The sequence below is a fragment of the Apodemus sylvaticus genome, chromosome 7, assembly GCF_947179515.1.
Source record: "Apodemus sylvaticus chromosome 7, mApoSyl1.1, whole genome shotgun sequence".
NCBI classification, from domain to species: domain Eukaryota; kingdom Metazoa; phylum Chordata; class Mammalia; order Rodentia; family Muridae; genus Apodemus; species Apodemus sylvaticus.
In genome coordinates, this window is record NC_067478.1 from 98494606 (window position 1) to 98638784 (window position 144179).

Here is a 144179-nt window from a genome sequence, read left to right on the forward strand (position 1 = left end):
GGTTTTTTTTCTAACTCTCATGAGCACCTAGGAGAAAAGACCGCTAATATGATGGAGCCGGGTGGTTTCTGTTCTTCCACTGTGAGGAGTATCTGATGACCGTGTAGAGCGATGGCTCGTCACACCCACTATGGCGAGGAGGAGGGAAAGGACTTCCCTGGCACTCAGATCTCAGCAGACATCTACACCATCCTCTCTGCTTCTCTGGTGTACCGGAGTATACTGGAGAGACCCCCAAGTCTGTAGCTCTCTTCCCTCCTCCAACATGCCTGTTCCCCACTTTCTGTCCTATCTCCTGGGCCAGAACTTTCTCTTACTGAGATTCCCAAGCTGCTCATGGATGTTCAGAGTACTCGCTGTTAGCCTTGCTCAGGGTTTGGTGTCTGGAAGGCAGCAGAAACAGAAGCAGAGGCAACTGAAGTTCTAGGAAAGCAAGCTTTGGAAAGAATCTGGACTCTGACAGTTCCTTAAAAGAGCTGGAGAGACTGTCCTTAGAACGTGGAGGAGGATGGACTCATCAGAATCATTTGTGAGTCTATGGTGGCTCAGGCTCAGAGAAGATGTGCTAACTTTTAAAAAAAGAAACACAGAATCTTTAAATATGCCACTGCTGTCCTTCCCTTCTAGGTTCTGCTGGTTTCTGTTGTTTGTGAGGACACTTGGCTTTAGCATGATATTCTCTTTGGAGAAACCAAAGTGGGGTAGTTCCTACCTAAGAAAAATTGTTTTCCTTCTTTTAATCAGGAGGCAAAGTACTATTATAGGGAGGAGATCTAGACCATTGGAAAAGTCATAAAGTTAGGTCCCTCAGAATCTTTATCTTTATTGTTCCCTTCCTGAACTCTTGGGCAACCCCAAGTGTTTGAACCCCACATTTGAACTCCAGGGCATGTGTGGGAGCTCTGGGGACAGATTCACTGCAGTAGCCCAGGAGGGAAGTTAAAAAACCGGGAGAAACAAAAGCTTGTTAGGGCCTATGCACAAGTGTTGCCTGTGGCAGGTATACAGGTCTCCAGGGAGGGGCCTCTCCCTGGATTAAGATGCAGCTGCAGGGGAGTATCGGCAACACTACACCTCCTATATAGGACACACAAAAAAGCGCTAGGATTCTCAAATTACAAAGATTCCCCCCCTCCCCCTTCTGCCTGCACACAGCATTTGTGGCTATTCAACCTTCAGGTTCACCTGAGGAATAATGAGCTCCAGGCACCTTTGCAGTCACACTTGTGACTAAGACACAGCACTCCTTTTCCCCAGCATAAATACAGTTCTGAGGCCAGGCGAGAATTCCAGTTTCTAACACAACAGACCTATTCATTTCTTGGACAATGAGAGAGAGAATAAGAAGCCCAGGTACCATTAGGTGGAGGGTGCAGCTGGGCTCAGGTAATGCGGATGCAGAGCAGAGTCACTGCTTCTGACTCACAGGGTTAGGATGCTCTGGTTAATAGGAGCCCTGCTGACTGGGAGTGTGATGGGCAACTGGCAAGGGCAGGGACTTTCAGAACTCTGGGCACTCATTTCACAGCTAATATCTCTTGTGCATGCACACCCACAGAACCGATATTTGCAAGAATTCAACCCCGTTGGGCTTTCTGATTTTTAGGAAAACCTTGATTAGCTTGAGTGCCTGAAAAGTATGTAAATTTATGGTTAACTACGTGTACTCTGCATAATTGAGGATTAACTGGAAACTCCACCCCGCTTACATTTCATTTTTTATAGAAAATATTCTTTAAGTAGACTACCTTTCTCTTCTAAGAATTATAGTTAATGGAAGGTTTCAGAGTCTTCAGGGACACCAGCCAGAGGATTCACATGGCGTCATCAACCGGGCATTTCTCTGCAAATGGAGCACCCTGCGAGTGTGTGGGTAATCATCACTGAATCCCCAATACATGGAAGTCAGAGGAGAGACATTTTGACTGAAATCAGAACAGTGTGGAGAACACAGTGATGAGCCCAGGACCGGCTCAGCCACACCACTCTTCCATTGTCGAATCCTGCCTAGCACTGTGGCTCCTCTTAAGATGAAATCACAACAACACACACCCTGTAAAGTGGAATAGGCAACTTGGAGAAGAGACATACGTGTGCTTACCTGTCAGGAAATCAATTCTTAGTTACTCTCTGTTTAAAATAAAATTTGAGGGTTGGGGCTGTAGCTCAGTGGTGGAATGCTTACTTATATATATATATATATATATATATATATATATATATATATATATATATGTGTGTGTGTGTGTGTGTGTGTGTGTGTATACATATATATATAATGAGTGAATATATATATATATTATATATATATTAAGCTCTAGATTTAATTTCCAGCAAAACACACACACACACACACACACATACACACACACAGACACTGCACAAAAATTTTAAAATTAAACATTAAAGCCTCCCCCTCCCCCAAAGCAAATAATTTGTGTATCTTTCTGACCTCATACACTTCAAAAAATAATTTAGGGGGCTAAACCAGACTCTCCCTATTCCATGGGCAGAAGATACTACTTGTCACTTGTTCGTGGGTGGGTACGTGGTGTGGGGAAATAGTGCCAGGACAACACTCAGCTTGATAATGTTAAGCATCATTTCCGTTGGGTGCTGGCTGCCTAGGGGTTCTTCTCTTTCCCTTGGCCTTGCTTCTAGGGGAGAAGTGAGCTGCGGACGACCCATATCCCACAGGTGAGTGGGCTATGGCTGTGGCAAATGGGAGCAGCAGCAGGGGAAGGCATGGAAGCAGAATTTGGGTAAGAGCAGCCTAGCAACAGACGTTCACACTGCCAGCTCGTGTCTCGCGTGCGCGCGCACGGAGCTGGGAAAGGAGGAGGAACTGTATTCCCTGGGTGCTTCCTAAATGGATATTGCAGCGTTAGCTAATTGATTCCTTCATTCATTAATCCTGAAATGCTGGAAGTGTAAAGATTAAGTGCCAGCCATGATGGCAGGTGCTAGGCAGAGTGGCAAGACCCAGAGGGGCACACCTGGCCCGCCGAGGAGCCCAGTCTGAGGTGTCCACGCTGAACTGGTGAAATGCTGCAAGTGTTTCCACAAGCACCTCCTGTGTGGGACCTTGCACAAATGTGTCATCCATCACTGCTATTCAGATGCCTGTGTGAATGCTTCACAGAGGTGGATACACTGTAAGAGATGGGAGTCAACAGCTCCAAAGAAGGCCAGAGGAGTGGAAACCTTGCTCTTGCTGGAGTTGGGACTAGGTCCATGAGTACCATGTTAGGAAAGGCTTGTTCTTCTAAGGATTGGGATAATCCTTATACGCCCCAGCTAGTTTTCATAATCTCTTTTCGATCACTCAATCCATAGGTTAGCAGTAGTAGGAATAATGGGAGGAGTCTGCTCACTCACTGTGGTCCACTTAACTTTACACACAGAGCCCTTGAGCGGCTAGCTGCAGGCAGCCAGTGGTGCCACGGCTTGGATAGACTGTGGAGCTTCTTATCCATCAATTGTCCTCAACTTACTTATGTTCACTTTCTTCCAGACACCAACCAGATGCACTCGAGAGTGAGAGTTCCATAGGACCCTGGGATGTTACTGTCACATATACAGCTCTGTGGTGGAGGCCGTGATAATTGAATCAATTTGTGGAAGGGCACTTTGTGATAGGACAAGATAAATGGTATCTAGAAGATTCACCCAAACTCAGGAGGGGAAAAGCGGTGTGTGGAAGTGTGTGTGTGTATGTGTGTGTGTGTGTGTGTGTTTGGTGTGCCAAATTTGCTAATATGTTTAAAAAATATGTGTATTCTATCATGGCTGCTCGGCAGCCTCTGTCTCTGCTTCTCTGCCTGCCTGCCTACCTGCCTGCTTCTCTGTCTGTGTCAGCCCCATCCCCCAATTTGTGTCTGGCTGTACTTCAATAAGGGACTGTGAGGTACAATTTACATCCTAGTCAATAGCCGGTAACGTAGTAGGAAATAAACTTGCTAAAACCAAGAAACCTGTGACCACTGAGGTCTTAATCAGAGAAGGAAATTGCAGTTTAGGAGTATGTGATTTCTCCACTTGCTGTCAGGAATCCCTGAGTTGTGCACAGAGGAAAAGTCTACGATGACCTTTTCCTGGCAGAGGCGAGAGAGGAGAAGCCCATTATGGAGCATAAGCCAATTTGCTTTGTACAAATCAGTGGCAATTTTCTTCCTTAAATACATAAGGGTGGAAGGGAAATGTCTACAAACGGACAGATGCTCTCCTATGGCCATGCTCGGCCTATTTGTAGGAGATAAAAGATAACAATCCTGTAACTGGCTTATAGGATGATGGCAGAGGGAGCCAGAAGTCAGGCTGAAATAGATTCCCCAAATGGATTTTTGGTCGGAAAGTTGGAGGTGACATTTGGATAAATAGCTCTTGAAGAAAGCAATTTCGTTTAAAAAAAAAAAACAAACAAGAAATTATGAAATATACCTTCTTGTTTTAATTTGTCATTTCCTTTTGTTTTAAAAATTCATAAGCATTTTTAGGCTGAAGAAAAACCAAAAGAAGTCATAGATGGATCACATTTTCCACAACATTTATTAACAGAGTTTGAAAAGTCATAGGTATATAATCTCCTCTTTTCCCTAGAATGGGGCTTACAACCTGAGAGTGCCAGAATCCCAGGAGCAAATTAACGAGCAAAAATTGTGGTTTTCTGATTTAGGAAAGTTTTTCATAGGTTTCACACACAACAAAAATAGTCAAAGATCACCTTCTAGTGGCGATCTCTTCAGCCCTGATGAACCTCATAGGGAATAAAATCATGAATGTTATTCCCCATGTGTGTACCCAGGATGACTATTTAATCACTAAGTTCCACATTTCTAGAGTGGATGATGTGGAAAGGAGATTTGAGAAGTGACAAGGGGACCAGGTTTGAAAATAGTCGGCTTATTACTCAAGAAAAAAATTTCATAAAATCTGAGGCATCTTAGTAGATGGGACTTAAGTTGCAATGAAAGAGTTTACAGAATATGTGTGTGTGTATATATTTATACACAAATACAGACACTGTCTGTATACAGATTCATGCTTTCCAAATTAAATGCATTAAACAGTGTTCTGATGACAAGTGTTTAAAAAACTGTAAAATAGCAAGTTTTTAAAGATCAGGTCAGGAGATACTATTGCCCAGTAGCAACTATAAACAGGGATATCTAGAGAGAGGAAGCTACTGGGAGTCCTGCTGGAGAGATGCCCAGTTTCTTGTCATCCTCCACACAGGTCCTAGGACACCTGGCTGGACCTCACTAGCATTGCCCTGTCTCATCTGATTTTGATCTGAGCATAACCTTCAGTGACGTGCGGTATGCCTTCAGTAAAAGAAAGCCTTAATCTTCGTGCTGGCTGTCTCTAAGTTGTCATTCATCAATTAATGAATGAATTAAAGAACATTTCCTCAGTCTGTCAACTTGTTCCTTGAAGAGCATTCATATCCAGGGCGATTAAGACTCTCTGGGTATATCAAAGCATATAACAGAAACTAAATATGTATTTACACGTAAATAAAAAAGGAATGGAGGAAAGATGGGGAGAATCAAGACTTTATACTTAGGAGGGAGGGATGGGGAGGGAAGAAATAATGGAAGGGAAAGGCAGAGAGAGAAAGGGCAAATAAAGAGTCATGGAAGGGAGGAAGGAAGAGTTATTTGTGTCCTCTGTTCCTGATTTCCTTCCACAAAGGCCTTGGCTGGGAGTCCATCCCAGAATGGACTCCCTTGGTCCTCTAGATACCCAGCCTCTCTCTTCTTGCCCACTTCTGTTCCATTCTGAGTGTCCTCTGCTATCCTGCCACCCTCCCTTCAGTGACAGCGAATCATTTTAAGAAACCCATGCTAGCCTGCTGCACCACAGGAGGAGTCAGTTGTACAGACATCTAAACTTTGACTCCGAATTTGAGTTCCAAACTGCAAAAAGATAAGAAGAGAAGCCAAGGAATCAATAAGATAAAAGCCCGGCTAAGATCTTCAGGGACAGCTATTGTCTCCATTTTGTAGTCTTGATGAGCCTCGTGGAGATAATAAAACCATGAATGATATTCTCCCTTGCGTACTCACAATAATAATACGAGGACTAATAGTGATGGTAATAAAAGGAATATATCGCCTTCAACCCCCCCCCATCCTTTGCCTTGCATTGCCCCTCAGTAGCCTTGGGGCTGTGGGCTAGCAGCCTCTTATTCCTGCAGAGCTGTCTGTAAATGGAGTGGACTAAAGGGGAGTTCATCTTCTCTAGCCCCAAGAGTCTATCATTTCACAGCAGAGAGCTGACAAAAGTTTTTTTAAGTTAGAAAAGTCGTTGGTTCAGCCAGCTGTGGCGGCTCCTTGCAACAGTCACTCCTCACGGACTGTGCAGGGATGTTTAGTATGAGAGCGCCTAGTGATAGTGTGTACTTTCTGTCATCAGCTCCTTACAATTGGTCAGGGACTGTAAAAGCATTCCTATGCTTGGCTGGGGACCATAAGAGCATTCCTATGTAAAGACTGGCTGGGACCCATGCTGTTTCCTACTGTAGGGTGAAGCTTCTATCTGGAGAAGAGAATTTCCACTTTCAAGGCCACAGGCATGTTTGTTGTGATGAGATGCAGCCTGGAAGCCAGGTGTGCTGACTGCCCCAGGTTGGCCCACTACAGGAGTCTGATTTCTTCTGGTCTGCTGATTTCCACTGATAAAGACCCAGCCATCTGATCTGAGAAAGGAACCTCCACATGCTGACATATGGAATGTAGTACAGGGACTGTCGGGCTGCTGGATAAGCGAAGGTCCTATTCTCACACCTGGGGAAAGATATGAGGGAAGAGGCTCTTTCTGGCAAATGAGGTTCTTCAGGCACTGTCAGAAGCTGCCCCACAGCTTCTAGTGACAGAGACATCATCCGTTATGCGTTTAACCATTCTATGACATAGATAACTATTAGCATTTAAAATAGCCTCTGCGTGGAGAGGTAAAAATGTCACTTCTAATCCCACAGTGATGTCCACCATATTGTGAAACTCAGGCTTTTCCTATTCATAGTCATACAGAGCCATGACCAGGTCCCCAATTACTCTGGGTTCCTTTCCATCATCATGTCTTTGAGCATGTCTCTTCTACTTGGAATGTCCTTACCCCTTACCCTTTACCTGGATGCTACAAAACTGTCCTTTATTCCATTTCTAGAAGGCTTGGGGGATCATTTCCTCAATGCTTGGCATAATGGCTCACACGCCGGTCAGCAGTGGAGAGATGTAGAAAAAGGCATACCCAGACTGGGAGGCACTCTCAACTCTCTGCTCCTTTGCTAGCAAGCTGCTAGACAAGGACAGACCGGACAAGGAAGAGAACAATTGCAGGGAGCTTGGAGAAACCTCCCCCTGTTGAGTCTAGAAGCCAAGGAAAGCAGCATCAATGTAATAAAGCACCGCTACAGGGGAGTCATTAGCAAAGAATACTTAGTTAAAAATTAAAGGCCTTATGTTCTTTGTCTGGAGGCCCCATGACCTGCTTTTGGCAAGCTATGATTGTGGGGGAGCTTTTGAAGTCACTCTGAGTGCCTTTGCCCTTTCCCCAGAGCAATGCCCATGGTCTCCACATGCATTTGTGTTGTGGGGCTACACTAGATGTAATGGGAGTCATTGATGCCCTAAGATATAGGCGTTCTCAGGGATTTGGTTTGTTCCCAGTGACCTCCTGAGGATGCAGACTCCATGGGCTCTCTGCAATGCTGTAGAAGGTATTTCATGTCCTTAGCCTTATAAATCAATTTTAATTGTGACAACAGAAAACATCAGCAGGAAAACGGAGCCAAATGGGATGGGGCCCTTTTCTGCACTCTCTAACTAGCTCAAATTAAATGCTGAATTGTATTTTGGGGGTCTGAGTTTTGTCATGCAAACGAAGAAAAACAACTTGCTTTCCAATTTCCACATGCAAATAGAGAGGGAATTGTTGAGACGGAGAACATATTTTGCCATCTCAGTGGTTCTGGAAAAGATAAGGCGCTCTTGAAAAAAAAAGTTCTGCAATTTGTCAGCTGGCAGCTTATTAAATACCCAAAACAAATGTTTATATAGCATTAGAGGGACACTGTCAAGGTCGAGAGGTTCCAAAATGGACCAATTCTCCTCTATTCATAACTGTCTGAAAAATCTCTTGTTTTTCTTTACCCCCAAACAAATGCGTCTATTCTGTTTTTTCTGCCTTAGGAAAGAAAGAAAAATGAGCAGAATGCCAGCTCTTGTGCACAGGCCTTGAATAATAAACTTGAACGCATGGCCAGTTGTTCAGCAGTCATGCGCAGCCCACAATAAGAGTTGCACAACCTGGAGCCTTTGGCTTCTGCCGAACTTTCATTAAGAGGTGCTGGAGGACAGGATGTTAGCAGTATTGAAAACAAGTCCTGGTTCATATCTGCTGAGAGCAAACCAAGAGAAAACAAAGAGTATCCTCTGTGCATGTGTGTGTGGGTGGCGGGGGAGGTGTTTACAAAGCTACAGGCAAGTCTTATCAGGTGAGTCCCTAACCCAATCTAATAACCACCCCACAGGCAATGCATGCTGGGAAGCACAGAGGACAGACACCAAAGGCACTAAGCATGCCCATGAAGAATCCTATAGGTTAGCAGAAGGGTGCAGGTTGGGGGTGAGCAGTGGGGTACCTAGGTAGCTGAAATTACCTGTGGAATAATTAGGGTTGGGAGTAACGCTCTTGTGCTAAGAGAAACCAGCTACAAGTAAAACATGAAATGGTACTTACCCTTGTGATCAGAACAACAGCCTCATCGTCAGGTAATTCTATTTGAGAGACTGCTTATTAACTAATAATGAGATTCAACTCCCCTATGTCAATTGGAAAAATTAAGGTTCTTGACAGAGATCACTAGATACCTAGAGGTCAAAGAAAAATACCCTGGCTGGATCCTGTGCTGTATAAGGCTTTACTGTTATTTTTCTACCTAAAGGGAATGGCTATTTGTCTCCAAGATCCAAGCAACAAACTAACAGTGACTAGAGACAAAGCTCTTTGATAGAGCCTCTCGCCTTTAGTGTATCCCCCTCTAGTCCTCCCACTGCTGTCATACCCCTCCTCCCTTCTTTACAACCTCTGAGAGCCCTTCTCACATCCAGTTTACTTGAGATGCTCTGAGTTTTGGCAAAGAAGTTTTTCCTGGGGCTCTGGGGGTTTAGGTGTGAAAAAGTTCTCCTCCTGTGATGACATGTCAGTCCCCCAGCTTGTTTCGTAGCTAGAAATAGATTTCTGTCATTCTTAATAACAGTCCCGTTTGGTTTGGGAAGGGCAGGGTGTGGAGTCACTGGCCACACAAGGCATCCAAGTGGTGGAGTGAGGGATGATGGGAGGGAAGAGAGCTGTCAGCTCCTCGCTCGCACTAGACTAAAAGCATGTAATTCACAACTTCTGTAAGCTTGGGAAGTTATCATTTGAAAGTTGTTGCTCTAGAGTGCCTTGACAGTCTAACAATGCAAAATAAATCTTCCATTCACGCCTCTCCAGCAAGCACGGATTTCAGGAATATGCAGCAACAGCGGAAAACAGTGATAAGTTTCTTGTTATGTCCTGGAAACTTACAGAGCCTCCACACTGTGCTGATTAGCATATATTCACTTTCTGCAGAGCTCAGGGACTTTGGGGGGAGGCCTTCTTTCTGGACAAGAATTTAAAAATATTCTCCGTAACCCCCCAAGTCCCATCAGTCCCTCCAGAATCTTGGATTTCTGCACGTTTCCAAGCTGTACCATTTCCATTCATTAGGATAAGTAGCTTGCAAACATTCCCAATGTGGGAGGAGAGAGAGAGAGAGAGAGAGAGAGAGAGAGAGAGAGAGAGAGAGAGAGAGAGAGAGAAAGACACCATAAGCCCAGAAAGCTTGTCTGTGCTCTGGCTTACGCCTGGGCGTCACTAGTGTTTCAGAGGCTGGTAGAAGCCAGAGGCATTTGTATTGACAAGTGGAGAAACTTGCTCCTAAGGTAAGGCTCAGGAATGGCCTATAAAATGGACATCTGTTTAGAGGAGTAACTGAAAGAGATGAAGACCTCATGGGCTACTGAGTCTGAAACACAGAATTAATCAGGGAGGCTGAGCAGAGAGAGTTCAGCTTCCACCTTCTGTCCAAGCCCTTCCTGTTCTCTGAGAATGTGACGGCTGTTGGAAGGTTGTCTTAAGCCCTTCAAGCCCCTTGCTCTCCCCTTGACAGCTGTGCTGCTGATGTGCATCTGGATGTGTGGGGGAGGAGGTGGCACACTAATGAGCCGTGCAGCCCATCTGACAATCCCCATCTGCTCCATTCTGTTGGCCACCCAGCCTCTGCCTGTCCTGGCTGCACCTTGGGGCACTTGGTGCTCCCTGCCCAGCCAGGGCAGAGAGGGTTGCGATTCTTATTCTAAACCCTGGCTGCAGCCAAACTCGTAAGTAGCCAGCCAGCAACTCCAAGGCAGTCCATGTATGAAGTCACATTGCCTTCTTTCTTCTGCTCTGGGAAATTCTCTTCTCCAGATTTTTCAGGGTTTCTCACCCTCCTCCCTCCCGTCCATTCTCTTTCTCTAGGGAAACAATGACCAGATGACATTGCTGTGGAGTTATGAAGTCCTGGCCCATGTGGTTGTGGCCTGTAAGATCCAAGAGGGTAGAGAACTGCATCTGCCATGTCCCTTAAAACTTCAGGAAGTTCTTGGTACACAGGATTCTCCATAAAAAATGTGGACTGAGCAGGCAGACGAGTAAACAGATAGAAACGAGTGTGTGTCACCTTGAGGCTGTGACAGGTAGAGCTAAGCTTTCCCTCACAACACACAACATTAGCAGTGTGCTTCCAAAAGCAAGCAGATTCAGACATCTAAATGTTGCTTTGAATAGCTAGATTCAGTTCGAAACCAGGCCTCAACTACTCTGTATGGAAGTGCACATCTTCTATCCCCAGTGGTAGCAGGTAGAACACTTCTTAGGCCTATAGAACCTCCTAACTTGATTCATAACAAAACTATTCATCTTCATGTTCAGCCCTAATAAACTCTGCACAGTAAACAAACCATTTACTGTGTGTCACCACTTAATCTAGTCTTTCTATTACGAGCATAAGAAAAGTCAGAGACCAGAGTTCCCCCTCCTGAAGAACTTTGGGAGTGGTTATTGACAACCCTGATATAAAGCAGGTCTTTGCTAATACTGCCTTGTAGATGTGGCTGATGCTACTATGGATGGAGCTCTGTGTGTGTGTGTGTGTGTCTGTGTGTATGTGTGTGTTGTGCATGCATGTGCACATGTTCTCCAAGTTCACCATTCTGGTTAAGCATACAAATCTTAGTTTTTACCCAGAATCGTCTAAGCTCAGATGCTACCCTTCAGTGACTATTGCCCAGGAAACAAAATTATGCATACCAAGCACTTTTGTACTAGAAAGGTAAACACACACACACACACACACACACACACAAACACAAACACACACACAGTCATTATTCTGCATTTCAATACTCACACGGTTCCTGGCACAAAGCAGACACACTTTATATATATATATACAAACAAAGATGACCAGGTTCCCACCTGTGGATTCCAGATGCAAGGTGTATTAGACTAAGTAATTAGGCTTTCCCAGATGGCCTTGACTTTGGGTCTCTGTCCTCAATGTCCTATCCTGGGAGATGAGGTCTCTTCCTTGTAATGAACAGCTGTGTCTCTGTGTCACTGAGGTGTAAGTTGAGGCAGTAAGTGGATTGGTATGTTTCAGACAAGCCTGACAATGATCCCATTCCGATCTGGACAATGCCTGTTCATTTTCCATTGAGTTAATTGAAAATGTCTAAAGAAAGGGGCCTATCAGAACCACCCACCACTGCTCTGGCTGGGACCTTGGGCTACGGTTCACAGCCCTGGTGGGACGGCACTGTAGAATATAAGGAGTACTAATACCCATTTCTCCATGTCCTTAGCATGTCTTACTATATGTCAGGCTCTGTTGTCCCCACTTCAGACCTAGAAACTGACTTCTATCATTGGCATAAGACTCACTTCTTATAATAATGGCTAGGCGTTAAGGGGGCAGGAAATCAAAACTGAGTGAAAATAATTCAGCCACTCGTTGGAGGTGAGAATAGCTTGATTCAAGGACTAAGCCTTCAGATACCCAGGACTCTAGCAGATGAAGGCATCTGCAGCCTTGTTTTCCTTTGTGACTGAGGCATTAACAAGGCTCTGGGTTTCACTTCAGAATCATTAAAAACACGTTCATTAGTACAAAGCACCTGGTGCCACCTGTGTTCGAGAAGGAAATAAATTGGTGGAACCTGGGACCCTTGCAGCTCAGTACTTCTCATTTATCCCCTTATCGCAAGCCATACTGCCAAGATGATATTTTTTTTATTAAGAAGTTATAAATATTCTGGACCAAAATATTATCTTGATATTTTTTTGTCCACCCGATGGGCACAGCAGGTAGACAGATTTATCCAAGAATGATTGAAGAATGAATTCCTTTGGATTATTTTTGAAGGTTTCTATCTTCTTAATCATCCTGTCTACCATTAACCCTTCAATTGCTTAGACCTAGGAACATTGAAAGCTAATGTGGTCTATGAAGATGATGAAGTTCAAGCAAAGGTATCTCTGTTATTAGTAAGTAATTGGTCCCTCACCTGAAAGCTTTGTATTCAAAGTATGCATGGGAATTTATTTTAGCCACTTTCCTTTAACTGTGCCCCAAATTTAGAAGATTTATCATTGACACAGAACCGACTCCATTTTTCTATCCATAAGACCTTATGAAAAATAAAGCTGGACTGTAGAGATAGCTCTGTGCTTAAGATTACTGGCAACTCTTCCAGAGGACACTGAGTCCATTTCTAGGACCATCTTGGCAGCTCAGGATGCTCTGTTAACTTCAGTCCCAGGGGAGCTGATGCCCCCTCTTCTGGCCTCCATGGACACAACAGGCAAGGCACTTGGTACACTAATGGAAAAGCAGGATTTGAAATATAAATAAAAAAATATATCGAATAAAAAAAGAAGAGCAGGCAAAATACTGTTATTCTTATTGTTGTTATTATTATTGTTATTATTGCTTTTATTATTACTAGTGGTAGTAGTAGTAGTAGTAGTAGTAAAATTTTAAAGAAAATGGAGCCCATTCTTACAGCATTGGCTTACCTGTAAACAGATCACATGAAGTGCCTGTCTTGAATGTGTCTCACTATTTTCTAACCATATTATGAGTTTATAACCATAACTACCAGTAGAAGACTTCTGGTAGAGTCAATGATGGGACATCCTGGGATACAACTCAGCCTTGGAGATGACTCAGATGGAGAGGAAATGCTGTGGAACTGGACAGTTAGCCTCTCTGAGCTCTAGACATGGTTTCCAGTCTATCCTGTAAAGCTGATGAGGGAATGAGTAGAGACAGCCCTGAAACCACACACTACTTGGCACGGGAGAGGCACTCCACAAATGGCAGCTATTATTTTTTATTATGAGATGTGTTTGCTTTCTTTTCTCCCCAAGATAGATCTTATTGACTCTTAATAAACCCAAACCACACAAATGCAGAATTTCAACTGGCTTAGTAGATGCCTCAAAAAAACCAAACCCAGGCTCATCCGCCATAAAAGATGAGTTGGTGTGTGCTTTGAATATTAATGACCAGATGACCTCTTTCCCCATTGCATATCTGTATTCCACATGCCACAGCTCATTCTAGCGATGATTATTGAATTTTCAACGTTTATACAAAAACAATACATACAGTACAGAGATAATTGCCCATTGGATTTGTAACAAGGAATCAGTTCTCTATAAATATAGAATATGCAAATTATCACTAGTGTTACATGTTAAAATTAGAAAGTAGGTAAATAGCAAATAAGAACAGCATTTATTCTTTATAATTCGAACGCCTGCTAGCTCAATTATCCTGTAAGTGTGTAGAGAGTGGCAAATTGGCTTTCCCCTTTTGGAAAAGACTCCTCTGAGTTTCCAGTCACTTTGGTGGAGAGTGAGTGCAGACACTGTGGACAGGGTCACAATGAGCAGGACAACTGGGGTGGGGGACAGTGCTGGTTTTCTGTCTTTGTGCTCAGGATTCTGCCTCAACTATGAAGGAAGTGTATTAGAACGTTTGGTATGTTACGGCTAGGTGCTCATTTTTGAAACCCATGTCCTGGCTATTTTCTGGTATAGCCATCCAAAAGTCAGTTTTATAATCCCTTAGGCTAAATTTCAAGGTGAGACCAGAGCATATCTTTCAAGTGCTCACAAAGTCCCTGGAGTCCTGATCACTGCTTCCTTCCGGCCATCCTGTTACTGTCCCTATGGAGAGGTCAGTGGCCCCAGGAAAGTAGACCTGGAGACCCATGTCTGCTCTGTAGTCGGCAGTCTTTGTTCTAATGGCTTGAAGACACTGTGGGAGCTGTGGATGCCCACCACAATCAATAAGTGTCCAGGAAACAAACTCAGGGAAGAGAAAGAAGTGATTTGTTGAAAAGGTCTTCAGAAATGGCCCAAGCAAGGTAGCCCTTCTAACCACAGGCACAACACCCAAGGGAAGCAGTAAACAGAGCCCCCTTAAACGAATGGACATCCCTAGGCACAGTCAAAACATTTAAAGGGATTATGATTCTGGATGAGAGGGATAGCCAGTTGCACCGAAAATCAGAATGAGATAAAAAAAAGTATGGAACTTTTAGAGTGTGTGTGTGTGTGTGTGTTCCAAATATGGAAAAACTAACTCTAATGAAATTAACAGGAAAGTGGAAAAACCCAAACAAAAACCAGGAATGGAGTGGCTAGGTTATGGATTCCTGTCCCCCAAAGCCAAGAACATCTTATCAGGATCAGAGGATGCAGAGGGGATGACTGCACTGAAGTTCCCACTGCACTGAAGATGTTATCTATTGCATCTGTCAACTGAACAGGACAGAAATGAGGATCTACCTGAGTGTAATGGGTTTTCATAGCTGGAGAATGCAGCATACTGACCGTGGTGCTGCTGGCACTTAACAAATGCCAATGGCATAGTAAGTCAGCTAGCACTGGAGTCAAAGGCTTCAGGGTTGCAAGGGAAGCCACAGTACTCCCCAACCAGTCAAACACTGATCCCATAGAAAACTAGCCTAGTGACCCAGCCCAGAATGGGTGCTTTGTGTTTGTGTCTTTCTAGTCTCAAAGACAGGAAAATGACACTCGTGTAATGATATAGTAAAGAGCAATCAAACCCAAACCAGGTCTCAGATGAGCCTTATTTGTCCCAGTGCTTCCAGAAAGTGAGACTATTTCTAGACCACCCAAAGGGACTAGTTGATAATATATGTACACTTTCAGGTGGCATTGGCTGTCCCAGTTTCTGGATGAATGAAAGAGGTCACAATGGGGACCCATTATAACCCATAGGTGGGAGTCTCCCAGTCCTGGCTCTAGACCTTGACACCCCTACAGCCTGCCTCTGGGTGTCTCCCGCACACTGCCTCTGCTTGGCTTTTAAATCAGTGGCCCTAGAAAAAAGCAGAGACTCAGGAGTCCTCACTGATTAAGGACAGTCACTGAGCTCCACAGAAGTGTGGATCAATCTTGATTAGAGTCTTAGGAACTGTTGGAGGAAGTCTCGCCTTAGCAGACACCCAGCACGGTGCTGCTGTCTGATGCTCAGGAGCATCTGTCAGAGATCAGCCTGAGGCACATCTAAATGGCTAGGGCCAGGACACTGCACATCCAGGGGAGCTGCCAGCCGTGAGCCAGATGAAGTGTTTTCATAGGTGGTTGAAGAAAAGGCACAGATTATAGACCAGCTATGTGTAATTGCATGTGGTTCATCAAAAGGGCAAGGAAGTGATAAAGGACAAGAAGCAGAGAAGAAGGGACATCTTTTAGGGCAGCAAGATGGCAGAGAATGAACAGCCCGATAGGCTTTAGAGGAATGCAGAAAGATCCTGAGTCCTGAGTCTGCCATTCACTAGCTGTGTGGTCAGTTTCCAAATCTCTCTACGCGGCAGTTTCTTTGCCTAATTATGATAATATCTCCATCACAGAGTTGTTGCATGTAGTAAATAAAAGCACATCCATGCTACATTTAGAGTGCCATAGGGTTTCAATGTTTCAATGAAATGTGAGCCACTCACCTTAACTATGTGTGCTGTTTAAAGTAGAATTTATATAGTTGCCCTGTGTGCTGGAAGGAAGGGAGTTTAGACTCATCCAAAGTCTCTGGAAGCACTATGGAGAAATAAGTTCCATTGACTGACAGTTATGCCATCCTGACAGACATTTGCCTTCTGCCTATTTATTATATGGATTCTACAAAGTTCTTGTCTTGGTTGATTTCAGGATGTGCCTCAACCTGGAATCTATCATTGTTATCCATCATTCAGGTTCTGTTGGGTTTTGTGTAGCCACTTGGCTTTCTTAGATAGGATACATATAGATTCCATCTCCTATATTCCCACTGGGTATATAACAATTTGCCCAGGGTAATGCTTAAAGCCTTGTTGAACTGAACAAGATAGAGTTGGGGGCCAGGATGCTGGGGGTAACAAGAGTGGTAATAAAGATGGAAGATGAGTACATGGTGAGGACCCACAAATACCTTTAGATATCTAGACCCAGGAAAAGGGAAAATGAGAGGAGAGAGAGGTAGCATAGCACAACATGGGATGCCTTGGATACTGAGCAGTCTGGACCAGCTAGCCAGATTCAACTCTGCCCTCCAGGAAGCCTTGCAGCTGGGAAGTTTCTCTTCCTCCAGCGATCCCAGGACTTCTCAGAAGGGCTCCAGGCCAGATACTAAGCATGGAAACACAGAAAAAGAGGACACAGAAGCAGAGCAGACACCGGACATCACTCTACCCTACTGATCAAGACAAAGAATATGAATACTAATTTCTGAGAATATAGCATGCTGTGGAAGAGTGTGACTAGGCAGACCCATTCCACAGAGGCTGTCCCTTCCTGCCATTTGTCACCAACAGAACTTCTGCCAACTGGCATCCAAATCACCCATGGCAGCCACTTGTTTTTTAGAGATCTTCAGCAGACCTCTTCCTACAATGACAACAGTATGAAGTTCCTTGGTGGCGTTGGGCCAACCTGTGGTAGATGGACTGGAGGATGTAGGCATCCTCATATTTCCAGTAGAGCACAGGATAAAGGGCCAAGCTATGCATGTGAGAAGGAATTTTCCTTTAGCCAACCTATCAATGTACTTGAAGTGTTTGGAAGACTAAGAGACAAGAAGAAGCAATGTCCCTAAAGGCTCTCACACTTAAACATCAGTACCCATTAGAACACTACAGGGAGGAAGCTTCATACCCCACTGCAAACTCTTGGAGTTGGCCCCTACGTATGATGGAAGCCCAAAACACCATGGATCTATTTGATCATGGCAAATTAAGCTAGACATCTTATCACCAGATCCAGATATGTTGAAAGTGCTTTCAAGACTTCTCATCTAGTCTTTCATCCATTCACATAGCATTGTACAAACACCTCTCTATATAGCAAGCCTCATTTCAGATGCTGAAATGAGGAGCAACAATGGTTGGGATGACCAAAACCCCTGTACCTCTCATTTCATTCACGCGACCATTTTCTTTATAAGGTGCATCGTTCATGGTCTGAGTTGTGGCAGGTGGAGGAGGCAGACGGTCTGAGTTTCAGGTTGCTTCCCAGTTGTTGCCAAATGTGTCTTCACAGCAGGTTGGTTACTTATCTTCAAGTGTTCTTGGTAGATTGGTTTTTATGGTGGTTTAGTTTTGTAGTATTTTGTTTGTTGTCTGTTGTTTGTGAGTCAGGGTCTTGTCATGTATCTCACTTGGCCCTAACCTCAGTTTCCTCCTGGCTCAGTATCCCAAGAGTTGGTATGGCAGGTGTATGCCAGCATTTCTGCCTATGATTTTAAAGATGACTAAAAAAGATTTATTCAGAAAACTGAGGAGCACATTTAGCATCTAGAGCCAGTTTACTACTGCATAATTCTAAAACATTCTCTCTCTCCCTCCCTCTCCTTCACACTCTCCCTCTCTCCTCCTCCACTAAATAAGAGCTAATGTAACAGTTTGTGATTTTGCTGAGAATGGAGCCCCTTACCATTGAGTCCCTTATCTTAGAGAATAGGAGAAAGCAACTTCTTCAATGCTAGGGACAGATGAGGAAGCCATTTCTTCAGAGTTATCTTGTACCAGGCTTCTCTCACCTTTGTTGAAGCTGAAACTGATGGCCAGGGGAAAGCCACAATAATGTCTGTCACAACTGTAGAGCTGGCAGAAAACCCAACTCCATGGATTGGTACAGAGCTTTCCCACCTTCGCTCTATTCTCCTCTTCCTCCTCCTCCTCCTCCTCTTCCTTACTCCTCTTTCTCCTCCTCCTTCTTCCCCTTCTTCTTTTCTTCTTCTCCTCTTCCTCCTCCTCCTTCTTCCTCTCTCTCTCTCTCTCTCTCTCTCTCTCTCTCTCTCTCTCTCTCTCTCTCTCTCTCTCTCTCCTTCCTCCCTCTTTATTTTGTTCTCTTTTTCTTTTTTGCCTTGTTTTCCAAATAACAATCATGCTTTGTAGGGAGGAATTCTTGGCCATTTTCCAGGTTGTTCCTTGTTTTTGTTTTGTTTTGTTTTGTTTTGTTTTGTTTGTTGTTTTTTAAACCCAGGATTCCACTGTTTTCAAGAGACCTGGTGATTTTCTATCCATGACCTTGAAAACATGATTTAACTCTCAACATCTCTGGATCTTGGTTCCCTTACTGATAATGGAAGGAGGTGATTATTCCTGTCGTATAAGATGTGGCAGGCAGAAAAATACCAATTGGTACTTTCTTACCCCTAAAGATGCCCATGGCCACAGAAGTGTATTCTATTGCCTGGAAAATGGATTGAGGTTGCAGAAAGAATTAGAAATTTGAAACACGGTAAAAAAATTTGAGTCATTGGGGTGACCCAATGGAAATACAAAGGTCTCTGTCAATGAGGGCAGGAGACTGAAATGATCATGTCAGGATAGATACAACTGTGTGAGAAAGGCTCAACCTGCCACTTTGGCTCTGAAGTTGAATGCCATCTACTGAGAAATAGGAGCAGTCTCCAGAAACTACCTATCACAAAGAAAAAATATTGTCCTTAAATCTCCACAAATGTCACTGACCTACCAACACCTTGGTGATTTTTGGCCCAGGCAAATCTATGTTATATTTCTAAGCTCCAAAAGGAAAAAAAATGAATGATATATTTGTCATTAAGTTATCAAGTTTGTGGCAAGTTGTTATAGCAACAATAAGAAAACAATTCATGCAAATACTGAAGTCTCTGCAAGGTTTCCTCAGCCCTGGGAGGAGGGAATTGATGAAGATGCCCCATTTTGGACTGAGTGTCCCAAGGACTCTCACTCTGTACCTTGTTCAGCTGTGGGCCTGTTATTTATTCCAATTTAATGGAGGAGGAAGCATTTCTGGTGATGACTGAGCAAAAATGCTAATTTATGAATATAACATAATGCTACTAGGAGTCATGTTATTACTATCTTCCTTCAGCAGATGAAAAATATTTGTTTTCTTTTGTTTGCTTGTGTTCTTGTTTTTGTTGTTTGTTTGTTTTATTAAGTCTCTAGCCTATCTAGTCTCTGGCTTTTGGCCATCCAAGCATTATTGATAGTGGGTTACATCTCATGGAAGTAGTCCTTAACTCCAATCAGATATTGGTTAGTTGTTCCCATGAGCTTTGTACCATGATTGCACAAATACATCTTGCAGGCAGGCCATCATTGTAGATCAAAGAATTTTTTATCATAGTTGGTGTTTGCCTTTATCCTTTGGAAGTGGGCACAGTACTTCCACTACCATGAACACTAGTCAGTAGGGTGAAGGCTTGACTTCTCCATGTTCAATGAGTTGTATGGGTGTTGTCTCCTACAATAGGGCCTTACCATTAGTTTGTGGAGAACAACCAATAGCCTTTACAATAACTTGGGTTGTTTGCAGGGATGGGGAGGGTCCTCTATGGTTCCTCTTTGGCCAACAACCTGATTTGATGTAACTCATTCTCAGAACTGGAACCTTCATTTATTGACAAGAGATGTCTAGTTGGGGCTCTGACTCCCCCATTATTTGGTGATCCCATTTAGATCACTTTTATGAATATATGAATATATTTTAAGGAGCTTTTACTGTATTAGGTTTCCATTGAACCCTTCAAATGAGTCATTACAGCATGAGGAACTGTGCTAAAGTTCCTAGTATTAGGACGGTGGAAAACCACTGATCTAAGCAGAAGCCTGGGGAACACTAAACCAGCTGCAATGGCTTCTTTGGTTTCAGAGCATTGCTCTGCACATAGGCACAGAGGCCTCTGGCTTGGTACCTCCATTTTCTCCCTTAGTTTTAGTTATCCTCCAAGTATTTCCTCTCCTATTTCCTCCCCACTGCATCCGATTCTCCCATGGAGAGCTGTCTGTGGGACTGCTTTCTGAATTAAATGATAATGCTATGAATATTAGAACACTGGCATGTGCTTAGGGCAGTGTGAATGATTGCATTGCTATTGTATAAAGCACATAGCATAATTATGTATCATATCTTCAAACACAATCATTGTTAAATGAAAAGCATGATGAGGAGCCTTGGTTACTGCTCTGGGATTGTGTGTGTGTCTGTGTGTGTCTGTGTGTATGTAGTGGTACCAGTTTCAATCCAGGTAAGGCAGGTGGTTTTGGGAGTGCTCAGTAGTGTGCATTGCCATCTTCAATGAGCTAGAGACACCCATCTCCAAATGAAGCAACAGCTCACTCTTCCCTAAAAACTTCAGTAACCCCCTAACAATACCCTTGTAACTTCCCTTTTGGGTGGGGTCAAAATATCTTGAAACATATTCCCCGAAACTAGCAGCAGTGGGAAGATCCAGTCTAGACTGGTGTTAGGAATCTGTGTAGTAAGGCAGTCTCAATTCTCTGAGCAAACTTTTAGGGGAAACTTTCTCATTTTGTGTTTATGTATGGCCATGCGTGCACAGGATTGAAATCAGATGCACCATGAACAAAGGCTTACCTAACTCAAGCCTATCAACTTAAATAGAAATTACTTCTATTCTGCTCCTAGCCATCAATTCACCAGAAGCTTCCAACTAGGACTAGAGGCTCTTCAGCAAGTTAGTCAGGCCCTGACTCTCCCTTGTAGAAAGTCTACTCTGCATTTCCACTTCGCCTTTGAATAAACCTCAGAGCATGCAAGCTAGACAGTGATACCTTTAATACAGACACATACTATGAATTCCAGGAGGCCCAATTCTTGCACGCTTTAGCTAATTGCTGTTAATGGGAGTATATGTGTCATCCTAAGGCTGTCTGATGCATGCTGAGTTCTTCTGCAGCTACTCAACAAGTGACTCTAATACTTAGTGACTTCTTATAACCACTGTGTTCCCATAGCTACCAAGCAGTTGGTTAGCAATGTGGACAAGGCTGGGTTCACAGGGTCTCGTGCTGCACAGAGCACAAGCTGAGGTCTCTCGGAGTTACTCAGGTGGTCTCAGGTAAAAGGTCAATCTAGCTTTACTCACATGCCTGGTGAGCTTGAGTCTAGCTTACATTATCTTTTCACAATAGCCATAAGAAGACCCGGGGCATCTGGAAAGTATTTCCAGGAGCAGTGACTAAAAGGTGGAGGCAGGAGTCTTCTATATCTTAGATATCAAAGCAGTCAGAGTCTACCCAGACTCAGGATTCTCCAGGGACCCAACCTATTCAGGGAAGGGGTGTTAAAGCAGTTGTAACTGTGCTTACTAGAGGTGATTCTGCGGAAGAGAAACCCAGACCCCATACCAGCCCACAGCATACCTCCCTCCAACCATTCAGCCAACAACAGTTCCTGAGATTTTACTGTCTAGAAGGTACTTTGCCAAATGTGTTCATCTGAATCTTTTGTAATAAAAGCACCGTGTTCATTCTAAGGCCAGCGTTTCTCAACCTGTGAGTCGCAACCTGCACAAGATGATCAGAAAACAGATGACATTTTTTTTTTTGCAACATTCTACTACATGACAGTAGCAAAATTACAGCTATAAAGTAGCAACAAAAATAATTTTATGGCTGTGAGTCACCACAGGGTGAGGAACTGTGTTAAAGGGTCCTAGTATTAGGACGGTGGAAAAGCACTGATCTAAGCAGAAGCCTGGGGAACACTAAACCAGCTGCAATGGCTTCTTTGGTTTCAGGGCATTGCTCTGCACACAGGCACAGAGGCCTCCGGCTTGGTACCTCCATTTTCTCAACTTCAAACAGACAGGAAATCCTATTTAGAATGCAGGCTGGCTTGACCTCTGTGTCTGGAGAAGACCCAGAGGCACTCTGAATGGGTTTAGAAGAGACCCCGAATGAGCCCAGGCGTCAGAGGGACCTTGAGCAGCTCAGACAGCAGAACCCGGAGTCAGTTGCATTGGTGGGTCCCTGCCACAGACAGAATGCTTTGTCACCGTTGCCACCAGGCTGATGTCCTGGACACATAGGGGCCAATCACTCTCCAGGCTCTATCTGTCATCTTACTAGCTGCAATTCATTGATCTGTGGGGTGAAAAAAAAAACAAGGAACTTAAACAGGAGATGGAGGGGAAAACAGAAAAGAAAGAATAAAGAACCCCAACCAATAACAAGATTGGAAAGAGAGAGAAGCAGCCCAGTGGCAGAGTTGGCCCAGAAGAAGTATGGGGCAAATGCCCGCAGTTGTATCTGGAAGAGGCCAGGCACCTGCTGCCAGGCTGGCTCCAACAGGACAAGGAGGGGGATGGGGGGCAGAGGAAGCATCAGTCAGGAACCAGGAGCAGGTTTAGGACCAGGGTCTACTATCTAGAGCTACCTGTAGATTTTTCTGGATTCCTTAGCATCCCTCAAAATAAGATTAACTTGATGCTGATTAAAACTGAAAACCCCCACTAGCTCAGCATGCTGAGTGTCTGACTCTAGGGCTCCTGAACAAATTGTTTTCCCTTTTCATGCCGATCCTTGTGAACTCTGGCGCAGCCTGGGTTGCCCATGGGGACATGGCTGGAAACGGAAGCTCAGGTTTCCTCTTGGCACCTAGCTGTCAGAGCCATCTCTAAGCATCCCAGCAGGAGGGAGGCAAAAAGCCTTCTCATCCTACAAGCTGGTGGTGTCTGGATTTGCAAATGAGCTGAAGAGTCCTAGGCCTGGGATAAATTCCAAACAGGTCCAGGGAGTAGTACCTGCCTCTCCTAGTGCTTTCCATGACTGGCCTCATTCATTTCTGCCACTGCTCTGAAAGGCAACTAGGCATTAATCTACCAGAGCGTTGTCAGTTAGACACCAGAGTTCCGAGAGTCAACAACCTGCCCATGTCACACACAGAGATATGAACAGAGTTTCCAGGTATAGCTACCAGACTTCTGAACCCCAGCATAGGGTCTGCAAACAATAAAGTGCCAGCTGGAGAAACAGAGTAGGGTTTCTGGATTTTAAAAAAGTCCCTCAAAATGAGATGGCTCATTTGGTAAAGTGCTAGACATGTGAACATCAAGACATGAGTTTAAGCCATGTTTATTTTTTATTTGTTTGTTTTTATCTAAAGTTCAGGATGATATTGGAAAGTGCTTGTAATCCCATAATAAGAGGACGCAGAGCGAGGTGGATCCTTTGGGGCTCACTAGTCAGGACGTCTTGGTGAGTTCCAGGCCAGTGAGAGACCCTGTCTGAAATGGAAGAAAGAGAACAAATCCTGCAGAACCACACCCGAGGCTGTCTTCTGTCCTCTAGACACACGCGTGGGCACTCTGGGGACCATTTTGTCAGTAACGCTTTAAAATGTAAAACAAAATACAATTAATTATAAATGAAAGTAAAGATACTGAAATACAATTGAAAAGGTATTTAAGGCTGAGAGGTGCAGTAGGACATCTGCTTCATTATTCATCTAACACGCAAGCAGTATTCCCTACAGCTCTAACAACCTGTGTAACTTCAAGTGGTAAAGAGATAACTAATGCTATGAGATTTCTACAAAACAGCAAGGCGATGTGAAAATACCTGTGATTTTAATAGGCAGCAAAGTCACAAGTAAATTGTCACTATTGGAAAAGTTGTATGTTTTATTATTAAGGGGAATACTAGGATCTTGCTGTGTGATTTTTTTTTCTTTCCAAGATCCTTGACTCTCTTAAATTCCGCCATGTCAATGCACAGGGTGAGGTTTCCTTCAGGGCAGGAAGAACCCTTTCTCAGACTTGGATAGGGTTACAGGGTTGATACAGTTAATCATCATTTCCTTCTGTCTCCTGGATCCTGCAGCCCCACTGAGGACATTTTGTTTCATTAAGACTCTTCCTTTCCAATTCTCCCCAGTTGAGTTTAGTGTGTTCTAGTTACTTTCCCTCGCATAGATTTTGGGGAGCACTGCTCCCTTCGCTGGGCCTGGTGAACTCACAGTCATCTCTTAGACAATCTCCTTGGAGAGACGCTCACCTGTGAGATTTGCCCACAGCTCTGAGCACATCATCCAATGGTTGTCACTGTGACAAGTCAGTCTTCACTTCTGTGTGACTATTGATGTTGGCTGCTCTCACTAGACAGTGCATGCACGATGCCACTCTCTGCCTCAGTTTGATCACCTTTGCATCCCTGCCACCTAACTGCCTGACACAGTGTCATAGACTCTCAGTACCTGCAGCACGCGTAAATAAGCATGAGTGTATTGTAGACCGGAGACACGCTCCACTTCCTCATTACACTGACTTCCTTGGGCCTCCCGTCTCCCTCTCACCACCCATTAGCTAGATTCACTACTGTTGTTTACTAAATGGGTCCCTTCGTCTCTCTGGCCTTTGGATCATCATTCTTTCTCTCCACTGAATCTCCTCCAAGTTTTTTCAAACGCTATTTCTACTTTGAACTTCCAGGACTGAACGTTCTGGGAAATAGCTGTTGGATGTGTCGGGAGACGGTGTGACGCGCAAAGGTTGGCTCACTTCCAAAGCCATGTGTCTGCTCTGCTGCAAGGTACAAGCCTACAGGGTTTTCACCAAGCCCATCATTCCTACCCTTCCCTAAGAACAAGCTGAGAGACAGGAACCAAATATTAAGGCTGGCAACAGACGGGTGTCTATCGCAGTGTCTACCATGCAAGCAACATGTTTCATGAGGACATTTCCTTTATGATCCTTCTGCAAAGGATGATGTTTGGCTTCAGTACCAGAGCTGTTAAGCTGAAATTTGAGCTACTAGTGGGGTTTACCCCATCTCACTCTGTAGGTACTACTATGGTAAGCCCTAGCCTATAGGGGGTTCCTTGGTCTGTTTATGGTGTATGCCCTACCTCAGCTACCTTTAGCTTAGTCTGTGTTTCTCCAATCTCCTGTTTGATATTTAGATCAATAATGCAGAAGAGCAAAGTATCATCCGGCCATCCAAATTTCCAGATATTAAGGACTCACTGAATCCTTTCCAAGATGAAGGCATTTTATTGAATTCCTTGCTTTGAGCAATTTGGCTTGCTTTAGAGGATCACTTCTTGGAGGGTGATGAAAATAGTAATGTACTTTAGAGGAGTTTCATTTGAAATGGCTTTGAAACTCATTCTAAAGGATGTCTAGTATGGCCAGTGTGTGGCTGCAGCGCCTGCTAGTGGGTGCTGTCTGAAGTATCTGGGTTGGAGCTGAAGACCCTTGTTTGGTGTACATGCTTGCTTTTCCTTCCTCCTGAAGAAATTGAAGCTGTGGCGGGTGTAGGAAGGCATACTGCAAGGTATAATGCCTTGACTCTCTTCTATTTGCACCAACTGTCCCAAAGGCTGAACCGGTTCTGTTTCATCATATTCTCTTCAGTGCCCAAGATTTCAATGGTTTGTACAGTGAACAGAGCGATGGTTCTGAGGAATTGCACCATATAGGGTTCAATCTTAGCTGCTTTGTGACCCCCAGGGAGTCATATTCCTTATGTTTTCTGTCCTAGTTTCTCCTCGGTAAATGCAGATACTGTTACTCCTCTCAAAGGATTACCATGGGCATTAAATGAAGTAAGCAATGTGAAACATTTAGTATGGCACTAAATACAGCAGTAAACACTCATTTAGTTGAAGCAGTTTTAAGCATCCAGTGTTTCATCACAGATTCTGGCTTGCTGCACAGTATATTGCATGCAGTAACACGCCGAGTCCTGGCTGATCTCAGCGTCTATCCCATAGAATAGACAATGTTTCCCCCATTTAAGTCGAGGAGGTGCTGGTCAGGTAATGAAGTAGAGTGGTAGAGGTCGTGGCTGGGAAAGCCATCACGTAAGATTTGGCCTCCACTGGGGTGCCTTTTTCTACCTAGAGCTTTGCCTGCTCTCCCCTGTGCAGGGAGCTTAGAGGACATTGCACAAGAGGGCCACCCTTCCTAGAATGTGGCGGTTTAACACAATTTGATTTAGGGAGCAATTGACGCTGTCTAACATGGTTTATAAAGAACAGGGTGAGTACTAGGGAGATAAGTGGGAACCAAAAGTGTCATCTCCAGGGAAGCATCAGTCTTAGGTATCACCTGTCCTTGATGACCTGGTCTGCTAACCTGCATCCTAGCAGACAGGTTGTATAGGCACGCTCAAGAACACTTGACATGAAGGGTTTTGAAAGCGTCTCCATTTAGATGTCTACACTCTAAGAATTTCAGCTTATTTCTTTATATTTAGTTTCTAAGATCAGAAAGAGTGATGTGGTGCCTCTGAGAGCAGTGGTGGGAAGATGAGGAGCCTGGGAGGAGGTCACTAGAAATAGACATGAAAGGGAGAGGACAGCAAAGCAGAGAGAGGAGAGGCAAGCAGAGGCAATGTTACTGAGGTCACGGCTGCGATTTCCCTGGATCTCCCAGGAAGTGTGCAGAATGTCACCTTCATCCTCAGGTGACAGGAAGCTGGACGGTTTATCTGCAGGTTCCCTGACTCTCACTGGCTGAGGTGGCTTCCCTGCAGTGGCTGCCCTCTGACAGATGTTAGCCTGAAGGCAGAGGGAGCTTTCACAGAGTTGGCCAAGGCTCTTAGGTAGGAGATAGTAAGGTAGAGGCAGGAGGAAGTCTTAGCTTATGGTCCAGTCCAGCTTGAGCTAAGTTGTAAGTGGGGATTCATGATAGATGTCACAGGGCACTGACTACAAAGCCAAGAGGAATATTCTTCAACTCATAAAAGAGCACAAGGCAAAAGTCATATGACATGAAACAGACGTGAAAGGGAATTTGTGTGTGAGCCACCCATGAGTTAATTGCTTTTGCTAATCACTCCTGTTTGATTGGAAAGAGGTTGCTAATGTTTTGGGCCAATATTCACTCAGCTAGATTCAACAGACCTGAAGGATCCAGCTCAGGGCCTGGGGCAGTGGTTAAGAGGCCTTTTTGATCTTCTAGCAGACTCAGGTTCATTTCTCACTACCTCACACTCAGTGGCCCACAACTCTTGATCTGAGACCCACTTCTGACCTCCAAGAAGACTGTACATACTTGGTGCACATACATACACTTAGGCACATACACATAAGATAATAAATAGATACTCTAGTTCAGAGGTAGTAGGAACTGTTTGTCTACAAGATGTAATTTCAAAGCTTTTGGGCACATCAAACTACTCTTTCATTAGCCCCATAGTTACTTAAAATCTATATATCTACCCCAGACATTGGGATTTACCACTTGCTAACTTACATAGTCATTCATTAACAAAGACCTACCAGGTACTAGGAACTGAGCATGGGGCTAAGATGTTACAAAGAGGGGAAACAGGAAAGAAACTGATATTCATAGTGTCTATGGGCATTAGAAAATGTAATATACGCATGTGAAGATCTTTATCATGAAAGAACAAATGAATTAAATACTAATGAAGGAAAACTGAGTCAGACCAATGCTATGGGAACCTGTAACACCCCAGAAGCCTGGAATTGCCAATTAAAATGGCTGTAGGACAGAAGTGAGTCTTGGCTTAATCCTTTCTATTGTTTTCTCCAAGTACACACATATTTCTACCCCATTTTGTTTGTTTAGTCATACAAACTCTCTCAAGGAACAGGAAAAAAAAAAAGCCAAGAACATAGCAATGATGGCCGCATTATGATTGTAAATATTTGAAAGAAAGGAAACAACTCAAGCTGGACCTAGTGGTGCTAAAACTGCTGGCTTGCCTGGAATTGTTCACGAATTACCAACAGCTGCTAGTCATTCTGAGTTGATTTTTGTCATAGGTATATTTTACAAGATGAATTCTGTCACCAGCACTAGCAGCTCCTCACCAAGTCCCATCAGCAGCTGCAGAAATTCATTAATAATATTTTGTTTGGGTTCCCACTTGCCATTTTTCGTCGTCCTCCTCCGGAAGCATGAACTGAATCATTACCAAGTGGTACCCACAAAAGCAACTTGGAAACTTTAAATGAAAGCAGATGTTGAGAGGCGCCATTAGCCCCAGCCGGCTACAATAACTAGCATTAGCAGTTCTAAGTGACAGGTTTCCGGATTGGACAGCCAGGAGCTCACATTTACAATTAAATGAGCGTGTCTGATCCTTCCTATCCCTGGATTCTACAGGTGGCTTGGTGGTGACAGTCCTCGATTAGAGTTTCAATTTTACTGCAGCTGTGAAGAGTGAGCTAAGCAGGAATTGGACCGGCAAGCATTTAGAAAGGTGTTAGTGCCAGGAGCACTCTTTGCCTAACTGTCTGGATGCAAAAACTAACTTAGCAGAGCGGCTGAATGTGTAAGCTCGCGAAATGGTTTCTTCTCAAACCGCACATTGGCTGTGCCAAGGAGTGGCTTCGTTGTTTATGTCACTAATGTCTGGATCCCCAGTCTTCATACATCTTGTCACCCTGGTTCTTTATTACAGAGATTGGAGGAATGCCCATGTCATAATAGCAGAATGTTACTTAGTAGACAAAGATAGTCTCCATAGCCCATCATTTATTATAGGACCCCTTTGGATGTGTAAGTTACAGATGCCGACCTCTAACACATTAGGAGCATGGATTTTGGTAAACTGAGTCTATACACTGACACTATCACTTGTTCACTGTCCCACCTGAAGAGAGCTGATATTTACGAATGTGCTTATTTGCCAGTGTTTCTGAGAGCTGCTCAGCGTCATTGACCCAGGGGTTCTGGGCGGCAATCCAAGCCCTGGCAGGAGACTTACTGGCTGCTCTTGTGGTAGGCATGATTTTGAGATATTCCACATATGAACTCCTGCAAATTCACCTTCACCAAGGAGCTGATCTAGGAGGAGGGTAAGGGCCACAAAGATTCTGGTGAGTCATAGGAATACTACTGTTTTGGAGGGTTTGGTCAACACTTAACCAGTGTTGGATCTCCCACTCTCACCCTCTCTGTCTCCATCCCTTCCCTCCTCCTGTCTCCCCCTTCCTCTCCTATCGTGGTGACTCACCAAAGTCACCTGGTGCTAGCCACGTGACTTTCACACAGCCTGAAGGTGTTCTTTCAAACCATGTTTTTCAAGTAAATATTCACCGTTCATTCTGGGATCACCAAGACACCATAGAAACAACTAACACAACCCTTCTTGGTTGATTTAGCAATTATGGACAGTATCGCCAAATCACTTCTACCTCAAAATTACAAGTTGGCATGGGGGCTACACAAAACAACTGAAAACATTTAATTTCTTTTTGTTTTGTTTTGTTGGAAATCTTGTGGGCCTTTAGCATTTACTGAGGGGAGTCTAATATATTCCTATTAAAAGTACTGATTTGAGTTGTAAATCAATTTGTGGTGGTTGCTTGATATATGAGATGACCAAAGAGCTAGTGATGAGTTCATCTTAAGGCTGAGCATCTAAGAATGCCTTTTGATTTGTAAAACATTGCTTAAAAATTGTCTTCATGTCAGATACCCGGACAGAAAAAGTTATTAAAGCATCCATCTATTGATCTTCTATCAACCTCCCTATCATCAATGTATCCATAATATGTTTATCTGTCATCTAGCCATTGCCAATCTTTTGTGTGTGCGTGTGTCTATATGCATATATGTCTCTGCTCATCTGTGTATGAGTAAATGTGTATTTGTATGTGTGACTGTGCGTGTTTAGAACAGAGGATAGCATTGAGTGTCTTACTCTTTAGCTTCCCTTTTACGTTTCAAGGCAGAGTCTCTTACTAAACCAGGGCTTCTTGGTTCACTTTAGCTAGACTGACCGGCCAGTGACTGCGGAAGTCCCCCTTTCTTCTCATCCTTATCCCCTCATGACAGGTGTTACAGAAGTGTTACCAATCCTACTTTTTATGTAGGTCTAGGGGATCCAAACGGAGGTCCCCATTCATGTGCAGGAATTGCTTTATCTGCCCAGTTCCATGGTCCTCCTTTTGACATTGCCATACAACATTGTTGTCATCAGATCACCCTCCAGAACCTAATAACCACGTTACAGAATAGTTACCACAAACGAAATTTCCTAGTGCTTTAGAATTCACAGTGTTGTATTGGACCCCATAGACAGCTCCCTCCAGGATACACAGCCTGCAGACCATAGGTTGGACCCAGCTGGGTGTTCCAGTAATTTCTTCTTTCGTGATATGCAATAGGCTTCATAGTACTTATGCCTTGGACTCTCTGAAAAATCCAGCACAGTTTCCCTATCAAGCACTTCTGCACCTTTTGAGATGAGCAAATGAGCTGTATGTCCCATGTGAGAGTCCAAGAAGAACATGGCGGTCACGTTATACCTTGCTCAGTGGAGCTCATAAATGAGTCATCCCGGGTATGCACGCTGTGAGCGGAGGCCTCTCCTTTCAGCGCAGTGTTGTGCTAAATGCATGCTCACCAGCACCTGCTAATGTAAAGCCAAGGGTCAGCCTGTGTTTAGTTTGAAAGAGCCATTCTCTCAGTGAGTCTATGTGTGGGAGCTAAATGTTGTGGACAAAGTAAACAAATAAATGTGAGAACTGTCATTGTTTTAATATAAACCTGTTCCCTGAAGGAGATCCCCAGCAAGGCCCACACATAGGCAGCTTGCTCCCTCTCCAGGTTACAAAGATTCTCCCTCAAAAGCTATGAGGCAGGAATGCCTGTCTGGAGAGTGAACGGGTTCCTTCACATTGAAAGCTACTCTGAGACAGAGTGTTATATCTCAGCCTTGAGTACAAGAAAATGTGGGGGTGCCACAGTGCAGCTCTTGCAAATGCATACTTCCTGGGGGTCTTCAAAGTCCTCTTCTCCCAGGGGTGGCACTGGGCTAGCACATTGAGTGGATCTTAATGAGCAGAGCTGATTCTGAAAGGGTCTACCTGGCCCAGGAGGTGGCCCTGTGAACAGAGAGCGCTTCTTTTGTGATCTGGACTCGGTCCCTGTGCTCTCATTCTTCAAGGGCCTTGCGGATCCTGGTTTTGTGTTTCTGTTTGGTGCAGACAGCACATTCCTTTTCCTGTGGATTTGTTCAAGCAGACTTCATTTGGCGTGGCTCCGGCTAAGTTAAAATAATGGTAAAGTTTTGCAGTGAAGCAATCTCAGGCAGAGAGTCCCACGTTTTAGGCTGCTGTGCTACCTTTAAATCAATGAAATGTGCCCGTGTACGGCCGTCCATGGACTCCTCTCGCTGCTGTTATCCTCATAATAGGATCATTCGAGTTCTCTTATCTGGTCTCCTAGATGCTCGGTTCCAACTATTTCAAACAGAAGCGATTTGTCACACAGCAGCCCTCTCCCTGCTGCCAATGGCACAGCCAGCTTGCTTTAATGGGGTCCTGTCTTCCCTTTCCTCAAGTAAGTGCTTTTATTTACAGAGGTAATGACCCCCTTGAAAGTATGGGCAGGCACACCCACATATTACAAAACCATATACCCAAAGGTAAGTTGGAACGATTTATGGCTCAGGATGCAGGGGTAGTCGGAGGACCGTTTTTTCCCACTGCGGAGCTGCATAAACGATATCCCACTGACAGAGAGAGACCTGTGTGTGGATGGTTCTCCTAGCACAGTGTTGGCTGTAGCTGCTAAATGTACACTTCCCTGGGCACTCGTGTGTGGTCCTAACTTAATCAGCACCCTCGGAGTAGCAGCTGTCCACTCAGAGTCCTGAAATGGGAGTCATGAGGGTGTTTCCTCCCGCAGAAGAAACTCGCAAATTGGAATTGCTTTGTGATGACAGCGGGTGACATGGTAACACGTGGGAGGAATGTCTGCCCTGGCACCTTTAGCCCTGGAGCCCACGCATGTCTCCAGGGGGAAGGACAGGCTGCTGACACGTGGGGTTCCCTGGGCTTGTTCAGCAAACCATGATTTGAACTCATACAAAGACTGTCTCAATGTTGAGTCTCATATGCCTCTTTCCTCATTGTTTTTCCAGGTCTGACTAGGTCTTACCTGCTTGAAAATGAGATTTGGTTTAGAACCTAGAGTTGTGAGGAAGAATTAGCATCCCGCTGCTTCTTAAGACTGCATTCCATGAAAGTCTACTTTCTCTCCCAATGCTTGGGGCTACTGAATTTTTGTAATTTAAGATAGTGTGTGTATGTATTTATGTGGTTGGGGAGGGGGACAGGGTCAACACTAGACACCTATTACTCTTCCTTTGTCATCTTGTCTTTGAGACAGGGTATATCACTGAACCTCAAGTTCACCAATTTGGCTAGCTAGTGAGTGAGCCTCTACCTTCGGTAATCCTGCAGAACTGGGATTATAGGTGCGTGTTACCACACATGGTTTTTTGACTTAGGTGCAAGGGGTGGGGGTGGGGCCTGAATTTAGGCCCTCATGCTTGCATACTTTAATGTTCAAGTTGTTACTCCAGTCCCTTTTCTGGAATTTTCCAAACTATTCATTATCAGTGCCTCTAAATGTAGTCACCAAAACACACAAGCGTTCAGGAGAAACTTTGTTTCCTACTCATTCTTTTGCTTTTCTACCATGTAAATATGTATGCCACCTGCGATAAATACAGGCCACCATTACACTTCCTGCAGTAATGCAGGATTTACACACTGCATGGGTGCTGTCTACACTCGAATTCCAGGGTCACACTCTAGGGCCTTGAGGTCTAGCTCCTGACCTGCAAATAAGAGGCAGGTAACAGACATTACCGAAATTCACATGATCCCAAAATTAGATGGGGGTTGACTGAAACTGTTTGTTACTTTTTTTTAAGGTGTCTCACCGTGTAGCCCAGGGTGGCCTGGACTGTGCTGTCGACCCCTGCCTATGTTTGAACTCATAATGATTTTGTTGCATCTGCTTCCAGAGGGCTGGGACTTGTTTTTTTTTTTTTATTCCTTTTGAGGGTTTACCTTTCAGATAAGATCAGCTACCAGAGTGAGTCAAGGCCAGGGTGAAACTACTAATTAGATAATGGCTAACCCAGTAACCTGGCTGGGGCTAAGAAGAGATATATAGACATTTCTTCTTTTTCAGAAGTCTAAAGAGTCTTATCATCCAGGCTCTGCCCTTTTAGTGGGAGAAAGAACAACCAGGCTGTACTTATAGGTCCTCTTATCCATTCGCCCCTAAGAAAAATCAGAAATGAGATCACCCAGGAGGTAAGAACACTGTTACTAAATATTGGAGTACTAAGAACACTGCTACTAAGTATAGGAGCATTAAGAATACTGCTACTAAGTACTGAAGTATTAAGGATACTGTTATTAAGTATTGGAGTATTAAGGACACCTTTACTCAGTATTTCTTTGAGATGTGATTGGTTCAAAACTATGCCAGCTTCCAGCATTGCCCTCTCCCAAGTTGTAAAGAAGGTAATTATTATAACTAGAGTCTCAGCCACTGTGCCCTTCCCGGTCCTCCTCGTTGGTCGGGTGCCTGTCATGCCAGCCTGCTTGGTCGTATGTGCAGCTGGTGGAATGAACCCTGTTCTACACCTTCGGCACAGTCCACAGCTGGCCTATAATTAGACGCTTCGAGTGAGCAAATTATTGCTGTTTTGTGAGGGAGCCTCCCACTCCTCAGGCTGGGAGCGTAGCAGCTCCGCCCACATGACAGCCCATAGGGGCTAGGTGCATCCTTCCTTTTTCCCACAGTTTCGTTTGAAATTTTCTATTTCAACGACAGTGGAGTTTCCCTTGCCAACATCCTGTCTGATTAATCTTTGGTAAGCTGCATTCTCCTATGGACTTATCTTTTATAATGTTATTAAGTAAAGGAAAACAGCAGCAGCAGTAACAACAACAACAACTACAACAACAAAAACAAAGGAATGATTGCTTGGGGGTCTATACCTCTTGAGTTTCAAAATAGTTTTCTCTGATTACTACCATTGGCATAGTCACAATTTTTTAAAATGATTTATTCTTCGAGACTATCATACATGGGTGCTATGTATTTGGGTCATACCCATGTACTGCTGCTCCGTCCAACTCCTTCCATGCCTCCCCCCAGTATGTCTCCCTGCCAACTCATATCCTCATTTTTTTAAAATCAGAGTAATCCACTGAGTCAGTTAGTATTGATTATAGGCATGTATGTGTGGAGCCATCATTCCCTGTAGCTTGGGTTAACCCACAGGGGATTCCTGCTCTTGGAGAAAACTGATGCTTGCCCAGCAGTCAGCTCTCGCCCATTAACCACCTCCTCTAGAGATGAGGCTTTGTGAGCCTCTGGTAGAGGCAAGCAGTTTATAGGTGCGTAAAGAATTTTAAATCTTTAAAATCTCTGACTTGGATGTTAAGGGTTATATTGCATTCATGTAAACTAAATGTCAGCCAGAACAAAAAAGAAGAGCAGCAGCAGAGCTCCAAGCTTCTTATCAATTGAAGGGGGTGGGGCAGAATTCATTCAGAGAAAAAAATTCAGCCTAACTAAAACATAATAAATACCTATTCTATCCTTGAGTCTACAATTACTTAGTATTGGAAGCAGCAGAAGAATTCAGATGTGATCCCCAGTGCCCCAACTTTTATCAAATAATTGAAGCCAACAAGCATAGACCATGACCATGGAGACTCAGTCAAGGACACAGATTTCTCTTGAGGAATATATAGCAAAGGGCAGTGTAGAGAGAAGGATAACATAGAAAATTTAACCTCCCCCCATAAAAAAAGGGGATCAGGCCTGTGCCAGTGCCATTGCTAGTGTCTCTACTGAAGTGGTTCTCAACCTGTGAGTCATGACCCATTTTGGGGCCAAATGACCCTTTCACAGGAGTCACATAAGACCATCAAAACCCACAGATATTTATGTTGTGATTCATAAGAGTAGCTACAGTTATGAAGTAGCAATGAAAATAATTTTATGGTTGGGGGATCACTTCAACATGAGGAATTGTACTAAAGATTTGCAGGACTGAGAACTACTGATCTAGTCTCTTAGGCTCACTAACCTTGGCTTATATTTGGAGAGTTTGGAGTAGGATTTATGGTAACAGTAGGGGGTTATAGGACATTGCTCCACTGGAGGCTAAGACAGTGCAGGTAGTCATTCAGCCACCCATCACAAGCGCCTCTACAGGGAATCCCCATTAAAAACTCTACTCTGAGGCTCAGATGAGCTCTTGCTGGCAGCAGTCTTTGAGTATTGTCGCCCACTGATATCAGGGAAGTAACTTGTCCTGCCTGGACAAGAGCAAGATCATCAAAGCCTTGTGTCCTGTCCTTTCGCAGAGTCTGCTCTGCAGGTTCTTCTTCTCTTGGCCAATTTTAATCTTTTCTCTGTTACACACTCTATGAGTATAATAGCTTTCAGGGGGTCCTGAGGGTACTAGGAAACTGTTATACTCAAGGGTGGCTTTGGGACCTTTCCTGGGCTTGTACTTTATGTTAGATGTAATTTGGTCTCTTCAATGTAGTTTAATTCACACAAGGATAAATAAGAATTTGTTAGGGGAAGAATACAGGTGCTGTGGGGATAACTATTAAATCTGGTATCTTGAAGGTTCTTGCCTGGTATAAATTCTGACTCCAACAAAGCCTGGATAAATAACTTTTGTTTCTCCTACCAGAATTCTAAGACATATGATAAGAATCTGAGCCTAGCAGACAGGAGGCAGATAACAGAATGCCTGAACTTAAGTTAAACCAAACAATTCAAAAAGTCTTTACTTCATTGACAATCTGGTTAAAGAGGCCTGTCTGAGGCTCCTTCAGGATGGAGTTGTTTTTCTTTTTTTCACTGAATGAAATGACGTGGTAACAAAAAGACAGTCTTTGCCTTTTTGTGTGTTTGACTTGGAGAGATAGGAGACAATGCTGCTATTTTCCCCGTGACCTCTTCATTGCAGAGTGAGTAGATGCAAGGGGGTGGGGGTAATGACCCACTTGTGCACAGGGTAGATGTCCTCTGGGGAATGAGGCATGAGGGTGTTGTGTGATGAGATTTGAGATCATGTCTTCTGGGAATCTCTTTCTCAACCTGGTGGTCATGGAGACCACATCAATGCCATCCCAGCAGTCTGTGCACATCTTTGCTGCAGATATGATGCAGATGTTACCTGCATGCTGTGCCCAGATGACAGCTGAAATGACCTCACTGTTGGAGGCAGAATGGTCTTTGCTTTGGTATTCACAGCACTTTAAGTTCAGATGGACCTGGATATATTTAAGTAATACACTTAGGTTTTGAATGAATAAACAAAACAATAGCTTTGGAGTAGTGTGATATAGAGGAAAAGAGATCTGCAGTAAAAACCCACTCAAATCCAACTCAGTTCAAATCCAAACTCAGTCTTTGGCAGAGATGTGTCCTTGGATGACAACATTGCCCAAAACCCAGTTAATTCAACTGTGAAATGGGTGTAATGTAGCCAGTCAACCTTGCAAGGTATAATGCAAGTAAAAACATTCTGTGTATGATGCTCAGCAAATATTAATTCCTGTTTTCTTCCTCAAGTGCAAAAACAATAAAAATAAAAATTTCCAACATTGCCAAGATATTTAAAAAAACAGCAGGAATAAAGTCTAATGAACTGATTGATTGGTTTCCTATCATATATCACTTTCAGGGGTGCTACAGGGGAGGTAGATCTTGGGTCCAGATTTGAAGAAACTATTCTTCCACACTGTTGCAAGCCTGGCAATCTCAGAGCAACTCTGGTACAAATCTATCAATTGGGAGATGCTGGCTCCATGTCCTCTAACATAATAGGTAGGCTAACCAAGTAAACTTATAAAGGTGTCAGCGGTCCAGCAAAGGTCGTTCATGGCCACCCCGGACAATCAATGGTGATTTTATCAAAGCATAGTGCTATCTCTCACATGGAAAGCTTCGTTGACTGAATACAAGGCTGCCACTTGCTTTGCATTCCTATCAACTTACAGGCAATAGCCAAGAATACATCTACTCTCCTGACACTCCCAAAGCAGGCAAGAACTGCTGTGTGTAGAAATATGTCTAGAGTATAATTTGTAGTTAAGTGGCACAGTTGATTTATCATTATCTTAGTTTATTCAGAATCTGTGTTATTTATGTGACTAATCTTGTCCCCAGATCTCTAAGTCACTGCCCGTGATTTCTCCAACAAATAATAATAATAAAAATACCCACTCAACATTATATTTGGACATCATCTGTCTGCAGGTAGTAAGATATAGCAACTCCAGTGATTGAAACGAAGGGGAAAGATGGTTAATATAATAGAGGTTTCTACTGGGCATGCTTTAAATCAATGTGCACAAGCAATTTAAACAACCCATTCTGTCATCATGTTTAAAGCACATTGATTTCTCTCTTTCTTCTTCCCTCTGTGGTTGATAGCTCTTAGGTTGTTTTTTACCCTTCCTGTGGATTTTCCCATGGCAAGCACAAGGAAAAGAAAGTTCAAGATGCTTGGCTGTAATCATTTGTGTGACAGACTGCTTCTTCTAAAATATTTCTGATAAATGGAGGAGAAAAACAAGTCTCTGCCATCATGCCACATGTGACAAACTGAAATTAGATTGTGCCAGCTCTGGAGAAATGAAGATGACTTGCTTTGATATTTCTTCCCTGTTAATGGATATCAGGCACAAGAGGTTGCTCAAGGGTTATATTTTTAAAGAATCATCGCTGGGGCTAATATCCAATATATACAAAGAACTCAAGAAGTTGGATTCCAGAGAATCCAATAACCCTATTGAAAATGGGGTACAGAGCTAAACAAAGATCTTTCAACTGAGGAATACTGAAGGCTGACAGACACCTGAAGAAATGTTCAACATCCTTAGTCATCAGGGAAATGCAAATCAAAACAACCCTGAGATTCTACCTCATACCAGTCAGAATAGCTAAAATAAAAAATTCAGGTAACAGCAGATGCTGGCAAGGATGCGGAGAAAGAGGAACTCTTCCTCCATTGCTGGTGGGATTGCAAGCTGGTACAACCACTCTGGAAATCAGTTTGGAGGCTCCTCAGAAAATTGGACATAGTACTGCCTGAGGACCCAGCTATACCACTCCTGGGCATATATCCAGAAGATGCTCCAATATGTAATAAGGACACATGCTCCACTATGTTTATAGCAGCTTTATTTATAATAGCCAGAAGCTGGAAAGAACCCAGATGTCCTTCAACAGAGGAATGGATACAGAAAATGTGGTATATTTACACAATGGAGTACTATTCAGCTATTAAGAACAAGGAATTCATGAACTTCTTAGGCAAATGGATGAAACTAGAAAATATCCTGAGTGAGGTAACCCACTCACAAAAGAACACACATGGTATGCACTCACTGATAAGTGGATAATAGCCCAGAAGCTTGGAATACCCAAGATACAATTCACAAACCACATTAAGCTCAAGAAGAAGGAAGACCAAAGTGTGGGTGATTGTTTCTTCTGAGAAGGGAAACAAGATACTCATAGGAGCAAATATGGAGATAAAGAGTAGAGCAGAGACTGAAGGAAGGACCATCCAGAGACTGTCCCACCTAGGGATTCATCCCATATACAGTTACCAAACTCCAACACTATTGTGGTTGCCAAGAAATGCTTGCTGAAAGGAGCCTGATACGACTGTCTCCTGAGAGGCCCTGCCAGAGCCTCACCAATACAGAGGCAGATGCTCACAGACAACCATTGGATTAAGTGTAGGTCCCCAATGGAGGAGCTAGAGAAAGGATTAAAGGAGCTGAAGGGGTTTGCAATCTCATAGGAAGAACAACAATATCAACCAACCAGCCCCCCAGAGCTCCCAGGGACTAAGCCACCAACCAAGGAGTACACATAGCTCCAGCTTCATATATAGCAGAAGATGGCCTTGTCAGGCATTAATGGGAGGAATGGCCCTTGGTCCTATGAAGGTTTGATAGGTGTCCTGGTGTAGGGGATTTGAGGCCATGGAAGTGAGAGGGGGTGGGTGGAGGAATGCCCTCATAGAAGTAGGGGGAGAGAGGATGGGATGGGGCTATCTGGGATGGGGGGAAAACTGGCAAAAGGGATAGCATTTGAAATGTAAATAAAAAAAAGAATCCCCTCTGATCAAAATTTGTGATTTCAAATGCCAAATCATTCAGTGGGAATTGAGTTTAGGGGATAAAAATAAATAAGGATAGTTTTGCATGCATACACACACACACAGACATACACACACACACCACCCCACTTGGACATTTCTCTTTAACTCTAAAAATTATTATCTTGGAGAGTGGTGAATGAGATTTTTTTCTAGCTTTGAATTTTGGTGTTATCAGCTGTCAGGTTGGAAAAATGTATAGTGGTAATAAAGGGGGAAATATATGATCCATAAATAAAGAAAAACGGGACTTGTTTGGCATTATAAAGTTTTAATGCCTTTAGGTAGCAAGGACTCAAAACAAATCCTTTTCTTTAAGCCTCACCGTCTTCCACAGTTCTGCTCCAAAGCTATAAACGGTGCTCCCGTGGGCTAGAGAGACTGTATATCAAAAACAAGAAGGCATGGCCTCAGTCCTCCCTGTGCTCCTACCATTTAGCTTTCTGTTTGTAGGGGGTCAAGGTGAAGAACATGTCAGGCTCAGAAGTGTTCAGAAAACAACACTTATAGAAAATTACCTTTAGCTTCCATTTCTAAGAATTTCCATAGGCTCCCTCAAAACAATGATGATAAAGATCAAGGGTATTTAATCAATGGGTCAGTAAATCTCACCACTTTCCATATGCCAGGGGCAGAACGGATGCAGGAAGGAACTGGCCCACGCTAAGTGTACAAGGCTGTTGAAGTGGTCTAGAAGTATTTCTGTGGACCAAGTGAACAGTTTTGGGTAGTGGAATGGCTAATTGGACATGAGTGTCAGCTTGCCAGTAATTAGCTTGGGGACTGCAGGGGGCATTGGGAAGTTTGCTTTGTTTGTTTGGAAGACTTGAGGAAGAGAAAGGGTTGATATAAAACAATGAAGGAAATAGCTCTTCACAGGATATGCAGAAAGGCATACAACACTGGCTCCAAAGGCAATTCTTCAACAGCCCTTTATATTATTATGCACATTTTCTTTTTAATGAGAAATTTGTCTTGGGTTAAGAAGATGGTGATGAGTCAGCATATCACAGGCACACACTCGCAGGCTATTGCGTGAAGGTCTTTGCTCTGGTGAAAATGTGTTATCTCCCTAAAACATCCCGGCGCTTTCCACTGCTGTCTCTGTACAATTTGCAAGCCTCGGTGACGATTTATGTATTGCGCTACTTCTACGCTAAAATGTACATGCATGCTCCTGCAAATTTAGGTAAATTATGAATAAATTAAATCTTATCTAAATAAACAAGTGTCTTTTTGAACCAAAATGCAAGCTGTCATGAATATTTAAGTGGACAAGAATGCACCCTCTTCCTGCTCCATCTCTTACAGAGTGCATTCTGCATTCTTGATTTCAGGGAAGAAATTGAACAAGGCTCAAGAAACAAAATTGACTCCTCACCAGGGACATGAGCACTGAGAATTCTGGCTTGGAAGAGTGATGCATTTAAAAAAGATCCATTATGGAGATTAAATTATATGGGTGTCTACTGACATGGGAAATCGCCGCCTTTCACTCAATTGTAGAGACTCAGAGCTTAAGGGAAGTTATCAGTCTTATCATTCTTTGAATAGAATCACAGTTCACACACATTGCAATCCTAGAATGTACTGAAATGCAGACCAGCTTCTGATTTCAATATGGTGACATAGCTCCCAGCACTATAAATAAATACCTGAGGCAAACAATACATAAAGAGAAAAGGTTTGGTTTGGTGCACGGAGGTTTCAGTCCATGGTTGATTGGCACCTGCTGATTTTCAGCCTGTGGAGGGTGGAGGCAACATATTATAATGGGTGTTATGGCTTCCGTTCTTTTGCCGGGATGAAACACTCTGACCAAAAGCAACTTAGAACTTATTTGCCTTATACTTCCAGGACACAGTCCCTCACTGAGAAAAATCAGGGCAGAACTCAAGAAGGAATTGGAAGCAGAAACCATGGAAGAATGCTGTTTGCTAGCTCACTTTCTAGAAAGTTTAGACCAGGATGAACCAATCTTCATGCCTGAAGATTCTGATAGAAACCATACACTAGAGCTTGAATCTTAGCATGCTAGTCACACTGAGACTCATGTTCATCTAGCTTTCTTATATATCCTAGGACCACTTTTCAGGGAGTGATGAGCAACATCTTTCTCTGGGGGCTGAGATTCCCTGTGTGGGCCCTTCTGTGTCAATTAACAATGGATGGAGACAGTCTCTCAATCACAAGCTTATAGGACATCCTGGTAAAGGCAATTACTTAACTGAGTTTTTTGTTTGCTTGTGTTTTGTGGAAGTAGACTTGCTATTCTGAGGCTCCGTCAAATTGGCAGTGCTAACTAGGACAGATGCAGAATATGTGAATGGAACAAAAGAAAGAGAGGGCGGGTTATGAGTTCTACTATTCCTAAAAGAAGCATATCCCCAATGACCTGAAGACATCTTAGAAGGCCTATCTCACCATCACTCCTGATAGACCCACCCTGGGGACTAACCCTTTGCTACACAGATCGTCACACAGCTCTTAAGATTCAAGCTGTAGTATATGTATATCAGAATCTTCAGGCATAAAGATGGGCTCATCCTGGTTTAAACTTTCCAGAGCATTCCAGCTCTATGGGTCAAGTTGAAGACTGTAGTTAATCCTTGGAAGCTGTATCTTTGCAACACCATGTTTATTTTTCCACCATTCAAACAAACAAACAAAAAAGGCAAAATACAAAACAAGACCTAAGAACAATAGAGTATCTGAGACTAAGAACGGGTGCAGTTGGAGTTAGAAGATAACAACTTTCCAAACTTTCCCCAGGCCCTGCACTCATACTGATGTATGCTCCTATGTTCTGTCCTGTGTGGAGAGCTGTCACACAACCCCGTCCCCAGCTCCCTTTCACTAAGACAACACTCAGCTCTCTTCATTTGCCATTTCTCCCCTGCATCTAAGCATAATTCAGGGCATGAAGAACCATTCAGAGCAGAACCCTTCTTGTGGCTATTGTTTACTACATAAATCTTGCTATGTCACTTGGAAAATTGCCATACAGCAGCCCTTCCCCCTCATCTGCCTTCAATTTCTGCAGTTTAGTCATCCATACTCAATCATACTCCAAGTGTACTAAAAGAGAAATTATGCACAAAAATTCATATTCTTAAACATGTTTATAGTATATTGTTATAATTGGCATATTATACTTTTATTAACATTAATTTTTTACTATATCTAATTGATAAATGAATCTTTATCATGGGTATTATACATAGGAAAGATACACAGAAAGTTTATATTATTTATAGCTTCAGATTTTTGTGAGGTATTTGAAAGAGTATCTTCAATAAAGGAAGCGGAATTACCGTAATTCATTGTTTATCTTTCAGTCTGGCTTGTCAGACAATGGAGTCCTCAAAGGCTAACTTTCTATTGATTCTATATTTCCTGTACCAACTGACATAAGCATTTGATAAATGCTTAGTTATTGAAAGAAAATTATATGCATTACATTGCAGTTGTTTGTAGCAGCGAACCCGAGACTCTGGCATACGTACACTGTCATCTTTGTCTCTCAGAGCTATGCTCAGTTCTAGGCTTTCTTCTTCATCCTCAATGACAGTGGTCTTCCTGCCTTTCTACCAGCTCGTTCCAGCAATATTATTCTTATGTCCATGTAGTCAATGGTCATCTGTTTTCTACTTAGGTCCAACAGGAAAGACCAAGGCTAGATGCATGGTGTTAGGGGTTAAAATAAGGAAGAATAAGAAATTGCTTTCCTCTTTTTATCCCCAGCTCTAGAAAAAGCAAGAAGTGGGTCTAGGAAGAAAAGACAGAACTTTCTAAACAAATGGGAAGGGGCACGTTGTTAAGTCCCCTGGTGAGATTTTCTGGATGAGGTTACATTTTTGATGGGTGGAACCCAGGACAAGGGACTGAGATAATATGGCTAACACATGATGTCCATCCCATTCTGTTCCTTCCCAGGCCTCTTTATGCTCAGTAAGCTGTGTATAACTTTCCTTTTTTGAGACAGGTTTTCATGTAGCCCAGAATATCTCCAAACTCACTATATATCTGAGGTCAATATTGAACTTCTGATCCTTCTACTCCTGCCTCCTGTGTTCTAGGATTACAAGAGTTCACCACCATGCCCATTTTATGAAGTGCTTGGAAATTGAACCCAGGGCTTCATAGATATTAGAAGGTACTCTACCAAGTGACCTACATCTCTGGCACTGAGTTGAATCAGTGCATGAACTTCTAAAGAGCATCTATGAAGTTGCTTTAAGATCTAATTACCTTAGCAATGAGAGAAACACTAATTGAATCAAGTGCAAGGATTCCATAATATACATTATTTCTATCTACACAGCTTTAAATGGAGAAAGCCATCATCCCCCCTCCCTTGTTGTAATTGGCACTTAGCATTGGAATAGCAGATTATATTAAAGTTCTCTGTCTTCTTTTTACACTAAATTTCCTAATATCTGTTTAGGGTCCCTTTTGTTTGTGACTAAACCCTATGATACAGGGCTAGTTTGGAAAAGATGATCCTCACCTTCTCAGGTAGAAGATTCTGGATTTTCATAGGTCAATATGGCTCTGGACTTCCTGCAACTAGGTTACAGAACCCCTTCTTATTCAAGCAAAGAGGTGTTGGAGGCACAGTCAGAGGTTGTGATGAGCATGTTATCACTATGAGTGAGGAAGACACATTTATTTTCAGAATCAGGACTCACACATCCCTGAGGGTCAGTGTCCCTTTGGCCTCATCATAAGCAGAACTTTGGACCACAAGTGTGGCTCAATATGATATCATCTCAGTCAGATTTAAAGTTGACCTCTCCATCTGGAGAGAATGTGGGTCAAGTTCAGAAGGAACTAGAATCACAGATTTTTTTTTTCTATCTGTAAATGCAAGCCTTTTGCTTGGTGCTAGGCAGACCCAGGGAGTTTTGAGTTCATCTGATCCTGGACTCCCTACCTAACTGCACACAAACCAGAGCTGAGCCAAGGGGCTGGCCCGTGTTTCTCTATGGTCGTCTCCTTGTTCTCTCCTGCCCTTTAGGACAATATCCTGTATGATCAGAGCAGCAAAAGAAGTCACAGAGCTGCTCTCTGGGAGGAAGATATGGTTTCTGAGCAAGACAAAAAACAAGAAGAAACACTAATGGAAAACCCACTGGTGCAGTTCAAACTGTGTCTCCATCAGCATGAAAGGCAAGTGTGCAGGCCTAGATATAGGCTTTGATCTTCTCTCCAAGTTAAAGGGAATTTGGAAGAAGTCCAGCTGTAGAGGTGTTTGTGAATTACTTATAGGGAGAGAGATTTCAAGGCAGGTGTTGGGATGAGGAAGCTCACTCAGTCTCCTATTTGTTCTAACAGTGAGAAATGGCAGTCCTAAAGTCCTGCATTTGGGGGCTACCCACCCATTCTCATCCCAAGGCGCTCTTCCAGCCTGCTTGACTGTCTTATCAACCAACTGGTCCAAAATCACCACTGGAGTGCTGAACACCAGAGAACCAACTGGTAAAGACATGGGATTTCTGGGGCTGCCTGTTCTATTTGGGACTTCCTCCCTGCTCTGTCTCTTCGAATAGGTGAAAAGCCAGAGGGACAAAAAGATAGGCTTGGGACTGCCTCCAATCTTTCCTGGCCGCTGGCCAAAGAAAAGGTGGACTGTCCTTTGGTGTTTGTGACAGCTGAGGTACACCAAGAATGGGGAGAGACCAGAAGTGGAGGGGACTGGGAAGTGGGCCACACTAGAGATAAGGCCATCTTGATGCACACTTTGCTTTTTCCATCCATGCCTCCATTGAAGGCCTAAAGGGCTGGGGCACAAAATCAGCGGATGGTACAACCAGCTGTGAGGTCCATCCATTATGGGAGACTGACAACATAGCCACTGCCTGTCTTGGAGCTATACTTAATAAATCAAAGCTGACAGCTCCTCCTGAATTGATATGAAAAGGCTCTTTAGTGACCATGACCTGCATAAGTTTTATTCATTTCACTTTCTAAAATGAGAGGTGAATAGCAACCACAAACAATGCATTTTTTTTTTAAGTCAGGAAGTGACAGTACGTTTTTTTTTCTTTAGACACCAGACAAAGGGGAGGACCCTGAAACCTGGCACAGCTTGGGTCTGGATTGTCAGGAGTCACACGGTGCATGATATAGATCCAGCAGCCATGATCTGTGCAGCCCTTGGGGCTTCTACAAATATTTCAGTCCCATCCCATTGTCTCGCTTGAGCGGCCCCCAACCACCTGTCAAGTGGTTTTTTATTATCTCTACTTTTCCAAAGAGGAAGTAGTAGCAGAGAGGAAATTGAAGAAGAAAGGATAGTCCTGGCGCTCACACACACACACACACACACACACACACACACACACACACACACACGTGGCTTTCACTGGTCCAGGAAGTGCTATGCAGAAAACTCTGGCCCCTCAGCAGCCTGTCCACACAATGGATGATGAGCATGACATTCTCCTGGGGACATTCTTTAACTGCCAGGTGATAATGTAGGGTAGAGGTTGAAGACAGAGCTACCTTAAGCCTGTCTTCCCAAATAATGCCAAGGCTTCTTCTTACATCCTATTGCTTTGGGGGGGTCAGCATTCTCACACTTTACCTAGTGACCATGAGCTAGCTCATCATAAATCCCAAGGGGCGAAGAAACTAAATGGACTTTTTTGGTTGTCATTTACATTGACAACAGAGGGATACACTAGTGAAGAACTTCAAAAAATGTTATCTCAGCTAATACTCATCACCAGGCCAATAGGAGGACTCAACTGATTGAAATATCAGGTCTGAGAGGAGTCCTGGATATGCAGGAGAGCCTGGGAGCATAGAGTAAATACTGGGAGCATAGACTCTGAGAACTGACTGGGAGAAATGTCTCTCTGGCTCAATAGGAGATTTACATCCAAAGCAGGCCAAAGAAGTAGTCTGACCAGAAGTCAAGAAGATAAAGCAGACCCTTGAGGCACATAGAGACTGCAAAGGAAAGCCTTCAAGAGAAACTAGTCAAAAGCATGAGCTGTCAGAATGGAGACGGTAAGTGTGGACAGCCTACACTGGGTCTCAATGGCCATGGTCTGAAGGTGACAGAGGGAAAGATCCTGCACATAGGCGGTTTTTATTTCAAGCCATTTTGCTAATGCCAGCCACACACAAGCCCAGAGTGCTAATGCATGCACACATGGTGTTTTTGAGATGCTGTACTGAAGAAAAGGCTGGTGCTATGGCTATCTGAGTGTTGGAGGTCACTGGGCTGTGGTGCTGGCAGACACAGGAACAAATCCTGGACCAAAGATCAGGGTATCATTTACAAACCACTGGGCCTGAAGAGGCAGATAGCATCTAGGCTGCATGTGGCACTGTCCTCAATGGAAGGCAAATGCCCATTTTCCTCTCCAGTTGCAGGCCTCACAGTGTATTCAAGATAGACTATCCTGAATGTCCTCCACTTTGCCCTGGACTGCATCCTTCTTTCCCTTATACCAGGCCCAAGGTGCCTTTATCCTGGCCACTCACTCTATCTCCCCAGGGTGTTCTCTCCTGTTCAGACTGCAGGATGCTAGTGGTGGCCTCAGGTCCCCAGTGAGAGCAATAAAGACATCCTGGCAGGGAGGCAAGCTCTTTATTTGCTTGTTTTTTGATGGGGACAGCATAAAGCTGGATCACTTCCCTGGGCTCCCTCGGGACCATCAAAGTCCACATGGGCAGGTGGCTCCAATAAACAGGCTGGGCAGCTCAGCAAGGAAGGGCTTCAGAGCAGGCCAAGGCCTTTTGCTGTGTGGAGGATGGGGCTAGTGTAGAGCCACTCTGAGGCTGTCTCCTTGCTTAAATCCAACAGCTTTCTGCTTGCCACTGTTGGATGCATAATAGCTCCTCAGCTAGAAGGAGCAGAATCACCCCAGGCTTGTTGCATTTAGAAAAATCACAGTTTTAATCTTATTAATCTCAGCTCTGCTATTTATTACTTGTCTAGCCTGAGACCAATCATCTAATCATTCCTAAGCCCACCTGCATAAAACCTTGATTTGCATGGTCAGAAAGAAATAGTTATTCCTGAGTACCCAGACAGTGCCAGACAGCATTGTGTGTGTGTGTGTGTGTGTGTGTGTGTGTGTGTCCCTCTTCCTAGCAGTCACCACAACTAGGAACTCATGTTTTGAGAAAAGCCATTAGATAGGGTGACCCAGCTTTTCTGGCACCAAAGCTTGTACTCTCTCTCTTGAATGTGACCTGAGAGAAACATCATGAGCAAGGGACATGGGGGGGGGCGGGGAAGCAAATTATGCATTTCAAATTTACACCCAGATTTTAAAAATGCTGAATCTGAGCTCAAAATATCCATTGTGTTTTCTTCTCAGAGGAAACAGAGGCAAGTCTCTCAGCGTAACAATAGCACAGCCAGCTCTGGCTCCCTTGTCTTTCTCTCTAGGCCCAACCAGAAGGAAGGAAGGAAGGAACATGGATGCTCTGAGCAAAAGTCACGTGGTTCTCAGCTGGATAGAAAACAGGCACCTCAGTGAAGATCTAGGGAGCAAGTCTGCCCTCTCAGGTCCTCCCCCAGGTGCCCCCCCCCATGAATGAAGGCAGGTATGCCATGGTGGGGGGCAGAGGGGTGCTTCTGCAGAGTCAGTACAGCTCACTGACAATGTACCTCAAGTTGTGATTGTTCTAGCTTCAAACAACTACAAAATAAAACAAAGCAGCAAGAAAAACAAATGGGAAAGAGAGTTCCTTTTTCTAAACACTGTTTCAGTCTAATGATGTATGTTGTTGGACCGGTAAAAGATGCTAAGATGCTTAAATCTCTGTCTCTCTCTCTCTCTGTCTCTCTCTCTCTCTCTCTCTCTCTCTCTCTCTCTCTGTATGTGCAAGTGTTCCTTTAGTGTCTCTCAATCTGTCCACTCAGCTTCTTGAAGAATTAAGGTTTGCTCTTTTCAAATGTAAATGAAGCAATTTGCAAAATACATATTTTGGCACACAGGCAACTTGGCTTTCTAAACAAACTGGAGTTTTATTGATTCCGTGAACTGCCATCTCATGGAGTTATCTCATGGCCTTAATTTGAGTCTCTAATAGGCGGAGAATGTTTTTGTTTATAATAAGCAGCAGGCACACTCAGTTTTTATCACAGGCATTCCACACTTCTGAGACTTAAATTAGTTAAATAAAAAAAGTGGTGTCAGTCTTAATATGTTCTTCATAGATCTACTTTACCAAATGTTATTTTCACTAGTTTGTTGATCTATTTATTATTAATACAATATTTGGTAGCATAAAAGAAATGAAACTTAAAAAGCATCCGCCCACAGCTTCCCTAGTTGGAGAAAGCCACTCACATTTACCTGTTCCTCCGCCAAGTCTTTGTCACAGTGCATATGCTTTTCTGGCGCCGCAACAATGGTTTAAAATAATTCCACTCCCCCCAAAAAATCAACATAATTTTACTTAAATTTGAATCAACATTTCTTTGACTATCTTGTATGAACGCTAGAGCTGTCTTGAAGGATTTTTCCCCCTATTTTATTTAGAATAATAAAGAACTTTTATGTTTAGAGACAAAGACTATATCCTCAGTATTTTTCAAAAGATTTGCTTTTATCTTTAAAGATGTGTGCAGATGATGTGTGCCTGTGGGTGTAGGTGGCCACAGAAACCTGAAGGTGTTGGGTGACCTGGAGCTAGATTTACAGTTGATACTTAACTTCCTACTGAGGGCGCTGGGAATTGAACCTGGGTCCTCTGAAAGAGCATCAAATGCTCTTACCCGTTGAGCTATCTCTCCATCTCAGTTCTCTCTCAATGAGGCCGAAAGTAAATGCAGAGTGACTGGCCTGCCAGCTCAATTATCTAGCCCTCTGCATCAACAATAGTTGTACCTGCATCTCCACATGTCACAGAGATCACCTCCCTTCACACAAATTTCTTCCTAAATCACTCAAGGAAAAACACTTCTCATGCTCTATGGTAGCTCTCCCTACCAGGAAAACTTTCCACTAACATATAGCCTCAAATTCGTTCACTGGTCTCCTTTGAAAAAATTGTTTCTATTTTACCTTTAGTTCTTGATAATTAGTTTTGATTAAGCTGATTTGATAAATGCGGGTGCATACCATTTCTTATTTCAGCCTTATTGAATCGTATAGAACATCAGTGTTTACCTCATCCACAGTACTCATGAGCGTTCATCTTTCCCAGATGAAACTCTGCACTTGATAAAGGATAACCCTGCCACACCCATGTCCCCTCTCCCCAGCATCTGGCAACCCTACTCCTACTTTCTCCTGCAATGAGTTTGATTACTCTCAGTACCGGAGGGAGGTAGCACCATTTCCACTTGTTCTTTTACATCTGGCATGATGTCCTCTAAGTTCATCTGTGTTAGAGCATCCATGCTGCCAGAATTTTCTTCTATTTTAAGACCAGATAGTATCCTGTGGTATGGAACATTTGTTTATCCATCCATCTATCTATAGACACTAGAGTTGCTTTCACCTTTGAGTTGTTGTGAATAACATTGCTAGAAACATGGGTATACAAACATCTGTCTGAGTCCCTGCCTTCAACTCTTTTGGGGTAAACATGTAGACGTGGAATTGCTAGACAATATGGTAATTCCGCGTTCAGTCTTTTGAGGGGCTGCCATGCTGTTTTCCATCGTGGTTGCATCACTTGGCATCCCCAGCAACACTGCACCACAGTTCCAGCTTCTCCTCGGCTCTCATTTCCATTCCTCTTTATCTCCACTTGGAATAACTGGCTGTCGTCCTCATTAAAACAAGCAGCGGAGATCTGTCTTTGTCGCTAAGGAATGTCCGGGTTGTAAACAAGGAGTTTGAGGCACAGTGATGTTCAGCCAGGGCCTGAGGGCCTGAAGCGGGGTAGCAGCAAGGTTTCATCCTCCCTGGCAGTCTGATGAGGAGCCTGGCTACATTATCCTTGTCACATAGCTACAGCGCTCCTGGGGGAAACAGCTCTCACAGTGCATGCTTACTTTCCAAATTTGCTATTTTACAGCTTAAAACTGCTTTACGGCCAGTAGTAGCATTAGGCCTGGACGTTTGTGGGAGACATGGAAAGGGCCAGGCTCTTGCTCTCCTCTCCGTCCTTTCAGTGTGGGGGCTCCAATCTTCATAGTTCCGCTGGTCACTCTGGGAAGATTAGAGCATCTCCCAAACATCCCCTTAATGGACCCCTGAGACTCCTACTTCCCATTTGCCTTATACCTGATACATCCTGAGCTTGTTTGTGTTAAAGTTTTTCAGCTGATCTATGATAAAGGGTGCCAGACATGCTTGGTACGTTTGGGGGTAAACTTTATGGATCACCTATGTCCAAGAAGGACACCATGCACTTTAATTCGGTGAAAGTTCTGGAAAATTCTGCACCAATGAAACTGACTCCATTTTATTTAGGCCCCGCAATCCACCAAGATCTCTGTTAAAATGCAAAACACAACTAGAATAGGAATTCTGAAGCGAAGCAAGCACCCATCTCCTAAGGATTTTGCCTCTGCATCTAAATGTAGGAGGAACTGGAAACAAGCAAAAACAAGATGGCTTTTACATCTTTTTCTCACAGTATTTAATTAAACTACTTGATCTTTCTAAGCCATGGTGTTTTAAAGTATCATTTTTAACCGAGAAAAAAAATTGCACTTGCTTTTGATAGAGAAATCAGAAAAGCATAAAGAGAAATTGAAAAACAACACCCACCATTTCCAGTGCCCAGAGATCATCACTATTATCACACCAAGTATTTTTCAATAATATTTTAAGAATATGTGAATATATCACGTGACATATTTATAAACTGGTGAAAGATAGAATTTCATATTAAGAATTTTTTTCTCCACTTAACATCGCATGAGAATTTGGTCTGTCTATAGGAAGCAAGGAAGCTGCCGCTCACACTGGACTGGGAAACTGAAGGGAGGGAACATTTTTGAGCACCCATGGAGGGTCCCTGGCATTGGGGATTGTGTTCTATGAAGTTAGTGGCTTCATGGCATTCACAACATTACGGACCTTACATGGAGGGGACGGAGCAGTGTGGGACTGGAGGACATTGTGAGCCTCTGTGCTCTACCCAGCCCCTGTGTCTCTGCTGCTTCTGAGGCCCTTGACCCCAGTGCTCTGCGGCCATAGCATACTTAGAGACTGTGGCTCTGCTCTTCTTCCCTAGCTTGCAAAGGATAAAAATTGCTTGAGAGTTTATTTAGCCAAGGCCTGGCATGGGAGGATGAATGTTTGCTGAAAGTCAGATAAACTCCAGGGTGTAATTGACATTCCAGAGCTGCCCTGCAGGATCAAGCTGAGCCCCAGGCTTGGGTCAGAAACAGAAGTTTGCCTGACTTCTTCCAGGTTTCTGTTCAGCCTCTCTCCCTCTAGCCTCTTTCTCCCAGAACCCCCTTTTCTGCCTGTTTCTATTGGTCAAGGTCAAGCCCTGGTTCGGTGATTCTTGATAGTTTCTCTTAGAAGGAGAAGCAGCATCTCCAGGTTTTCCAGACCTCAGAGTCAGCAGGTTTCTCCTCATGGCTCCTCGCTGGATTCCAAGGGAGACAGCAGGTAAGTGAGGGAGGAGATTCTCCTAGCTGCTGGGATGAGGCTGGGACAGCTCCCTGCCTGAAATATGACCACGAGGGTAGATTTGTACACAGTAGAAAGAAGGCTTCTAGAAGTATTCAAAGGGTGTCCCTTGTTCCTCTGTCTACATACCTCAGAGAAATTAACTCATGCTGATGCCCCAGACAGCCAAAGGACATAGCCCTCCGATGAAGATGAAGAAAGCAACAGACACACAACTCTAACATGCTGGCACCTAGCCAGGACTCCACTTACCACACAGACCACCCCGCCAGACATGCCCGGAGCTTCGTGAATGAAAGCCAAAGAAATATGACTGTGGGCGCATGCTGAGAAGCAGTGAGATCCATTTCAGCTCTTAAGCCATGCCGAGAAACACCCAAATATTCTTACAGCGGAGCTTTTCTCTCATTAACCTTGAAGGACAACGCACATCCTGTGGAAGGCTGTCTACGGTCTGTGATCGTGAGACCAGGCTCGATGAAGCAATAGGACTTACACAGCAGACGTTATCACCACCAAGTGCACCTTCCCTCTTAATACGCTATAAAGATCCATCAGGAATATTGAGGCGAGGGATGTGGGAGGGGAAGGAAGATGTGATGATGTGGCAAGGTGCATCATGTTTGCTACTGGGTGCTGTTTATTATCAGCAAAGGAGAGGAATCCTGGTTCTAAGCTCTTAACCACCTATCAATCTCTCTCTCCATCTGTCTGTCTGTCTGTTTCTGTCTCTCTGTCTCTGTCTCTCTGTCTCTCTCTGTGTCTCTGTCTCTGTCTCTGTCTCTGTCTCTCTCTCTCTCTCACACACACACACACACACACACACACACACAAACACACACTCACAGTATGAGTTCTCATATGTCATCTATAAGCCAGATTTGAATTTTGGATTTGATCTAACTGGGAGTCAGCAGCAGTGATTGGGTTTGTGTATATGTGCATATTTCTTTTGTGCAGGTGTGTACATGTATGTATGTAGGCACATGTGTGTAAGAGTGTGTATGCATGCCCATGGAAGACAGAGTTTGAAGTCCATGTCTTCCTGATTCCCCAGCTCCTTGGAACAGCAGAGGCCAACGAAAGGGCTATGGTGGCTGCAATTGCCCATTGCTACACTAACCTCAAAAGTGTGGCTGTTTCTGCCCTCGATGCCATATCCACCTTCCTAGATCAGCCTCACCGTCTTCACATAGTTAAAACCTGATCTTTTCTTCTGAGTTCCTGCCTTTTATTCTTTACCTTGATAACTGTACCTGTTAACACCTGAAAAGAACAAACAAAAGTTAGGTGTGTTTGTGGTCCCTTTATCTGTATCCCAATAGTCTTTCCCACCCAACTTTACAGACACCTTAGAGAAATCTCAGCACAGCCTCAAAAGAGGTGTACATTTCTTTTTTTTTTTTTTGGTTAATAGTGTAAGTTGAAGGAATTTAGGGGAGGGAGCAAAGAGAGCAAGAAGGTAAAGATGGTTAATGACCTTGGGATTCATTTTCATGTGAGCATACATGGCCTGCCAGTTGGTTGATGTTGGGAATACAGAAGAAAAATTCTCAGCCACTACTTGGGAGATTCTAGGGTGTGGGACCAAACATACGAATGTGTAATAGCAATACAGCTTGATAAAAATGTACTGAAGGGTGGGCAATGAGTCTGGAAGCAGAGACAAAGGTGCCTTTCTTTCAGGTACAGTTGCTGAATAGGCTACAGAAGCAAAGTCATTGGGGAGTAAATGGCAGAAGTGAATTTACCAAATGAAGAGGAAGGAAGAGTACTCTGGGAGGAAGAAGAGCTTAAGTTGAGGGAGGCACAATAGTTGGTCTTCATTGTCTATTGGATTTAGATTGATCTAGGGTACACACCTCTGGGCTTGTGGGTGGGGAACCTTTCTAGGGGTGTATGCCTGGGGAGGAAGACCCATTTTTAATGTGATCTCATTTCATGGGCTTCAGAACCGAGGCTGAATAAAAAGTATAAAGATAAGAGAGCAAACTGGGGAGTGGCATCCACCCCTCTCCACTTCCTGACTGTCTCCCAGCACTGTAGCTGAGAAGCAGCATCCACCCATCCCTCCCCACTTCCAGCTGTGCTCCAGATGTCTCAGCCTCTGTATATACTGACTGAGGCTGTTCCAACCAACATCCTGGCCTGTATTCTGAAACCATGAGCGAACAATCAACTAACTCTTCCTTAAGATGCTCTCTGTTAGACGTGTCGCCACAGAAGACTTAGCCGTCCTTGTGGGTGTGTGCAGGAAGCAAGCTGACGGGTGGAGAGGAGCATGGTGACCAAGGTCTTTGGATTCAGAGGATGGCACGGTGAGTTGTGTGTCTTTGTGACTCTGCCCAACAATGGGGGTGGAGAATGGATAGACACGCCAGTGAAGAGGCTCCTGCACTGCTCCAAGAGCGAGGATGAGAATCTTAGCAGTCCTGAAGGGGGGCAAACATGCAGATGCAGAATGGCTCTTGGGGACCTTTAAAAATCGAGATGAACACTTGCTTGATTTTTTTTTTTAATTGTACTTTGACAAAGATTAACTCCTTCATTGTCATGGCATAGGTTCGAGGTCCCCTATCTTAATGGCTGCTTCTCTTGTGCAAAGCTTTTCCTGTGCTCCCAGTTCAAGCCAGTTCTCCCTTCTCTGCTCCTTGCTCTGTCTGTATTTTTTTATCTCTGGATTTTCTGGGTTTATGTATTCACTTTGTGTGCTCTCAACATGGTTGAAGTGAAGGGTAGTGTTCTGGAAGTTTGACGTTTTAATTTGTTACTAAGGATACAGTAGTCAGCATGTACATTGCACTGAGAATCATTATTTTTCCTATTTTGGAGTTTTGGGTACATCATTTTTAGGAATATACTACTAATGCTGTAGTCTCAACCATAGAGACAGTCAGGTAGTGACAGGAAGACAAGGCATCCCTAAGTTAGCAATAGGAAACTGCCTATCAGAAGTTAGGTGAAGAAATGCAGTAGCAATTTCAGAATGCAGAAACCAAGGTCACCCTGGAGGAACTGGGGCCTTTAGTCCGCTCAGGGGACACAACTATAATCTTAGAGGTCATCAAGAGCTGAGAAGAAGGAACACAGGTTTCTTCAGCTCACATCTCCTATCCTCTGTACTCCAAACCCTGATGATGTTTGTCACTGACTAAATGTACACAGAAGCCAGTTAGCGAGGAATTCTGGGAATTAGAGTTTGCAGTGGCAACATGGGGAGTGACTCTGAATGGGCAAACAGGCAAATAGTCAAAGCAAGAAAATTGTGCATGCAAACACACACACACACACACACACACACACAGGCTCATACATCCGTGCGCGCGCGCGCGCACACACACACACACACACACACACACACACATGCGCAGAGAGAGAGACAGAGACACAGAGAGACACAGAGAGACAGAGAGACAGAGACAGACAGACAGAGAGGATAATTTTTTCAGTATCAGTGAGTACTGAATGGAATGATATAGGAGAAAGCCTTTATACATTCTACCCAAATATATGCTGGTGGATTGGGCCTTGACTGGAAGACAAGGAAACTCAAGTTTGATTGTCTCTCTTCTTGGGTTTGGAATGTAGGAATATTTCTGAAGCCAGAAGAGAGGGCATTGCCCATCCAGCAGGCTGTCACCAAAATCTGGGAGCAGCGGACTACCTCATGTGATATCTCCTACAGATGAACTCCAGTCACTTGCTTGAAGCCTTCAATACTTATTTGACTGCTTTTATTTACATGGGCACAGCTCATGGGCTCTGAAAGGAGACCCTCCAACACTCTCCCTTTGTGACAGTGAACCCACACTGAGGAATGAAGCCACGGAGAGCACTGAAGAGCTTCCATGCTTCTCAGGTGATGGATGGAGAGAGGGGGTTCGTAGAAGACACTCTTGACTGTCTGGAGCAGCTGCTCTAACCCAGCATCAGGCTGGGCACTTTACATGCATTATTTGCTTCTGACAACAGAGGAGAGGCCTGGGTAATGTGGCTGGTTCAGTTGAGCCCGCTCTTCCCTTCAGCCCCATTAACCCACATCCACCCAAATGGATTCTCGGCCAGTCCCATTAAGACATCTTGTCAGAACCATCCCACGTCATTTGCAGAGTGAAGTGAATATCAATAAAATTGTAATGAGTAATTTTCCCAGCTTCACTGACTCTTACTGGAAATTAAGCCAGGCCTCTGCAGTGGGTATTGACAGAACCTCCATCCCTCCTGGGAGTGGCTTTTCTTCCACTGAATAAATCTGAACCCATCTGGGCAGACACCTGGTCCACTAACAGAACGTGCATAGATAGGCATGTGGGCCGCGCTGCACCTCTTTGCAGCGAGAATCCAACGAAAGAAGTAGCTCAGTCATTTCTATGGCGTGGCCTCAGAGATAACGCTACAGGAAGCAGGGCACCTTGGTTCTCTAGCTCCTTCTAGTCATTCCTGCCTACTTGTCAATTCCACTGGGCCTCATTAGTTGATGGATAATGTTGAAGGTCCCTTCAGTTCTGGCCTTCAATGATGTCCAAAGACAGACTAGGGACAGAGGACCCAAGCTGCCAGAGTGATCTATTTGACAGTGTACACCCGCGAGGCCCGTCTGCACCACTAGGCACTCAAGAGATAGACAGAGTGGGAGCTTTGCTGGTATCCGACAGCCGTGACTCTCTGACCAGGGACAGCCTGAGCATCACACGTGCTTGGTTCAGTGACTGTCACAGCCAGCGCTGGGGAAACCAGAGCTGTGAATGACAAGGTGCTAATTCAAGGCTTAGGAAGTGTGATGGTTAGGGACTGGCCCACCATGTCCTGTTCTCCCCTCTCCTCTGAAAAGCTGTCAGCAACTCCCATGGACAGCTGCTGCTGAAGCCTCACTGACATGGAAATGTTTCTACAGCACCTGGGCTACTGGTTTGGAACTAACTACCTGGGGGAGAATAAGGAGACTGCTCAATCTGCCATCCTATTCTGGGTTTCCAGAACTTTCCTACTGCCTAGAAAGAATAGAATGCAGCCCAAGCTGGGTCTTCAGAAGTGTATGCATGCACATATGTACCCATGACTGTACATATATGTGCATTTGTCTTTGCATATACACATATATATACATGTTATAGGTACATGTGTACAAGCGTGTGTATGTGTGCATGCACACTAGTTGTGTGTACATGTATGTGACTGTGTGTGGCATATGTATATGTGCGTGTGCATGTGTGACTATGTGTGGTGTGGTATGGTGTGTGTGTGTGTGTGTGTGTGTGTATGTGTGTGCTGAAATGTAGTTAGGGAAAGGAAGAGGAGCCCAGAACCAGTGAGGCTCAGATTCTTGAAGTACTTGAAATTATATATATTGGCTTCTGTGAGACCCAGACAGGCCCTATGCCTCCTTTTCCTATGTTCTGTCTTGCTGAAGCTCATGGAGTAAAGAGGAGCTTTAAATTCACGGTTTTCTGGAGCCAGGGGACCAAGAGCAAGTTCTGTGGTGACCTCTGTTACATGAGAGACTGTGCCTGTCGCAACCTGTTGATGGCTAAGTTGACTTGTGTGATTTGCGTGAAGAGAGGGCCAAAGAGAGAATACATTATCAACCTAGAGCACACTGCAGTTTATAAAAGCCCCCTTTCTGTCTGTTTCTCCAGTGAAATCAAGCAAGTGAGGTAATTATTCTCACTTGAAGAAATTAAGCCCTTGACTAGGAATCTGCTCAAACCTTGTGGTCTATATCATCCAAGGATCTATCTTTGCTTTGGTCTATTTCTGTCTGTCTCTGTCTTTGTCTCTGATTCTCTCTCTCTGTCTGTCAGAAAAGACATGTATATTCTTGCTTCAACATGCAAAGCCTAGCACACAGCTGGTATGGTTTCTCCCGACACACACACACAGGTGTATAAATATGGGTCATAAGTAGATTTGGTTGGGACAAGGCTCTTGGAAGTATGTGATTTGCCTCCAGTACTGAGGCCACTCCAGCTCCTGCCAGTTTCCTGGATTCCAAAGCATTTTTTTTCTTTGCTGCCCCCAGGCCATATTACTAAATATATCCCCGTATGAACCCATTTACCATCTGTAGCTAAAATGCCTCTTGACTGCTCTGAGCCAAGATTAGAAGTCCGTCTAAACGTCAATGATTATTTCATCGGCTAAAAGCGAATTGATCAAGCTCGTCCTCCCTGCAGACCAAGGAGGCTCTTGGTCTATTTGTAGCTCAGTCTGCTATGTGAGAAGCGGCTGCTGAGTGAAGGCTGCCTGCTGCTTTCTGTAGCAATGGCATCCACAGACTGGCCATTGATGTGTTTTGCCTGTGATCGGGGAGACTTTGGAACAGATCAGGGAGGCTTCTTCCAGCCAACTTGGTTATTCCTGCAATAGCCCCTTTGCTCCCACACCCTGCAGGGCTCCTCTTCAGGATTCCCTGGAGTTGGAACTGTTGGGAGATAGTTAGTTCATTGTGGGAGTCTTCTGGACCTTCAGCACAGTGGACATCCTAAACAGTTCCCAAAGAGAAGACCAAACTAAAGATTACTGTGGAGTGCCATTCAGAAGTAATCCCAACTGTTCAGGACCCCGAGGGTTCATCATTGTCTTTGTTGTCATTCATGAAGTCAAAGAACAAGAACATAGACGTGGATAGAAGAAAATGCAGTGAGAATAAGATGGCCAGATGGCTGGGCAGGTAAGGTGCCTGTATTCAAGTCTGGTGACCTGAGTTGGATCCCTGGGACTCGGTAAAACCAGTTGTCCTCAGATCTCCATGGCATGCAGATGCCCTTCCTATACATACAAGCACACACACACACACACACACACACACACACACACACACACACACACACACAAACTAAATGCTTAACAAGTAATTATAGAAAAATAGTTTCTTTCTAAAATGCTTCAGTAAAAAAAATTTAAGGTTGAAGGATAAGAAAGACATATGTACGTTTTAAAATTTTTTCCTCTCCTTTTTTAATTTTAACTTTGTGCCTTTTTTTTTCTTTCTGATCTTAAGTCCTCACCTCCGCTGAGTTTCTAGCTACCCGCTCTGAGCTGAATAAAACAGCAGCCAGCCCAGTAGACAAGCCACGAGTGCGGGCAAGCTCCCAATGCACAGGGAAGGAATTCTTCATTTCATACATCATTTAAAGCCCACTGCAGTGATTTACCAATGTCAGCCTGTCTTTGAGCACAAAGAAAGAAGAGAGAGAGATGCACATGCCCTGTTGTACATCAGGGCCAAGGAGGTGATGGGGAAGACGGCAGGCTGGGTTTTGCTCCTTCCCTAAACACTTCTGAGAAGCCAAAGACTGTACAGCTCTAAGGGAGAAAGAGAATGGGAGGTAAATGGTTTGGATCTCACAGAGAGACCTGGCTTCCCTTTCCACCTATCATGGCTGCATAAGGCAGACTCTCCCCCAGAGCCTGTGAGGTCTTTTTCTGCCCAGTTCTCAATACTTGGAGCCATTTTAAACTATAAATTTTACCTTCTCAAATCCTTACCTTATCATACCATGGCCCCATTTAAGTGCTTTTTACCAAGGCAGATCCTACTGTTTCTCACCAGAGCTGGGTTCCTGGCTCTTTGTGATTACCTGTTTTCCTAAGGGTCTGGTGGCTTGGGGTACCAACCGTGTATGCATTAGGCATCAATTTTCCCTGTGGCCTTCTCTGTGCCTTGAACGATGCATCTTTGCTCTTTTACTCTAAGACCTCTTTTAAGAACCTATTAAACACTCACCTCACCTGACTCACTCTGTGTGACCAAGCCAACCCTTTCCCACTTATTCACACCGACCTTGAGCCACCAATGAGTATGGTGAGATAGCAAATAATAAAAATTACTAGACAACAATGCTAATAAATTTCACAAGGTGACCACTGAGTGGCTTATGCATAGCACCTCTTTGCTCTCACAATGGCCCTACCAGGGTGAGCTATTAATATTTTCAGATGAAGGAAACAAATGGAGGCTTAGTACATTTATGGTAAATATTTAAAGCCCCACCCAGGCTGGGGATATAGCTCAGTGGCCGAGAACATGTGTGAGCAAGTATGAGTGCCTGGGTTCAACTCTTAGTAACAGGGGTTGGAGCTATACAATAGGCTGTAAATAGCTCAGAGTTTCTTTATATGTGCTTTATTTACATCTCAAATGGTATCTCCTTTCCGAGTTACCCCTCCGAAAATCCCCTATCCCATTCCCCCCCCCACTCCTCCCCCCCTCCAGTTTCATAACTTGCATTCCTCTATTCTGGGGAATCGTAGCTCAGAGTTTCTAACCTGATCTGTCAGTCTGTCTCCTTCTTCCTTCCCTCTCCCAACCTCTCTCTCCCTTTCTCTCTCTCTCTCTCTCCTTTATGATCCTTTAACCACTATTTTTTACTGCCTCTCAGTCCAGTATTACTTCTAAGGTAATTGATTTTTAGGTTTCAGTTTAGTTCCGCAATAAAACTGTGGACTCCCCAAGGAGGCCACGCATGTCTTATATATCTGCATCCCCTGCAGCATCTAACCTCCGAGCTAGACAGGCGATAGGCATTCAATATAAACTTGATCATCCATTGATTGCTCAGACAGCTCCCAGACTTGGGCTTTGCATGCTCTTCTCATTACGGAAAAGCCTAAGTAATCTGGCTCTGGAGGAGGACTGGGGCTGGGGGTGGGCGAGCATAACCATCTCCTCATTAGGGGAATGTCATTCTGCACTACTTCAAATAAACCACCTGGATGAATGCTAAGCATGGACTATCACACGCCATGCACGGGACTTGGGAACAAACCCTTTTTGTCACAGAGGTAAGAAGGCTCCAGCTGGAAGAAGGTGAAGCAAATCAGTTCTGGATGAGGACAGGGGCTTGAGAGGAGGGGCAGCAGAAGGCTCTTCAGGTAGATGTGGGTCACCAAGAAGGCCAAACAGAGAGCTTCAGGAGCCGGAGGGCTGGGGGGGTCTTCGACATGGGTCACAGGGAGAAAAGGAGACGCATAGTAAGAAGGAAAGTTGGCTCCCTACTTACAGTCTTCATTTTGTTGTGGTCATACCATGGGGGAACTCTCTGGTGTTTGTTCTGCTCATGATGGCTCCTGAACTGTGTTGCCTACACAGTCTTTTTTAGGAGTGGCCAGGAGGATGCCATTTGATAAAGGGTAAAAGTACAGAATGTTGTGGGGCCTCAGGCACAAGCAGGGGCTACTCGATTGATTTGATTCTGTTGGTGTCCTGACTTCTGCACTCTGCTCTCTCTGCACCGTTCGCAGAACACCACAGTCTGGGTGGCTTTTAAGTAGCAGAATATGGGTTCTCTTCCTTCTGGAGGCCCTGAAGTCCAAGCGCAAGGGTGACGTGCTGTCTGGTGAGGGTCTGATGCCTCAGTCATGTATAGGCGTCTACGCATTTGGTCTTAACATGGTGGGATGTTGTGAAGAAGCCATACACAACTGGTGTCTTTTACGAAGACATTAATCCCATTCACCAGGGCTCTCACTTTATGGATACATCACTTCCTTAAGGCCCTGACTCCTCATATTGCCTTCTCAGGGTTAGGTTTCAACACGGGGCTTTGGGGAAGCAGAATAATGCAGGCACACGGCCTTTTGCATCTAACCCAGGAAGCTGTTGTGGCAAACATGGGCGACTCTCTGCCTAAGGACAAATTTTCTATTAGGAAAGAGACGAAATCCTAGGGAGTTAATTCCTCAGAGATGCCCCTAGCAAGTGATAGATGAGAAGGATGGATGAATATTGCTTCCTTGCCCCTTGGTGGATTGGCTCTGAGGTCTGTTCAAAGTTAAGCCTTGCTTCCAGATAGTGACTTATTAATAACCATGTCTTCATTGGCTGGCCAAGCTTCATACCTGTTTGCCTTCCTACTCATTCTCCTGTAGTGTGGTCAGGGCTCACCCCGTATGACGTTCTATGCACTGGATTCATGGGGTCTATCTCTGGAAGCAGGCACTAACTTAGGGAATTGCAGTCTATTAATTGTAGAGATAAGCATGCTTATTAATAGCTAATTTTCCCCAGTTGAGCTACTGGGTCCTGCTTAAGTACTATAACCCAGATCCCCATACTTCTAGGAGCTTAGGTACTCATGCACTGTGAGTGGACTGGATCCCTCTGGTGGTACACTCATCATGCTATTTGGATTATTTACCTGTTTCTTTAATCCCCTTCCAACCAGTATTTTAAAGACCTGGAAAGCAAGGACCGAATCGCACTGAGCTGTTACTGTAAATCCCTTTTGCAGAATGAAGCCAAGTAAGTCATCTTGAAATCTGACTCCCACCATACAAGGGCAAGCTAGTCCTATCCCTTTCACTACTTTCTAAGCAGTGAAGATCAGTTTCCAGAGCTAAAATGCTCTTTAGGGTTTCGTACTGGGTTCATTGCTTTCTTTATCTTTGAGTGACCTTTCAAACAGTCTCTTGAGTACTTCTGGAACCCATTTCAAATAGTCTTTAATAGGGGCTTGAGGCTCATTGGGTCTTTGTACAGCCTGGTGCCCTCCTTGAAAACTGGGCTGAAGCAGTTGATTAATGAGCGAGGGGTGAGCATAGAGCCAATAGGTAACACAGGTGCTGATACTCTGGGTAGGGCTCTTGTCTGGAATGCATGGCCACAGTCCACGGTGTTTCTGCCACCGTTTCCTGCTCTGCTATTCTGGACTGTCTTTGTCATTCTGCAGCACTGTGACTACACCGAGAAACCTCCCCCAAACGCTGGACTGTCTGTGCCACACACTCAATTGCTGATCCATAAGGTAGCTGGCCACTGTGGAGGGTGTAATTACTGACCGTGACACCTGAGCCAAACTGGTTTCTAATGTGGAGGCCAGCTGGAGGCCCCATCCAGGCAAATGATTGCCACTCAGAGATGCCTGGGTCACAACCAAACTGCTACCCAGATCCGCAGGGTTCTCCTTCAGGTTTCCATTTTGGACTTTAGAGATGCCAATCTCTTGGAAGGCAAATCTTTTGTGATAAATCAAAGGCCACATTGGAAGAGGCAAATGACTTAGTAGAGTACAGGCTCCTGGCCAGTTCATGTCACCATAGTCTTGGCTGGCCCTCCTGGCTCCAATAAAGCTTCGTGGTGCCAGGCTTGGCAGGCCCCAAACTAGATGGACAGATGCTCCCTCCAAACTACCTATCTATTTGCATAGATCATCTGGGAAGGTGGCAGCTATCAGGTATGCAGGAACTCCAGGAGGCCTCAAGGCCTGCTTACCTCCCACCATCCCAGGGGAGGAGAGCTACCCTGAGCACACTGAGGCATACCCTCGACCACCTGCCTATTTGCCAAAGTAGATGTTCAGGGGAGGCATTGGTACACGGCTCACCAAATGGGAAAGTCTGCAGTCAACAAAAGCAGGCTGGCTGCCATCACACTGTGCCCACCATACCATACGTGTGCTGGAAACTTGGAAAGATATTCTCTGCACGGGGAAAGGTTGGACCAGAACTGTTCTACTTGGCCTCAAGCAGCAGAGAGCCTCATTTCTCCAAACAGAAAGCCTACTCAGGCCCTGGAAGCTGGCCTGGCCTGGGCTCTGGAGCCAGGGGCAGACATCCATGAAGATCTGCTTGATAAAAGGAGCAGACGATATCTAAAACCGCCCAAATGGACTTTTTTTCCGGCATCAATCCATCCCACAAACAACTGTGCTCTGCCACTCAGGGACTGTAGAACCCTGCACTGTGTGCACTGACTTCTGGGTTTGGGCTGCATGTTCCTAGGAAAGAAGAATGAACAAAGACAGGCATTTTCTCCAACCATTTGTAAATGAACCCGGCAGACACAGAGAGTTCTGCCTGGTAAGAATTGGAAGCCAGTTCTACCTTTATCACACATGTTTTTCAAAGGTCTGGATGCTGGAAACATGGATGAATAAAGATTCCTTTGTGGCCATGTTTGAGGAGTTTGCACCCCTGGTTACTGCTATCAGGGAGCAGAAGAGGAAGCCTGGTCTGCAGTCTTGCAGTCTACTGGGCTGGGCTGCCCCAGACCTCCAGTCCCTGCTGTGTACTTTACAGAGAGAGGAGATACACTGATATCACCCCCTAGAAGTTCAGGCCTGGACACCTTTGAGCAGGACTCAGCTCTCTTTGATTTCTTCTCATCCCCTCCCCCACCCACAGGTTCCATTTTCCTGAGTATGGGGTCCTGATGCTGCAAGAATGGTTCTGAATATGAATGACAAAGTCATTTGGATACAGTCTGTTCTGTATTCTCTTGGTGTGCTGAAATAATACCAGAATGACAACATTTGAAAGTAAGCCCTGTTTCCCAGGATGGTCTCTTATGCAACCTAGGTGAGAATCAGAGCTCACTGGCTTATACCAAGGTCTTAAGCAGCCCGGAGGTCACACCTTCCTCCAACAATCAACTGAATGGGAAATTAAAAGCAGCCTGTTCTGACAATGGTATGCAGGCCCACGTGTAAATTAACAAATCTCTCCCGGAACCCAGAACAGATACATCTTTGTTCAGCTAAAGAACTTGGGTATAAATTGTAGCTTTTTAGGACGTCTCTGTCAAAAGTGTAATATATCACAGAATAGTGGATACAAGTTCAAAAGTACATATAATAATATAATTAAGATAGCTTGACAAGAATGTATTTTAAAAGTATAAAATACCTGCAGGTGTAATAGCTTCATAAAGTCTGTCAGATTTACCTCTGCTGTGAAGAAATTTAAAATGTTTTACTTTAATGTGATGCAAATGAAGGCTGAGCTATGCATATAACACACTCCTTAAAAAATAGGTAGTGGGAAAAGAATAAAAGTCAGATCCAGGCCAAACAAGACATTCACGTTTGCAGGCAACTGGATAATAGATCAAGCAAACAGATTAGGGAGTGACGCTGAGCTGTTTGTAGAAAACACCAATTTCACATTTCCCTCCCTTGCTGGCTTCAGGAAAAGTACCTGTTTTTATTCAAAATTAATGATTCCCTCTGTACATTTTTCTTTCTACTCAAAAGATCCAAACATAATTCCTCTTTTTTTAAAGGCAAAGGCAATTTTTATATAATTACTTGCCTATAGAAAATTATTTTTTAGTATGCTAAAAGCTTAGGAGAGGAATGAGTCCCACAAAACACATAGGTCCTCAGGACGCCTCTCCAGGCCCTAGGACGCCTCTCCAGGTTCCAGGACACCTGTTCAGGTTTCAGGAAGCCCCTCCTGGCTCCAGGAAGCCTCTCCAAACTCCAGGACCTGTTTCTTAAAGGGAGAGGAGCCAAGACAACCCTTTCAACCCATCTCATTCACACATTAAGCAACTGTCTCTAACTTGGCTACCTGGGCCATCGGAACACAGTGCTCCTTCAAGCAAAGAAGTGGGAGTGGCTTCTTGAGTACAAAAGAACACGGTGTCTGAAATTAGAAGATTAATTCAATCAATCTGCAATCAATGCCAAATATGGGACAGCCCAGACCGCCTCCTCACCTTGACCTCCCCAGCTAAAGAAAATGTCCTTAAGGACTCCTACCTCTTAGCCTGGGGCTTGTACTGTTAAAATTGATTTAATGATGTCTATGTTTGTGTGCTGCCCCAGGCCCTCCCTGTGCAGGTCTGATGTTGCAAGATGGCATGACGGTGCCTATTCCCAAACTTTCTTCCTCATTAGTGTTTTCCAGATGTTCTTACCATCCTCCCTCTGCCTCTTCTTTCCCTCCTGCCTTCTTCCTTCCCTTCCTCCCTCTTCCCTTCCTTTCCTCCCCTCCCTCCCTTCTTCCCTTCCTTCCTCTCCTCCTACTCCTTTCCCTTTCTTTTGGCAGTTCTAAGGATTGAAATCAGGGCCTCATAAATGTGAGGCAAACATTCTACCACTGAACTACAAATTCGGTCCTCACTCTCATCTACTTACTGTCAACTGGCACACATCTCAAACTGGATTTTTGAGACCAAATCCAAGTCTGGCTTTCCCAGGCCTCTGAGTTTTTCTGATCTTGGGCATGGCTTAGAGAGCACGAGTCCCCTGTTTCGTTTTATTTAAATGCAAGAGAAAACCCTTGCTTCCCAGATCTCTGACTACTCTCAGAGGCAGGATAGGTGCTGCCAATGTGACCACTCTGCAGAATGGAGTGAGAAAGGCCTTCAACAAAAGGACAAAAGCTACACGCCCACCCCGCCAAGCCATGGAGTGAGAAAGGCCTTCAACAAAAGGACAAAAGCTACACGCCCACCCCGCCAAGCCCGCCACAAGACTCGATGGAGCTGGTGCCTGCTTCGATGATAATGATCCCCACAAGAAATTTCAAAGTAAATGTACTTTTCACCATTATCTCGCTCATTTGCATTCTGCTCCATTTGGATCGTGAGTGGTGCCTGAACGCTTTATTTTCAGGGTAGGTCCTCGTGATGGCAAACAAACAGTTTGGGAAGGAATTAGCCATATGGGCTTGGGCATTATTTTCTTAATGTGGGAACTGGGTCAGCCCTACAAAATGTTTCCACAAATACTTAAACTGGCACATTCTTTTTTTTTTTTTTTTTTTTTGAGAGGGGAGGCTCGAATCCGAGTTGGCTGTGCTTAGATTCATAGCGGTGGCTTCCAGCCTCCAGAGACTCGGAGAGTGAATGCTGTAGAGGAAGCCGTCTCCAGATCCGCAGAGCAGCCAGTCTCCTCATCTTACAGCAAGGTCGCATGGGAAACCATATCTCCTATTTCTAAATTGCCTCATGGCAAATACATTTCAATCAGTCAATCAATTAATCAATTCATATATTCTTCAATGCACCCTCTGTGCCTGACCCTGACCGTGCCCAGGGCATAGGACCATTGGTTCACTGCCTGTCCCTTTTGCCCCCTTCTACTTTTCAATCAGGGACAAAGTGGAGAAGCACCAGTGGGACCCCCAGCTATTGCTCCTCTCCCCTGGGGACAAACAGAAGGCACAATATTGGGAAGGACACCGTCAAGAGTGTCACAAGTGAGGGATAACACTATCCGAAACAGACCTTTTAAGGGCAACCCATTATTTTTGTAATTTGTTTAAACGAAACCAAGTGACTCTTTAAACTCTAATTCACATCTCAGAAATATAATGGAACAGCTATCCCTAGCCTTTCTCTCTAGAGTTGCTGGCAATAATTTCAATGCCAGCAGAAGGCATTCGACATTAGAGGTGAGCAACGCAGAGGAGTCTGACTTTTATCAGATAATTAAGATGCTACTAAAGTCAAGCCTTTATCAACATTAGACTAAAAATAAGCTCTTTCCATCCAAGGGCCTTTCAATGGAGCATCCAGGGTGGCAGAGCTCTGGATAGGGCTTAGCCTTTTTAAAAAACAGTCCCCTGCTTTTCAACTTTTATTGGCAATCCATTCTCATTATGCCCAATGCATTTGTCTTCATAATATGTGCTTCACAATTACAATATCAAAGAGTTTGTATCTACATAATAAAAATGATCTATAGAACAGTACAAGGAAAACATAATAGTGTAGTGCGATCATTAATGGGATGAATACTTTGAGCGAAAACATGGCTTCCCAGGAGAGAACCTGTGCCTGTATCATAAGATGTGAGAAACAGGCAAAGGCTTGGAGGTGAAACAAATTAAATCCCGGGCTTCCCCAGAGGGAGCGGCCCTGCCTGACTTTGGTGATGGGAGGGGCTCTCGGGGTGTGAGAGGTGACCTCTTGTTGGAAGTGATCTCTTCAAAGTGGATTTGTTCTGTCTACCCTTCAGAACTTTATGGCCCCAGTACTTGTTTAACAAGCAAGTAAAATAAGGCTCAGTATTTTCTCTCAAGAAAAAGCATTGGCAGGTCCTTCTTATGGGTAATGATGTGCTACCGTGGGCCTTGAGAAAGGCCATGTGGGCAGTGGGGAATACCTCCTGGATGCCAAGATTCCTGGTCTCAGTTTCTAAGGCTAATGGCATTGACAAGAGAACATAAGATCACAGGAGATGTCCATCAACACGGTCAAAGCTGAGGGGATGATTTAGTTTATATTCTGAGAAACGAGCACGGAGTTGGGCACATTAGAGTCTGCAGCATCAGTGTTCTTTCGTGTCCTACAGCCTCTAAGTCACTGCTTAGCTCCCGATACATGCTCAGTAGAGATATTTTTAAAGATAACTTTTAAAGAGATGGATACGTTGTTCATAAAGCCCAAGTATTATAATTAATACTTCCAACAGTAGATCACAGAAGCCTTCAAGATGGACTCACACTGATGTGATGAAATAGAATTATATTAATGTAGACGAAGGAAAAGGAGTGAGAACAAGGGAGCGGTGGCGGCAGCTGAGTTTGCACAAGCATAAAAGTTGTGGCACTGAGCCAGGGCAGGCCTGGGGACCCCTTGCTGGGCACATTGGAGGCCTGGCAGATGTTTTGAATAAGAAGAGGGGAAGCCAAGCAGATGCCCAGCTCTGTTAAGAGACTGTTGATTGAGAAGGACTGTGGTCACGCTTCTTAGTTGACAGAAGTGGCATGGATCTGTTGGTTAGGAAAAGTTCTGTCCTGGATAGACAGCCAAGGGCTGGGTGACTCCTAGGACTGGGCTAAGACAGGAATGTTGGGTTTCCTTTGTACAGACTTCAGGAACTTCCTGTGCCTACTGCTCTGTCAAGTCACATATGAGTGTAAGTGGACAAGGTACACCCAGCTCATCTGAGCACAAGTAGCTCATTGGGAGGGCCAGCAAACCTACGGAGGACAGCAGAACCACAAACCATCCATCCAGGGATGCAGTCTGACAAGGCTTTAGGCAGTTTGGTTATTTGTGAGCATCATAGACTGCACTTGTATTTATTTATGCCTATGATGTCACCAAGTCATACTATTATGGGACCATGGTTGAATATTCAGCCTGTGGCCTATCAGAACCTTGTTATGCAGTGATGACCTTCATTCCCCTCCTTCCCTGTCCTCCCCCACACACCTGCATGTGCGTACACTCTGTCCTATAAAATGAAGTAAATTATATTTAGAGGTAAAATAATTTCTGCATCTATTGATTTAGATGTAAGCATTTTTTGACTTATTTAGAAAATCACCCCAGTTTGTTAAATGTATCTGGCTAGGATAATTCATCTGTGTGCAAGTGAACTGTGTGCAAGGTTGAGCTGTCACTGAAATATCCCTGGGTCCCGGATGGTGTACAAAACCACAGCAGTGACAGGAACAGTACGACACAGATGAGACACCCAGAAGCACGCTGTAAGAGAGAGCCTTTGAGTCTGTCGCTCACACTCATATTATCCACACAGGGGAGAGCAGCCTTTCAATGCACAGGCAAGAGAGCAGGACAGAGTGCCAAACCTGCCGATCCCCTTACCCACCAGCCGTGCTTCTCATCTCACACATAGTGGGTCTAATTCTTCTCATCTCACACATAGTGGGCCTCATGGTTCTCATCTCACACATAGTGGGTCTAATTCTTCTCATCTCACACATAGTGGGCCTCATACTTCTCATCTCACACATAGTGGGCCTTCATCCCAAGCAGTGGAAGTGATTTGAGATTAATCCCTGAGGACTTGGGACTTTTGACCTGTCTCCTTTACCATTGTCCATAGAATCTCGCATCGATAGAAAAACAGACAAGTAGGGATACAGACAGGAACTGAGAGACGAAACATACACATTCGCTAGGCAGTGTTCGTGCTTTAGACACATTTATTCTGTCTTCAGAAAGATAATTCCATGGGTGCATCCAAAATTCCCTGTAGGCTTTTAAAACCTTAGTACAGGGTTGTAAACTGAGGAGAGTTAAATGCCCTCTGTAGCTAGTAAAATGGGGTAGAGTGAGAGAATTGTATTACAGGTAACTAATGGAGTTTCACATTACCCTGCCCCCACATATATAGATAATGCACACACACACACACACACAGACACACACAGACACACACACACACACACACACACACACACACAGAGAGAGAGAGAGAGAGAGAGAGAGAGAGAGAGAGAGAGAGAGACAGATAGATGGATAGTAGCTCAATAATATTAGATTGCATTTATAAGCAAGAAGTCCAGTATTTTTACTCCTGGGGAAGGAAACAACTCTGCTGACTATTTTCCCCCTAAAACTACATTCAAACTTTTCTTTTGTAAGAAAAACGAGAGAAAAAATCAATAGAGCATGAAAGGACATGAAAAATGCATTTTAACCCGTATTTTTTCCCAATAGAGCAATTTTTAAAAGCTCCTTTAGAAAGAGAGAGAGAGAGAGAGAGAGAGAGAGAGAGAGAGAGAGAGAGAGAGAGAGAGAGTCAATGGGATTCTCAAGGAAAAAATGCTACACAACCCTGAATCAGGAGCAAAGGATAAAAACAAGTCTAATGAAGATCTAAAGATCTGACCTAGTAATATGAAGTGCAGAAGAGAAATGGCGTCATCCTTGGGTGTCCCTGGGGGCTGAAGGTCAAAGGGCACATGAAATGTGATGGGGAACAAATTTCACTTTTGGATAATTCAGCATATATTCGTATTAAAGCTTTTAAGTCTCCCAAGTTGGCGGAATTACTGTTCGGGAACCAAATGTCCCTGCGTGGCCCTTCCTGCCCCTTCTTCCTTCTCCCTCTATGAGGAATGGCAGGGCAAAGAAAGCAGACACATCCCATGCAGGGCCCAGGTGAAAAGAAAACAGGGAGAGTGCAGGTTAAATGCGATATTAAAGACGATCTTTCCTAATCAGTGTGTCTTTCTTCCTTGCAGCTAAGCAATCTTTGTCAATTACAGGACATTACTCTGCAGGCCAACTGGCAATTACAATGGTGTCTTGTCCCCTCCTCTCCTCCACCAGCACCAGCACCAGCAGCACAAGTAAGAGCTCTCCTGAGTGTGGCTACATGGGAAGAGGAAAAAATGGTGCTTGCTCTAGAGGTAGCGTGTATACGGGGAACCTATAACCAGGATACAGATGCTATATGCAGCTGTTATGCAAAGGAGCGCCTGCTCTCAGAGTTGATGTGTTTATTTAGACTAGTGCTAAAGCTGAGTTAATGCCAATTTCCAGGGAGGATTAATATACACTAACGTGGAATTATTGAACCGTTATACACATCTGGAAATACATGTTCTAACTTTTTTCCTCCAGCTGCCAGCTGGATTGAAGAAGCTGCTGATGTGTTCACCATTGGTCCCAGTGCCTTGCTGGGTAAATGCATTCCAGCCCCCTGACTCAGTTCACCCCCCCCACCCCCACCCCCGGCTGGCGAGCCTTTCATTCCTTCTCGTTATCCTTGCTTCCAGGTAAGATTTCTCGCCTTCATGTTCAAGTTGGGGTTGTGATCTCTTCCATTTGTCCTAATTTTTTCTCTCCCTGCGAGGTCACTCTCTCTGTGCAGCCATGCGCTCTCCCAAAAGAACAAAAATGCCATAGCATTTGTGTCCACTTTTGCTGTTCAGTCACTTGACCTCTGTGCAGCACTAAGTGGGTCCTTTGAGAGAATGCTTGGAGAAATGGTGAAGGACATATCAAGGACTTCATAGCCTTACATCATTATGACCTCTTTGTGCAAAGGACAGTGGTTCCTCCTCTTCCCGGCTCCGCCCATCTCCGTTACTTAAACAGGGAAATTGGGTGCCTATGGAGACGCCTTATGAACTATTGTGAGAGCAATCCAGCCACCCTATTCCTTTCTATCCCTCCTCTCTCCCTAACACAAACATCCATACCATTATCCAACATCCTAGAGAGGCTTGACCACTTGACCCACAGTGACAATGTCAGGGTTTGATCCTCAATAATTACAAAGCCCACAACAGTTCGAAATGCCCTCCCTCCTAATATCAGCCATAAAAAAATATAATTTGTCATTGGAGAGTCTGCTGGGGTTCAATTACTGTTGGCTACTGCCCAGCCCCCGTCACCTTTTGCTTCCTAGACACCCAGCTGTTCAGATGGATCTCACCGAGTGCCCGTCAGTCAAATCACCCCTTCGTTCATCTCCGGTTCCCAAGTACCCTGCAATCATTTGTGCTTTTCTCCAGAAGCCTCTTTCAGTGCCACATCAGAAGAGCTCTTTAAACGCTAACAAGAACCAATATTTTAGATTCTACTGCGAGGCGCTTCAGCTCAGTCACTTTATTGTAAAATTAGATGTCATTGTGGAAAGCGTGGATATAAATATAAGAGCAGAAGTCCCTTTCCTTAATGTAGAAACCAAGGTAACAATATCCCATTTTTCCTTGTCATCAGAAGTCCTTTTTTTTTTATAGCTCGGTGAATATAATGCACTGCATATTTATGCTTAGCATTAAATAACTATTATGCAAAAGTACTCCACAGTAATATCTAAGTATATTTATGGAAAGCTAAATTATATTGCCAAGTTTATTTTAAACCAAAGAAGCCCCTGGGAAGGGATATTGTGTATTTTAAAGAGTAAATGTAAACTATTAAATAGAGAGAGCTTTTGTGGCGTGTAACACATTCTACGTAGGTAAATCACAGCGCAATTACACAGTAAACTTTTCTTTGATGAAGCACTGAAGTGATGACATGCAATTACTTTTCCAACGCTGCACCGTGTGTTTATCAAAATGTTAATGCAAGCATAATAACAGACTGCATGTTTGCGCCGAGAATGTCAGCGCCATCCAGCTGTCAATCACATCTGAAAATAAAATCGCAAATAAGCAGGCAGCTTGATAGCAGGAGTGACAGCCAATACTCACTCAGCTGACAGGTCCTTTGCTCTCCTCCACCAATCACCGTGTCACTGTAATATACCTAATACGAGGAGTTTATCTGTTCTTAGTTGGAATGGAACCAAGTGTCTTGAATGGGATGAACTCGGTGTGTGTCTCCCCTTCCTTTTTTGTGTCTGCTAATGGACCCTTTCTCAGAGGCCAAATGACCCCGTTCTGTTTCCGTTATCTGTTCTCTTTTGCTCCTCCAGAGTAGTACTCTCATAAAAACTCTAAAGCACAGAGATGAGCTGGCTTTCATAGACTTACATTCATATCAGGTTCTTGGCCAACTGGCCTCTGCTCGTCCCTTTGCAACAGATCCTACTGTGGTTTGCTAGGTCGTGGACATGGAGGTGGGAAGTTCTAGGTGAGACTGCTAACAGTTGCCTGGGTTTTGCATAAAGTTGTCAGTACAACTTAAAACCAAAACACCCAAAGTGAACAAAAAAACCTCCATCTCCCAAACTGGAGTCTGGTTTAAAAGAAAAGCTGCCCAAACTGTTAATGGAGTCTGGATGAACAAATCAGTGCTTGGAATCCCACACAGGACCTCTCCTGGGGTAGAGAAGGAGTCAAGTCCTACTTAGGTCCCCAGCAATGTCATTTCCTGTCCTCTGGCACATCTAGGAAATGAGCACTTTAGCTGTGGGAACTTTGTGTTTGTCCCAACTCATGCCCTCTTGACTTTCTCTGAGGACACTTTTCACTGAAGGGTCCTTTCAAAATGTATCTATTACCATGTACTTCTTATCCAAGTGTGAGCAGGTGCGCACACCCTTCCCCTCTAGACTCTGATTGCGGAACTTTTCAGTATGGGGTCCATTTTGGAGTTTTGCCTTGAATACACTGGAACAATTAGTTGGGACTAAGCTCATTGTTAGATGCCCCACCCCACCCCAACTTGCATAATTCATTCCCTGGTTAGCTGATCTTACAGTGTGAATCACACTTACATATTTGCCCTTTGGTATTATAAAATTCTGGAATGGCTTGTCCAGTTTGCCCTTTACAGAAATATACAACTCTAATCATGGTGGACACTGCTTCTGGCTTTGAAAAGACTTGGAGGCATTTCAGTTGAAAGTAGAAGGCAGGGAGAAATTTACTCCCTGAATCCACTGTTCTTCTACAATCTTATTCCTCTTGTTTTCTTGCTTTCCAGTGATGCCAGCACATGGCGCAAAGGCAACAGGCAACGCTGACATTCCTGGATGCCTGCAGCATAGGAAAGAGTTGATTTGGGGTGATTATGGTGAGTGGAGGCAATTTGTTATTGGACAGGTAAATGGGGGCCTGTTGAGTGACAGCCTTCCACTTCACTTCTGCAGTAAGTATGTGTGAAATACACACACAAATACAAAAAACTTTGTAGCATCTGGTTTCACAGACCATGAATTCAGAGATTGTGACCTCCCTCAATCTGACCTGCTAGACAACCCATGATAGTAGACTACAGGTAAGAAGCCAATGTTAAGACACTGTAGGGCTGCAAGCTGATTGCTAACATCCCAATTTCTATGATACACATGATATCACCATTAAAGCAAGGCCATGGCTATACTTTACCTTGCTCCTATTACCCCAAGGGGACTGAGTCAGATAAAAAAATCTAACAAATTCCATGGCAACTGAACAGGAGATAGGAGTACCCTTCCATGCTTCTTTTCCAGGTTGGAAAAAGAAAATGTGTGGAGGGATTTCCAAAGTGGGTTCAAGCATGAGAAGGGTCACGGAAGTTATTGGCGTGGCCCTGGAACTTTAGAACTGGTGAGAACTCATTCATGGTGAAGTGATGTAGGAAAGAGAGAAGTGGGGCATCTTGGGTAGGCAACACAACCCACCAGAGGAAGAGAGAGAAGAGAGAGAGAGAGAGAGAGAGAGAGAGAGAGAGAGAGAGAGAGAGAGAGAGAAGAAAAAGGAGGAGGAGGAGGAAGAAGAGGAGAAGGAGGAGAAGGAGGGAGTAGAGAGAGGAAGGGAGGAGATCTTTAGGTAGTTCAACATTTACAGTCTGCTCCCCGTATCTCATCTCTTCACCTAACTTTCTGTCCTACATCCTTATCTACATGAGGTCTACATACATGGGATTTTTATTAATTCCAAACGACATGGCTATTACGATCTTTTCCACGATCAGTTCATAGCATCACCTCTGTTTGGAATGTCTTTTACTACACTCTTTCTTGGAAAGATCCTAACCTTTCTTCAAGTTTTCCAAAAGTTATTTTCCTAATCCAGGTGGTAGTGACACACCACAAATCCCAGCATTTGGGAGACAGAGGCAGGTAGACATTTCATTTCGAGGCCAGTCTGATTTACAGAATTAGTTTCAAGATGGCCAGGGCTACACAGAGAAACCCTGTGTCCAAAATAAAACAACAAAAAACAAAAAAAAGATAAATAAAACACACAGAAAAGTTATATTATCCTGTGGTATCTCTCTCAATGATTTAAGAATTCACTACTCTGACCTTGATACTTTCCTAGTACTTTTGTTTTAGCTTTTACTTTCATACAGATATACACTCCTATTCCAAGTCACACCACGGGACTCTTGCAGAGTAATAGAAGGTTCAAAACATTGGATTGGAATTCCTGAGTCAAAGATGGGCCAGATAATAGATTCATGAAACCAGATAAAGATGCCTCATTTGAGTTAAATATACATAATTAGAAAGCAGGTTATATAAAAGAAGTAAGCATTTATTCAGAGTCAGCATTAGAGAGTAAAGACATAATGAATTAACACAAAGGGTTTTAGGAAAACAGTTCAACAGTGAAAGTCTTTGGAAGCCATGGGCTCTCAATTATAGCAGAATGACAGTGGAGGCTCTCTGGATCCCTGGGGAGACTGAGCAAATGGCTTCAATGAACTTTAAGATACTTTTGAAATCCAAGACTCTATAAATCCCTGGTCACTCATGAACAAATAAACTCATTTAAATCTACTAGTCAGATAAAATTATCTAGCACCTTGGTTTTCATTGTATATAAAATTCCCTTGTGGAACTCCATCCCTAGAAAGACTGTTTGTTATTGTGGAGATAGTGCGGCAGCGAGTACCTCAAACAACCTCACTCCATGTAAGCCTCTAGATTAAGCAGCTCTAGGACTGTTGTGGAAGAGACATTCTCTAGAATATATTAACGGATCCTAAATCTCTTTTACCCAATGTGTTTTGCCTCACATGATGTAAGGTTGACCCAAAGTGTAGATGTTTCCTAATACATGTATGTGAACAGATTGTAATTTGGGTTCAAAGTTCAAGACAAAGAGACAATCAAGCCTACCAAATGAAGGCATGTTTTAGGAAATGCTCTTATAGAGTGCTGACACATGCTGGGCAGTTCTATGTCAGGAATGTGCACAAAAGTCAAGGAAATCTCACATCTCTCCAGTCCAAGACAAGTACTCAGCAGGGATGTAAAATAGATGTGCAAGCAAGAAAGGCCCATGACTCAGGAGATGAGTTAATCAATGCTCTAGATGACAGATTTTGAGGTCTCTTCCTTAAAGAAATGAAAGAAGACTTACCACAATTGTTGGAGGGCTCAAAAGTATCACCTCTCTAGAGAGGCTAATGAAGAGGAAAAGGTCAAGTCATCGGGAAATGCAAAGCAGCCATTGTACTTAGCACAGAGGAGCAGTGCTGGTGGTAGTTATCTAATGGTGTTGGTTCAACTGGAGGTCATCATGCAGAAGAATGCAAATTGATCCATCCTTGTCTACTTGTACTAAGCTCAACTCCAAATGGATCAAGGACCTCCATATAAAGCCAGACACTCTGAAGCTAATAGAAAAGAAACTGGGGAAGACCCTTGAAGACATCAGTACAGGGGGAAAGTTCCTGAACAGAACACCAATAGCGTATGCTCTAAGATCAAGAATTGACAAATGAGACCTCATAAAATTACAAAGTTTCTGTAAAGCAAAGGACACCATCAAAAGGACAAATTGGCAACCAACAAATTGGGAAAAGATCTTCACCAACCCTACATCAGATAGAGGGCTAATATCCAATATCTACAAAGAACTCAAGAAGTTAGACCCCAGAAAACCAAATAACCCTATTAAAAATGGGGTACAGAGTTAAACAAAGAATTCTCACCTGAGATTTCACCTTACACCAGTCAGAATGTCTAAGATTAAAAACTCAGGAGACAGCAGGTGCTGGCGAGGATGTGGAGAAAGAGGAACACTCCTCCACTGCTGGTGGGGTTGCAAATTGGTACAACCACTCTGGAAATCAGTCTGGCAGTTCCTCAGAAAACTGGGCATGCCACTTCCAAAAGATCCTGCTATACCACTCCTGGGCATATACCCAGAGGATTCCCCAGCATGTAATAAGGATATATGCTCCACTATGTTCATAGCAGCCCTATTTATAATAGCCAGAAGCTGGAAAGAACCCAGGTATCCTTCAACAAAAGAATGGATGCAAAAAATGTGGTATATATACACAATGGAGTACTATTCAGCCATTAGAAACAATGAATTCATGAAATTCTTAGGCAAATGGATGGAGCTGGAGAACATCATACTAAGTGAGGTAACCCAGTCTCAAAAGATCAATCGTGGTATGCACTCACTAATAAGTGGATATTAGCCTGGAAAACTGGAATACCCAAAACATAATCCACACATCAAATGATGTACAAGAAGAACAGAGGAGTGGCCCCTTGTTCTGGAAAGACTCAGAGTAGCAGTATAAGGCAAAACCAGAACAGGGAAGTGGGAAGGGCTGGGTGGGAGAACAGGGGGAGGGAAAGGGGCTTATGTGACTTTTGGGGAGTGGGGGACCAGAAAAGGGAAAATCATTTGAAATGTAAATAAAAAATAAATCGAATAAAAAAATAAAAAAAAACCAAGTACACCCCATGCTTTTTGGCAATGAGGTAACTTTGCATTACACAGTGAACACATGGCAGTGTTTTCTAAGTTTCCCATCATTTGGATTTGAGAATTTAACTCAACCTTTTGTGAATAAATGGTGGGTGAAAGGAAAATGTGCTAAAATGTTGTTATCCTATTCTTACATATTGAAATCTTTCTGCCAGTTTAAAGTTAGAAGTGTACCCACAGATTCATCTTGGACAGTGGAAGGAAATAAGGTTGGTTCAAAGGCTGCCATATGGGAGAAGAATTTAGTGTCAGTCAATAACTATGGTTAGTATACGTCTTCATTCTTAGACAAGCACTACATCATTTTTATATGTCAACAAGGAGAAAAATCCCAAATGCAGAGCTGTATAAAATCTGAAAAGATCACGGTCAAGTTTAACTGAATCCCAAACATAGAAGTCTGGTGGAAGCATAAGGAGCCTCGGTGTGGTGGCTTCTTCTGCAGTATGTGTTGACTTCATGATGAGCACAGCATTCCTAGAGAAAGAGGTGGCGTGGAAATGGAGAATGTTAAAGAGACGGATGCTCTGAGAAATCCTCAGGCCTAGACGTGTCAAGCGTATTGAATTTCTAGGAAAGACAGTGTACATTTAGATCATGCTAGACTCCCAGCATCCCCATGATCTATTTTAGTTTTGTCTGCATTGTTTGTGAATACCGACAATTGTATTAATCATTATCACCATCCTTGCCAACCTCATTATCGTGATCGTCATCAAAATTGTTCCAACTGAGAAAAAGCCAGCAGCAGTGAATCTGCCTTGCAGTTTTCTCGCAGGCAGTTCTTAGGTGGTAACTGGGAATTTTCTTGTTTTCAAACGAGAATATGAGCTACCTTGAGGATGGCAGAGGGCAACTGCTGGCATGGGAACTATCTCAGGTTGCAGGTTATAGGCATACTCCATTGTACAGTCTAATTCTAAGGTTCTTTGAGCTTTGAACAAAGGTGTCATCTTTCAATTTGATGACAAGTGCTCCCTCTTAAAAAAAAATTAAAGTTCAGGATAATCCCTGTTTTTTTGTTTTTTTTTCTGGTCTGAATTCACTGATTATGGGTTCTTGAACCTAATCAGTCAACATGAGAAATGGGACTAAGGCAAAGTTTCTTTTCTTCCCATGTTCCACCTGTTTCTCAATTTAATTTCATGTTCTCTGGCTTGCTTGCCCTTATCTAGCTCCAAACTCCAACTGGGTACAATTTTCCTTGCCCCCTCCCCTACCCCCTTCTGTTACTCTCTGCGTACAGCAGGCTCGTGCTGGTCTTAGTAACAGTGTTAAGTGGCTTTGACCCATGAATTGCTTTTAGATGGTGGTGCCAGTCCAGTTCCGGGGGAGGGAGCCAGATGCAAACAATGCAGAAGCAATGTTGGTGTTCAGAGACAGAGCTAAATGGGCGATGCAGAGTGTCACTCCCTCCATCAGGATGAGGCTGTGCTCATTAGTGTCTATTTCCAGCAGTCCCATTGTGTCCCCTCAGAATTGGTCCTGAGATCTGGCTGCATAGATATTTCACTATCAAGTTTTATTAGCATTTCCTTGGTTTCCTTCCTACCAGCACTAGTAAAAGACATCAGACAAGGAGTAGGATCCACTTTGCTCACCAAAGACAAACTTCTTCAATGAAAGGAGGTCTTCTGCTTGAAAACAAAACCAGGTTTCAGCACTATACTCCCAAACAGGTGTTGGATAATTCAGTAATTAGTATGCACATCTAACTCCACGCAGCCTCTGTTGATCTCTCAATTATAGTTAGCTGGGTCCTCTGACGTTTTCGGTAGTTAATTAGCGTATTATAGAATACTTGGGGTGGAGAGACAAGTTCTGCAATCTACCAATGACTTGGTCCCATGGCCTAAATATTGGGCTGGTCTTGGTTGTAGGATATCAGAGCACAGGGTGACCTGGTGTCAAGTGGGTTTGTCTGCTTTTCGAGTAACAGCTGGAAGGAGGTTGCTTTTATAGGCAAAGAATAATGGTCACATTCTTTATCCTGTCCCACTCTTGACAGAAAGATTCACATACCAATGGTGATCAGTTTTAGAAATGTCTCCTCAGGGGGAAAAGAGGAGAACCTTCAATGTTCAAGGAAAAAAATGGATAATGATTCTGAATGGGAGGAGGAAAAGTCAAAACCTAAGGTTAACCCATCGATAGAGATCATCCCCCTCACCTCTCTTTGCTTCACCTTGACTGTCCTCCCAGAAGTATGGGGAAGGGCAGAAGGGGGAGGAGAGAACACAGGCAGGAATCCAGGAGAGGTGAACTGCATATGAGATTATGGAAGGCAATTTGGAAATCATAGCCTATGAATAATTAAGCTACAATGTTACTGGCAACATCTCAAACTTGTGATAATTGTCCAGGTTCCATTCTGAACGTAGCTTATGAGGACTGAGGCAAATAGACATTCATCACTATAAGACTAATAGACAAGCATGTCTTGGTGGTGTGACGATGGGGAGATGCTTTGGGGATTGGAGACCAAGATTTGTTACAGTTATGGTCACGGTCAGCAAGCTTTTCAAGGAAGATCCTCCTCTCTGACCAAATTTAGCTCCTGTGCTACTCTTCCCCCAACTTCATGAAGTCAGAAAGGTCACTGTTCTTCCTTTGGCTAGCTATATTTCCTGTAATCCATCTAACCCTGCTGGTATAGTCTGAGAGAGGCAGAGACCTGGGGGGATTCGATGAGTGGTTTCCATTTCCCAGCCTTTCTGTCCTACTCTACCAGGGTTCCTGTCATGCTCAGGAATTTAGAGACAACACGTGTGACTGAAATAATGTTTGAAATTAACCAAATACAGAGCAGGGAATCAGGATAGTGGGAAGAAGGCTGCATTTGTAATATCCACTCACTTCCCAACCACGAGATGACTTTATGTATGTCCTATTACCATCGATAAGGAGAGGTATGGGCACTGCATCACTGGGGAAGGAAGATCTCCATGAGGGAGGAGGGAGGATTGAAACAGGTATGTGGAATGCTTTCCTCCTGTTTCTCCATTTAGTGAGCGACCCGGGCAACCATGGATCTTAGTAGGACCTGCCTCATGGACTCCACAGGACCAAGGTAAGCCATTCATCATGTAATTCTATGACAACACTTGGAATTCACAAGGGGGCATGTAACACACATTCCGTGCATTTCTGATGCGACAGGGGTATGATCAAGAGGCCCGAGTTGATTGACAAGGAGCTAGGAAGAACATTCTGGGAGTGTGAAGACTGTGTGGCAAGCTACAAAGGCTGATGTCAGACCGCTTACAGTGCATAGCTCTTGGGGACTGGAAGTGCCTTTGAAGTGAGGTAGCTCATTCTGTTCTCCCACCTCAGGCCTGCTGTGCTGGGCTGTGGATTTAGCCGACTCTTTCCAGATTCTTCCTATATCAAAAATAATAATAGAGCATGCTCAAAATCCTGGATCTTCTTTCTTGATTGTGCCACATACTAGTCTGTGTGTCTGTGTGTCTGTGTGTGTCTGTCTTCTATCTCTGCCTCTGTCTGTCTCTCTGTTTCTGTCTCTGCCTCTCTCTCTCTGCCTCTGTCTCTCTCTATCTGTCTGTCTCTGTCTGTCTGTCTGTCTCCTTCTTTCTTTCTCTAATCCTTTTTAGAGCCCATAAGGCTCTATTCAGGTACCTAACAGCTTATGTCTCCTTTCCCTGAAGATAAGACATACTGTAGGCTTTCTTCAGGCCCTCATATCCTAAGATGTTCTATTTCAGGATTCTGTGGGTCCCAAGGAGATGCTCAGTAAAGATGTAAGTAGATTGTGGTGCCAGTTGAGGTTTACTAAATATCCCTAAGTTCAGTTCCATAGACGTTGAGTCCTAGCACAATTGGGAGGCACAACTGAGACCCTAGGGAAATAGCCATCTTCTCTTTCACATCTATAAGGATGATAATGGTGCTTATGACTGGATTCATGTGTACGCATACACCTGTACTGCATGTTGTTTTCTTGTATTGCTGCTTATAACATCTACACTGAGTAAGCAGCAAAGTCCTCATCGTTCTGTCTAATGTGACCAGTCTGGGTATGCATACCCTCTGGAAACCATCACAGTGAGGCCAGTGGGCAAGACCAAACCTTGAGAGCTTTCTCATACACACTTAGGGCTCCTCTCTTCTGCCTTCTTCAGCTGTTTCACTGCAGAAATTGATCTACTTTCTATCTCTAAAGACCAGTTTGCTTTTCCAATGCTTTCCGTAAGTGGAAGCAAAAAGTATGAACTCAGTTTTTGTCTGGCTTCTGTCATTTAACATCTGTCTCTTAGGATGCCTCTATCTGACTGTGTCTGCAACTCACTCCCTTCGACGGCCGAGCGTAGCTCATCCTTTGAACACATCAAGATCTGTTTTGATTTTATGTCTGTTTTTTTTTTTTAAAAGACTGCTTCTCATAGGAAAAGAAAAAGAGGGGTCAATTTTTTCCCTTTCTTCTCCACTTAAAATTGTAAATCATTGTAAACAAGTCTTGTTTCTCAAATATTTCCTGATTAACTGGACTAACACATAAAAGGGTTTATGGGAGCCTGTATATCAAGTTGGCAGCTTCTTCACTTGTATACAGTGACATCTCACACAGGCATAAACAATAGAAAACTTTGGAAAATTATGAGAGCAATTTAGAATTAGCTTCCTTCACAGGGTATTTGGGAAATTAAATTAGCTCCTTAAAAAAAAATAAAACCAAAGGTTTGTGGGATCTCTTCATAAAATACATTGCGACGACTGATTATTTTTCTAATATTCTTAGCCTCTCTTACCTGCCTATCTAACTCACTTTTAGCCGTTAGCTGTGGTAGCCAATCATAGCCACTAATTATATTCACTGCATAAATTGTCTGTGTCATGAATAATAAAATTAGTTTAAATAAACCCTCAGCCACAATCACAAATTTTGTGGAGGACCCCACACCCTTTCATTCCTGAGGAAAGGGTCAGTGTGATCTCTGAGGTTAAATTCTTGAATTAAAATGTGGTTAGAGTCATTGGGGAGGGGAAGAAAGGAGAAAAAAGCTGAGGTAGGAGAAGAGAGAAGGAGAGAAGAGAAGAAATTGTGCTGGGCAGATTCATAAAAGAAACCTGGTTTTCCCTTGGCAGTTCCCCAGAGAGTGCTGCATCTGAAGCATCCAGTCTTGACCAGGAAGGGCAGACAGCCAAGGACTTCATGGCCATCATGGAGTCTACGGGTTAGAGTGGACCTATGTCCACGTCCAGTAGCCCTTCTTCATGCTCTCTGCCGTCCTATTTATTACCTCTCTTGTGACAGACAGCAACACAATCTGCTTCTGGAAATATCGCATGTTGGTCTGGTGCAATGGTGTCCCTCCAGTGTTTGTACGGCTCCCTACTGGGTCACATCAAGAACTTTGCCATTCAACGCCAGTACCTTCTTTCCTCCCTCCCTCTGGTCAGAGGCAGCTGGGAAGGGGGGTCTGCCTCTGTGGGACACAGGGACTACACATGTCATCTAAGGACTTTGAGAACCGGTGGCTTACAGTATTGATTGTTAATTTGTCTGCATTGTACTTCCGCCCTCTGGCTCTACTCAAAACCCCTGCTTTCCTTGAACTCTAGCCAAAAATGCTGTGGTGAAAATCATAAATGATCCCAACTGTGACACTGTCACTACCCTGGAGCACACTCTTTTGCCCAGGACAACCCTGTCTCCACAGAATCCTACTGAACATCGTCCTCGGGGTTGCTTTCATTTGGGTCATGTGATTTTCTCCAGGCACAGCTGGCTTCTTTCAACCCTCCCCATCAAGTTCCCAGATAAAAGTCAGTGAGATGGCTGACTCTGGCCTTTCCTGTCCCCACATGTCTTACTGAATTTTTGAGCCCACTCTGCTGACTTTATTTAATGAGATTTATTGTTTGTGCTTAGTAATTTTCAAAGGCCTATCACCCTCTTTGAGTTCATCCTTAGATCTCCAGCCTGCCAGTGAGGTGGGCGTTTGAAGCTGCCGTCATTAATTCAGCACCAAGCTTCTGCATTTAACAGGCACATGGGTTTGAAGTGCACATGAGCCTTGGTGGAAACATCTGAAAACGCATCCCAAGACACTGCAAATTATAAAGGGTGATTAGGAAATAGCGTGGCTCTCTATCTTCTCATGACATAGAACTTTATTCCTTATATCAAAAAGATTCCAGGATATCAAAATATCACTGTCTGACTCTGATAATGACTTCCCAGAGTTTCAGACATTGGGGCAACAAAGATTAATTTTAATTATGCGTAGCTCCTTCTTTCTGTTTTGAATCTTCAATATTTTAAAGGACAGAGGATTTAGAAGGAAGGGAAAGGAGAGGGGAAATGGGGAAGATGTCATTTCTCTTTCCTAGTGCCCCACTCTCCATGGGTAGATGAAGTCCTTGGCTGAAGGAGTGTTGGAGCACTCCGCCAGTAACACTTCCCGCTAGTCATTCCTCCGTCAGGCAGCAAAAGCCTGTTGTCAAGGAGTCAAGTGGTCTGGAAATCAGAGAAGTGGGCTCAGAAGATGGCTCCGACAGAAAAGTGCTGGCTGTGCCATCTCGAGGACCTGAGTTCAATCCCCGGGACACATAGTAGGAAGTATAGCATGGGGAGGAAGCAGAGGTGGATCTAGCTAGTAAGATTCTAGACTATGTGGCAAACTTCAGGTCAGTATGAACCCTGCCTCAAAACAAAACAAAAAGCAAGGTGGGCAAAACCTGACATTGACCTATGGCTTCTATATGCACAGGCATACCTGTGCATCAGCCTCAACTTGTACACACGTGCGTGCGTGTGTGCGCGCGCACGCGTACACACACACACACATACACACACACACACACAAGATCATATATATTTATATTAACAGACAGACAAATTTTAATCACCTAGAAGCTACTTAGCTTGTGAAATCCAGCCCTGACCAGCAGAGGCACAAAAGAGAGGCTGCCAGGTTCTGCCATGCCTAGAGCGTGGGCATCAGGGCAGGTTACACTGGAGAAGTGGCAACAGCATCATCTGACCCTCTATCTCCCCAAAGTGTCTATGATTCCCCTAATAATGCAGAGGAACATAGTCATTGGAACCCAGCATAAGAAAATGAATCTTACCTATGGTTATCTGCAAAAATGAGGTCAGAGTTTGATGCCTGCTCTCATTGAATGCTAACCAATCATGAGCGTTGCGAGTGGCTGGCTTTCTTCAGTTTGGGTCTTAGGAGGCCTAAATTCTGGTCCTTGCTTAGTGTGCTCTTGCAGGGCTAGGGAAGAAACACAGGCTCCTTGTTCTCCATGGTGTCCTGATGAGCTTCCAGCAGTTTCCAGTAGCGGAAGTGTCTTGCTTTTCCCAAAAAGCATGGATGGATTCAATATGTAAATTGCTGGTTCTGTCTCTGTCCTGCTCTCCCATGGCAGCTGAGGGACTTTGGAGGACCTCTCAGATTTCAACATGAGTCCAAAGCTCCCAGCTGACTTTAGGGCTGCTCACAGAGAAGTTTATGGCTTGATTTTAATTTATAGCATTTAGGATCTATGCAATTGGGGCCCTGAGAGTGGTACAACCTTTTTTTTTTTTCTCAACACATCAGCTATCATTTATCCTTAAGAAGGAAAAAAATGACAATTCTGAGAAAATGATTTTCCTTTTATACCCTTATTACAAATGCTGGGCACAGCTGGGAGTAAGACATGCTCTGTAGTGTGTGTGTGTGTGTGTGTGTGTGTGTGTGTTGCTAGTGAGTGGGTGTGGCTAGTAGGTTCAACCTTTCTGTTGTTGATTTTGTTTTCAGCAGCAAGTACAGAGATAGTGCCATAGCTTGAGTTCTGTCTCCAGAGCTTTGGTGACGATGACAGCACATAGATGGGACAGAGGGGCTCTGCATTTCCTTCCAGTGCCAAGGCAGTGCATGCAGCTCACTGGACTCCTTCAAGCATGAACAAAAGACAGGCGTGAGTAGCACTTATCTAGAGAAAAAATCTGCTTGCTCCTGGCCACAGCGCACTGCCCAACACCTTGCTGCAGAGCTGTGCTGAGATAAAGCTGAAGATTCTAATTGTCTGTGGGATACATACTCCTAAGCAGCTGTTTTCATGCTGGGGTTGGATTTTTGGCGCTACGGTAATTTCCACCCATTGTCTGACATCCCTGCATTCACATTTGAGAAGGATAGGAGAAAAATGGTGTTCTCAGGAGAAAAATTCCCCGCATTTAGCATTCATGCAAATAAACACACTGACTGCCCAGCCCCTCCCCCTCTCTCAAACCACTCAACAACTCAGAAAAACACCTTTTCCAATGGCTCTTCTGTAATTTCACTATCTTTAAAAATAGTGATGGGGTTATGTCTGAGGCTTCAAATGTCTATCATGCATTTATTCATCCAGGCTCGATGCGAGGTAGCGATTAGCAAAGGTAACGCTAATTAGGTTCTACAGTGTAATATGTGCTCCTTTAAACTTAAGTCATAGCGTTTTAAGTTCCTAATGGCTGCAAGGTCATTTTGCTATTCTTCATGGCGGCAGGGGTTCTAATGAGTGCATTTGGTATGCGAAGAAATGCCCCTGCTTCCTCTTGGGGCTTATTAGCATTTATTGGGGACACTTAATTTGTTGCTTAGCTCATGCTCTAACAGTGACAGTGAACCAGACACCTGAGAGCCCAGAAGTTTTAGACTCCCTGTAATCAGTCTTATCTAAGGCTGACCTATCCAGAATACCAAGAGGTAGTAATTTACTTGCCTTTCACTTAGAAGCTCCATGTCTTCTTTGTCAAGAATCTGCTAGTTCTTCCACCTCCACCCCCCACTTCCAAATATACTTAAATGTGCTTGTTCCCACTTAAAAAAAAACAAAAAAACAAAAAACTACAGTCTCCTATAGTGTGCGTCCTGGTTTACTTTCTATTGCTGGGCTAAAACGCTGACTAAAAGCACCCTAGGGAGGAAAGGGTTTCTTTCAGCTTTCACTTGTAAGGCATCACTGCGGGAGCCAAGGTGGAACTCAAGGCAGAACTTAGGGCGGGAACCTGGACACAAGCAAGGTCTAGGTCAGAGACTATGAATGGATGCTGCTTATTGGCTCGCTCTCCGTGGCTTGCTCAGTCTGCTTTCTTGGACCACGCAGGACCACCTGCTCAGGGGTAGCACTGGCCCTAGTGCTCTGAGCCTTCATATCAGTCACTAATTGCCCAATCAAGGAAATGCCCTGCAGACTTGCCTACAGGTGCTCTGACTGAGGCATCTTCTCAAAGGAATTTTCTCTTCCCATATAATTCTAGCTTGTGTCAACTTGACAGAATTGATGGGCACCATTTTAGCTGCTCCAGTTGGGTATACACATTATTTGAAATGTTCTCCATCTTTCCCAGGAGTGTGCAGGGTGTGGGGCTTCAGATCCTCTCTTCAAACCAACAGCTTATTAGGTAACTGAGCTCTCTTTCCTTCTTCCTGTGCTGGAGATGGAACCCAGGGCCTCATGCATGCGAAACATGCGCTGAGTGTCACATCTCTCCCCTAGCCTGAGATGGTCAGGTGCTAGCTACATCCTGGAATAATTCTCCCTTCCCATGGGTTGTAGCCCACGACTGTTCCTAGTAAGAGCTTTCAGGAGGCTTGTTTCAGGAGGCTTACTTTCTACACACACACACACACACACACACACACACACACACACACACAAAACAAATCAAACAAACAAAAAAAAACCCCTTCTTGTCAAAGGGGGAAGAAATGGAAGAAAAAAAATCAAGAGTTCAGTGAGGGTGTTCTCATTCTCATTGCCTGTTTGCTCTCAGTTTTGATGGTTTTACATCATCTTAGCTTTATCCAAGCATACGTTCACCTTCTTATTTAGTATTTACGGATCTGCCCCCAATCACACGTAATTATGTGCTCCACCCAAACGATTTCCAATGAATGCTCTCTAACAAGTCCTCTGAATTTTCTACCTCCCCCTTCAGAAGAACTGAATAGAGAAACATGAAAGAGAGGCATTGGTCACAGGTCCCAGACTGCTCAAGAATAGAGTTACAAGTCTGGCTATTTAAAGTGCCTGTAGAGTGTTGGGTTATGGCCTCTGGTGCTGGTGGGTGTTAGATAGCAACGTAGCCACCTCCCTAACCCCCCTATTTACTGCTATCCAGAGCCTGGTACAAAAACTCAATCTGTCAGGAGCCACAGTGGCCATATGACCCAGCTGCCCTCATTGAGCTGGCTGCTTCAGACCCCAGGCAATAAACAGGACTTGCAGTCACACTTAAGATGACATAAAGAGAAGAAACTGCAGTGGCTTTGTCACTAGAGCGAATGGCACATTCTCACAGCCAGATAATGCAGAAATAAAGTGCATTTGTAATAGTCAACAAAAGGATTATCCCCCATTCATTTCAAAGCACCCTTCATCCCACTCAGGGATTACATTTCTCTTTACTTATCTTGCAAATAGTTTTTCTAATTCCCTTTCTCCTGGAAGAGCACATGTGTGGCTTATGGCAAATATAAAATGTAGCTGGACCTCTGCGAGCCAAGGCCCCATTCATCCGAGGCAAGGCATTCTCTAAGGCCCTATGAGCCTACTAATCCACTTTTAGGCAGCTACACACCTAAGAAACTAACCCTAGACTGTCTGAGCCAAAGCCTCATCTTTGCTAGTCTGCAAAGAGGAAAAGAGATAGTAGCGTGGATGAGCCCACCCACACCAGTGAGTTGCTTCTGATCAACAGCACTAGACTCTGGTCTGTGATATATGGATGCTTCATGGGTCTCCTCTGCATCCTCTAGTTTCCCGTGTCCTACAAAGATCACTGGCAAACAGGCTTGAGAAAGTCTTTACTGGGAATAGCAAACTTAACCAAGTTTAAAAGCAAAATACCAAGGTGGTTCTAGAACATGGAATGATGGATTAGATGTTCTGGAAAGCTACCTGGAGAATGTGGTGACTGTCCTGTAGGCTTCAGTGTCTGCCATCTAGGGTACAGGAGTTTAAGCAAGGCAGATGGGGACTTTAGTTCTGTAGAGATCCAGACCTTGCTCAGCTGCAGATGAGAGGTAGCAAGGTTATAGCATGTTCTGTGCTAGTCTCTGGCAAACAGGCATTCACTCTCATTATGGGCTTCATTTCTAGAACTATCTACTTATGTCTTATTCAAACATTCCTCCTTCATTATTCTTTAGGTCTCAGCCTCTAATCCGATGCAAGCACATGTCACACATGCACAGGGTACTTTAATAGATATGGCCTTTCTTTTCTTTTGATATATCTGATGCCTTTCTTTTGTCACTCACAGACTGTGTAGAGCTAAAGGAGCTTAAGAAGATGGGGCCAAATGAAGCAGGAAAGAATGATGCTCTCCACGTATGTTTGCAGTATTAGAAGCTAAGCAATCCTGAACATGTTCTCTGGGCCTCTTTGTACCCTGCTCTTTCTATGAGCCATGTGATTAAAATAAGGGGATGAGAGATTCATGAATGTGGGCTATAAATAACTGCATAGCTAAAGCAAACCCCGGTGTCCAGTTGCATGGGATAAACACATGTGCCCCCACCTTGAGAAAAGCCCTTATCTGGCCACAGGGCCACCATGGTGGGTGGAGCCTACTGAATGCTTTTTGCAGGTTAGAAGATATGACAAAGAGACAAGGTCTGGAAAGCAAGAAGACACAACTTAGTGGAAGCTTTTATTGTTAAGATTTATACCTGCCAGGTCAATTAAAAGCTGGACTGAAGAGATGGCTCTGTAGGTAAAGTGCCTGTTATCCAGATAGTAGCCATCCGGATGTGTTCAGAGATCTGGCTCCCATGGAAAAAGCGACAAACAGAGGTGTGTATCTGTTACCCTGGAGCTGGCGAGCAGGAAGGGAGCCAGGCAGGTGGATGCCTGCAGCTCACTGGCTAAGGAGCTTAGCTGAATCAGTGAGTTCAGTGAGAGACTCTGTCTCAAAAAACAAGGTAAAAGGTGTAAAAGGAGGGTACCCGTACTGATCTCTGGCATCTATGCACATGTGTACATATATGTGTACCCACACATATAAATACACACAAGCACGTACATATACGACATATATAGACACACAGCAGTTGTAATGGGGTGTGTAATTCAGTTGGGTACTCACCTAGTCCATTATGAGCTTTGTGCCTTGATATTTAACTCTCAGATCCCTAAATCTCCTTCCCTTCCATGGGCAAGAGATATCTGCTCCTACAGAGAGTTAAACCCACAGTCTCCTCCTGTTTGTATATAGCAGGGCCATTAGAGTATTTTTATTTTTCCTCTCTCTATGTTGCACAATACCACATCAAAAATACATTTGCAGCGGAGCTTATTTTCTGAAGACGGATAATTTGGTTAAATCTCTTCCACTTTGATTTCATCTCCAGTTTCGGACGAGCGGCAGTACAGCACGCAGCAGCGAAAGCCCATTTTATTCTCATGAAAAAGAATTTAATGACCCTCTGATATAAAATTGATCCTCTGATAAGATGGCACTTGTGGGCGACTTTGTCAGAAGCGTTAAGCCAAGCGAGCTGCACAGACCTGCTGATGCGGGGCACCTCCTGGTGCAGCTGGGCCTGGAAGCACCTTGCAGCTAGTCTCAGCTGTTGGGGCCTGGGCCTGGTGCTCAGGGTGTCACCTTGGGCCCCATTCTGCTAGGCCCATGGACTCCCTCTAATCACTGTGTGACTGCAAGTCGTTTGGCTTGTGTCTATGAGTCACACCTTATTTGTGTGGTTATTTTAATCCAGGCATTCCCAGGTAGTGTATGGCCTGACTCTTGTGCCTAAAGCACGAAACTTCCTGTCATAGGGACAGCGGAGAAAAGAGTTCAGATCACAGTTATTAGCAAGGCAGAGGATGAAAATGACATTGGACTCTGCTCTGTGTCAATTAAGTTAGTGAGGATTGGAAAGTTGGGCTCACCTAAGACTTGTGAGCCTATGAGGAGACTGAATTATCGTGAACTAAGGCTGAGAATGTAAAGAGGTCAGTAAGTTTACAGTATATCAGGCAATGCTTAATAGAATTGTGTGTGGAAATACACTTAACAGAAAACTCTCTCCTCAGGTGGTATGAGTGCTAGGATTTTCACATAGGTCCACAGTGATGAGGCAGATTGAAGCCACCTAGAGGTTTATCAAACAACAGCAAATAAATAAAACTCTGAGAATGCAGTAATTAGAAAACATGATCAGGGTAAATATCTAACAGCAAAAGAACTCTTGAGAATTCTTAGGGGGAAGAATAATCAGTGTACGGTATCACTTAAGTAAATTGAAAAAGTCTCATAAATGATACATTTATGTCATGCATCATATATCAATGATGTATTCACGATACAGATATATCCAAAGGCAGATGTCCTACATATCAAATATGCTACCCATGGATATAGAAGGGAAATGAGAGCCAGAGATTAAGGTGGGATATATATTTTTATAAATGTGAAAATAATGATATGTCATAAGTTGAAAAATATGACTAACCTGGTTCTTTCCAGTTTATATTCAGCTTAAAAGAATAGCACTTAACTCAAAGTATATGGTAAATGCCAAGGTAAGTAGTGATTGCAGTGGTTAGGGTCCAACTCTGTTTCCCCTTTCAAATGCACTCTGACACTTCTTGTCAGATCAGTGGAGCTGTAAAGACAGGGTGAGACTGGTGGGAAGGGTGGGGCAGGTGGGGCAGTCTTGTCATGTTATTCCTGAGGGTCCTGTGGCTGCAGCTTGACAAAGGCTCACTGAAGGTAGAAAGCCAATTAGCCAGTCACAAACAAGCACCTTCCAGAATGGTGTGGGCTTATAAAACAAAACAAAACAAAACAAAACAAAACAAAACAAAACAAAAAAACCAAAGCCAAACTGAAAACAGCATCAAGAGAGACAGCCTGGGCCCCACTCTTACAGATGGAAATATACCCCCTCCTGTGGGATTTGGGGACCCACTGCCTCTGAGCTTGGAGATAATGAATATCAGGAGCTGCTGACCAGAACAGGAGCCTGGTTGCTTCTTTATAGCCTTTCTCTTCTTGTAGATATGCAGATTACTTAGAAGAAGTGAATGGAGGACCTTAAAGTTATTCACACTTGTAAAATATGACCCAGTACCCATTAAACGCAAAATCTCTGATAACGGCAGTATTTACAAAAAGGGTCACCTATCCTACTTGACAGAGGCAAAAAGGAGCTGAAAGGCAGATGTGAGGCTCTGATTAGCTTCCAGTTCCTAGAATTATAATAGGGCTCACTTTTCTTTTCCACTTAAGCCGCATATAGCAATGCAGTAGAAGATTTCCTCAGAGCCGGATCACTGATCTGCCTTTGGGAGTCATGCAATTTGTCAGGCCAGACAAATCCTAGGACAGGTTCCAGAAGCAGCTGTAGCTAAAGGTGCTATCTAGCGAAAGCAATGAATAGGGAGCTTGTTCTAGCCTAGGCTTAGGGTAGCAGCTGCCCCGACGTTTGACAACATCTGAGTATACCATTTCGATTACAAGGGACCCCTGAGTCCCTCATGGTTGAGTTTTAAGTATCACAACTGAAAGTCAAGAATGTGGGAGCAAGATGAGGTAGGGGAGTTTCCACAGCTATAGGTCTGGCCTCCTGGAGACCAGCAATGCTCTTCAGTTAGCTGGTGTGGAAGCAACAAGTCATGCAATTAGTTGCTTGGCTTTTGGAGTTTTGTAAAAGATGCAGCAGCGGGCTTTTTCCTCCCCAGGTCAGCTCTTTTGCATCTAGATAACCTGTCCTTTGAGTCAGGAAGCTCATGCTTGCATTCATCTGACAGTAGGGAGTGGAATACTGGAATGGCTCCCCCCTCCTAGATCCCTGAATTCTGCAAACCCTAGACTCACTCATCACCCATGACCAAGGAAAATGGGTTCAGTGGAGTTCCCAACTATTTAAAAAAACTCTTCATTTCATTTGAGAGATGGAAGCAAGAAGCATGAGAAAAAGAAGGGCAGAAAGAAGAAAAAAAAAGAAACTTTATGAATAACAGCTCAATAGGAATGCTATTTATTTTCTAATAAATAACTTCCTTCTTCCTTTCCTTCCTCAAGGGGTTAAACAAAAAGGTAATTAAACAATGATTTCTTTATAAACGCTGGACTTCTGAGGCCTGTTTTCTCTGTTGAAAAAAATAGATTTAAGATAATGGCCCTATTCTCCTCAGAATAAATTAAGCTCAGAGATAAAGAATTCCATTACTAATGCCTTTCAGCAAAGCCCAGGCATCCTTTAAAGTCAAACTTTAAAGTATAATGTGCCGTGATCTTGTTGAAATCTTTCCTGTAATGATATTTAACTGATGGGCAAGGTATCAATGGTTGAGGCAAGGTATTGATTGTATATGTTCAGGGCTCTGGGGGGCTCTTCCAGGGTGTCCCTTTTGAAGCAAAGCATAACACCTATTTAATGACATGCTCAAAACAGTTCCCAATTAGTTCAAGTAACCATCTTTCAGTTTTAGCCATGGGGAGAAGCACAAGTTGATAGGAGATGGGAAAATGATAGGACCCTAGACTAGATTTAAAGTGGGTATCAGTAAAGACCAAAATGTGGTACCAAACTCTAGGCGCTGGGACAATGACACTAACCAGCTCATGTCCATGTTTCAAACTTCCACTAGGTTTAAGTTCAGCTCTTATCCTTTTCTGTTTCTGGGAAGTGCTGACAAAGACACCATCTTTATCCTTGCAGCAAGTAGTTGTGGCCTTTTCCTTGGGGAGCAGGGGCTACTTTAAGAGGAGACAGCTAAAAAATTCTGTACAGTCTCAGCAAATCCATGACCATTCTCTCAGGAGGGGAGTGCAAAGAGCCGGAGGGAGCACACCCAGACTGTTCGATCAGTAAGGAAGGAAGATATTGACTAGAGGAAACACAGGCAAAGGCTGATGGGATGATGGTGGTCCTTCTGGGAAACTGTTACAGGAGACAGAAGCTCTTGACATCTCCTCAGTGATTTGAATCAGATACTTCAGCTGTGATTCCTTGACCCTGCCAGTTTGGGGCCATGCTAAGGAAGCACACCATCGCAGGAAGCAAGGAGGAAAGCAAGCTGCTTGAAATTATAGCAGAAAGCAAAGGAACAGAGGAAAAGAAGCTGAAAAAAGCTGAGGTCTCCCTTATTAAGAGCAGACTGCCAATAACCTAACTTCCTCCCCTAGATCCTGCCTCCTGAAGACTCTGCCACTTGCTATTAGTATCCAAAACTAAACCTTTAACACTCCAGCCTTTGCGAAGCATTCCAGATACAAATTATAGCATGATTCTATTTATGCTAAGACTTGAATGTATAAGTCACCATATGTAATGCTGACACAATGTTGATGAATGGTAATTCATCTCCTCTACATGCTTATAACCATCATGAGAGCAGAGAATGAAAATCTTTTTTTCCCCACACTTGATACATCCCATCAAATCCATGCTTCTGAGAATACTCAAGACATCTACTTCAAAAACTGGTTTTCTATTTTTGAATAGGAATTGACCAATGAGTTTCCCTGAAATTGATGTCATACCATTGATACCATAAATGATACCATAAAATGATACCAATATTTGTCAGGTGGCTCTGGGGACAGCTACACTGGAATATCCCAGGAACAGTCAATGCATGCTCTGGCTGATTCTTCTGGGCATCACCCTGAATCCTGAAAGACCCTGAGAGTATCACGTCAGTAGTGTCAGTCACCTGAACCATACTCAGGGCTTTGGGATCATGTAAGCATCAGCTGGCCTGGGTAGCGGGTCCCAGCTTTCACATTGACAGAAATTCACAAACTGTAGGGAAAGAGTCTGGATAATCTGTGAAAGAGATCTTGTTCTTGGCTAGATGTCATATTCTTGTGTCTGTTGTAGAGCAATTCCCATTGTTTATAATCTCTGGCTTTTACTCATTCTGATTATTTTTGTTGAATAAATTTAGTTATTTGAAATGCATATGTGCACATACATTCATATGTTTATATGTATAAAATTTACATTTTGTGACTTAAAATATTATATTTTGGAATATATGTTTATACATATATGCGTGCAATAGCAATTAGTGTATAAAGAGGCTAATAAGGAGTTTGAGGTAGAGTCAGGAGGGGCATATGAGAGGATTTGGAGGGAAGAAAGGGATGGGAGAAATGTTTTAATTATAATCTCAAAAATTAAAAATAGACACTGTTGTGTAATCCACTTAAGAATTTTGGGGGATGAGATGTGAATGAATGTGCTCATAATTAGGCCTTCCTGGTGTAGCAAACTGGTTCACAAACATTAATCTAGAACTTTCTCTGAGAGTAGGTGTTGATTCCCACAGGTTCAGAGGGCATAAGCGTACTACACTCAGTGGGTCCACAGTCTATTGAGAGGATGAACAACAGAACCAACATCTACTGGGCAGCCTGCCAGGAAGTGGCTTTGATGTGAGGACATAGCTGACCATGGCTATGGTCATGGAAGGTGTACCATGTATCACATATATTCTATTTCCCCCTCTTACCTGTATATTAATCCCACCCCCTCCAAGGTTCTGTGAATGTACCTTCATCTCTCAGGAGGGTCTTTTCTTTAAATAAAAAAATTCAGTTACCAAAATCCTACCTTCCTATGTCTTTGGCTATATTTATCTCACTACTTCAGCCAAACAATATATTCCTTTTTAAAGGAAGCCCAGGGCCTTAGGATCTTGTGAAATAAGAAAAACAGAACGTATTATTCCTTGGCAACATATTGTATAGGCCAGGCCCTTTGTTTTCTTCCTTGTCTAATTATTCCAAAAGGAATGGCTGTGCTAAGGCACTCTCTTGTCAGCAAATATGCTTTTGATTTAAGAAATTACTATAGAAAAATGCTGGAAGCTGTGTAGTCATCTTTGCTATATTTGGAGGGAAAATAACATCCTTCTACAATTACTACTTCGCACAAAGTTTTTGGTACTCACCGTTTTCCTTCTCTTTGTCCTATCTTGTTTTAAAATAAGTTTTCCTCCCCCTCCCTCTGGGTTAACAGTACAGAGATCAGAGGTTCACAATTATTAAAAGGAGGCCACTTCAATTCAACTCTCCATAGATACAGTGTCTGCGGCAGTGTTTAATTAGAGATTAAAATGGGGGAATTGAATAATTGAGCTTGCTAATGAATTTGAAAACTCAGCAAAGCAAGGAACGCTGGGCGTTTTTTCTGGCTTGGCTTTTCCTTCTCCACTCATTTTTTCTCATTCCCCACTATTATCACATTTCCGGCCTTGACTGCTGAGTTTATTACTACCCATAACCCTGGCCTAAGTGGAAACAAAAAAAGCTGAAGCCTCTTTGCTGGGCTCCTGGAGATGGTCAGCCTATTGGATTTATGACACATTCGAAGGCTTGCCATTGCAGGAGGCTGACCATGATGAAATGAGATCCGCTGGGCCACCGAGGCTTTCTGTAATCACCTTAATAGGTCAACAGAACAATGAATGTGGCTGGCTGGAAAAAATAAGAAGATGGTTCTAAATCAAAGAAAATGCAACACATTAAAAGTGCCACCGCTGTTCCCTCTAGTGAGGTGGGTTATTTGGGTACCGTGTTTGGAAGACTCACATTAGCTCCAGCTACCTAGCAATAAAAGCAGTCCCTTAGCAGATTATTCTGAAACAGACCTTCCTTTGGTAGAGGTATGTGTCAAAATTGGCTTGGGGCTAATTCTCCTACTGGATTTTTGCATAGGGAGGAAGCACCACTATAAGACCCCAAAGGTCCTTCCCAACTTGAAAATATGATGGCTTTTGTAAAGATGGCACAGAGCACACTGCCTTGTTCTAAGAGGACTGTTTCCTTTGAAGCTTCCTGTTAACACAAAGGTAAAGATTTTAGGACTATTTTTACCACTTGGATGCTGTACTTCAGATGATCCATTTCAAGCTTCGTTTGGCACAAAATCTTGACGCTGTAAATCCACATTCAAGGTAAATGTCTATATTTTTTATGGCCCAGAGCCCCCAAACTTTGAGTATTTGCTCAAAGCAGAATGGTCACTAGTCAGGGTATGGCTGTCATTAAAGGGGACTTCTTCCAGAGCAGCAGAAACATAGCCGACATGCAGTCAAGCCATCTCCTTTGAATAAGAGGTCATCGCTAAGAGCATTTCCTTAAGACTTCTTAGCCACACTTCTCGGCTCAGCTTCTGATGGCGTCCAACTGATGACTTTAAATACATGTTTTTGACAGCAGGAAAGAAAATAATCTGTTTTATAATACTCTTCTTACTTCACCAAGAAAACAATCTGTCTTCTGCTACTGCTTAACACAGCTACAGCCCCGGTAAGGAGGTCAAGGGAGGAGATAGGCACAATGTACTCACTTAATCTTGTCTCATCTAGTTTTAGCCTGCTTCACTAAATATTTGTAGCATCTCCTTGTGTCTACAAGCATCGGCAGGATTCCTTAGAGACATCCAGACCCCAGAGACTCGAAACTGTGAGATGTTCTTTGAAGGTGTGTATCTAGGACAGCCCCAAGAAAAGTATACAATAAACATGAAATGCATGATAAATTTCAAAAGCATAGGACAAATAGCTGAGGTGGAAGAGGATGGCGATGACACAGAAGAGGGTATGGCAAGTGGTTCTTTAGGGGTGCAGCTATGCTGTGTGTCGGGGGCAGTTGGGGAAAACTTAGAGCTACTTGGATTTGGCACAAAAGACAATACTATACTTGGTGTCTGTGTAGTACAGTGAAAATAACTATTTCCATCAAAGGAGGCTCTGATGCCATTTGGTTTCATTTGTAGAAGATATGAAGGCTCAATTCACAGGCTTCTGTTCTCAAAAGCAGGACTTGTCTTGATTCCAGCCAACTGCCACAGGTGGGCAAAGAGATGTAGGGGTTCATATGTATTAGCAAAAGAGATGGTCCTATAGTAGTTTGAAGTTCAGAGTTATTGATGGACAGGCCTCTGAGAGATAGTGAGGAAACCCCATATCTCATTCAGATGTCAGCACTGGGATGCAAATAATGCTATATGACTTCAACGCATCTGTCTAGGATGCATCTCCAGGATGTAAGACTTCTCAGGACATCCTTCTCGTCTAGATTCCAGGACCACAGTCTAATTACGTCTGCTGTTTATTGCTCAGCGCCTGTTCCATGCATGATCTGTAAGCACACTCAGAGCCTACCCTGAACATTGGATTGGCGTGTGATTTATTTGAGCTTGCTAAAAGGTGTCTCATGCATCTTTTAATCTGTCTGTTCAGGAACCTGTTATAGAATACCAGAGGGGTATGTGAGCTGGAGTTCTCACACAACCCTACAGCCTGACAACAGTCCTATCAGACACCTGTCAACGAGTGCTGAGAGTGAACAAAATAACACACCAGGAACGGCTACAGTGGGAAAGTGGCCCTGAGCTGTTCCGGGGGTTTTACTTCAGCCATATTCATCCGTGTAAAGCTCCTGGTGTTGCACAGCAAGGGAAAAGCACCTGTATCCGGGGCATGAGACCAGAGAGAGGCAGGGCAGTTCTGCTTGGGGGTCTGTCTACAACGTTGTCAGTGCAGGTCTCCAGGTCAAAAATCATTTTATCTGCTGAAGCAGATGCTTTATAGAACAAAACGCCAGGCTGACTTCAAGGCTGGGAGGTGCGCAGAGCCCCAGGCTGCCATTGCTTGGCACCGCTGCAGCCCAGCCTGCTGTTCTCTGAATCCTTCCCTCAGATTCAGGCTCCCCGTTCTCCCCACGCACACCGCTGCCTTTGAAGATCTTCTGATGTGCTCCCTTTTTGCCTGCTGACCACTCAAGAGGTAGCACATTCAAAGATGTATCTCCCAGTCACTGAAATCAAAGTCACTCTGCCTTGTGTGGCTTCAGAGGCTTTTTCCTCTATTGATTGTTTAGTTACAAAGTGGCAGATGCAGAGAAAGAACCTCAGTCTTCTGCCAGGAAGGGGAAACCGAGGCATAAGACAAGGAGGTGTAGGTATTTCTTGACTTACAATGGACTTAAGCTAGATATGCTTAGAACTATTGTAAATTGAAAATACCTTTAACATACTTGACCCACACTGCACAGTCTGCATGAGCTTCATAGCGTGAGGCAGTGTCCACGGTTCGCCATTATGACAGTGACAATGACTGGCAGCTATGGCTTGTGGCCCCTGGTTAGCATCTCCTGAGAGGATCACATGATATAGCACCATCCCTTAGACAGGTTCAAATTCAAACTTCAGTATATGGTTCCCAGTGAATCCACATCTTCTTTGTCCAGTTGTAAAGTTGGAAAATTGTTAGCCATGCCATCACCAATTGAGGCTGCCTCTATCAATAAAAGATGACTCTCAAAGAGACATGTTCCAGCCAATATCAGATGGTCAGAGCATGAAGTTCTATGTCACTACTTCTGACCATTTTGTGTGTGTGTGTGTGTGTGTGTGTGTATGCATTGTGTACACTGTATATACTTTTTGTGTATATATGTACATACATGCATATACACCTGCATGCATGGATATGTAGGTACTTAGGTGTATATGTAGGTCAAAGGGGTTGACAACCAGTCACTCCCTTATTTATTTATTTATTTATTTATTTATTTATTTATTTATTTATTTATTTATTTATTTATCTATCTATCTATCAATCTATCTATCTATCTATCTATCTATCTATTTATTTAATTTATACATAGGATCACTCACTGAACATGGTGTTCACTGATTTGGTTAGAGTGGGTGGCTCCCCATGATTACTGATGGCACTGCCACAACTGACTTTTGCGTGGGTGCCAGGGACCTGAACTCAGGTCTTCATGCTTTTGTGGCAGCCACTACTGACTGAGCTATTGCCCTGCTTCCTAATCAGTAATCTCAATCTCTGCTCTTCAGGTAAATAGATGGGGCTCTGTAACCAAAAATCAGTTACTTTGCTCAGACCTCATGTCTTTTCGTGTTGTTCGGTGTATTCACTAGGAATTAGGAATAGTAATAAAACTAGAAGATGTAAATCTCATCTCTCATAAAACAACTTACCACCTGAAAAACTGCCATCCTCTTAGGTCCCTAACACTCTCCTCTGGAACTCTCAAAGTTCTAGGCAGCTGTCTGCTTTCTTGTGGGACAGCTGCTGTCCCCCTCTGTGGATTGTGCTATCTTTTAAGTTTGTCCAAATTTCCAATTTTTGCCTTCTGAATATTTTTATTCAGTTGAAGATCATGAAGAAGGTTCATTGTGTGACTATCCAAAGACAGAAGGGAAGCCAAGCCAGGAAGGGATGCTCAACTTCCTTATTCTGTTTTGTATCCCTGCCATGTGATCACCCCCATCATGCAAATCAGCTCACATCTCATGGAATATCACACAATGACCTCAGACTTAACGGATAGCATCAGTACTGTCCCTGTTTAAATATTTGGATTTCTAGAGGAGACTCTGTCAAAGCACAAACTCTCTTCCCATCACTTGGAAATGTCACCATTGTTAGGATACTGTGGGTGCTGTTGCGGTCCACATGCCTCCCATATTCCTGGTGGAGACTCCTTATTCACTGCACAGCCTACCAGGAGGAAGGCTCTGCAGTTTATCAAATAATCATCTGTGTCAAATATAGTTATGATTACTTTCATCAAAGAGTATCATAGCTTCCTCAACACCTTGTGATGATTGTGATAGAGGGGAAATTGAAAGGCAAGATCATTTCCCATAGCACATAACAGTGAACTCTAAGAAAAAGATGTCCTGCAGATGCGGGGCTAGCCAAGGAGCCTTAGACTGGAAAGACAGCAGGAAAGCACAGGAGAGCTTCAGTAAAAAATTAAAGGGAATAAATCGTGGAATGGACCTTCTCTGCAATTTGTTAAGAAAGCATTCTGAGACTAAGAACAGCAGGGTGCGGAGCTGGTCTGAAGCTGTGGACCTGAGCACACCTCTCTAGCAGGGAAGATACACAGGTCTCATAAGGAGAAAATAAAATGGAAATGCCAGCGATACACATAAGGCTGGCCGGCCTGACTCCTTTTGCCCTTCACTCTCCTCTCTCCCAACTGTCCCAACCACATAGCACTAAGTTTCATGGCCACATCCAGACACTCCCCTCCCGGGTACGAGGGTGCCTATCGTCCTTTTTCTATGCTCTGTGCTGTATGTTCCTAAGCTCCCTGAGATCTTTACTGTGTGTCTTCTTTTCAATGACACTTTTTGTGACTGCCTTCCATGAGATCACACCGCCATCCACGAGCCCCCAAAGCTTCATGCTCGCTTTTCCTTCCCCCATAGACTTATCAATACTGAACGGGCGACATACACCACCATTTCATTTATGATCCCGTTTCTTACAACGGAGTGTCATTGTATGAAGAGACGGATCCTGTTTGTTTCTCTTACTGCTATATCTTCAGCATGTACATGCATTTGGGTTGGTATTGTTTTGTTTTGCTTTGCCAAGCTGGGGCTTTAACCCAGGGCCTTATTCATGCCTTACAATGCAGATGGGTAGGATGGCATCATAGGGTCATGAAGGATAGGGGATTTCAGGTGTATTTTCTATGGGATATATGATAACAAGAATGTGTCCCCAAGGAGCATGCATGCAGAGGTGTGGCTGTGGAATTCAGTGTGGACTTCACTAGTCTGGTGTTTTATTTAGTCAAAAGCACAAGGATTCATTGAAATGAACCTTGTAAGTTCTTTGCTTCTGTCATAGTGCCTGCTAGCCCTGATGCTGAAAGAATGAACGTAATAATCTGGGCGTGCTTAACACTGACTCTCAGAATATGGCTCTGATGAAGAACTGGTGCTATGAACTCAGAAATGCACCATACCCTACACCCTCGCTGCAATGGAGAGTGGGCTTCCCCAAGGTGACACAGCAACATCAGTCTCCACTCTCTGTCACATTTTTAGCTGGCCAGAAGTCTCCTGAGAAGTCTAGCAGAAGATATGGAATTGCCCTTTGTCCTCCATAATGCCAGGAGAGACAGTTTGTTGACCTCAGTGACCTTTTGCTACTACCCTCTCAGTATTCATAGAAATGGCTGTGCATGGGGCCAAAACGTCACCATTATGAGACACTTGGTTAAAATATGGATTAATCCCTGGGAGAGTGTTATGCAAGCTCCAGATATATGGTCTGTGATATGGATAGGATATATTTTTTTATTGCAATAATAAGTTTCTCGAGTCCTAATGGACCCTGTATTAACTGAAGATGACAGGCAGCGAGGGACGGAAAGCCTGCAATTTGTTAAGGGTGCATAGCAGTTCCAGGGGTTGTAAAAGATAAAATGTTTTAGAGTCATTAAAATCCATCTAAATTGCCGATCTGAACCCAGAGCAACAAAGCCGACTGAGCCCTGTATGTATCCGCAGGCTAGTTTCCTCTACAGTGTCCTAGCTCTCTGAGACCTGACAGAAGGCTCAGTCTTGCATTCCTCAAAGGCATAAGCCTTCGCAGAACCCCACTGCAGACCTTCCAGGAGGAGGTGAGTGTGAATACTCAGGTCAGGTGGTGTGGTGTAGCTATGTGACACACACACACACACAGCATTAAATGAAAGAAGCCTTAGATTACAAGAGGTACAGTACCACCAAAGGACACAGGCGGTGGCACAAGAGTCCACTCTGGGAATTTGGGACTCATAAGTCCTTTTTGGTGCTTTTGGGCAAGCAGAAGACTCTTTAAATCATCGTCTAAGTAGTTTGTATGTATGGGAAACACCAGGCCTGTCAAGGACCTGGAAAGTTTGTGGTCAGACCCAGAAGTCACTGGGTCATTCTAAAGAAAACTCCTGCTACTACTATTTACAAGAGCTTTCAAAGACACAGATGCCATGTTGAGAGATTTTCACAAACTCACTTATTAACTCTTAGAACAGTCCCGTGAAGTAGATCATAATATTGCTATTATATGAATAAGGAAATTGGGGGAGTGTCTCAGTCACTCAAAGACTAAAATCTGGTAGCCAGTAAGATAGCTGGACTAGCTAGAGTCCAGATTCAATTTAATATGTTTTCCATAACACACCTCTCTGTCCAGGAAATGAGGTCTGCAGTGAATTCTAACTGGGTGCAGTGAAATCTCAACAGAGTTCACAAAGCCTGAAGAGGGAGTTCTGATGAGATTCCTTGCTGGTCTATGATTGTGAAGGCAGAAAGGCCCAAAGGTAATCCTGGACTAAGCCTCGGGTTTAGTAGTGTTGCATCTGTCAGGGGGAAAGGTAAGCTACATAAACACTCTGCCCCAGGCTAGACGTTTCTGCATTTTGTCTTCTCTGGGGAAGCAATTGTCTCTGAACAGACGGAGTCGGGGCAGGAGGGTATGGGAGGTAGGAAGCCACAGAAGACATAAAGCTCCATGGGGTGACAGAAGGAGAGAGGGTGGTGCTGGTGGTGGCAGTATGACAATTTTATGTTCCAGGCATGGCCTATCTAAGCAGAAGACACAAGGTGGGAAGAAGGCTTGCAAAGAAAAGGCAGCCGTCGCCATACCGAGATTCTTTGAAAATGGCATTGTTGTCAAACTCAGAAAACAGTTTCCTACCCTGAATAAAACACTGACATTTGTCTAATTAAAAAAAAAACTCTAATAGAGATTTTTGCAGACAGAGCGAAGCCGCCAGTGCATCTGGTGGAAAAGTCTCCATATGGCCCAATCCAATGTGTACTGTGCTGCAGACACCAAGCAGGGACTTTGTGTTAAAACTGCCCAGCCATTAAATTGCCTCCATGGCCTTGTGGCTACTGGCAGCCAGAGAAGTGGAGGCTCAGCTCAGAATTCTGGGTTGCCCCTTTTCTATCTCCCTAAGAGTAACAATTTAGATGTGGAAGAACCTCAGAAGGTGTTAAGGGTAAGAGGGGAGAGTAGAAGAGAGGAGGGGTGTTTGGACAAGAGTGGGTGGTGAGTTTGTTAATAATAATATTTGAGACCAAACAGTAGGAACTAACACTAGGCCCTCCTGAGTGACTACTAGGCCTACATGCATTGCATCAGAGAGGGGAAAAAAAACCCAAACAAACCAAAAGACAATGTTTGGGTCTATGACAAATCTAAAGGCCTAGAGGAAATGGAGCAAGGTCGAACAAGATCAGTCCAAAGACCAAAGTTTCTTTCAGGAGGACAAAGAAGTGTAAAAGCCCAAGCAACAGGCAGCATGGACATATTCCCTGGGAGGGAATAGTTGCTCCCCATTTCATTCCTGGCAAAGTTACATGGCCCAGAGTAGCTCCTGGTCCCTGGAGGGACTACCTGTACCACATCCTCCCTGAACCAGTCCTTGCTCCCTGCCCAATCCTACCCTTCACTATCCTAGATTAACATTTACCACTTCCTTTCTTTCTGTCTCACACTCCCCACTGCAGCCCCAGGTAAAGGCCCCAGTACTCTGATGACCCAGCTTGGATCCCCTTTCATACCAGGCACCAATCAAGAATGCATTGGAGATACTCATAAAACCACCAATACCGTCTGAGACAGAAACGGCCCACCTCTACTATTATCTTGTAATAAGATGCTGGTGAACACAGGAAGGAATAAGAACTTTCCTTTCCCCCAAGGAACTGCTATGTTATGTTGGACCATTCTGTTTTCTGGGCCTTTGTCTCCAACCTGAGGTACTATAAAGCAATCTGGTCTGTCCACCTAATTACCACCTTCTTCCTCATTCCCACTGGCCTGGCAAGTCAAGTGTAATGGTGGGTGGGAGGGGACTTGTTGCAATAATGGGTACTGTGATAAGCTTCCCTGGGCACTCTGGTCATTCATTATCATAATTAGAGATGCTATTTTATTCTCATGACATAGGACTAAGTGTTGAATCATGACATCTGGGGTGCACCAGTCACTCAAAAAGCCAAGATAAGGATGCCCTAGGGAGCCACCAGCTCATGGAAAGAGGCTCTAAGCCATGCACATGGGGTTAACACCTGTGAGATCTAGAATGCAAGTCTGGCCTTCACCACCCCTGACTTAGTATTCTGCTACTGTCCAAGGCAGCTTACTGAATGAGCCTGATGCCTTTCAGGACTATCCAATCTCCCTTGGTGACTGTTTCAGAATAGGCTGAGTGGCCCTCTTCAGACCAAAGAGATGCAAGAGAGGGTTGCTGAAAGGTGACTGGTACTTACCTTACTCTTCATAGGGACAATGACAAGCCACATGTTTGCCCCCATTAGATGTAAACCCATCTTGCCTACATTGCTCATGGCTGCTACTTGACTTAGAGAAAGAGGAAACCCAGCGAGGGGGAAGGGGCCGAGACAGTGCCTGCCTTGAACAGTGACTAAATATGGACTTCTGGTTCTGTTAGCCAACATAATTCCTTATTGCTTCAGACAACTAGAGGCTGTTCTTGTTGTTACACGCTCCATGAATGCCTTCTGTAGACTTTAGAAGCTCCTCTCAAGTTTGCTTAGGGAGAGGCCACCATACAGGAGGTTGCTGAAGAACAGTAACTGTGGTGCAGCGGAATGGGGGACATGGCAGTTGTGAGGTTCAAGCAGAAGACCACTCTGTGCAGGTCACACCTCATGTATGTCCTTTAGTTGACAGTCATGTCTAGGCTGCATAGTCAACACTTAGGAAACTCACACTGTCTAAATGTTGTACCATAGGTCAAGAGTATTGTGGTTGGCCATATTTTATTCCTAACTCTTCACATGTGAATAGATGCTTTGAGCACAGATATCTGTTCTTTGCCACAAGGAAGGAATATGTCCTGCCGATATGTTCTGGAAATAGGTTCCCCACATGAAAACAACACATGGACTAGGGTTAAATGTGGCCTGTCATACCATAACATGAGTGTGATGGAAATAGTTCACTTGTGAACCTCTGAGATCCTAACAAGTCTATGCCAGGCATGACAGTATGTCTATAACATTGCAAAAAGATTTGAAAGATGGAGAATCATGATTCTGCTAGGATTTTACAGTCACAATACATGAAAGAGGCTATCAGTGGGCATACACACAGACTGCAAGGGCCACTAGAATTCAGTGGAAGGAGGACAGCAGTTAGAATGTTTAGGAACAGATAAGCCCTGGAAGGTGGTGGACAAGGTTAAGGAAAGGTACAAGTCCTGAGCTAAGCAGCTTGAAGAGCCTTTAGCCACCCACCTTGTCACATGGCCCCATGAGAGGAAGGACCTTGTAAGTGCCTGGGTGGCACATGAATTCCAATTCACTCTCTCTCCTACCTGCCAGAGGCAAAGATGCAGAGACACCCACTTCCATGTTTGAATGAAAATATCTATGTGTACAAATTATCACTTTACAATTAATTATGCAGAGCAAGTAATACATATGAGACCTCAATATTGTGACAGCTTGGAGATTTACCGTTTTCCTGCAGACGGTGCAACAAGTCTTGCCAAATGTATGTTGAAAAGTAATGCAAGATTAGACAATTAATATTTTAATTTTGTATATTCATAGCACATCTGTGGGTCAATGTAAACATCACTAGCAACTCAGCATAGCCTTATTAGACACTTTCCTAAGACAGACCTTAAAAATCAATGTTCCTTAATTAGGCCTTTCCTTCCTCCACTGCCTTTAGGGAGAAGGGATTGTTATGAAAAAGATATGATTTACTCCATACTGAGTTCACCAGACATCTCAAATGCTTTAGGTTTGAAAAAAATACAGCAGATTCATTGCAGGAATCTTCCCTCCAGAATCTGTAAGCACCAAGTAGAGATCAAGGGGGAATTTCATCAGGATGTTTGTGATTCCTTTACATTTAAATCATTAAAAGATCTTTGAGGGTTTTTGAAGTCAAAGAACTCTCCTGAGTCACTCTCCTCCCTTTCCCCAAGCACGATTTTCATTTCTTTTCCAAAAAAATTAGGAAATTGAATTTTAGCTCTAGATCCAAAAGGGATTTCAAAAAATAGGAAAGGTAGCTGTTTGTCCATGATAGCAGCTAAGGATTAAAACTCAAATTCTAAGAATTTGCTCCTTCTCTTTAGGCCAGTATCTCAGATGGTAGAGATCTAGTCCAGGAGTTACACACTTGACTTGACTCTTTGTAGTGTCAAGAAGGTAGAAGCAAAGACTTGTAAGGTGGGTGAGCCCTGGTCACCTACCCTCATGCAGACAAGTCCACTTTGGGCTCTTCAGACATTATCTTCTGGTAGCTGGCACTGTTTATGTCTTATATAGCAGATCTTACTTGTAGACAAGAACATTACAGATTTTCTTCTTCTTTTGGCAGATCCAAACATGAAATTGTTAAGTCACATCCTCATTTGTAGACAAATGGACATGTCTACACACACACACACACACACACACACACACACACGCACACACACACTAGTCTAGATCTAGGCTCCACAGCATCAGTACCTCATTTGTTTTCTGCATGTTTTGTTCCCCAGTTCCAGTCAGTGTCTGGCACAGGATGTGTAATACTTACTAAGTAAGTGAATGTAGTAATAATAGTCTAATCGTATCTAAATTATATTTAAACTCCTTTCAGTACTTCCATACTTACTAATTAATGGTTATTTTTAAAATTATGTTATGTATATGAGTGTTTTGCCAGCATCTACTGGCAATGCTTGGAACCCTCAGAATCCAGAAGGGGTGTCAGAACCCGTTGTGACTGGAGTTACAGATGATTCTCCATGTGGGTGCTAGACTTGAGCCTGATCCTTTGGAAAAACAACCAGTGCTTTTAATGGATCGAGCATGTCTCTGGCCCCACAGAGTGTTATAGTTATACTATATAATATAGGTAGAGGGATCCTTGGTTGATTTTTAAAGTCAAGAAAGTCCGTTGTATAACATAAGACTTTATGGCTGATCAGTGGTAAAATTAGATATTTTAGATCACCTGATTTTCAATGAATGCTATTTTCATACAATTCTGTGTTTCTGGAAGTTTAGCATGCAGTAGAGCACCACCCTCAAGGTGTAGATTTAGTAGACCCAGTTTCAATAGTCTGCATTCTGAAAAGCTGCAACACAACTTTAAAACAATGGATCACATGCAGAAACAATCATTAAGACCATCTATTTGCTGAGTGTTGAACAATGGTATACAAGAGAAACAGACACTTCTTAACATTCTCTGAGACAGTGACTAGAGTATAGAACTAAACTCATCAGTATAGAAAGAAAGGCTGTGTGGCACAATTACTGAAGAGGTTGTTCATTAAAAAGTAAAAAAAAGCGTAAGGCATGATGATATTTAATCCCAGCACTGGGGAAGCAGAGGGAAGCAGGGATATCCTAGTTCGAGGCCAGCCTAGGCTACATAGTGAGTTCCAGGACAGCCAGGGTTACATAGTGAGAGTCTGCCACAAACAAACAAACAAACAAACAAGCAAACAAACATAAAAAGTAAAATAGCTATAGATGTAGCTCAATGTGGGAGGATCCTGAGTTCATTTCCTAGTGCTACCAAGGAGAAGGAGAAAAATTAGAAGAGGCAAGGGGGAAAGAGTAGGAAAGGGGGGAGAAATGGAGGAGGAGGAGGAGGAGGAGGAGGAGGAGGAGGAGAGGTGGTGGTGATGACAAGCAAATCGGCTGTGAATACAGATCATGCACTAGGATATTGTAAATTAAGGAAATTTCAACTGGGAATGGACATCATCTAGAACTTTCCTGGATGAGTTTAGATTTGGATGAGTTAGGTTTAAATTTTGAAGCTGCTGGGGACATTAGAAGTGAGCTGGTCCAATTTTCCCATTCTTTACACCTCTATAAAGAAAACGAAGGTTTAAAGATATGCTTGACCCAGAGACCCAGCTTCTCCTTACATTTGATGTTCCAGCTGTGAACCATAATCAAAGGGAGGCTGGACTCCCAGTCTACTTCTCTTGTAGTAAGTGTGGTCCTCCTATGGAGCGCCATAGATACCATCCAGTGACCAAAGAGGAAATGAAGTTCTGAAACACACTTCATAAGAATGGGCCACAAAATATAATTGTGTGAACTCAAATCAGGACAAATCTATGAATCCACATCCATGCAGTGTAACATCTAGAACATTCAAATTTATAAAAACAGAAATGAAATTAGCGCTTACCAAGAGCCACTGCAAAGTTATTATTTAGTGGGAACAGAAGTTCTGTTTGGAATGCTGAGACTAGTCTGGAACCAGAGAGTAGCAGAGATTGTACAAGTCTGTTTAAGTTAACTAATGCCACTGAATTGTGCACTTGAAAATGGTGACTGAGTAAAAACAAAACAAAACAAAACATAAAAGAATAATGATAAACCCAAACCCAGAACCTAGAAGGTCTTTCCAAACTGTGTCACACCTCTGTCTTCTGCACAACCCTGTGCAGCCCCAAGGGAGGTGGGAACTGCGGACCAATGGCCCCCTGCAATCCAACTTCTGACAGGTTTCTGGCGATGGCTGTGATTAATTACTCATGGCCACAGACACTCTTTTGTGCCCCCAAACTTATTTCCTGGCCTTGGGATAGACATTACATTGGAGAAAACATTCTAGGGAATTTGGTATATGAGTGAGGATTTTCCTTTTTTTCCTATCCCAGCTGTGCCTGGCACAGGTGCCTGGCAGTACATCTGATAAACACCCAACTCCTACTCCTCTTGATGTGTGGTTACACAGCGTACGGTGACAGGGCAGAATTTAGATCCTGTGACTCATCTCTCAAGCTGGGTTTTCTTAAGATTCTACGCTCATACTTGGCATGTTTATTGCTTCCTGAGAAACTAGTTTTGTGCGTTCTTAGAATTATGAGTCTGGCACATCATGATACATGCCTCTCAGAGGGAAGAGAGGCTGGGCCCAGTGGATGAAGGACACTCGACTTGAGTGAATGAGATGGATGTTGGGAACGTCAGTGAGATGTTTGTCAGTTACTTGCTCATCATGATGCTTCCTCCTCTGTGTGCGTCTGGCTGGACTCAGGAACTCAGTAGCATCCTGGATGCTGGGGAGTGCCAGTGAATTACAAGTAAGCAAATAAACATGATTTAACAGCAGAAGACAAGAATTTGCCACACCACAAAACTTCCCCTTTCATTTATTTTGACAATTTGGGGTCTAATATTTACAACGGTGCTTTAGACTGTTCGAGGAGTTTTAGTGTAAGGAAGTCGTTGCCAACCGAGTTGCTTATTCTCTGGCATAGTGATGAGTGAGCTTGCAGAGCACCGCATGACCCTCAGACTTCAGTTAACTGGTTAGATTCTTCTGTTTTGGCATAAATATTCTTTACCATCATCACCAACGACTTGTGGCACATGTTAGATACATCTACAGAGAACTAAAATGATAATTTCTATACTTCTTGGGACCTTATTTTTAATATAAGAAAAAGGTTGCAGATAAATACAGAGGACATTCCATTCTTCATGTGTAAGCCAATGAAGACATTATTAATCGAGTACCGCTTGGCAGATTCTTTTTCTGCATTGGATGCCAGGCAGCCACTATCAGTGTACAGAGCCATATTGGGGCAGTCATGCACTTGGTCAGAGTTTGACTTTGGTCAAGGTTAACTTCTCCCAGATAGCCAGGATCCTGCTCCACCTAGGGCCGAGTGCTTGAAGTAAAGGTTAAGTTCATTGTTCCTCTAGGTCTAGGAATTCCTGAATTAAACAGGTGACCCACCCAGCTGCAGTAGCAGTCAAGATGAGGACCTCCAAGAGAAGCTAGACAACTTCTACCGGAACTCAGCCTGGAGTCTGGGGGGAAGGGTTTGCCCAAACTGTTAAAAGGTCTGGCGCCATTAAAGTTTCGGGCTTTGATCAGTGAATATTGTCTTAGCCATACTTCTTTTCGCCCCTCTTCCCTATTTATTCCTCAGCTTCTGTTCCAGAAACCCACTTCGTAATAGCTGCAGGCAGCTATGGAACCCTACAATCAGCTGGTCCCAGTGTGTACAAGGACTTCCTGCTCTGAGGGACCAGCTTGTAAGATATTCTTCCACCACAAAGTAGGGAAGGGTGGAAGTCAAAGAGAAAGGGTCCCTGTAGGACATACATTGTTTAGAGACTTCATGTTTTTGGTTGCTTTCTTAGACCTGATTTCTCAGTGTGGATTTCTTGTGCTATGAGTGGGCAGGAGCCCTGTGGTAGGGTGGGGGCTTCATTAATGGCCGTGCCTCTAAGATAGGAGAATGCTGGGACCCTTGGTTAAAGACGGATCATAGCCACTTATTCACTTGCTTCCTTTATTCTGAAGTTCCTGATGAGTAATTAAAATCACTTCTGTTAAATGAGCATCGTCGGCTCAATAAGCCAAGGGCAAGTTTATAGATCCAGAGGATGGAAACTCCTTTAAAGCTTAGGGGTGCTGGCCATGGTGAAGAATAACAATTAGAATAACTGATAACTAGGTCCTTGATATAGAGTTGCCACCCAAGGCTAGCTACACATCAGTGGCAAGCCCACTTCTCCAGTTAGAGAACACAGTGCTGGAACTGGGCATCTTGCCACACAAGCTGCAGTGACCAAGGACATGCTTGTATTTTGTGCTGTCGGTAGCAACTTTTGAACACACAGCCAACTGAGGCCTTTGTGGTCTGGAAGAGAAGCCGTCTCCCTGACATGGCTGCAGGGCCATATGTGGCTTTCAGACGAGATACAGACAAGCTTCTGAGTTGATGTATTCAAAAACTGTAAGAGTTGCAGCTGGAGGAAGCATGGGTAAGGGGAAGATGCACATGCCAGCACAATATGGATAGAGGAGATATACTTTAGTTTGACTTCCAACTTATGCTGACATAGGACTATCACTGGTCTAAATGCCATGCATCGAGCAATTACTTCATGTGTGGCATTTTGCTAAATGATTTTATAATGACATTTTAATTTTGTCATTTGATTCTATCATTTAATCTTCACGCCAACCTCACAGAACTCTTATCATCCTCCCTCTTGTTTGGAGAAAAGATTCTAAAGATTAACTCCTTTCCTAGAGTTAAACAGACAGTAAATGGTTAGGTTAGGAGTTGGACACCCCTTCCCAAGATCACTGTCCTACTGACTGCCATTGCTCTGCTCCCCTGTAACTGACTCCATCTGTAGGATGTCCCCACTTTCTCAGCATTGTAGCATCTGAAATTCCATGAGAGCTAGTGGTCAGATGAAGACATATGCCCAATACTGTCATAGTGCCAGCATATTAGCACACTGCAGAACAAAGGGCGGCCCTAAACCTGTGGGATTGCTGGGATCCTTCACAGCACGATGCTATGTGGTCCATTTGATGTGAGTTTGGGCTTCCAGATGAAGAAGTCCTGTGAAGAGCAGCCACTTTTGCTCAGTATTGTTTTTCTGAAGGGGGCCCTTTTCTTCCAAAACTTCCATTCAGAAGTTTTACTAATATTCTATGCCCACGATTCCCTGACTCTTCTGCTCTTCTGAGTGTACTTGGTTATTTCCTAAATAATTCTTCTTCTTCTTCCTCTTTCTCCTCCTCCTCCTCCTCCTCATCATCATCATTATATAGTGTATTATTTTGAAATTTTACATCATGTACCCCAATCACACTCATCTGCTCCCTCCCTTCACTTATGACTACCTACAAAAGCAATAGTAGTAGTAGTAGTGAGAAGAAGAAGAAGAAGAAAAAGAAGAAGAAGAAGAAGGAGAAGGAGGAGGAGGAGGAGGAGAAGAAAAGGAGGAGGAAGAAGAAGAGGAAGGGGAGGGAGAAGAGGAGGAGGAGGAGGAGGAAGAAGAAGAAGAAATTCCAATCTGTGCTGCCAATATAGTCATTGGAGCCAAATTCCCAGTACCTAAGCTATGTTTTAAGGTAGATCTTTTCTCTGGTCACATTTAAATCTCTCCTATTTGGTTCCTTGACTTTCTCCCTGTCCTAAAGACAGACTTCTGTACATTCACTTTCTTTCTTAATAAGCCTGAACACTTAAAATATATCATTTCAGACTAGGCAACCCCAAACACACACACACACACACACACACACACACACTGAGACACACAACATACACACCAACACACACCACATACCAACACACACCACACATACATACCAAATCCTCATCTAGGTAACTTCACCACCACCACCTCATACATTCTAAATCCTCACCTAAGAAATTACACACACACACACACACACACACACACACACACACACACACACACATACACACACACACACACACCAAAGCAATCCCCCCAGCACCACACATCAAAGTCCAGGTGGCTGCATGACCTGTTTCACTAAATCTGGGAGGTGTTGAACAGAATCACCCCAGCATTCTGTTGGCCCTATGATGACTAGTTTTAGAAGTCAGTGTGACTGAGCTGAGATAGTTGGTAAAGCATCACTAATGGGATGACTTTGAGGATGATTTGGGAAGAGATCTGTGGACTGAATAGGGAAGGTTTGCCCTCAACATAGGTGGGCATCACCCAATTAGTGAGCCCACAGAGAGCAAGTGACAGAGAAGAAAAGCAGCTCTTTCCCTCTGGAGCTGATCTACCCTACCCTGCCCTTGTACATACAATATCTTCAGACATTGTGCTTTGCAGTATGCGCAATTGTCTCTTACCCACATTATTTGTTCTTCTAGATCTGAGCTACGGTTACACCAGTGGCTTCCCTGGGCCCCAGATGACAGAAGGTGTATCATGAAACTTCTCCACCCTTATAACCACTCCACACTTAAACCCCAACATTATCCTAACATAGTCTTGGATTCATGGCTATATATTCCTGTTGGTTTCATTCCTATGGAGACCCCTTACAATCAGACTTCTGTTTGTCATATGTCCTCCTCATTTTCAGCCCTTCCACATAGCCCCACACTCATGGTTCTGATCTAAGATTAAAGAGCTGCATCTGGCTTTCTTCCTGGCAAAGTCCCAAGACAGTAATGGGATCAGATTGCAAGAGACAGGGAGCATGAGTGTCACTTACAGTCTCTCCTTCTTATGAAGCCACCTGTATTCAATCATGGGGTTCTACCGAAGGACTTTAACTCTACCCACAGAACTCTCATTTGTAGGGCCTACTATTTGTAGGGCCATTGTTCTGGTCATTTTTATCCTTTCACTTTCTTAATATGATTAGATAATAATGATGGTTATGATGATGGCGGTGGTGTTGGTCAGCTGCAGCAGTGGCAGCAGTAACAGAAAAGTCTGCCTTTGGTCCATGTTCCTCTGTGACTACTCTTCCTTCTTTTCTCCTCTTCAAATTCCTGAAAGCATTGTTTACAGTTTGCATTCATTTCCCAGACCCCACTCTCCTCACAACCCAGAGAATTCTGGTGTCCATGTCTGCCCACCGTCTAGATGATACTCTGAGGTTGCTAGTGACCTTCTTGCTGTGTGTTCTAGTTTAGTGGTCAGCGTACCCATCACTAGTGTCAGTGACCCCTGCCCACTACACACTGGTCTCCTTGCCTGGACTGTCATGATAGCATGCTCCCTTGGTTTGTCTACGCTTCTGGAGGCTTCTTCTCATTTGCCTTGAGATCCCTCTTTATTTCTCCATCTCTTCTGTATCCCTTACAGGTTTGCCTCAGTTTCTTCCCTTACTCGCAGGAGAGATTTCTCCCTTGGGTCACAATCCACAGATCCAAATATTTCCTGGACACCCATATATAAAAGTTCTGGATCCAATCCTTGTTTAGTGTATGAAATGGGGAAATCCCTTTCTTTTCCTGCCAAACCTTCTTGCTCTCACTTGACTTGTTAATTAGCTCTCTCAATTAGCTTGTTGGGGTATAAGTGTGGAGTGGTTATAAGGGTGGAGAAGTTTCATGATACACCTTCTGTGATCTGGGGCCCAGGGAAGCCACTGGTGTAACCGTAGCTCAGATCTAGAAGAAAAAATAGTGTGGGTAAGAGACAATTGTGCATACTGCAAAGCACAATTAAAGAGAAGTTCTTTCATCTTCCCGTTTGCTCCAACTGAAGCATAGAGCAGAGCTTATGAATTCTCCTGCCCCTCATCCCCTGGACTCAATCAACCACTACACTTTTTGACTTCAAAAGTTGTTCCTCTTTCTATATGTAACACCTGCCATGGTACCTCGTGGGAAGACACTAAATAGGTGTCTTAAGCTGACCAATCAGCTACCTCTTAACTTGGTTTTCCTTCAGTTCTGTTACTTAGTTAAAGCCACTGTCATCTCTCACCTGGCTCAGTCTATCTACCTGGTTTTCCACTTTCCTTTGGCCATTCCCTATACTACAGAGACAGCAGAGCAGTCTTTAAAACAAATTAGCTTTTTACTCTCCTGTTTATACCAAGGTTCAGAAAGCCTCCTTCACGTACCCATCAGAGTGCAAGACATTCATTAAGTGCTCAAAACATATTTGTTCAATGAAAAAAAATGATTGGAATCTAAACTAAACTGTTCTGTGCATGTAGAAAGCCTAAATGCCCATTAGCTCTGGTCATTATTGTGTCTGTCCATTTGCAATTAGGGTGTGTATGACTTCACACATTCCACGGACTGCTCTTCTGCATCTGTTGGCTCCCTTCCAGAAACCAGGCTCACAGAAGCATTTACCTGAAGGTGGGAATGTTGGGTGATGTACAAGAAGAATTACAGGTAAAAAGTAAGTTAGCCTAATTAAAATCCATGTTTCTAAACAAATATGACCCCCCCACTCCATGCTCACCCTGGCCTCTGTAGTTGTTCACCTGGGCTGACTAACATAATCAGCGTCTGCTGTGTGCTGATCTTGGTTGGGTCTCTGGCACCCTCCACACCTCCTCATTATTCTGGTAACCCCTCTAGTGGCTTCTCTGTTGTTGAGAATGAACTTGTTTAATATAGTGTCACGCCTATATTGTGTGGATATTCATGATGACTCTCTCTCTCTCTCTCTCTCTCTCTCTCTCTCTCTCTCTCTCTCTCTCTCTCTCTCTCTCTCTCTGTGTGTGTGTGTGTGTGTGTGTGTGTTATGGTGGGGAAGATCCTTGGGAGTCATGCCCTTAGAGCAAAGAACAAAAAAGGTACCCTTGCCCAAGAGAAATATGACCTTTTCCTTAACAAATTAGGGAAGAGCTTACAGACTACTGCAAAGCTGTGTAAGGGTTAGTAGAGAAACTCTCCTGTTGTAGCTTTGTTGTTCCATACTGTACCTGTTCACCGGGTGGTCTCTCACTGTTTCCTAGGTTGCTGGTGGCCCTGGGATCTAATATTTAAAAGTCCTGACTTAGTGAGTATGGCAGACAGAACAAGGGGGCTATCCTGTCCAGCGGCTCCTGCTACATCAGTGACCAGAGTGAACCAACAGTGGGTAGAGGGGCCCTCCCACACTGCAGACAGGAGGAGTCCCACAGGCTGCCTGGAGTAGATCAGAAGATTCACGGATTAAGTAGAAAATGCGTCAATTTCTAGCTGAGCCTTGCCTGAGAGCTGATGTCAGGAACAGGTAGCTCATTCAGATGCACCTGCCCTCTTCTTGGCATTGTGATTTCCTGCTCTCTGTGGCTGCTAGTTATTGTTCACTGAGCAGATGCTAACAGCTTCTAGGGACATGGGTACCTGGGCAAGGCAAGGGCATTGTAACTACCCTCTATTGTCTCTTCCTGTCCCACTGCCTGTGCTTAGCCATTCCCTGGGCCAGGGGTCAAGAGGCCAAATGCCTTGTCTGGGTTGTGCTGCAGCCCAGCCACTTCAGGCTTTCGGACACTTTTCTTCATTTCCCTACCCTTTATGCCCTCCTCCCCATCCCTGCACCTGTAAAGCTCAGGGAACAGGGCTGGAGTATAACTTGCAGCAGATATGGACAGTTGAGTGGAGATTACAGGCTACTTGGATCTTGAAAGGTAGGATCAATTAAAATGGACTCTCCCCTTTGCCCAGCCACATATGGATGCATAATCTGTCCTATGCACGACAATGATTTCCTTGCTCAAGTATAGAAATGCTCTTCTCCCAGCATCCCTCATGCAATCTTAACCTTGCTTTTTTGTGTACCAGCCCATGGAATCCCTGTTCAGACTGTTACACAAAATCTAGGCCCACTTCTCCAGGAACGAAGACTGCTGGTCAGAGATGAATATTGCCCTGCATCCAAATGTGTGACTACAGCTATGGCAAAAGAAAATCCAGGCAATTGGCTGTGGAAGGTGACATTGAGCATTCCTAAGTTAGTACACCTCTTAGTAATTGGTGGTTTGAATGGAAATGGTCTCTCACAGGCTCATAGCTTAGAAGGCCTGGTCATCAGGAGTGGCAGCATTTGAAAGGATTAGGAAGTATGGCCTTGTTGGAGAGTATCACTGGGGTTAGGCTTTGAGGCTTCAGAAGCCTGTCCCATGCCCAGAGTCTCTCTCTTCCTGCTGCCTGCAGAGGCAGATGCAGAACTCACAGCTACCTGTCCAACACCATGCCGCCAAGCTTCCCACCATGGATGACGATGGGCTGCACTCTGAGGCGGTAAGCAAACCTCTACCAAATGCTTTCCCTTATAAGAGGTGCCATGGCCATGGTGTTTCTTGACAGCAACAGAACAGTGCCTAAGACAGTCCTTCATCTCAGTGAAGCGTGATGAGGCCCAGAAATACCAGAGCGGTTTTTACACACTCCCAAGTTGCGATCACTGTGTCTCTTTGGCGCCGTATAGTCTTTTTTGTGCTTTCCTTCCTAGACCTTGTTGAGATGTGCAGCAGTACTCAGGTGGACCACAGAAAGGGTCCTCGGATCAGCTGAGGTAGTCAGGGGACTCCCATACTCTCCCTATCTTGGTAGAAGCTCCTGGACTACACCATGGTGACCCTAGTGACTTGCTGTCAAACTGCACAATGGTGTGATGAACACCAAGTGGCATCAGCCTGAGAGGACAGTCCACCTCTCCAGCGAGCATCCCTTTCTGTGGTTGGGATGCTAGGCACAGGCAAGCCCCAGGGAAACCTCTGCTATGCAGGCAGCTTCTGAATACTAAAGAGGGCTGGGAGGAAATGAAAGGAAAAGGAAAAAGATGTCTTGGTCAGAAGTTTTTCTAATCGCTATGGATTTTCCCTCGTTTTTTAGTGGATTTGAGAGAGGGTGTAGGGAAGGAAGGGGGAAAATCAAAAGCGGATTATTATCCTGAGTTGCTCTTCCTTTTCATCCTTAGCTGTGACAGCAGCTCCCTGCTTGCCCTATCTGCATGCTAAAGACTGGAGGGAAAGGCCTGCAAAGTATTGACAATTGAGTTGAGATTACAAGTTCCTTGCCTCTTGAAAGATATAATCAATTAAAATGGAGCCTTCTACTCGCCAAGTAAATTAGCTTCTAGAGAAAACATCTGCCCTTCCCTGTAGTGCCTGGAAAATACTAAAGGTGGCTGGAGAGTGGTGGGAGCTTCTCGTTGTAACATGCAGGTTGCATGTGAAAGCACTGCATACACAGCACACACACACACACACACACACACACACACACACACACACACACACACACTGTAGATAGCTGGCACAAAACGGTGACTCACTAAACACTAGCTGGACTTATGACAACCCAAGGACATGGCCATAGGTGTGCGCATACTGCCCATTTACCCTCTCTCCATTCCACAGTCCTTCCTATTTTGCACTACTACATTTGAAATGTGTCAGGCTTCTAAGAGATCCTGCTGGGCTTGCAACTTCCTGTCCCTGTTTATCGTAAAAGGAATACAGTTTAACAGATGAACAAAAAAAGGTCTGCACTAACCAAAGCTCCTTGGGAATACAAGAAAATGTGGATACGACCTTTACTAAAGCCATCTAACCAGAGTAAAAAACAAACCAGAGATTCAAACCCTTTCCCCCTTCCCTTGACTCATCTCCTGAGCTTACAGCAACATCCATGTATGAGCCAAGGACTTTATCTACTTGGGACTCTTTCTGTGTTCTCCAAATCTCAGAGTAGCTGTTCTTGAGATGTGTGACCTTGGAGAAAGCATCCTCCAAAAAAACTGTCCAGGCTGGACTTCTGGCACTCTGATCCCCAAGTCACACAGCAGGGGATGCTACATGGGGATCTGTAGTTTAAAATAGGTTTTGGCAATGTGTGTGTGTGTGTGGGGGGGCGCTTTTCCATTGATAAGTGGAGAATTTAGGCAAGGAAAGAGATAAGACAACGATTTGTCCGGTGCCTCCCTGTGTCGCCACGCCCCCCTCCCCACCCCGTGCTTCCTCATGCTGGATACAGGTTCAGAGATGGAGCTTCTCAAGGGTTTCAGGGACTGAGGTGTGCAATAAGGCATGAGCCATGGATGTGTGCTGTGGTCAAGATGTTTTTCAACACAGCCCATAGAAGGGAGTGTCTGTCACACTCTGCATGAAAATGTCCATGACCTTGAGGATAGACGGACAATTGTTCAGCAGAGAAGTGGGATGGATCCCAGTAGGGAGGCAATGGGGGACAAACGTTCGGACTTGCAGAACGCAGTGGCATTTCTTTGGCTGGGCCATGGGCTTGTGAAGGATGACTAGAAAAGAGGAAAGAAAAGTTTCAGGAGGGATCTCATTTCCTTGGGCTTGAAATGCTTCACAATTTGTCTTGTAGGCAGCAGGGGTGGGGACTGGGGGCAGTTCATAGTCTGGGGAATGCCCTGATGTGGGCTGGGCTTTGGGAAGATCGCTCAGAAATCAGTCCCAGTGTCCTTAGGGCCTGCCTCCATGACAGCTCAGGAACTGTGGCAGAACTAGACCAAAGGACAGAAGGTGAGAAGCCAGGAAAGGTAGTACTGGGAGGGTAGAGAGGCCTGGGCTTCCTTATCAGGATTCTTCATGCCCCAGGGAAGCCTTGAACAACAGCCAGGGAAGCCAGAGTGGTACATGACCCAGTTCTGCAGCCAGAGAAGCAGCATTTATGGAAGCTGTTAGCCCTGCGAGTCAGCCAAGCCCAAAGGCCAAAGTGTCTGGAGTCTCCGTGAGTCTCTACTTCCTGGAGAATCTGTCCACAGCATCCAGTTTCTCCTCACCAGGTTGCACGTTTTCATCCTGGACTTTCTTGAATTGACAGCACGCGACACAGACAAAGAAACAAGATGAGGGCTTGCAATTGCATCAGAGGGCTGTGAGGGAGCCACCCCACCCCCATCCCAGCCACCCCTAACTGCACTTGAGGAGAGAGGAGGGAGGGGTGTGCAATTTGTTCATTTCTTTCGTTTTATGGAATGCTTCACTTTGCTTTCAGCATAATTATTGTTGTACTTTTTCCTGTTCCCTATTTGCCGTGTTAAAAAAAAAAAAGTCCTTCACTCCCCCTGCACACTTTTTCTTAATGCATTAAAATTAATAACTCGTAACAGTGACCTAATTTGCTTTGAGTACTGTAACTCAGGGGGTTTTGTTTTTGTTTTAGTTGTTCGGGTTTTTTTTTTTTTTTTTTTTAATCCTCCCTCCTAGATCTGCCAAACCCTTGACACGTTACTGTGGCAACAGGCACAACTTGGTGAGTTCATGAATGAGCCTCTTTGTGCTCACAAAGCCCTCTCCTCCACCGCCATTATTTGAGATGCGCCTGTTTCTCCCTTGCCAAGGGAGCCCTGTGCTTGGTGTGTTGGAATGGGGCAGCTCTGAGCGTGGTGCCTAAGACAACAGCCAACGCCTGTTCCCCCTGGCCTTGCAGGAGCACCTGATGCAAGCTCTCTTCACCTTTTCTAATTCCACTGAGGTTCTGCGGCCAGAGCCCTCCCATGCCTGCAAAGGTTCTCCAATTGAACATTTGCCTCTGTGGCTAATCTGTTTTTCTGGACTCCAGTCCTCCTCCCTTCCCTACCATGACCCCAGACCTTACTTAACTAGGAGGTTGGCTGTGGATTAAAGCTGGCCACCAGGTTCTCTCTATGCCTTAGCCATCAGGTCCATCTCACCCTTTGTCTTTCTCTGCAAGACACTTCCTGTCCTCGTCCTGTGTTCTTCCCTTCCCCATATAGAACACTGCATACTATGGTAACCAGATGCCACACCCCAGCCTTGCATCAAGGGCCCCTCTCTCCTCTCAGAATCTTTCCCCCAGACTATCCGGCTATTCAAGACCTGCAGATATGTAGTCTTGGCTTTACTGTAACCAGTACCCTCTGCCTTTTACCCCTCGCCATACTATGCCATGGGTGCTTTTCGCCAAGCTTGGCATGGTTTATTGCCTCCGCCCATCTCTGCTTCCGTATATGGAAGAGCTCCTCTCACCCTCAGAGCTTGGCCCTGCATACAGCCTATGTGTCTCAGTCCTGTGAATACCTGCCTCCCAGGTTGTCAGCAAGCTCATGGAAGGAGAGGGTTGCTTCTCGGTACTGCTATATCGCTGACACCTGGCAAACAGCCTGCTTACAAGTGTTTTTCTATCACAAACCCTGTCTATAATTATGCCTGACTATCAGGATGTATGAATGAATGAAAGAGTGAATGAATGGACTGGAATCCATTACTGACCTTCCTTTTATTCCTCCTCTCCCTCCTTTACCCTCTCCCTTACTCCCTCCTTCCTTCTCCCTCTTTTTTTTTTTTTTTTGTTAATCATGCCACAAGCATTCATGTAAGAGGAGGTACACAGAAGAACTAGGAGCACACAGATTTGGGGGACTTTGGGACATGGGACAAACTTAAACACTTTCTTCTGATCGTTCGCCTGCTCATCCCTCCAGGACTGCCATCCTAGAAAGTGAAGCTGGTTCATCTCTGTGCATGGTTTCTGGCAGCAAAAGTATGAAGGAGGATTCTAAGAAGTGTTGTTGTCTAAGAACTCAATGTGGAACATAGGTGATCAGACACTCACATCCAATGACCTTTTGGACATCCTAGGGTAGGTGGTCATCAGTTTCCAGATGGAAGCAGTGAGGTAGGTAATGTGGAAACTGCCTCCCTTGAAGCAAAGAGAAACCTGTTGACAAAGGATGCAGGGGACTGAAGTGTTCTGAGAACCTAGGGAGCTCCAGGAAACATGCTGCCTCTCAGTCAGGATACCAGAGATGCACAAGGACCTCCTATCCCAAAGACAGGATCAATATTTTCTTTCCATAGCTACACAGAGAAGGAAATCTATCAACCCCTCTACTGACTGCAAGAAAATAAAAGGAATTAAGACTGTATCAAAAAGCTTGGTATTGATTTTTAAAATCATGGCTGATGCTAAAATGATTTGAGTCTATTTCTATGTTGCAGTTGAGATCTGGTACCCCTTCTGCCTGACCTTCCAAGGTCATGATGATAGAGCCCTCCTGCCCCCACCTAGGTTGATAGTTCAATCCTACTCTTATACAGTCTCATGCCTGTTTGTCTCCAACAAGCAAGGACATACACGTGGGGGTTGCAGGGCATCTTCCTGGGTCTCATCTGGGAGCAGTCAAGCAGGCCAACTTGAGAGGCCCTATTTCAAGGCTGATTTAGAGTGATGCATTTTAAAGGCTTGCTTAGCTGCACAGACTACATGCAAAATTCTCACCCTTACAGAGGCTTTCACTTCATAAGGAAAAAAAACGGAGACTCAAGGCAGGAAGCCTAACAAGCTTCAGGCTCATGCCTGGGGCAGTCCCTACTACCGATATCCTAGCAGGCTGCTCCCACTTGCTCCCACCAGGACTGCATGTCTGCTGTGAGCTCCTTCCCTGCGCATGGCCAGAATTCTAAGTAAGAGCAAAGGCCTGTGTATTTAATTTCTCTGTAAGTGAATGGCTTCTATGCACTAGAAGGGGGGGGGGATAAAAACAACACACTCAAACTATGAATTTGTAATTGCTTGAGATTTCACCTCCTGGCCACACTTCTCTTCCTATGGAGTTATTAAAACCCACACGTTATGGTCTAATAATTTATTAATAGTCAACATAAACAGATAACAGCTCACATAGCCATAACAACCATTGCATATTAAGTAATGAGGGGTTATTTAAGAGGCATCTCACTGGAGGGCAGGAGACTTGTTAAGTGTTTCTGCTGTGGTGGCATAGGAGCTCACACAAACACACAAGGCTGCTCTGTGTCACCATGACCCCATCTTCATGGCGAGGAGTGGGTAGCCTGTCCCTGCTTAAGAGAAAAACATGCAGATTAATGGGGGAGAGAATACCCGTTTTCTTCATAGAGCAAAGTTAAAATTGGGGCAGCTCAACAGCTCTGAAAGTGAAGCAGCCTCGCCTGTGTCCTTGTCAAGGTGCCTGCCTCATGTCTGTGCATGTTGTCGTTTTCTGTCCCTTCAAAATGAATCCGAGACCTTAAACTCATTGCAGCTCAGTGGGGACTTCCTGGTCCCTTTGGCCATCCTAGCCTCAGTTTGCAAGCCCTTCCTTCTTAGGGTGATCACATTATCTGCTTTGGGGACCCTCCCTTCACTCTTTCGGAGTATCTTATAACATCTCAAATCCAATAAGAGATGCCTAGCAACCAGATTGGAAGGCAGATAGAAGAAAAATTGTCTGTGTTCATAGACAATCCTATATGAAAAAGGAAAAAAACCCTAAGGAATGTACAAAGATGTCACTAGAACTAATGACAAATTTATGCAATGTAAGACAATGTGAAAAAAATTTAATTTTGATTCATATGCAAGCAGTGATCCCAAAGAAAAATTAAGAAAATAATCCCATTCACAATAACATAAAAATAACAAAAACTAGTCATAAATTTAGCAAAAAAAAAAAAGTGAAAATTTTCAGTACTTCCTGCTAATGAGAGTTGTGGAGAGAAATGAAAGCAATTCTAAATAAAAGGCAAAAAAAAAAAAAATGCTGCTGATTCAGGAAAACTGAAAAAGGCTAAGAAGGCAGTTTTTCCTAAATTATCTTTGGATTAAATACATGTCCTATCAAAATCTCAGATCCTGAGATAATTGGTTTTTAGAAGCTGACAATCTAATCCTAAAATTCATATGAAAATGCAAAGGGCCCAGGAGAGGCAAACGGAAAAAACACTACAAACAATAAGGTTGAAAATTTACATTGACTGGTTTTAAAACATGATATAAAGCTATGTTAATCTGTAAGGTGTGGCACTGGTGTCATCATAGATACATAAGACAATGGGGCAGAACCAACTACTCTGAAATAAACTGCATTTATAGCATTTGCGATTAATTAATTTTTAAAGAAAGTGCTGAGCCTCGGAAGGGAAGAATAGTCTTCTCAATATCTGATGATAACTCTAGATATTTGCATGGGAATTTATGAATTTAGATCCAGTCTCACAGTATATCCATAGACTAACCAAAAGACTGGTTTTAACAAAAATGTAAGAGCTAGCATTATAAACATTCTAAAGGAAAACCATTGTGTATTTGAGGCTTTTAATTCACACTGGAAACACAAGCCATAAAAGAACTTTTCATGAATTTTTATGTCATATGGATTAAAATAATTTGCACTTAAAAAGGCTTGTGTTGAGAAAATGAAAAGACAAGCCACACTCTGAGAGATCATTTTATAAATTATATCCTTGATTAATAACATGTCCAGAGCTTATAAAGTGCTCTTGAAAGTCGATAATAAGAAAACCAACAAACCAATTTAAGAGTGGGCAAAAGTCACGCAAATGAAAAGGTAAGTCACAACATGAGAGACAATATTTACCAACATCAGATCTGATGTAGGATTGCTATCCAAAATAGACAAAGAACTCCTAAGACTTGGCAACAACCACACAAACGGTCTATGGACAGATAGCCCAAGTACCTTAAAGGATACTTCACCAAAGAAAGTCAGCAGAGGGCATATAAGTATAGGAGAAGATCTCAGCATCATAAGCCAAAAAGGAATGTCAAAATAAGCCAGGAGACACAATTACACGGCACCCAGGCGATGAACATCTAGAAGCCACTAACAATGCACAGTAATATGTAACTAACATCGCACAGATGATGGCGAGGAAACTGAGAGCCATCTCTTGGGGGTCAGTAACAGAAGATGCAGCTATTGTGCTTATTGGCATTTACCCAACCGAGCTGAAAAAATCTATGTCTACACAAAGTCATGCACATAGTTGCTTAGACTGATGTTACTCAACTTTGCCACAACTTGGAAGCTACTAAGATGTCCTTGAGTAGATGAATGAATAAATGGACCATTTTTCCAGACAATGAAATATTATTCAGTGCCAATGTCCTCCCACTCCAAAACAAAAACAAAAAACTCCTCTCCCTCCAATAAAGCAGATCTGTCGGGCCATAAAAACACTGTGGATGAAACATAAGCACATGTTAGTAAGTGAAAGAAGCCAATCCAAAGGGGTTCAGTAGAACATGACTACAACGAGATGACATTCTGGGAAAGCAAATCTATGGTATAAAAACAGGAGTGCTTTCCTGGGGGATTGTGGGAGGGTAGGATGAGTAGGCAGTGCATGGAAGATTCAGGGCAGAGACACTGCTTCGTAGACTCTGCGAGAATGGTGGGTATCTGTCCTTTCTGTGCTTTTCCACACACAGGATGTACACAGCAGCAAGAACGAGTTAATCTTAACACAAATACTAGGCTCTGAGCTCTGACCTCATGTAGGTTGGGCAAAGACATTGGGGATTTTGCTGTGAATGTAAGGCTGTTCTAAAAAGTAAAATCTACTTAATTAAATGGGATGCGCGCGCGCGCGCGCGCGCGCGCGCGTGTGTGTGTGTATGTGTGTGTGTGTGTGTGTGTGTGAGAGAGAGAGAGAGAGAGAGAGAGAGAGAGAGAGATTTGTGTCCTAGTGTAGAGTAGGTATGCCATAGGGCATAGCCGTGTGCGTGTGTGTGTGTGTGTGTGTGTGTGTGTGTGTGTGAGAGAGAGAGAGAGAGAGAGAGAGAGAGAGAGATTTGTGTCCTAGTGTAGAGTAGGTATGCCATAGGGCATAGCCGTGTGCGTGTGTGTGTGTGTGTGTGTGTGTGTGTGTGTGTGTGTGAGAGAGAGAGAGAGAGAGAGAGACAGAGAGACAGAGAGACAGAGAGACAGAGAGACAGAGACAGAGAGAGAGAGAGAGAGATTTGTGTGCTAGTGTAGAGTAGGTATGCCATAGGGCATAGCCGTGTGCATGTGTGTGTGTGTGTGTGTGTGTGTGTGTGTGTTTGTGTTTGTGCAGGTTGAAGGACAACCTTGGGCATCTATCTTCACCTTTCGCCTTGAAAGAGTCTTTTGTTGACTGTTGTGATTGTCCAGCTGGCTGGCTTTATAAGTTTCCCTTCTCTGTCTCCCGTATCACTGTAGAAGCTTTGGGTGCTGTTATCTCCAGCTCTATGCAAGTTCTGGGGGTCCAAATTCAGGCCCTCATACTTGTGCAATAAAATTGCACCCATGAAACCATCTCCCCAGCCCCCAAATCTACTCTACAACAAGCAAAAGTCTTGGAAGGGCTCATTAACGTTATACCAACTGAACAAGCCCATGGAAAAATGGTCAACATCATTAGTCACCAAGGAATAAGATTTAAACCATAATGTCACTACATCATGCCCAGAAAAAAATGTCTGTGATCCCAAAGAGCCATTGGTAAGAATGCGATGTAACAGGAATGATCACTGTTGCTGCGGCATTGCAAATAGAAATGCAAAATGTTAATGGAAGGGTTGAAAATGGCTCAGCAGTTCCTAAAAGTGCTAAGCATAAAATTGTCATATGATCTAGCAATTCTACTCCTAGATATCTACTCATGAGAAATGAAAACATGCATCTCCACCAAGACAGGGACATAAATGTTCACAGCATAATGGCAGTAAAGTAGAAAAAGCCAAAATGTTCTCCAACTGGTAAAGGATAAATAAAGTGGGGTGAATCTTTGTAACAGATACTCGCCTGCAATCAAAGGTAACAGACCACTGTTATCTGCTATAGCATGAACCAACCCTCAAATCATATCATGCGAAAGAAGCCAGATGCAAAAGACCACATATTGTACAACTCCATTGGGATGAAGTGTCCAGGAAAGACATCCCCAGCAGAGGGAGAAAATAGAACTGCCATTTGCAGCAAAGCCTGGGAATGGGGGCTGTCCTCAAGCCGGCATGAAGGATAATTTGGAGGAGATGAGATTGTTCTAAAATTGGATTGTAGTGATAGTCACACAATGGCATACATTTACTAAGCAGCAAGTTTCGTGGTACATAAATTATACCTCAATAAAGCTGTTAAAAAATAGCAGATGCTTATTAAGGATGTCAGAAGGCTACATGAACGGGGAGGGCACACATTAAGGACTACCTATCATTAACTTAACATAATCCCATTACTGGTGAATGAGTCTTTCAGGAATACTTCCTGCTGTTCCTAGAGATTCTCTACATTTATCTAGGATATAGCCTCATGGTTATATCAAGCAGAGACAATTGAAGCAACCAAGCTCAATCCAAGCATCATCCCTCCAGCAGAATGAAACAGGATAACCTCTGGCTTAGCCTACAAGAGGATAGAACCTGTCAGCTGGTGCTAAAGCTACAATCGCCTTCTAAATGCCTTCCATTTATCTCGGTGTGGGTTAAAAGGCCTGAGCAATATAGTTATCACTTGCCACTTGACTGGCCTCTCCTTTGTACAGGGTGTGGGTAAGGATAACAACTTACTTTTGTAATGCACTTACAAAGTGCGTTAACACACACTAGCTTGTGTATCTTCATAGCAACTCTATCAGTAAGAGTGACAGACAGTGTTGGCTGACAGCCTCTGCAGTCATCTTAGACCTGATCAAGATGATAGAAGCAAAGATTTTCAGCATGGGCTGTGGGAAAGTTTGTGGAGGTGTGTGTGATATGTGTGCTTATATACACATACATATAAATCACATACATACATACATAATACATATATACATAATACATACATATATACATACAAAGATGTGAACTTGCTATCCCTGTTTCTTTCTCCACACCTAGAACAGGGATAAACCTTCAAAGAACAGTCATAATAGGACATCAGGGAGTAGCAATGGGTAAGAAAAATCTGAAAGCATCCAGGAGATGTGGTCCTGATGCTGAGGCACTGCTAAGCTGACTTAAGTGGCAGCTCCCTGGAATCTGTGCTAAGTGAGACAAATGGATCTCTGCTTGTTGAGGCCATCTTGGTTGGGCTTTCTGTGCATTATTGCCAAACCTACACATAACTGGTAAGGCAGAAAATATTAATCATATATCTAATAGATGCAAAGACTAAGTCTGAAAAATTATGCAGCTCAACCAAGGTCAAGCTAACAGAAAGAGGAAAAACAGGGACTGGTAGCCAGGTTTCTGTGCCTAATAATAGAAATGACAGCAGAAACATTAAAAGCCAACTACTGAGCATGGAATGCTACACCTCTGATCCTGTAAGGCACTTGACCTTCCTATGTCCTTAAATTCGTACAGCTTTAAGGCCAAACATTCTCCATATCCATTTTTTTTTTTTAGATGAAAACATTGAGATCAAGAAAAGTCAAGTCTATTGCTGAAGGTCCCAGGGACTGGAATTCTAAACTGACATATGCATTGAGTGCTATGAAGGAATTAAGGGATGAAACATATTTCCTAGGATAGAGTCACTTGCTGCTCTATGTCTCCACTGGCAAAAACCATGCAACAGGGACTAGACCGGAATCCTACCATTTCCATTCAGATTAGACAGCCAACTTGTGCTTGCTTTTGTGTTTACAGCAGTTATCATCCTATAAGCCTAAGAAGGGAAGTTTCTAAAAGCATGGTCTTTTGCACTTTTCTCTCTCTCTCTCTCTCTCTCTCTCTCTCTCTCTCTCTCTCAAACACACACACACACACACATGCACACACGCACGCACACATGCACACAATCACTGACTACTGGATGTAGGGCATTATTAACTGGAGATTCTACTTCTTTCTGGAGAAAAGGTTAAGAAATCAAACACTAATTCTCAGCAGAATTAGGTGCAAGGACAGTGTTTGGACAAAGAACAAGCAAGAGGAGAAGAAAAAGAAACTCCCAGTAAAGATCAGAGACCAGTGGATACTGGGACAGGGGCTTCAGCGCGAGAAGGAAGTCCTTGGTATTAGGCCCAATGTGTAGACTAGATGGTAGTGTTGGTAGATTAAGGACAGCCTTGGTAGTTTGTACTTCAGTTGTCACAGGATCTGTGTGAGTTGGGCTTATAGTTATAGGAGAGTGGTACAAAAGTATCCCAAGGGATGTGAAGGACATTAATTACAATGTGCTGTCTCTTCACAGGAAGCTGCCTCTCTCTCTCTGAGATGGGCAGCAATATCTTTCATCTCTATTGGACCCAAATGAGTTGTTCAACCTTTAAGAGCTTAATTGTTTTTGTCTTCTGGGTTCCTTGCCCTTCCTTCCCAACAATGACTGAATTCACTTATACTGGGGCATCCAAAATGGATGGAAGAGCCTTTCAGAGGATCATGGGTTTCAACACTCAGAAGACAGTTCTCTGTAGCTTTCACAAAGTCTGCCTGGTACACTCAGAAGCAACTTTATTCACCTAGGTTGCCTAGCAAAGGGCCACTCCTGATCACAGTAGAGGCTCCGCTCCTCTATTGGGCTGTTAGGCATGTCTTTCTTTGTGATAAGACAAATTATGCACTGGGCTTGAAGGGGCATCCTGGTACCTTTACAAGGTCTAGGTCTGTGTCCCTTTTGTCCCCTCAGCATCCCTGTTCAGACTCAAACTTGCCCTGCCATCCTTCCATACGGTGCACTCTCTCTACACACACGATTGATTCAGCATTTCCACTTTATGAGAAACTTAGATTTCAGCAAATCTTATTATTCTGAAGACCATGCTCACAGCCACATCACCATCCTGTGCTCCTGAGAGGTGAGTTTACCTCCCCAAGGTCAGCAGCGGCAGTGTGAACAGCTATAAAGTCATCAAAGGGCCTGAGTGAAAAATTATCAAGTAGAACTCTGAAGATGGACAATCTGATCAGGGTCCTGGGGAATCATCCTCTTTGACGTTTCGATACGTTCCCTGCATTTGTCAACCTCCAACTCCTTGAAACTTGAAGCGTTTCCACCATGCCAGGTGACATACTCTCAGCTTCTCCGATAGTCCTCTAATGCCTGGTTCCAAGGACATGATGCAGCTCAAATTCTGGCAGATCAGAGTGTCCCAACACATCTACATCTTACCTCCCAGGACTAGAGTTCACCCATCAAAAGCAACCTAACACATTTAACACTGAGTGCATATACTGTTTCAATCCTTTCTCTTAGATTAGAAAAAAACAATAGTTGTTTCTTTTTCCTCTTATTCCAGCAGGGTTCCAGATAATAAAAAGATTTATAATTAAGCCAGTAGATTTACTTTTGCTATGCCATCCTAGATTATGAAAAAGTATAATTATATGCAATTAAAAAAATGAACAGTATTTCTTACCCAAGTGAAGCTTTAAAAGTCATTATGAATCCATTAGCTCAGCAGACCTTACAAATGGCCTTCACTATTCCGGACCTCATTTAAATTTACAGATGAGAGAAGGAACTTTTCTCCATTTCTATGCAGGGTTTGTATGTGAGCATGCATGTGTACTCATGACCATATGAACTTTTATTGTTCTCTTCTATACTCCAAGCAAGTGACCATTCATGTGACATTCCAAGGTATGTTCTTGGTACTGAATTTATCATGTTCATTTCAATCCTGTGGCTTTGGATGGATCATTTAGCCACCTGCCACCACCTTAGCCTGTCTCTAACTTCTTTGTCCTTGTAAAATTATGACTGAGTTACTTAGTGCTAAATGCACTAAAGGACGGCTTTATGGTCATAAATGTTTGGGTTCTGGTGCCTTCATCTCCTGTTGCTTCAGCTCCAGGTGTTCCAGTGAATTCACATCTGGCTGTGTTATTGAAAAGGCTGGCTTTGCCTTGTAGTTAGCTGCCTCATTTATCCAAATACCTACCTAGCTTGATGGAAGTCTGATTTTCTTGCTATGAGGATCAATTGATCTAAATCATTCTAACATTGTTCATGATTCTTTCTCAATTGAGCCTTCATGTATGACAAGAAGTTATAATTACTGAATGTTTCATCTGCATGAAAATAATGAATCTTGTGCACATATCCATTCTTTTATGTCCCTTGGTGATGGATTCATTTTTAGAATATTCTTTGGTAATGGTACAAAGTAAGCAAGCAAATGGTCCTCCTACAAGAGCTTTTACTTGAGTGGCAGGGTGACTTCCTTCTTTGCATGATAGCATTAAGGACTTTGGGAATAGCTGTAATTCTGACCAATGTCAGAATCATCTGGGAAGCAACTAAAACACTGAGTAAATGGAGTCAGAAATTCTGGAAGCAGAGTTTTAAAATGTATGCATTTAAATTATTTCTCTAGGCCCAAGTGTGGTAACTTATGCTTGTAATCCCAGCATTGGGGGGTAATGAGTGAGGAGAAAAGAGATGGAGATGATCCTCCAATGAATTCAAGGCTAATCTGGAGCAACCTGGACTACAGAATGAGACCCAGCCAGCCTGGCATGCAGCATTCAGTGGCATTGATATCACTCAAGTCCAGACCACGGGCTTATGGTAGGAAATCAGACAAGGATCATTTCCCCTCTGTCATTCTGTCTTAGAACTCAAGCAAAAGCAGAGGTCAGCAAAGCTCTTGGGAGCAAAACAAGATACCTCCAACTCTTAACAGTCTTCCCTGAAGTAGCTAACCCCAAATCAGGTGATGTTACCAAAACAGGAGGACTGCTTCCCAGGTACTCTGTTCTCTGTGTTTATAGGTATCATAATTCAGTGGATACAAAACTTTTTTCTTGATTAGTTTCCAGCTTCTTGATAGTCTACTTCCAATACCCAGTTCATTCACTGGGAGTCATCAACAAACTCCTCAAAAATTAAAATAGTCCAGTACTCCAAAGTGAAATTCAAAGAGGTGGTAAGTGGACCACGGGGGAAAAGAAGAGAAGATTACAATTCAGGAGAACTAAACTTTAATGACAGCTTTACCACAGCCCTGTAGCATGGCCTTGAAAGAAGTACTACTGTTTCTGGGCTAAGAAAGGTTTGATTCGGTCATACCTCAGCTCCCCCTCACTCAAATACTCAACAAAAGAAAATAGCATGTTCCTGTGGCATCCAGTTCAAGTTTCCTATTCAGTAATATGTTTGTACTGTGGGTCACTAAAGAGTCTTGTAACTGTGATCAGTTTATTCATTTCTTAGCCTTGATTTTTCTCTTAAATTGGAATAATAGCATTCTCAAGCACAAACTGGCTAAGAATTAGGTAAGAAATGCATCCTGTGCCTCTAGCATCATGCCTGGTACATAATAAGTAGGCATATTTAGCATGACTTCATCATCATCATTCCTTCTGTCCCAAGGGCCCGATTCTCACTAGACACATATCTCAAAATGAATGCAGCAACCTGGCAACATAAAATCAGGTCACCATCCCAACCTCAGATTCAGAAAACTAGGGTTCCCTTCTGAGAAAGCCCTATCCACTGGCCTGCTCTGCTGCCCCAGCTGGAGAAGGTCACTCAGGTGCAATGGAGTGATGGAGTGACATTCATCTGGGGTGTCATTGTGCTGAAGGCAGTATGTGTACTGCTTTAAGAAATGAAGTCCTTGAGTATAATGGGATCTCAGAGGTCTGAGTGCCCTGGCCTTCACCCCCGCACCTCCTGTCTGGCACTCTGAGCACTTTTCCTCAGAGTCCTCTTTGGATCCATGGCTTGCCAAAGATGCCTTTCCCCTTCAGGCAGATGTTCTATGATATTTCACTCTTTTCTCTGAGTACCTCAAAGCTGTGTTGTTCGTCAACTCCTTACCATATCTACAAGGCTTGGTCATTAACATACAGGCAGTAAAGGAAGGCGGGGCCTCCAATTTGTCAGATTAAGGAGGCAATAGAGCCGTGGAGAGTAGCATTGAAAGGTCTTACTCAGATACTTCCAACCCATATCCACTGCAGAACAAGTCTCTGGGTCCAGACTCTGCTCCTGAGCTCAGGCTAGCACAGATTTCAATGATGAATATTCTCACTAGAGTGAAAGGACCCAGGACTGGTCTGGTGACCCACTCTCTGTGGGTTCTCAGACCGTTTTCTGACACTTTTGGGCTTTGAGCAGCTTCTGTGGTCAAACATTCATCTTCATTCTTTCTCACTTACAGTTAAAACTCTGTTGGAGGTGGAGGTTGGACTGGGGACTGTACAAAGGGACCATCTCTGCTCAGGATGCCTGGCTCCCAGAATGAATCACAGCTTTCTTCTGTCTACTTACCTACAATGTGATACCCTTATATCCAATAATATCCTCCTTTGCACTATAGAAATAGAATAGCTAAGACATGGCTGACTTTGCCTATAAGAAGCATTCAGGCATACTTACATCTTACAATGGAGTGCCAGTGAAGGACGCGGACATGCTGAGGGCAAGATTAAGTCAGCGGGGACAGAGATAAATGGATAGTAATGCATTCATATCAAGCCCATGATGGAGTTTGTCATCTGGATAGGAGAAGAGGGGAAAGGGCAGGACTGCAAGGTCACTGGGCCCAGAATGACATATGCAAGAGTCACAGGCAGGCATATGCTATAAGGAGAGCATTAAGGGATGATCTCCACAAGCGATGAAAGGTCACACGTGCTCCCTATGTCCCCTTATTTTCAATACCATCCGATTTGAATAAATTAGAACAAAGTAAGGGAGTGGTTAGTGGCAATGTTTCAGATTCCCTGTTACTTGATTCAAGAGGTGGGGTCTTAATGAGATTTCCAGAGCAAGGCTGGGAACTTTATCCCAGGCTCACTGTGAAGAAAGCAACCTTCAAGGTTGGCTGGATAGAGGTGAGAAGATAGGGATGGGTTCTTGGCTACTGACACTCTGTGGGCTTCCCAGGCCCTTAGTTACTAAAGGTCAGGTTTTCCATCCCAGGTACCAACCTGGACAAGGCATACAGCCCAAGCCCTGAGTTGTGAGCTGAGATTCCCCCCAGGGCTCTGCATCCTGTAGCTCTTGCCTAATACCTGCAGACTTCCCAATACCTGCTTACTCGAAGAGTCAGGGCAGCCTCCCGCGCGGCTCTTCTCTCAGTCTAGGCGTAGAGCTGAGTTTAGTGAATTGAATTCCCTCTTCCATGGCTCCTGGGGCTGCTAATTCATAGTTGCATTAGCTTTCATTTGGATAACAGCATGGGGGATTGTCAGATATTGGCTCTGACCAAATTTAATCTGCAGGCTCTGCTCTGCCCTCTTTCCACTTGCCTTTTATTCAAGACCCTAATGAAGAGATTTATCGGATTGGCTTACTCGAGTCCTATCTGGAATGAATCGCTCCTATGCCATACACATCTACCTCTCTGCTGTCCACTCCAATCAAGAGCCACGGCCCCCACAACTCTCTCAGTTCTGAAACAAATTAAATCTCACTGACAGACTCTATCTGCCTTGAGTTCTCCATTATGCTTCGCTTTGGGTTTGCGTCAGCAATGACAAAACTGCTTTGACATGGGCATAGATTCTCAGCCTGTATTCTTGCCCCCACCTCCATCCTAAAACCTATGCCGTCCACTGTGATTCTTGCAGTGGCAAAATCATCACCATTCTCCTCAGGTGTCCTGACATCTGTGGCTGGATGCTTAGCTGCCTGTCAGCAATAGTCACCATAAGTGAGCTCCCAATGGCTCTGTCACAGATGAGTGGGAAGTACCACCACCTACCAGACTGAGGATGGTCTGGAAGTTTCTTTCCTCCCTCACTTTCCAGTCACTGACTTTCAAAGATGCCATTCTTCCTCCCACAGTCTCCACAAGGTCCCTAGAAGAATATGGCCTGGAGCAGCTCAGTGCCACTTTAATCTGCCCTTGCAATTTAGCAAATCTTTAAAGATGTCCCTTTGGGCTGTGAGCAGATTTCAGGTTTCCCTGGTGCCTTCGGGAGATGCTGCTAACCCACCTCTACCCTAATTGCCTCTTAGCCCCAAGAGATGCTCTCTCTTTCACACAGGTTTCTGTGTTTGAGCCTTCAGGTCTCATTGGGAAGGATGAAAAAGACAGGGGGGAACATCCCAGGTGGGCCACCATCTTGTTATGACAACACCAGCATGTTGATGAGCATACACTGCATTCTAAGCTTCTGTTGGTGTGTCAAGAATTGCTTTGTTGGTATTAATAGCTGCAATGGCATGGCATGGCTATATTCATCACTTGTGGCCTGGTAGGGTCCCTTTAGTTATTCCTTCATTGGTTTATTTATCCATTTATTAAATATGCAAAATGAGTCAAGCCCTCTCTAGTAAAAGCTGCTGAGTGGAGGCCTTGATGGGGCAGGACACAGGTCTCCAGGCAGCTTCCTTATGCCACGGTTTTGTTTTGTCCCTTTCCCACTCTTACTCCATCCTGTTGCTTACACACAAACACACACACACACACACACACAGACACACACACCTATTACAGAAACACCATTTTCTCTGACTAACCTATTATAGATCCCATACTAAGCAGGGATCTACCATTTAAGCAGAATCACCATTGTCCTTCTTCAATGTCCTCGTCCGAGTTCTGTCTGCCACTGCCACCCGTCCTTTCTACAGCCTGTGCCATTAATTACTCCCCTTTGAAGGTGATTGCTGGGAAATTCAGTCACAAACCATAATGATAATTGCTGAGGTTTCCAAGCTAAAACATAGATTTCTAGAATAGGTATTTTAATCCCATGATGATAACAACTTTAAGCATCCATGTCAACTCAAATTGCAATTACTTCACATGAAATGGCCTAGAGACCTTGGAGACTACAAAACGAGGGCGTACCCTGAGGCTTTGAAACTATCTAGCTACCTTTGTTCACCGAAAGGGAAGATTTGGTTGAGACAACATGTCACCAAACTGGACGTTTCAAGACCTGGGCAACCAATCTGTTTAGAATTTATGGCCTGGATCATTTTGTCCAAAGTACCTAATCTTTCTGGGCTAGGTTTCTTCATTAATAAAATTTCATATTACCTTATTTATACATGACCATAAAAGTGTTAATGGGTTATGTTCACATAATGTACAGCTATAGTAAGATACTCAATGAGTATTTTTCCTATACTAGAAATCTATGAATTAATTGATTAATTTATTTGACATACCCTGAGAACATGTTTTATGTCAGTATGATAAGAGGTGATGAAATATGTCTCAATCTCTGACAGTAAGGACATAGATAATAAGATTAAATGGCTACAGGAATCAGGTACTTGGATATTATAATAATAAAGGTAATAATAACTGCTGGCATTAATTTTGAACTGATTAGGTATCAGTCAACACATGGAATGTTCTACATGAGGTTTTTCCAATTCATCATCACAGCTTGACCATGTAAGGTGAATGCCATCACACACACATCAATCAATATTTCCTGTTAACTAAATAAGGGGGGGGGCGTTGCTAAGTAGTTAATATAGCAACTTGTGTACCAAACCTCCAGGTACAGAGCAGTTAAATGACCTCCTAGCCATATTGCTAGCAAATGATAAAAAGAACCAGAAAGCAGTCTGCCAGGCACTAGAGCCTAATCCCATCTGCCAATTCTCAGACACACCACAGCTTGGTTTCAAGATCCATGGTTTTCATGCCAGCCAAAGCCTGTGTTTCTAAATCAATAGCTCATTCACTCCTCAAGTCCCTCTCCCACTCAGCTTCTCCCGCCTGTGGCCAACCTTCCCCACGGAGTTCCTTTTCCCTTTGCAATGGGCATTTTGTATTCCCTGTGCTTGCTGGTTCTCATTGTTGATGGTCATCTCAACACAGCTATTTTCTTCTTGTCTTCCACTTTTGTGCTCTCCTTCACCTCTCCTATAACTCTGACAAATATCTGTGAATTGGTTAAACTCAAGGACTCTTGAGAGGAGCAAACTGTGAACTAGTAGGGACTAGGAGATGGCTCATGGAGTAAAGCACTTGCAGTTTAAGCACATGGAGCTGACTTTGGATCGCCAGCACCTATGTGAAAAGGCCTGTAAGACAGCACACACCTGTAGTGCTAGTCCTGGGGCCAGGCTGGAGATAGGCAGGTCTTTAGAGATCCCTGGCCAGCAGGTCCAGCCAATCAGCAGAACATTCTCAAAAGATAAAGTATAAAATGTTTGAGGGTGATACTGAATGTCTCTGGGTTTCACAAGCACAAGAGTACACATGTGTGTGCACCTGCACATACACACATGTACTACGTGAATACATATATACCACAAACACATACAATAATGACAAAAAAAATCAGCGGACTCCTTTATGCCTCATAACACATACTATAGATCCAAGAATGGAAGTAGAGACAGAGAATTCCAGACCAATTCTCATTGAAGCTGGAAATGGGAATCTCTTGACAGGTCCTGCAACTCTCCAGCTCCTTCTGATCAGGGTAATCTTAAAGGAGAAGCCTGGATTGTAATCAGCTGAGTTATATGTATGCACACAACTGGCATACATAGCTGCCCGGCAGAGTCCTATATCTGACTCTGACATTTCACTGTGGCCAGTGGTGGAGAGTGGGTCTCAGGAACTGTTACAGACAGGATGGAATTAGAGAAGAGTTTCACAGTTTTCATGTGCCTAGGAAATCTAGAATGCTAATGTTTCAGAGAACCGCACCACCCAACTTCAGAGTCCCACCTGGGTCAATAACCAGGTCAGTCTGACCTCTGCACTGTTTTGTCTCCATGTACATGGGCAACTCTAAGAAGCTGTGTGCCTAGTTATGTAGCCAGTCCTGACTGCATGAAGCCGGCCTGGGCCGTGAACCAGTCCTCGTATATCACTGGTCCAAAGCTCTGAGATGCTATTCTATCAAACATGGCACTGGGTCCCCTAAGAGTCAGCCCAGATATCCCAAGTGCTGCTTGGTTGTCCCTAAACTCCAACTCAGCTCATTATTTCATAAGAGGTGTTAAATATGAATTGTTCATTAAAACACATATTATTGGATGCTTAACTACCGTGTAATTGATTTTTCTATCCACTTCCTAGTGGTTAAACTTCAATAAATGCTTCTTGTAATCAACTTAAAGTACAATACCTACCACGCTTGATATCTTTTTCCTATGATTTAATAAGAAACCAATTCTATATTATCAAAATTACACTTGATAGTAAAAAAAAAAAAAAAGGTCAAGTTTTAAGATCAGAATGAAGTAAAAGCTCTCTTACTATATGAACACATCCTCCTTTATGGAGGGAGATTAGTGCAACTGAGAACTCTGGAGGTTCTCCAGACAGGGTCCAGGAAAGTTGAGCACTATCCTGAAAGTTAGAAAAACGTAGAATGCAGACATCCTGGCTCATAGCACAGCATGCTAAGAGGTGGGTTGTCTCTGCTCTAGGGCTGAGAGAAGAAGATAACTCTGGAGGACTCAGGTTTCCCAAAAACAGGAAAATGCATTTGACAGAAAGATTCATTTGACAAACCAGTGGGATTCAGGTTCCTTTTCCCCAAAGTCCCCAAAGCCCCCAATGATCCCACCTGCTCTGAAAGGTGACTGTCTTGGGCCAACATGTTAGTTTAACAGCATTGAGGCAGAAAGAAAAAATTCAGGAGCCCTCCTGGAAGAGGAAGCATCTCCAGCTGCTCATCAAAAATCTCTGAAGTGCTCACTCCCAAGTTCTCTAAGCCCACATATGCATACTCCACGAAGCAAAGGATCTACGAAATAACACGTGGAAGGATTTCAGGAAAGTGCCTGGCACACAGCAAGGGCTACAATTGCTAGCTATTCTTTGTTCTCTATATTGACATTTTGCATTCACCAACAGGTTTTCAACCTATTAAATGATCCCCTACTAGGGCACACAGGGTGGAATACTCTACATTTATCTATCCATATTCATTCATTCATTTATTCCTTTAAACAGGTTCCTAGACATGAATCAGCTGGACCCATAGTGATTTTTGGTTAGCTCTAGATACATAATTCAGTGTTTCCACAGGCATGATGAGCTACCTGGACACCATGAATTAGAATTCTTAGTGAGGTGGTGAGTCTTCTGAAGAGGAGGCTAGGAAGAATCTGCAGAATGACTCTTGATTGGAACTGCTGTTGAGGGGATATTGTTCATTGTACCTCTTAAATGTTAGTATTCTGATTCTTCTGGAACACTGAAATGGTAATGCTCTTCTCATGGAGTGACAGATAAGTACAAGTCAGACTGGGAGCACCCCAGGATGCTTAGGTGTTCCCTGGGCTCTAGCAGGCAGAGATCAAAGACTGAGCATCTCCCCATTCAGCCTCTGACAAAAGAGAGATTGCTGTACCAGAGTGCTGTTGTCAGGCAAATAGGGATCCTCTTCTAAAGGGCATTTTCTTCTGCGTGGTGAGTGGGGAGCCTGCTGTATCTAGGACATATTCCAAAAATAAAATTTGGTGGCCACCAAGTGACTCAATGTAGCAGTCTTCATTCTCAAAGAGAGGAAGGTTGCTAAGAATGGCAGGAACCACCCACAGATGGTCTGGGTACCAGTTGCATCAACAGATGCATACACAACACAGTCCTTTCCTTTAGAGCAACCAGCCAAGCTCACATCGAGTTCTCCACTGTGTACATTCAAAGCAAAATAAAGAATCCAAGAAAATCTGCATGACAGTGTGTTTGGGGTCCAAGATAGATCAGGCAATGGGCCCAAGAGGGATGTAGGGCATCTGGCCACAGCTCTCATCCTGAGCATTGAATCATTTATCGGCTTTAAAACATGGACAAAGAATTAGACAAAGAATGTCTAATGTCCATAAGGACCACACTGATCTCTACTGTTTACACTGTTTGGTGGTTGAGGTCTTTTAGAATCTGGCCTCAATGAGCCACCCAATTTCCTGACTCATAAATGGTCCAGCTCAGGCAAGCCTGGCCTCCTCACTATCATCTTCTCATCACTAATTCTTGTTTCTGCCTTCAGGCCCTTACTCACTCATGCTTGGCATATTTCAAGACATTTTCATATTCCTCCTACACATAGAAGACTCAGACTTCTGCAAGGCACAGCTGGGGACACTTTGGCCAGTCAGTCCTGCTTCATGTTACCATGCCACACACACTCTCCTCTCCCTCCCTCAGTCCATCCCTCCCTCCCTTCCTCCTTCCTTCTATTATTCCCTCCCTCCCTCCCTTCCTCCCTCTTCCTTAATATCTCACCTCACAGAAGGAAGGTTAGTTGGGGGGCCATAACTCTCTCCACCCTCCCTCCCTCTTCCCATCTCACCTCACAGAATGAACATTGGATGGGAAATTATTAAGTCTTGTCTGCATGCTTATTTTAAGAATTCTAGCATGCTAGGATGTTCTATCAAATCTCATATGTATTCAAAACTCAGACTTCTTTTACCTAAAATGTGACTAAAGAGATTGAAAGTCAGGCCTCCCTAGGAACAAAGATTGAACAGAGGAGGGGGAATTGTCAATATTAGACCAGTGAGAGAAAAGATTCATGGTCTAGGTGGTCAGAGAATCTTCTCAAGTAGAGGAAAATTCAAAGATGCATATCTAGTTCAGAAAGAAAGTTTCTTGGTATTGGTAACATTGAGAAATGTTATACCACTACTGGGCATATATCCAGAGGATTCTTCAGCATGTAATAAGGACACATGCTCCACTATGTTCATAGCAGCCCTATTTGTAGTAGCCAGAGCTGGAAAGAACCTAGATGTCCTTCAGTGGAGGAATGGATACAAAAAATGTGGTATATTTACACAATGGAATACTATTCAGCCATTAGAAACAATGAATTCATGAAATTCTTACACAAATGGATGGAGCTGGAGAACATCATACTAAGTGAGGTAACCCAGTCTCAAAAGATCAATCATGGTATGCACTCACTGATAAGTAGATATTAGCCTAGAAACTTTGAATACCCAGGACATAATCCACAAATTAAATGATGTCCAAAAAGAATGGAGGAGTGGGCCCTGGTTCTGGGAAGACTCAGTGCAAGAGTATAGGGGAATTCCAGAACCGGGAAGTGGGAAGGGGTAGATGGAAGAATAGGGGAACGGAAGAGGGCTTATGGGACTTGCGGGGAGTGGGGACCCAGAAAAGGGGAAATCATTTGCAATGTAAATAAAAAAATAAATAAATAAAAACAAAAATGAAAAAAAAACATTGAGAAATGTTCACAAATTTTGAATCAAATTAAATTGGTAAAGTTCCCTTAGTCCTGTATTAGCCAGGTTTCTATCATTGTAACAAAATACCTGTGAAAACCAACTTATAAAGAGAAAAGGTTTATATTGGTTCCTGCTTTAGAAGTTCCAGTATGGTTGGAACAGACATATGTATGTATGGTTGGGCAGACACATTACTTTTAAGCCTCTGAAGAGGGTGCTGGGCAGTATAGCAGGGAGGTATGGTGTAGCAAAACTGCCTTCTACATAACCTAGAAGTCAAAATAGCGATAGGGAAGGAGCTCTGAGGTACATAATTCCTGTGAAAGGTCTGCTTCCAATGACCCTTTCCTAAGACCTCCTGCTCAAAGATTCTACCACATGCCAATAAAACTGTCTTGGAGACCGACCCTTTAATACATGGCTATTTGAGGAAGATTCAAGATCCAAATGTTAGAATCTCTCTGGGAGCAGTTGACTGACTACCTACCACAGATGTGCAATGTCTATAGTAAGGATTCTCTTGGAGGAGAGGAATCACACAGGCCCTTGACTTTTGGTCAAAACAGAAGAGAGCTGAGACTGAAAACAGAGGTGTGCACAGGCATAGAGAGGGCTGCTCTGGGTGTTCAGACATGGATTTTCATATTTCTGAGTTCTCTGTAATGAGAAAACAAGCTGCAGAGGGGCCAAAAGTGTGTTTTACATTTTCCCATTTATTGACCGTAGCATCTGGCTCACTGAAGGACACACAGTAGATGCTCAGTGGTGTCTTACTGAGCCTTGTGAGTGCTGAGCCTCTCAAGCCATGGAGCCAGCTGCTGCTGGAAGTTGGGTGTAGATCTATTTAGGAATGAAACTGGACAGTAGAACAGAATGTCACCAGGTGAGGGACAACAGGATGAGAGGCTGAGGCCCCAGTGTGAAACTTGGCCTTCTAGCCCATTCCTTACAGAATGACCAACTGCCCTCTGGGGTCAGGCATTCCATCTGAAAGAGCCGCCCAGTCATTGGCAGATGGGACACTGGAGTCAATGCAATCAGTAGGAGAAGAAGCAAACCTTCTAGCCACACATCTCCTGGTTCAGCCGCTCCTACATTTAGTCATGGGGACTGGTTGGTATTCCTTAGACATTTGTGCCATGCTACTGCAGTCTTGAAGGATGAGCTTACCAGAAGAAAGAGGCAGTTGACCAAGGAAAGGGAAGGAAGGGTAGAAATTATACTTCAAACTAGGCTACCCATGAACAGAAAGTAGATAGAACAAATCCATGTTTACTTATCTTATATATCCTGGAAGAGGTCTGGGGGAAGTAAAGGATATATGATTTAGAATAAATTGAGGCTTTTGTTTATGACTTATTTCATCTGTGTGTGTTTTGTTTATAAATGTGTATATTTCTGTGTGTGCAACTCTGTATGCTGTGGACGCCCAAGGTTAACACCGGCTGCCCTTCTCTGTCAGTTTCCACCTTATGTATTGAGAGAGTCTCTGACTGGACCTCAAGCTTAATGTTTCAGCTAGACTCCCTGGCTAGCGAGCTCCAGGCATCTCCCTTTCACCCCCCCCCCCCCCAGCCCCCAGAACTGGGGCCACAGAAGCACACTGCCACCCCCATTACCCCCAGCTTTAATATAAGTGCTGAGAATCGAACTTAAGCCCTCAGGCTGGAGCATAAAGCATTTTACTGACTGAGTTGTTTCCTCCATCCCGTGTTTATGACTGAAATATGTGGGTAATAAAGTCTGGGAAAGAAGATGAAAGATGCAAGTATAAACAGGTCACACTAAAACTATTAATGGACAATTACAAGTAGGTCAGATATAACACACACTCACACACACACACAGAAAGAGAGAGGGAGAGAGGGAGGGAGAGAGAGAGAGAGAGGGAGAGAGAGAGAAAGCAGAGAGTACTATTATAATGGTGAGATAAAAAGGGACTGATTTGTGCCTGCAGATAATCAAATTGACCTCCAAATCTTCACAAAAGAGTAGTTCTTACACATCTAGACCACAGAGTAGTAAACAAAAGATTGTGTGTGTGTGTGTGTGTGTGTGCGCGCGTGTGTGATAATCCTGCCTCTCCAAGGTCTCTCAAATGGCTTTTCTGATATACTGTTTTTATATAAATTCTGCAGTGACTATCCCCCCGGTGTTATTAGATGTTTGGGCTCCTCCGCCTGCCACAGGTTTATTTATGCTGTCCTGATTTAGATCTCTTCTTTTCCCTTCCCTTCTTTGCTGGAGCTGTTTTCCCAGCATTCTCTGCTGAGCGGCACAGCAACAAGACGCATGCCTGCCCCATTGAGGGCTTGTGCACAGGTGTGTGCACACGGGGCTGCCGACACGGATATCTCATATCTATTTAGTTCCATGGGCTTCCAAATGAGGGTGCTGTGGGGTGTGGCGGGCATCACTGTGAGCATGAAAGGACATGAAGTGAGCAACAGCCGGCGGTCACCATTGGAGAGGAACTCAAGGCAGTTCCCATTTGGCCTCAAAAATGAATAAATAAATAAAGCCTGGTTTGGATTTGACAGTTTTATTTTATAGTCACATTAGAGTTGAGTTCAAGATGATTTTTGTGCTATTATTGTTGATTATTTATCACTTCAGTGGAGAATTTATTGATTTACTTAATATTCATTGCTGATAACAGGAGAGATCTGTAGATTACAAATTGTCTTGGGGGAGGCGTTCTGAAATATTTAATTACGCCCTGCCTTTGGAGATGGCTGCCTCCCATTGCATGTCCTCCTCCAGCTTAGATATGAGCTAGGAGTGACATAGGGTCACAGCCCTGCTTGTCCACCATCCAGTCCTCAAGCCTTAAACACAGCATGGCTTGATTGGCAGTGCTGTCTTCCAGCCCAGGCAGAGCCCTTAAAGGTTCTCTAGTAGAACCTGGCAGGTGGTTTGTCTTAGCAGTCATCATATATTGAGGGTCGGCCACTGCATGCTCCACTGCTGTAGACGCCCTGGCACCTGCAGGACTACCTTTGTTCTGTCCACTGTTGTCATCAAAGACTCTCCTGGAGTGCTCACTTACTATCACAGAGGGAGCAGCTCTTAGGCCACCAAAGCGAAAACAAGAACGAACAAAAATGGTTTCGTAGGGTAAAATTCTGCCTCCTTTTTCCTTGTGTCACTGGTACACCTAAGCGCCACCTGATAGTTTAACACAGCTGAGGCCGAGAGCCTGTTAAATTACCGGGGTCTGGGCCTCTCCTGGATTGGCGCTGCTTGAGGACATACATGACTATCTAAGGGGACTTGGGTGTGTCTTTTTCACACAATCTTCCTTTTGCAGTTGACTTAAAGCACGGATCAGGGGAAGGGGGCAGAAGGGTGATGTCGTAATGGAGGAGCTAGAAAACTGAAAAGCAAGTTGCTTTAACCCCTAAAGAAAGCATTGCTTTAGCAAATAGCAATGGCTTTGAAAGCAATTGACAGAAAGCTGGCTTAATCCTTGTTCTGGAGATACTTACAGCTGCCTGCAGTTTTTAATTAATACACTGGGCTCCCTAACAAAGAGAAGGAGGCTGGAGCACATTAACAGATTGACTTTGCAGAGTCAGAAGAAGTGCCCTGGATGCCTGCGGACTCAGTGTCTGCACTGGCCCCCCTCTTCAGTGCAGGGAAGGCCTAGGAGAGTCTCATCTGGTCCTCAGCGAGAAGGCAAGTCACCCCACAGTTTGGGTAGGATAATATTGGGGGTACAATATTCCTAACACATTTATTTTCACCTCACTTTCAATCATTTCTTCTTTACACCATTCATTCCCCAGTCTATACATCAGAAGCTCTTAGGAACCCAAAGCTGATTGGCTCTAGGACTCCCACCATGCTTACAC